We start from the raw sequence: 144,179 nt of genomic DNA on the forward strand, positions 1-144,179 counted from the left end.
CAGCAAGTGCATCTGGCCTGTTGTTACCGCAGTGTGACGGCCAAAGATTACATTTCAAGAGACTTTAAGAGCATTTAGAGGGACTAGAATTGTGGCACAGTAGGTTAAAATAGCACTTAGAGGACCAACATTGTAGATATAACAGGTAAAACAGCAGATGGAAGATCTTTTTTAAAATAAAAAGTTATTTATTTATGTATTTTGTTGGAAAGTCAGATATACAGAAAGAAGGAGAGAAAGAGAGGAAAATCTTCCGTCCGACGGTTCACTCCACAAGTGGCCACAATGGCCAGAGCTGAGCCAATCCGAAGCCAGGATCCAGGAGCTTCTTTGGGGTCTCCCACATGGGTGCAGGGTCCCAAGGCCTTGGACCATCCTCAATTGTTTTCTCAGGTCATTAGCTGGGAGCTGGATGGGAAGTAGGGCCACAGGGGCATGAACTGGCAACGATATGGGATCCCAGCACATGCAAGGTGAGGACTTTAGTTGCTAGACTACTGTGCTGGCCCCGGAAAAGCAGATTTTAAAGAAAGAAAGAGAGATCTTCCACCTGCTCATTCACTTCCCAAATGGCCACAACAGCCGAAGCAAGGAACCAGGAGTTTCTTCCAGGTCTCCCACAAGGGTCCTGAGGCTTTGGGCCAACCTCTACTGCTTTCCCAGGCCATAAGCAGGATTCTGGATAGGAAGCAGAGCAACTTGGATATAGACCGGCACGCGTATGGGATAACAAGTGAAGGGGTTAGCCAGTTCAGCCATCACACTGGCCCCCGGGAAGGATTTCTAACCCAGACTCCAGTGGAGAGGGTGAGTTGCAGGGTGTGGAAGGGTCCAGAGGGGAGATGTTGCAGAAAGAGCACCATAGTAGGGGCAGGAGTGCCCATCTGGGGCCAGGGCATTCAAAGAGGGCAGTGACCTCCCTCTGAACATGGTCAAGTCACCTTGGCAGAAGCCAGCCTCCATAGATGCCACAGGGCCAGACAGTGAAGGGGGGTTAAAGAGGCGTGTGTGTGGACGGCCAGAGGCAGCCTTCCAAGACAGCCATGGACTCTATCTCTGCCTATTGGCACCTTGGTCCCTGTGCCTCGGTGAACGATCCTCCATTGGAGCAGCCCCGCGCTCAGGGGCATCCATCATTTGGTGTCAGCCTGCTGCCGGTTTCACTATCCACGTTTATAACTTTCATGACCATGTCACCCATAAGGCTGGACAGCTGTCCACAGCTCATCCCTGCTTCCTATCGGCCATCTGTCAAGTCCCCCTGGACAGCCCCCCTGTGAGGAAATCTGGGGAGCTGGGGAGAGGTGGGGGCAGCTGTGTGGGCAGAATGGCACGCTCTGCTCAGCGTGTGCAGGATTGACAAGGAAATCCCAGGCATGATCTTCAGTTTGACTTTTAGAACAGAAAGGCTCAGGCACCGGGATCGGCCTGTCCCACAGTCAGAACATAACATGAGCTTCCTGGAGCCAGGCAGCAACACCCCTGGTTGTGGTCTCCACCCCTGCTTCCATGGTGGCCCAGGGTTTGTCCTCTGCTGCACCCAAGCATTGCTGCCTTTTGACAAGGGGGGAACGGCACAGGCAAAAGGCAGAAAGGCCAGCTCCTGCCTGTTTCCTCCTGTGCTCCTCCCTGCCCCGTTAGGGAGCACAGAGGCTAGGTTCTTGGAGCCATCAGCAATTAGCTGGACCCACAAGAACACAAAAGAAGTGACTGGGTACGTCCAAATTGCAGGCCAGCTGGGGTGGCCCTGGGTGATGAACTCTTAAGAGCCAGTGCCTGTAGCTGGCCAGGGTCCTTTAGGGTGGAGGGGATTTAGCAAACCAAAACAGAGGTGAGCACTTAACCTAGCAGTTACAACAGCCTGGGCTCAATACCTGCCTCTAGCCCTTGACCTTGGCTTCTCCTGTGGACCCTTGACTCAGCCTCAGAGATGGTGGACAGTGTACTTCCACCCCCGGGGCCTGGACACTTCCCCTGGGGAAGTGGGAGAAGCTTGAGGGCTGTGAGGGTTAGGGAATCTTCATTCAAGGGCAAGGCTCTTGAGTCAACCCAGTCAGACAAGGGAGTGAGGCTAAGGCAGGTGCATTCCCCAGGGCTTAAAGTCTACATCCCCAGGGAGGATGCCTCCCCGCTACTGGCACCTGCCAGGTGCCTCTGCAGCCCTTCTCTCAGTTCCCCTTCTCTTTTCCTCTTCCTCTTCTGCCCTGGGCTCCTTGGCCAGGCAGCTGAGGAGGGGAGAGGCAAGCCCTGCCTGAGGCACCCCAGACTCAATGCTTTCCATCCCAGGCCCAAGTTCCAGACCTGGCTGGCTTCACCCGAGTCTGAGACACGAAGCAGAGACCTCCCTGTTCCTCTCTTCTTTTTCAGGAAACTGTCTGGAAACTTCTCAACAGAGATGTGCTACAAGGGCCCCAGTGAACTTCAGACACCCACGTGCTCTTCTCAAGTTCTCTATTAGGAGAAAGGACGTGGGTGTCTTTTCCTCCAGACATGTAGCAGACTGGCCACACGGAGAGGCTGGAGAACTGGATTCTTCATGATGCCAAGTGCCCATCATTTTGTGGATGTGCATGTTACTGATTGCTTATTGCACATTGCCTTCCTGCAGGCACTTAGTGGTACCCAGAGGCCCTGGAGGCGGGGTGAGCCTGGGATCTGTCAATCATGCAGCAACAAAATGATTATGACAAGATGATTATGCCATCCTTGAGTCGCTCTTCTTGAGCTGGCTCCAGCCCTGGGCAACTACATGGGGCTGGAGGATCCAGGGATACGGTAGCCACATGCTATGAGGGGCCTTTGTACACACTGTATGGCAATGTAAGTAGAGACCAGGGTTGCCTTTATGTTTTTAATATTTTATTTATTTATTTGAAAGGCAGAGTTTTAAAAGGGAGAGGGAGAGAGAGAGATCTTCTACCTGCTGGTTCACTCTGTAAATCGCACAATGGCCACAGCTGGACCTGGCTGAAGCTAGGGGCCAGGAGCTCCTTCTGGATCTCCCCTGTGGGTGGCAAAGACCCATCTTCTGCTGCTTTTCCAGGTACATTAGTAGAAGCAGGATGAGAAGTGGAGAAGCCCTGATATAGACCGGCACCCGTATGGGATAACAGGTGAAGGGGTTCACCAGTTGAGCCATCACACTGGCCCCTGGGAAGGATTTCTAACCCAGACTCCAGTGGAGAGGATGAGTTCTGGAGTGTGGGAAGACTCAAACTGGGACTCAAATGGGCACCTGTATGGGATGCTGGCATTGCAGGTAGCGACTTTGCCCACTAGGCCACAATATGGGGTTCTGGGTTGTTTTCACAAACTGGAATGTTGTAATTTCCCCAGAGCTCCGCTTGTGGGTTGGACTCTCACTCCCATAAAGGGGAAGTAAGGCAAAAAAAACAAACAACAAGACCCCAACAGCGAGCCAGAGCCAATGGCACTCTCCCGGCTGTCCTTTCCCACACTAATCTTCCATCTGCTGGTTTACTCCCCAGGTGCTCACAACTCCTGGGACTAGTCAGGGCAAAGCCAGGAACCCTGGAATGTGAGTGGCAGGGACTCAGTGCTTAAGCCACATCTGCTGCCTCCCAGAGTGCACATCGGCAGGAAGCTGCAGTTTGAAGCAGAGCCAGGACTGGAGCCAGGTACTCCGATATGAAAGCTGTTGGGTCCTGAGCTGTTGTGCCAAATGGCCACTCCCTTCCTGCCACTGAAAATGTGGGTGAAGAACCGAGGTGTTTTCTGCCTTTTGTAATTCCTGCCTTAATGGCTTGGCTGGGGGCTGTGTGAACTCCAGGCCTGATAGTCTGTGTGACACCCCGCAGGACACTTGGCAGGTCACACCCTGCAGGACACCTGGCAGGTCGGTAGGCAGATCACTCCTCAGGAAGGAGGTACCTGGTGTTTGATAAGATCCACTGCCCTATAGCTCATCAGTTTGTACCTTTTGAAAGTTGCTTGTTTCAAATCCACCAATAGAAGAGTGCTAAATCATGACTGTATAATTAATAGCCTGAAATGTATAAGAACCGGGGACGGGGTGGGGGGGGGGGCTTGGGCTCTCTCTCTGGCTTACTCACACTTCTTTTTGCCCTTCCTGCAGATCCTGCAGCAGCCTCGCAGGGCTGGGGGAGGTGGCTGGGAGACCCAGGTTAACCTGAATAAACCACCTTTATGCCTTAGCACCGACTTCAGACTTGATGATTAACTGGGGATTTCAAAATCTGGCACAACATGGGTTTCTGCCACATCTTTCCTGAGTGGTATGGCAGGGCCTCCAACGTGTCAGTAACAGCAATGTGCTAATGACAGCTGGTTCTTAAGGGGACCCTGATGTTCTCTTACTGGATGACCTCCTGTGCAGTGTGACAGTAGAAGATGTCCCTGCAGGCCAGCCAGGCACAGCACCCCTGCAAGGGAGGTCTTGTCATGGTCTTTGCTGCAGAGGAGGAAACCAGGGTTCCACTCTGCTGAGGATTTGTCAATGTCACACCGCTAGGAAGGGCTGGAGTTGAATTGGCCCTCACTTCCGCTGGGCTCCAAAGCTGGGATCTCACCCACGGCTCCAGACATAAAGTAGCACTTATTTCGATATATTTTCTAATGCAGGCACCTTCCTGGAGCCCATCCACACGGGTGTGGTTTGTTACCACATCCCAGACTTCTGCAACCCCAGGAAACCCACACAGTTCCAGGAATGGAACCTGGGGAGGGTAGGGTGTGGCCACGCTCCAGACTCTGTTGAGCGCAGTGTTTGTTGTGAGGCCTTCGCAGACTTGGAGTGATGTTGGTCAAGTCATGGGCACCTCTGGGGACTGTTGGAGGCCTCGTGCCTCGTGAGGGAAGGAGGACACATGTGAACACGGGCTTGCTCTCTGCCGGAGGCACACAGAGCAGGGCACGGTGGATCCAGGCCCCAAATCAGCCCGTTGGCCATTGGATCGCTGGTGGAGCATCCTCTTGGAAGAAGCAACCTGGAAAGGAAGCTGGGGCAACTTGGGTGCAGGTTTAGCTCACCTTCTGCAGGCATGAAAGTGGCCTAAAACGAGACATAGCTATTGCACATCAGCACGTGGCGCACACTTAAACTTGGTGTTACTGGCTTGATCAGTTGTGACAGTTCCTGGTGAAATGGATTCACATGAAACCTGCAGTAACCAAGCTGAGTGTGTGGTCAGCTGTGTGGCCACCTCAGTGTGGCCTCCAGTCATCCTGATTCCCTCCCTTCTCAAAGCCTGGCTTGCAAGGAGTCCACTGCATGATAACTGTGGATAACCCCCCGCCCTGGCCCCATGTTTCAAAAATTCTTTCGCTAGGAAGACAAGAAATCCAGACTTTGCATTTTTCTCAGAGATTAAGAGCACATGTCCGCACCCCAGTTGTATCAGAGGTTGGTCATAACTTCTTGTTTGTTCCTGCACAGCTTTTTTTTTTTTTTTTTCTAAATGTTTATTGCAAAACTTCACCTCAGCCCATCGAACTGGGATGTGGCTGTGTGAAGGGTGGCCGTGCACCCTGGTTCGCCTGGATCTACCCCAGGTTTCTACCCTAGAAGCTTTGTGTGTTCCCTCTGGAGGCAACCAAACTGCCATGGGTAGCATGGTGGCCGTGGCAAAGTGGCTTGGGCCCTAGTGAAGAGCGATGGGGAAGGCTAAAGACCACCATTACTCAACTTGATTCTTAAGGGAAATATTGGCTCTGGGATACAAATTGACACAAGACAGATATACAGGACAAACACATGGACGTAGGGGTCTCTACAAGGAGGGAGGTTTCAGACCTTTTAGACAAGGAAGAAATGGTAACACAGAGGGGTTGGTTAGGGACAGCAGAGACAGAGAGGAAGGTTTCTGTCCACTGATCCACTTCCCAAATGGCCACAATGGCCAGAGCTAAGCCGATCCTAAGTCAGGAGCCAGAATCTTCTGGGTCTCCCACGTGGGTGCAGGGTCCAAGGCTTTGGGCCATCCTCTACTGCTTTCCAGGCCGCAAGCAGGGAGCTGGGTGGGAAGTGGAGCAACCTGAACATGAACTGGTGCCTATAAGGGATCCCAGAGAATGCAAGGCTAGGCTAGGATTTAGTCACTAGGCTATCGTTCCTGGCCCCCCACCAGGAACTTTTTGAAGTCCTCTTGTACCAAAAAAAGTGGATTGGCCTTGAACCTACTCTAGATTATACACTGACAAAAGAGAAACAGGTCTCCAAGATGGGCCATCAGCAAGGAGTCATTTGTGACACCTCACCTCAAGCCTGGTGGGTTGCTTTTGTTTGTTTTGCTTTGGTTTTGGATTGGTTTAGTTTTTTAAAGGAAAGCACAGGCAGATAAATCAAGCCACCCCATGCAAGCCCAGCGTCTCTGGTGAATGCTGTGCTTCTGCAGCCTTGGGAAACCCCTGAGGAGATTCTACAGAACATCCTGGAACAGGAATCAGCAGGGGAGAAGGCTGTTGCATTTGCCAACCCCACCTGTCAGCTGTCCCTCCTGCTGCCTGCCATTCCACCTGCTGCCAGATGGGGGTGCCCGTGCTTTCCTGGCCCTGAGGGTGGAGGCTCCTCCCCTGCTCCGACTGGCACCCTGCGTTTATTTTGGGGAGTGGGGGTGGGGTGGAGGGACAGTGTTGTGGATTATGAGGGACTGGACTCTTAGAGAACCCAAAACCCTTGAGAGGCTTAGAGACTGCACAGTAACCGAATATAGACGTGTTGACCCCGTTACTGAAACCGGAACGACAAACTGGGCTCAGCAGGGACAGTGGAACAGCGATGGTTCTGAAGGTGCCTCAGGGCTTGCTGGAGTGGTTTGCCTTTCTTTCTCTATTAACAGCTTCCTTCCCACCTTCTCCCACCAGCCTTTCAGAAGAACCTGGGCGGGAAAGTGCCCTGACAGTGCCTCCCAGAAAAACTCGTTAAGCTGGCCCACCCCACAGTGCCCCCAGGGCCTGCAGTGACCCCCGTGCACCTCTGCCTCAGCCCACTGGAGCTGCCTGGGCCTCACAGAGCAGGAGATGGGGTGCAGACAGGGCAGAGGTTGGAAGGTTGGGCGGCCCAGCTGCCAGTCCAGGCCTGCCGGGGAGACAGTGAGTTCTGTGGTTTGGGGCCACCTGCTACTTCTGGGCTTCTGTTCACCTTTGCCTGTGATGTGGGTTGGTCCAGCCAGCCCTGGAGTGGGGCTCCAGTGCTGCAGGGCCAGAACTGTCTGCAAGTGCTTTGATGCGGGCGGTCTCTGTCCACCAGGGCCTAGACACAGGGCACAGAAGAGCAAATACACGCAGCTTGTGGGAGGAGTTTGAGCAGCCACTTTGTCCAGATCCACTCTGCCAACTTCCTTGTGCGTGTGCAGGCCACGCTCTTGCCAGCTGGGCACGAGGATTCTCAGCCACCCTGGCATTGTTCAAACCTTGTGCACATTCATTGTATTCTACCACCCCACCGCTCAGCCAGGAGACATGCTTATCCCTATTTGGGGCTTTGTTTTAGAAGCTGTTATGTCAGTTGAAACTATCAGATGTACTAGGTCTGTTAAAGAAAAATGGTTGGGCTCCTCCATTGCCTGCCAGCATGATTGGAATACAACCAACCGTCTACATTGTAAACAGGTAAGACTTGTTGGGCTCAGAAGCTGGAAACCAAGATCAAGGGTGTGCATGCGGTGAAGGCCTTCACTTGAACGTCAGCCCTAAAGATTGGTGAGACACCACCATCTCAGACCTGCCACCGTTTTAAATAGTTGCTTCCTTTAGGTTTCCATGCCCCTAAGTTTTGATTTTCCTTAAGTTTCAGTTCTGGTTTTATTTTTGTGCAGCCTCGAGCTATTTAGTTATGTGCCCGATTTTGTACCTGACAGCCCTATCCACCAATCCCTTTGGCCCTGTGATCCCAATACCTGCTCCTATGTTGTCTTTCGTTTTCTCTTTCATTCTCTTCCTGTCTCCCTCTTGCTGGCTTGCAGCCCCTCCCTCCTGCTGAGCTCCCTTGAAGCCCCCTTCCTGCCGCTTCCCGTGACAGAAGATGAAGGGCAGGCCCTGAACAGGAAGGTGGAAGGGCAGGTGACAAAACAAAGAGGATGGAGGTGAATTCACCCTTGTATCAGTTCACAGAACAGCAAGCATAGGTCCATTGATAATCAACAGATCTCAGCATGGACTAGATTCATTAGACTTTTAAAGTTGTGATGAAGTGTTTAACATCTCTTCATCAAAGAAGCCATCATTACGTCGAATATAACTCTTCTAGAACATTAGGCAAAAGCAGGAGTCACAATAAATCTGTGAATTCCCCAACCAGGAAGTGTGGGCTTCTTTGGGTTTTCTTTGGTCTGCAATCTTGGAGCACAATGAGCACAAGGCTTTGCCTAAAACTGCTGGAGCGTCACCACCAGAGGGCCAAACCCCACCATTTTTGACCAGTTTCACTCCTTGGACACCTAAAGTTCAGGGAGGTTGACGCTTGGCATAGGGTCACATGGCAGGTGCACACCAAAACCCAGATTTGCATCCAAGTCTGACTACTCTCCGAGCCCATTCCAGAGCAGCGCCTGTGTCATCTAACAAGGCGGCCCCCGGGCCAGGGGCTGCTTCTAGACAGTGCAGTCTGACTTAGTCTAACCCACAACTATATGTTCATGACATGCCAAGCTATTCCCTGCAGGCCATGGGGAACTCAAGATGATTTTTTAAGACTCAGAACCTGGTTGGGTGAGAAAGCAACATCCATCATGGATGTAAAGTGTTTTGACAAAGGTAGGTCCTACTTCTTACATTGGGTGTCTGGGAAGGCTTCCCCAGAAGTAACCCTTGAGTTGGGTTAGGAAAGTCAACTGGGAATTGGCCAAGAAATGAGTGTAGGTTAGGTGAGAAAAACACACCACTGCTTTACTTTCATTTTTTCAAGTTTTTTTTTTTTAATTGAATGTCTTATTTACAGAGAAGTAGAGACAGAGAGAAAGATCTTCTATCCGCTGGTTCACTCCCCAGATGGCAGCAACGGCAAAAGCTGAGATGATCTGAAGCCGGGAGGTAGGAGCATCTTTGGGGTCTCCCAAAAGGGCGCAGCGTCCCAAGGCTTTCCTCGACTGCTTTCCCAGGCAATAAGCAGGGAGGTGGAAGGAAAGTAGAGCAGTTGGAATATGAACCAGCACCCATATGGGATCCCAGCACGTGCAAGGCGAGGACTTTAGCCACTAGGCTACTATGCTGGGTCCGCTACCACTCCGGGCCCCATTCCACTGTTTACATACACACAGCATTTCTGACATTCAGGGTGCAGGGTTTGTCACACTGGCCAATTTTCCAACAATAGCCAAGTGTCCTGCAATTCAATTCAATTCCAATACTTGTACTTAGAGATGGGATCAGATCCCATAAGTTATGGGTTCAGTCCCATACTTTATTGTTTAAAACCCTACTTTATTGTTTAAAATATTTATTTTTATCTACTTGAAAGGTAGAGCAATACAGAAGGGAGAGAGAGAGAGAGAGATCTTCCATTTGCCAGCCTGGGTTGGGCCAGGCCAAAGCTGGGAGTCAGAATCCAATCTGTATCTCTCACATGGGTGGCAGAGACCCACAGATGCAACTCATCATCTGCGCCTCCCAGGGTGCATGAGAAGGAAGTTGAATTAGAAGCAGGGTAACTGGGACTCCAGTAAGTCAATCGCAGCGGGATGTGGGCAGCCAGGTGGCAGCTCAGCCTCTGTCATCACGCTGCCACTGCTTTCCTCACTTGAGATGCTGTTCACGAGTCGGGACCTCCTGTACTTCTAACCAACCTGCTGCAGCTTGGGGGTTCCTACGATGTGCATCTTGGCTTTGACCATTGGGAGGGAATCGCTCACGGACCTCAAGGTTTATTGGGTTTACTCTAAAGGATCAGGAATGGGAAGAGGGAAGAGACTCAGAGGGCTAGGGCGTCGGGGTGGGAAGAGCTCACATGGCCTCTCTGAGCCCCTCTCCCAGCACCTCCGCGTGCTCACCCACCCAGAAACTCACCGAGGTCATCTCCAGCACCCACCTTCCCTCCCCAGGGGTCAGTGGGTGGGGCTGGAAGTTCCATTCCTTTTCTCAGTCATTCTAGGGACCAGCCCTGGCCTGGGGCTACAAAGGTTCCTCCCGCCTATCTATCTTAAGCCATCTATCTCGAGAACAGAAACTGACCCAAAGGGATTCTTGGAAAGAGCAAGATACAAGCCCATGGCTCAGGAAATCCCAAGGGTTTTAGGAGCTCTATGGCGCTGCAGCACAGTGTAAGATTGTGGCAGCGCTGGGGGCCTATGAAGAAGCTACTAGAATGAGAGGCCCATCAGGACCCCAAAATCCAGGGAATCTCCACAGGGGAGCTTGTGCTTCACCCTGAGAGTAATAGGGAACCAGTAAAGAGGGCGCAGCAAGACAGAGCTGGCAGTGCAGGGCAGATTTCCTGGAGATCACATCAGTGTCAAGAGCAGAAGGAAGCTTCCAGGTCACAGGTTCCTCAGAAACCCAAGGGAAGGGAGAAGGGCCCCTGATGCACAGTGAGAAGCCGGACTGACTAAGATGTAGTGACTTGATTGTGGCCAATGAACTGGGGTGGGGCGTTAGGGTGGTTGTTGAGGCCAATGGTTAGAAACCTAAATGATTCTTGACAAGGGGGCAGGGAGGAAGAAGGTCAAGATAAGGTCCCCTGGAGGCAGAAAAGAGAGGACCTGGGGAGGGGACTCTGTAAGCACCTGGGCCATCAGCAGATTCTTGATAGGGGAAGCCACAGCAGTGGTGGGAAGGTGGTCCAAGTTTCAGGAGAAGGGGAGCATGCAGGACAGGGAGAAATGAGCAGAAGACCCCGGGAATGCAGACACCAGCCCAGCAGGGTGTGTGGGAACAGGGTCTCTATGTTCATGTCTTGGCAGTGCTCCTGGTCTGAGAAATCCAGAGCCGCTAAACACCCACAGTCAAAAGCAGTGCCTGGCATGGGAAGATGGAGCTCTCCAAGGAGTGACTGGTAGAATTATTGGCTGCTCCTTTTAGCAGAAGCAGTCTGTAAAAGCTTTGAAGGAAATTTTAGGGGTTGGTGACATGACATGGCAGGCTATGGGAACTGGTTCAAATCCCGGTGGCTCCACTTCTGATTCAACTCTCTGCTAATGGTCAGGAAACGCAGCAGACGATGGCCCAAGTCCTTGCACTCACATGCGAGGCTGGGAAGAAACTCCTGGCTCCCATCTTTGAACCTGCCCAACTTCAGCCATGGTAGCCATTTGGGGATTGAGCCAGCAGATGGAAAAATCTCTCCCAATCTCACCCTCCCACTCTGTAACTCTGTCTTTCAAACAAATAATAATAATAATAATAATAATAATATCTTTTTAAACTGTGAACTTTCTTGAGATTTGTAGAACTGAGAAAAAAAATCTTAAAATATAGAAGAAATCAGAAGAGGCACCCCTTCCTGTGCTTTCCCCTGTGCCGCAGAGAGGTGATGAATCCAGGGTGGAAGTCAGGCAAAAACCATTTGGCACTGGGATCCGTGTTAAATGCCAGCAGCAAGGAACAGGGTGCCAAGAGTGGTTGGCCGGCATCTTGGCCATCCAGTTGTCCTTGGCACCACCCTGGAGCCCACTGGGAAGGCAGTGCCTCCCATGAGGACAAGGACAGCTCAGGTTATATTTAGAGCAGCTTCCTGGGCGTGAGACATTGCACATCTTGAGGAGTAGCTCTGAGTGCTCCTGTCTCTGTCCCAGAAGTGGTTGGTTTTTGGCAGGGGACTAGAGACTCTGTGACTGAGGTGGCAGGGACAGGCCACCTCTTTGTGGCTGGGTTTCCTGGGTAAAGACCAAGTGATGGCAACTGGGAAGGTTGTAAGACACCTAGGTGGTCTCTGTAGCCGGGGGGGAGGGCATCTGATGTCACTTAGGGTGGTTCTACTCAGAGGGTGGTCTGGGGATCATAAGGACCCATGTGCATGAGGTTGGGACAAACATAAACTCAGGCTGCTTCCAGGCTACCAGCAGCCAGCACCAGTCCTGGGCTCTCCCTCCCTCTGCAGGGGATGCTGGGAAGGAAATTGATGTTTCTGGAAGTGAGAATGGTGATGGCAGCCCAGGCATGATGAGCCGTACAATCAGACTTGGGGTTGAGAACCAGCATCCATCATCAGATAATAAAAATAGCATGTAGGGCCTGGCATGGTAGCCTAGTGGCTAAATCCTCACCTTGCATCCGCTGGGATCCCGTATGGGCACGGGCTCACGTCCTAGATCCTCCACTTCTCATCCAGCTTCCTGCTTGTGGCCTAGGAAAGCAGAAAATGATGGCCCAAAGCCTTGGGACTCTGCACCCTCATGGTGCACCCGGAAGAAGCTCCTGGTTCCTGGCTTTGGATTGGCTCAGCTCTGGCTGTTGTGGCTGCTTGGGGAGTGAAGCAGCTGATGGAAGATCTTTCTTTCTGTCTCTCTTTCTCTCCATATATCCACCTTTCAAATAAAAGAAAAATCTTAAAAAAGAAAATAGCACCTGATTTCCAATACTGGCATCTGAAGTTGTGAAGATTACCTTAGGTGATGCATATCAAGTATTGCAAACGTGGTTTGCTGGTTAGGATTTGAGGATGAAGATGATGATGATCCTACCTGCAAGCAGAAAGCAGGTTTATCTCACCAAGCACTGGTGTGTTAGGAGATAGTCCAAAAAAAAAAAAAAAATCTGCCAGTATAACCAGAATCCGCTCTTAAACTGGCATCTACCGGCTGCTTGGTGCCTTTTGCTCGCAGTGTTGAGCAGAACTGGCAAGGTCCATGGCTATTGGAGCCTCCGGGCCTTTTAGGACAAAGGTTGCCAGGAATCTGGGCTGCACCTTGCTCCAGGAACAGGGGCCTGTGGATCAGATGACACACGCAATACGTCGTCATCCCATCACCAGACTGGGTGACGACTGTCCCTGGTGTGTGACCTTAACATGATGAGCAGATGTGTGCAAAAGAGGCCTCCACAAAGTTTGGCAAGGCAGAATGTGGCGCCTCGGGGTTCTGGAAGCCCAGGCAGAGTCCGGGATGCATTCTTGGCATCCACCATGCCCTCTCTGACTTCTGCTTTCACCACGCCTGCTGGCTTCCACAGCTGGGAGGCTGTTCTATACTGTGGTGAGGTGCTGCCCACCCCCAGGACACCCACAGGCCTAGGGGAGAGTTTTGCAGTTGCCCTGAGGAATGACAAGAACTTGCCCACACCCTTTCGAGGAAGTGTTGGCAGGGGCATATGAAGGGGCCTTCCATGACATTGAAACTCTGGGACCCAGAGCCACACCTGTCTCCCCACCCCCCGCAACCCCTCCCCCATGGCCTTGTCAGCTGAGCCAGAACTGGAATTCACGTGGCTACTTCCGAGAAGTCCCCGGGGCAGGGTACTAATTGAGAGACTGGAGGAGCAGGGCAAGGTCATCCAGTTCTGGAGCAGGAGAGAGCGGGCTGGGGCTCCTGCCTGCCGGCACAAGGCCCTGGGGCAGGCTGGGATGGGACACTCTAAGTGGACCCTGGTCCTGGATGCACAGGTGACACCTGCTGGTTCAGCAGTGGACTCTGACATCAGCCCTATGCAGGTCTCAGGCTCCAGCGGTGCCTGTGAGCGCTCGTGGCTTCCACAATAGGACAAAGAGCTGATGCCCCAGCCAGGCTCAAACAAGAGGGCAGTTTGGAACGAGAATCACTACCATCCAACTCCAGAACTTGCCAGTTGTCAAAGCTGAAAGTCTGGGAAGTGTCAAGTCATACTCCAATGAAATGAAGTTGAAGGAATTATGTTAACACACACAAGCCAGTCACAAAGTCAAACGTAATGCAAGATCACAAGAACCCTCAAATTCAGGTGATTTCAGAGTCACACTGCACCATTTATTATTCTTAGGAGCACACTTGAAGAGACATGACCCCAACTCAGCATGAATGAGAGATTCTTCTCTTTCTGATCTGTAGAGTTCCAGGGATTACATCAGATGAGCACTTGAATGACTCAGTGAAGGAAACGGAAAACATTCTCAGCAGTGCACCTACTTGATTTTCTAAAGGATTCTCCTAGGCTCTCCCACCGCCTGCTCAGTTGCTTCCCCCACTCCATGGACTTCGAACCCTACTGTGGTTCATTTCTTCTTGTTTGGAATTGATTTAATAATGTACCATGAGCAAGATTGTGTGCCCAGACTGGGAAGTGCACAGGTGGAGCTACAGCATTAGGACAACATTCGTGGGGGTGGGGGTAACATTCAGGTTGCATTCTGTGTGACAGGCATTCCCCAGGGGTCAGGAGGAAGACACCCCACGGGCATTCTCATTTCCAGCTCTCTGATCACACCATTGCTTAACTTGGAACATTATTCTGTTCACTGACTTGTCAAAATTCTACCCAACCTTCCTGGCCCAGCCTCATGTGGTTCTCCAGCTTCCTTTGGGGTCCGCAGCAGCCCCTTTCTCTGTTCTCCCAGGGCCTTTGAGAGCCTGCCTTGGAGCAGGAGCAGCTGTGTCCCAGGCCTTTTCCCCCCGGCCCCAAGACAGCCATGTCTTGGTCATTTCTGTATCTCTGCCTGCTTGCACAGGGCCTGACCGGGGAGACTCCCAGTGATTGTTAGAGGAGTGAATGAACAAATGAATCCGTGAAAGCTCAAAAGAACAGACATGCTCAGTCCTCCTGGGGGAGTCCTCGGGGGAGGATATTCGATGTCAGAGTGCCAAGGGAGCGTGGGAGTGTTGGATGTCAGGGTACGTTTCTGCTTGGGTTTGAAAACCTGGGAGGCAGCAAGAGCCTCAGTTCTACATCCAGCCCACTATGCTGAGGTCTTCGTGCTGCTAGACATTAAACCTGGCAGGTGTGCAGGAAGGAAAAAAAGAGAATGTGGAAATGATGATCTTACCCACCTTCCTGTAGCCCTTGAGCCTTCTCACCATAATCAACTTTGTAAAAATAATTAAGAACAAAAATGATAAAAACAAACAAACAAACAAACAAACAAAACAAAAACAAACCTGGCACGTGTACTCCGCGTGTTGGTGGAGGAAAATGCGAAGACAGGCAAGTGCAGGGGCTTCTTCCCCATGATCATTTCCACATAGGGAATAGGAAATGAACGCGCACACACACACACACACACACACACACACACACACACACACACACACACGCCTATCATTGCAACCCCAGAAACACAGCTGAGCATGATAACGGCTATTAAAGGACAAGCAAGAATCCTGAACGAGCAACCGAGCCACGTGTTGATGACCAAGGCCAAAGCAAGCTGGAGAAGCTGAATATGGAACCGCTCCCTGTCTTCCCTTTCCTTGAGGGCCATGGCACCTAGGAGTAGTCACAGCATACTATGTCTAGAGGGAAACACGCTGACTTTCCCAGCTTCACACCCACCAAGGGCCTGCAGCAGTGTGTTCTCTAACTTGAGTTTCTATTTGCAGGCTGCTGTTCACCCCTGTCTCTCTAGTGGTCCAGGCTTTGGAGGGTTTCTCAGCAAGGTCCCTGATGAGCCCCCCAGTCTTTGGCTTCCAGCCCTGGACAGGCTTAGAGTGGGGCCCCCAGGCCTGGGACATGATTGCTTGCTCAATCCCAGCTGCTACACCCCAAGGACTGATCTTCTCTGGCTTCTTGGCATATCCGAGTCGCTAGGGAATTGATGAGAACCTGAGATTTCCTCAATAATTCACACCCCTGCTCCTCCCTTTACAGGATCACATGGCCCTGAACAAAGTCTGTGAACTTGATCCTGGGGTAACCAAATCACCCAGGTCCGGTAACGACAAGGGAAGCGATCCCAAGAATTACCTGCCTTTTGGCCGTGTGACTGTGGGAGAGCTGGACTAAGCTGAAGGCCCACGGCCTAGAAGGGACACCCAAGCTCAGCAGTGAGCCTCCACTTGCAGGGACGTGGAAAACAACCGAGAGAGTGGAAATGCAGTGTCTGGAGAGGGAGCCCTGGGGAAAAGGCAGAGACATGCTTTGCCCAGTCTCATGAGTCTGTGGCGATGCTGACAGAGTCTGCTATAGTGCAGAGACCCCATTCGCCACCTTCCTCTGGCTTTGTTGAGATTGGAAAGTCATGCTCACTTCAACAGTTCATATACAACTTACAGAAGGTCTGTAAGTTGTCCTTGCTCCTTTTCCTTCCAGTGGAGTGGTGGGTCCAGCACTTCCCCCAGCCCATGTTCTGCAATCTTCTGTCTCATCTCTGTCTCTCTTCACTGGCTCCATGCCCTCAATATTTAAACATACCCAGGTTGTTGAGATCTTAAAATAAACTGTGTTTTGGCTCCCCAGGGGCTACCTGCTCCTGCTCTTCCCTTCCTGATAGGGCACTGCCCAGTGGCTGTGGGCACCACATGCTTCCTCAGCCCCAATGCCTACCACCCTCTGGCCTCATCCACCTGCTTCACTGAACCAAAGCTTCCCCTCCAATTGGGACACTTTTCCCAAATACCCCCTGGAATTGACTATCCCACTAGCAAGCCTTGCACTTGTCACTCATCAGATATTGATCAAACAATTTCCATGCCAGGTGCTGAACTATAGAGGAACTACACCTAAGATCAAGGAGCTTAGGGTCTGATGGGGGAACAGAAATGTACAGTGAGCAATCTCAGTCTGATCGCATAACTGAGATGTGTCCAGCTCTTATGAAACTCAAGGAAGAGCATTGAATTTGGAGGGAAGGAGCCACTGACCAAGAAACGGCTTTGTGGAGAACTGGGGCTGGAACTGGGTTTTAAAGGATATGTAGGAAGTGAGAGCTTGGATTTTGACTGTGGAATGCTTTCAATTTCAAGTAGTAGTAACCCAACACCCACTGCATCATGCAACTCAAAGAACCACAGAACTAGGACAATGGGGTGAAGCCAGCCTTGGACCCACACAAGGCACATGGATTGGCTTCCTTCCTTACATTCATCTCTGGTGCTGCTCCTTCTGTATCAGACTTCTCTCCTAGTCAGTTAAACTTCCTCTGTTTCAGGAACAGGAAGGACATGGCCTTTAGAAGCTCCTGAGTTTCATCATCCCAGTGTGTCAGTCCCAGAAGAAAATGAGAACTCTCCCAGTACCCAAATATGAATCCCAGGCAAGCTTCTGATTGACCCAGCTTGGATCATGTGCAGGCCTGGGCAAATCATTAGACATGGCAGAGGCTGTGATTGATGAGACCTGGATTTCTTACCATGACTAAGGCTGGGAGGCAGATAATGCGTTTGGCAGCTCCATCAGAACCTCATGGAATGAGAGGGTTAATGCAAGGATCTGGGCATGGTTTGTCCGCCACTTTGTCCTCCGTGCAGCAGGGTCAAGAAGGTGGAGAAGTGTTAAGAGGTGGGAGCTAGTGGGAAAGGGCTAGGTCACAGGGGGTGCTGTCCTCAGAAGGGATTAAGGTAGTACTTGTGGGACTAACTTCTTGTCTCACTGTGTGACCTCTCCCTCTGACTTCTTGCCTTGCCAGGAAGTTTCCCTCCCATGCTTGTTCCCTTGGACACCTGCCCAAAGACCCTCACCACAGTGGAGCAGAGGTCAGCCTCACACCCATGACCATCTAGAACTGTGAACTCAACTCTTCTTGGGTTACAGCCGCTGAAAGTAGACTCACACAGCTGGTAGCCCAGAGGAGCAGGTGCTAAAGTCGCGCAACTGACAGGTGTTTGTAGTGGAGAGCTGTCCAGATGGACGGATATATGTAAAACCTACAACAGCCATGGTATGCATCTGAGCTTCCTTGACTTTTCTTTTTTTAAAAAATATATTTTATTATTATATATATATTTTTATCAGAAAGTCAGACATACAGAGAGAAGGAGAGACAGAGAGCAACATCTTTCATCCACTGATTCACTCCCCAGGCAGCCACAACGGTCAGAAATGAGCCTATTTGAAGCCAGGAGCCAGGAGCTTCTTCCGGGTCTCTAACTGTGGTGCAGGATCCCAAGGCCTTGGGCCGTCCTCGACTGCTTTCCCAAGCCACAAGCAGGGAGCTGGACGGGAAGCGGGGCTGCTGGGATTAGAACCGGTGCCCATATGGGATCCTGGTGCATTCAAGGTGATGACTTTAGAAACTAGGTTACCATGCTGGGCCCACATTACTAGTCTTTTTACACCTAGAGCTAAGGGTAAACTCGAGAACAAGGAGAGAAGAAAGGATTCAGGGGAGGGAAGTGGAGGCATCTGTGCGAAACAACCGAGTTTGAGTATTGTCCTAAAAGTCATTGAGAAGCTGAATAATGTGAGGTCGGATATTTGTATGGTCACATCCTTAGCTCTGGGAAAGAGAAACCCATTTTTCTCCCTTATTGCAGTGAATAGCATCTCTAGCACCCCAATTCCCAGAGCCAGAAACTGGGGATATCTTGAGGTCAGTGTTTCTTCAGCCCCCCTCCCAGCTGGCCCTTCCTTTCTCCTCGGTTCAGGTGCAGGTCTTCTGTGGCAGGCTCTCCTGATAGGAACCAAGATGCTGGCTCCTCCAGGAAGCTGTCTGACCCTGGCCTAGCCTGGGTCTGACCTGGCCCTTTCTGCTTCTCCTAGCAGTCGTAACCACCATCTGACTATCCACACAGATACACTGTGGCTGCCTCCTGGGTGGGCACTCCAGGTTTCAGTTCCCACCCAGCCTCAGGGAGCATGTAGACACTGAATAAATAAGTGAACCCTGTACCCTGCCATGAAGTGAAGCAAATGTTGGTGCACCCACAGCAGACACAAAGAAAATGTTTGGAAACCCTAACAAACTCCGTGAAACCCAGGGCTCATCAACAGCTCCGCACGCTCCTGCACTGTCCCTCTTTCCTGCTGTCTCCTCCTTCTCAGCTCTCTATGGATAGACACACATTCTGTGAAACTGAGGTCTGTAACTTAACATGTGCGTGCACGTGTGTATGTGTGAAATGCTTGCGTACCTAGCTTATGTGAGTAGCCACGTAGTTCTGCATTGTAACTAAGTTGTGTTTTTTAGGTTGTAGTCATCCTTGGCAAGTTCTGCATTCCTTGCGAAGATGGATAAAGACACTCTACAAGCAGGGCACATCTGCCCAGGAACACACACACACACACACACACACACACACACACACTTTCCTTGTTGCACATGAGGTCTTAGATAGTGAGAGCATCCTTCCCACGGGTATAAGGCATCCCTTCTGAGCTGACCCCTCTGAACAGAACATGTGCCCTTGAAACTTTCCTGTTGGATTCACCTCTTTGGGCCACACAGGCCTGAAGCCCAACACTAATGGTACTCAACACATCCCACCCCTTTGTCAAAGGAAAACCGAGTGTAATTACATGATACATGTTCTCTAAAAAGCAAATAGTCCGGCTCCCCTCACCAGGCTTTAGCATCACTCACTACAGCACATTGGATCAATAAGAGAGTGTCTATTGGGAGCTGTTTATTGAGTTAATGATAGCCTCTGCCAAATGGCCTGGGAAAGCAGTTGAGGAAGACTTTGTCTGCACCCATGTGGAACACCCCAAAGATGCTCCTGGCTCCTGGCTTTTGACCAACCCAACTCTGGTCATTGTGGCCATTTGGGAAATGGATGGAGGACCTTTCTGTGTTTCTACTTCTGCCTCTATAACTCTGCCCTTTCAATAAAAATAAAATCTTGTTTAAAAAGTATCTATTTTATTGAATTTATTTATTTTTATTGGAAAGTCAGATTTACAGACAGAAGAGACAGAAAGAACTTTCATCTGCTAGTTCACTCCCCAAATGACCACAATAGCAGGAGCTAAGCCAATCTGAACTCAGGAGCCAGGAGCTTCTGGGCCTCTCACACGGGTGAAGGTCCCAAGGCTTTGGGCCATCTTTGACTGTTTTCCCAGGTCACAAACAGGGAGCTGGAAGGGAGGTGGAGCAGCCAGGACACGAACCAGCATCCATATGGGATCCTGGCACATGCAAGGTGAGGACTTCAACCACCAGGCGGGACACTTAAAAAAAATTTTTTTAATATTACTGTTTTGATCATTACTTAAGCTATTTTACATTGAGTAAAACAGAGCTCCATTAACATTGGTGTTAAACCCTCATGAAAGCATGCTAATTTATATAAAAAATTATAATCAAGCATACAGCAAAAAATCAAATAGGATTTCTAACTGTTTACTGATGTCCTTATTTACTTTGGTGCTGGGATGCTGAGTTAGACTGCGTCTGTGCTGTGATCCATCTGCCTGTGCTGGAGATCTGGAGTCCAAGTGGGGACGAATTTAGACAAAGGGGGAAACACAATGACTCGAGTAATCACATCACAAGAAGGGCACACAGGAGCTGCAGTGCCCCAGGCCTCTCGCTGTGCAGCCTGTGTCTGGTTCCTCTGTGAGGTTACAGCTTTCCATGGCCTCCAGCATCAAGGTCTCCACGCTTCACCGGCAGCATGAGGCTGAGAGTCCTACTGTCAGTCCTGCATTCTACATTGCTTAGACACCCTATGTCCCTTAGCTCAAATCACACATCCTATAAAGGACAGTCAAAGGTGGAAGGTGGTGGTCCTTAGGTGAGCCCCTGTGCCAGGGAGGGACCTGGAGTGAAAACCCTAACAAACAAGACACAAAGCCTTTCTCATTCTCACTGTCTCTCTTGCATGTCAGAACATATGAATTGATCAAACTGGGGTGGAGAGAGAAGGCTGCAGGAAGAATTCAAATCTAGGATCTCTTTCTGCCAAGCAGTGACATGACCACAAGCTGACTAACTTCTCCTCTCCTCATGCTGGCTTCCCAATTGATCAATGGGAACTGGACTTTCTTGTCCAAGAGCAGTGTGGTGGAGATGAGGTGCAGTGGGGGGAGGAGAGGAAATGATCTTTCCCCAAATGTCTTGTTTTTAATTTTTATTGGAAAGACACATCAGATTTATGGAGAGAAGGAGAGACAAAGATCTTCCATCTGCTGGTTCACTCCCCAAATGGCCGCAATGGCCAGAGCTGAGCCAATCTGAAGCCAGGAGCTAGCTTCTTCTGGGTCTCCCATGTTGTGTAGGGTGCAAAGGCTTTGGGTCATCTGCTGCCTTCCCAGGCCACAAACAGGGAGCTGTATGGGAAATGGAATAGCTGGGACACGAATCGGAGCCCATATGGGATGCCAGCACTTGCAAGGTAAAGATTTAGCTATTGAGCCATTGCACTGGCCCCTTAACTTCTTGTTTTTTTAGAACTGCAGAATGTGGTCTGTGTTAGAAGTAGGGTGTTTGTAGATGTCATTAAAGATCTTAAGGTAAAATCATGTTGGGTCTAGGATAGTCCCTAAATCCAGTGACTGATGATCCTTACAAGAAGAAGACAGGGTGCAGATGGAGTAAGAGAGAAGAGACAGGAAGAGGACACGGGAGTTGTGACCAGCAGCCAGGGACCACTGGAGTGCCGGCAGGCACCTGAGCTGGGATACGAGCATGGGATGGTTTTACCTTTAGAGTCTTTGATAGGATCCAATCTCATGGGTACCTTGGTTTCAGATTTCTGGCCTTTTAAACTATGAGAATTTAAAAAAAATTTTTTTAAAGAGTTATGTACTTGTCTGAAAGGTAGTATTATTGGGAGAGAAAAAGGGAGCAGGAGGTCTCCCATGTGGGTGGCAGGGTACAGGCACTTGGGCCATCCTTCACTGTGCTTGCAGGTGTATTAGCAGGGAGCTGGATTGGAAATGGAGCAGCCAGCATTCAAACTGACTTGATCCAGCACCCACGGGAGATGCCAGTGTTGAAGACAGTGGCTTCATCTGCTGCAGCACAACACTGGCCCCCAGAAAAAAAAATTTCTGTTGTTTTAATTTAAGCAGTTTGAGGCCCTGAGTTATGGGAGTCCCAGAAGACTAACACCCAAGGTATACATTGTGTCACAGGATGAATGTTAGAAGCACTCCAGTGGGCAGATGTTTCATGCAGTGGACGGTGGTTAAACGGCCATTTGGAATACTTGCATCCCATTCAGAGTGCCTGGGTTTAAGCCTTTGATCCACTCTTCATCCCAGCTTCCTGCTGATGCACACACTCTGGGAGGCAACAGGTCCTGGCTCAGGTCCTTGAGTCCCTGACACCCAGGTAGGAGATCCAACTGGAATCCTTGGCTCCTGGCTTCAGCCTGGCCCAGCCCTGGCTGTTGTGGGCATTTAAGCAAAAATTCAAACTCATAGTTATTTGGCCTAGTTCAGAATGTGCAGCGGTGTTCCCATGAAGTTATTGCCATAACCTGAGCTGAGCAGTCACCTGTCATCTATGCAGGGGTGACCTGCATAGAAGTCCACGCTGACCTCAGAGGTGAGGTTGAGTGGGTGCAGGGCCAGCTCTAGGAAGCGATCTGTGGGTGGTTGCTTGTACACTGGCCATAGCTGTGAGAACCTGAAGCATGCTGTGGGCCAGCGGCTCCTGTGCCAGGAGGGAGACCCGCAAGGTAACACACATGTGGAGCCCAGCACTCCCACTGCGGATCTTGTGGGCTAAGCACTCCATCAAGATGCCTCAAGACAGCAGTGACCCAACCTTTTTGACTGATGGAACACACACGGCTACTGCCTGAGACTGAGGCAGCATCTGATCCTTGTCCTGCTGCTACCTGTCCAGGTGACATAGCAGGCTCTGAGAGCAGCCCACGCTCACTAGCCCGTCTCCTCCTCAGGCTGACCCTGCCTTTGGTCTTCTCACTGGATGTCCAGCTCCGATAGTGAAAGGTGTTTGCAAAGTGGAGCTGGAGAGAAACGTGAACCTGCCATCCTGCTGCTCAGGTATATGATGTCAGGTGGCATGCTACAAGGCCCTGGAGAGGTCCCGCTGGGCCTCAGGCTGGGTGGCAGGTCCTATCACTCCCAGGGGGAACAGGTGTCTGCCAGCAGGACTGCAGGGTGGGCCTCCCGTGTTCCTGAACCCTATGTGCTTGGCCTTTTCAATTTCCTATTAATCACTCCCACCACCAGAAAAACTCAGTTACCTTTGCACCTCCACTCACATGTCCGTGGACCCTGGCCTCACACCAGCCTCTCCCGGCCTTATGCCTTATGCCACTGCTGTCCAGCTCCTACATGGGATTCTGCCTGCTCCAGCCCCAGCAATGACTTCACCCATGAGGTTGCTTCCTGTGCTGGCCCTGTCCCCAACACAACCTTGAGGCCACAGGCTCAGTCCCTCTGGGGACGCAGCTCCTCAGACATCTAGAAGCATCACCCTGCATCACCCACTTGCTCAGCCCCGTTCCACGGAATCAACAGCATGCCCCCTCTTTCTTTGCTCAATTCATCAACATACAATGCACTTTTCCAAAACCTGTCTCAAGGGACACAACCCCAACAGAGGCTGGAGACTGTGGTCACCTCCCAAGCAGTTGCTGCTTCTGTCTTAGTCTTTATGGTCCATTTCCCACACAGTGGTCAACCAACTGAAAACCTTTGAGTCCATTTCCCGGCTCTGTTAAAAGCAAACAAATACCCATCTGATGGTTTGGATGCAGAATCAAAGCCAAAGCCCTTGTGTGGCCCCCAGGAATGGCCCTCCGGCATCACACTTTCTCTTCTGCTTGCTCCCCATGGTCTGGCCGCACCTGCTTTCCATCTGCCCCAACCATGCCCCTGACTTTTCACGATGGGGCTGGGGCACCCATTGTTCCTACTTCTGGGGGATGCTCTGTCTAGGTCCTCCTGTGGCTGCCTGCAACTTATCGTCAGAACTCAGGATAAATGTCAGCTCCTCAGAAACGCCCTTGACCCCTGTTCCTTCCATTCGCATTCTAGCCCCCTTGCTTCCTCATTTGGAAAACCACAGTTCTTTCCCACTGCAAGAATCTGTGACTATTAAGTTCTCCAAGGTCACCACAAATACTATTAGCAGATATCCACCCCTGGGGAAACGCAGAGCTGGGTTTCTAGGAGCCTCCAGCCACAGCCTTTTCACCAACCTATTAATACAAACAACTCAATACATAAAGTGACTCATTGTCAGTTACTCATTTCTTTTGAACTCATGGCAACCAGCTCCTCACCTGTGCATCACCTGTGCTCGGAAGGGAACTTCAATAATATAGGAACTCTGGATGGCCTTTGGGACTCTACCTGATCCATTCTGAACAACAGCATCACCTACAGAAGCGCAAAGGTGCAAAAGCAAAAAGGCACTAAAGAGACCACAGAAAGGAGTGATCTGGGTGGTCGAGTGAGTTTTGCATCAAAAAGGTATGATAAGCCCGCCTGGGCACATGCACCATCACACGACTCAGCAAGTGCCTACCTGTTACTTTTGGGAGACAAGTTTTCCTCGAGCAGGTGGACTTCCAAATACAGTATATGTAAATTAGAAGGGTTAACTGCCTTTGCTGTGGTTGTGCCTGGCTTCTCCCAAGGAAACCGCTTGCTCATCCCAGCAGACCTTGTCACTTTTGGTCCCTGCTGTGCACCCAATGCTCAGTACCAAGTCTAGCCACTTTGATATGGTCCAAAAGAGGCAAATGAAGGGAAGGGCAAAAGTGAAAGAATAGAGCCCAGGCAGGGCCTAGATCGCCTGGCCCAGGTCCTTGGGCCCACTGGAATTGTGGGAACTGGATCCATGAGCCTCAGTGGTTGGGTGGGGTTTCAGTGGGGCCCTGGTCAGGTGCCAAGCGCCCCAGGGGAAGATCACTGGCTGCCCAGGGGCATATTTGTGGGTCTTGATGCGTGGGCTTGCAGGGGTCTGGCGATGGCACAGGTGGGGGTTGTGGAGACCTGGCGTCTCACATCCAGGATCAGTGGTTTGACATGAACTCCAGTTCATGTGTCAGAACTCGGCCTCCTCAGTGGAAAAGACAGAGCAGTGGATGGCTGGCCCATAGGCACATGGAGGATGTCGCAGCCCACTGGGAGCTGCAGAGGACATTTGGTACCACAGCAGAGGAAGGAGGACAGAACAAATTGGACAACTACCCCAGCCAAACGATGACAGCAAATATCTAGGTGATTGGAGACTCTAAGGTTGACTATGTCGACCAGTGGGCATTGGAAGGGGTTCCTCACCCTCAGATCTGTGAGACTGACTGCATTTCAAAACTAACGAAACCACTTGGGCAGGATCCTGGGAGCATGCTGCACATCGGGGACTCCGGGTTGATATCAGGTAACTGTTCCCCATCCCCAGGTACTGGGGTGGTTGGGAAGCTGGATATGGCTTCTCCCCTTCTCTTCCCTCTTCCCCAGAAAATTTGGAAACAATGTTTTTACACACTTTTCTCTAACCACAATGATCGACTATGTAAACATAATCAAAAATAATAAATTTTATATATATGAAAGAATAAAGTCCAGGGTTCTTAGGCGGTTGACAGCTGGACGTGCCCCTCCTCAGTGACCTCCAGCACTCACACGGACCCCAAGACCTTTGCTTTCTTTATGCCTTCGTGCAATTCCATTCCAGCCCTGCCAGGTCCTCCTCTTTGTTCTGTAGCTTCCCCCTGGCAGGGCACATCTGCTTCCTCCTTGGTGTCCGTGGCTAAAGCCACGCGGGCTGCATACGCCGGCTGGGCCGGTGCTTGCATGCCAGTTCTTGCTTCACACTTCCTCCCTGTGGGAGATTGCTGGAGTGATATGGAGCATGCTGTCCCTGATTCCGTCCACCCCCACCCCTGTGCTCTCTGTCACTCAGGGCTCGGCTCCCAAACCAAATGGCCGGTCAGGAGCCAACGGCTTCCTCCTCCCTCCCCATCCCCAGCATCCTGGGATGCCTTTGGAAGAAGCATTCACCTTCCTGGGGCACCTGCAAAACCCTCAGTTGAACGTCAGTTTTTTTTTTTTTTTAAGATCTATTTATTTTTATTACAAAGTCAGATATTCAGAGAGGAAGATCTTCCGTCCGATGATTCACTCCCCAAGTGACCACAACGGCCGGTGCTGTACCGATCCGAAGCCAGGAGCCAGGAACTTCCTCCAGGTCTCCCACATGGGTGCAGGGTCCCAAGGCTTTGGGCTGTCTTCGACTGCTTTCCCAGGCCAGAAACAGGGAGCTGGATGGGAAGTGAAGCTGCTGGAATCAGAACTGGTGCCCATATGGGATCCTGGTTCACAAGGCCCCTTTTCTTCCCTCCTCTTTTCTTCTTCCTGCCCACAGGATCTTCAAAAAGAACCAGCACACCATAGTAAGGCCTAGATTCCCTTGTCTCCTTGTGCGCGAACTCCTCCTCCGAGGTTCAAGGTCTTGCCTGTGCCTCCACATCCAGACTTGAGTGTGTGAGAGCAGCTACTCCTGAGGGAAAGTCTTTTCCCAGTAACTGTCTCTGCAGTAACCCAGCACTGACCACACAGCTCACCTTTGCATGGACCCGCTTACCTTTTCCATTATGTTTTCAAATGTAAGGTTTATTTATTTTAAAAGCAGAGTGACAGAGATAAAAAGACAGAGAGAGAGAGAGAAGGAGAGAGATCCTCCAAGTGCCGTTTACTCCCCACATGGCTGCTGCAGGCAGAAGTCAGGTCTCCTGTTGAGGACAGGGACCCAAGCACTTGGGTTATTGTCTGGTGCTTTCCCAGGTGCATTAGCAGGGAGCAGGATCAGAAGCGCAGCAGCCGGGAACTTAATCTGTGCTCCCATACGGATGCCACTGGTGCAAGCATAAGTTTAACATGCTATGCCGCAGCACTGACTCCGACTCAATCTTAGCTTGACTCTCCTGAGAAGCAGGGAGGGCATGCATATATCTTTCTGTTGGGTGAGTCACTGGAGGCACTCATGTGCCTGAGGTTATAGAGGCTAAATTGGAGGGAATTCCCAGTCTTGATCCCAACTGAGTACCCACCCCATCAGCCTACAGGACCTACAGGAACGTCCGTTCTGATTCCACACAACAGGCATTTGCCAAGCTACTGCTCTGTGTACCAGCAGGCGAGCCTAGAAGAAACCAACGCTGGCCTCTGTACACCATTCTCATAGAATGCAGAGGGTCAGCGCTCCAGCCCCAGAGCTCATAGCTACCCTGGGAGTGGACACGGCAGCCCAGAGCAGAGGTTTGCACATGATCAATGTGGCTGGCAAGACGCTGAGCTGGGCTCCTGCCCTAACCTCTTGGGTCACTGGCCTGCATTCTCCCCTCTCCATGGCCCACAAACAGCAACAATGAACTTGCTCCTCTGCTGGCAGACACCAGGATTCTAGGCAGGAAAGCATGCCAGCCAGTTTCTCTGAACAATGTGGGAGGCAGCTAGGGCCTGGAAAGTGGTTTCGAGGAAATGTGGCCAAGGAAGAGGGAAGGAAGACTTGGCAGGCAGTTCCTGGCCCGCCTGCTGGGCCAGCAGCCCTGGCTGGGCTGAGGATAGCCTCAGCCTTGGAGCCTGGTGGTACGCAGGAGCAAGAGGGCGTGAGTCTGTAACATGGTCCTGCAGTGGCCAGGTCCGCTCTGGGTCTGTGTCTGGGGTTGGTGTTCCCGTCTGTAGGAAGCCTTTAGAGACAACCCTTGTCTCCTTCCAGAAGCTTTCAGCTCCACCACTAACCCCTGTGAGGCCATCCATGCTGTGCCAGGTGTGACTGTGATGGGGTCCCCTCCTCTGGCCCCTCTCGTCTGCTTGGCAGACAACAGAGGGCCAACCCCACCTGCTATCTCACTTGCCTCTGCTTATGGTGTTACACTCACAGTGTGATTGGGTCTGGGGTGGGATAACAGGTGGCCCAGGGAAGAACAGTGCAAAAATGAAGAAATGAAGTCACAGAACCATGCAAACTATATTATTATTATTATTACTATTTTGCAAATTTATTTGAAAGGCTGAGGGACAAAAAGAGATCTCCTATCCACTGGTTTATTCTCCAAACGCCCATAATAGCTGGAACAGGACCAGGCCTAATCTGGGAGCCAGAAATTAAATGCAGACCTCCAACAAGTGTGGCAGGGACCCAGTACTTGAGCCATTCTGGCACCTTCCAGAGTGCATGTCAGCAGGGGACCAGAATCCTCGTGAGCTCCAGTAGGGGACATCCCAGATGGCACCTGAACCACTGTGCCAAATGCTGGCTCCTGTGAGAGGTACTTTGCCCTCTGACTTTGCACCCACCACCCTGGGTTCTGCAGAAAGCTAGTCCCCAGGGAAATCTGACAGCTTCTGCACTGTGGCCTAAGGGCTTGGGTTCCTGGCTTTCAGCTGCTCCTCCCCTCCTCCCCTTCCCGCCAGGAGACACCTCTAGGACAGACTCCAGATCAAGTATACACAAGTCACTCTGCCTTTGACCTTGGGGTTTCTCTGGTTCTGAGGGGGGCATGGCCAGGGAAGGCGTCTTTCAAGGCATGGCAGAGGTGACTTGGAAGTTCAGGGGGACTAACTGATGGTGGGATGGGTGGGTTGGTGGCTGCCCAGCCTTCTAGCCCTCTGGACTGCTGCCTGGGTAGCGTGTGGGTGGCCTTGGGTGGCTGGCTACACTGACTCCAGACAGTTCACTCTGTTCAGTTCCTCTTCCTGAACTGGTGTGATGCCTGGGAGGAGAGTTAGGAAGAGGGTATTAGGACACCCAAGGGCCTGGCATGGCCTCCTTGAGAGTCCTGGTGACAAGGATGACCAAGGTGCTGACAGCAACTCTCTTCTCTTCTTGCCCTGTCACGGCTGTCTTGAAATTTCTTTATGAACCAGGTACTCCGGGCTTTCCCTTTGCTCCGGATCAGGTGTCCCGGTGGGTCACGTGTCAGGTGCCTGGGTACTGGAAAGAGGCCTGTGTGAGAGATGGGAGGGACAGATCACGGCAACTGAACCCCATCCTCCGAGCTCACAGGGTCATCTCCATACCCAACAGGATGCGAGAGGCAGCCCAGGGGGAACATTTACCAGATACCCCAGGAGGAGAGCTTGTGGGGGATGTGGTGTCCCAGATGTCAGGGGCTAGCTGTCCTCACTCGGAGGTGGGATCTTCCGCCTGGCAGCCCAGGCACTGGCTCACCCTGCCTCTTGGTGAATTCTTCTGGCTACAGAACAGGCCTGTTTCTCTGTGGGCGCCAGTGTAACCATGCTTGCTCCTGGAAGTGTCAGAAGCTCTCTGGGAAGGACACCCTGGAACTCCAGACCCCTGCTCTGCCCTAGGCAGCCAGCATCCTCTAAGGAGGGGAAACTGAGGAAATAGGGTTCAGAGACCTTACTCTTCCCGCTGAGCCTCTTCCTGTTGTTGCTTCAGCAGTGGAAGCCTCATCTCCCTGCCAGAAGTCCTCCAGCTTGTCAAAATGAGAACAAGAACTCCTAATTCTTTGCATGAAATCATTCTCCCCTAGGCTGTTGGCAAGGTGATGTCTTTGTTTTGCTGTGGCTAAGTCATCATGAGCACAGCAGCCTTCTTAGATTTGTTCTAAAGCTTTCCATGTGCTAGGTCTCTGCTGAAAGAAGAGCACAGGATTCCAGATCCGCCCTCCTCCATTGCCTGAGGAAATAAACACAACACTTCAGAAATAAAACATAAATATGGCAACCTCCTCAAACAGCTGGAGTCACCAACTTGAAGGCCTCCAAGCAAGAGGGTAGGGCGCACACCTTGAAATGTGCCTGAAAGCAAAACGCTTTTCCTGCACCCTCACTGTGCCCACTGAGACATTCTGGGCGCTGGCTGCAGTGCTTAAATGCTGCTTAGTGTGTTGACACCACATACCAGAGTGCCAGGGCTCAAGGTCTACCTCCATCTTTTGTTTTTTCAAAGACGGAATGAATCATAGAGAGTGTGAGAGAATTTTCCATTTACTGGCTCTCTTCTTCAAATGCTTGTAATGGCCAGGGTTGGCCCAATCCAAAGTCAGGAGTCAAGGAGCTTTATTTGGGTCTCCCATGTGGGTACAGGTGCCCAGGACTTGGGCCATCTTCTGCTGCTTTCCCAGACTTGTTAGCAAGAAACGAAATCAGAAGTGGAGCACCTGGGACTCAAATCTGAGCCCTGAATGGATGCGAGTGTCACAATGCCACTGTGCTGGCACTCTCCCTCCACTTCCAATTCCAGCTTCTTGCTGGGAGGCTGTAACTGACGGCCCCTGCCTCCCTGCCACCCGCACAGGAGCAGGATGGCACTGGGAGCTCCCGGCCAAGTTGGGGCTGCTGTGGTATTTGGGGAGTGAACCAGTTGATGGAAGATACATCTGCCTTTCAAAGAAAGAACAGACAGACAGAAAAAGAGAAAGGGAGGAGAGAAAAAGGGAAGAGGGTAGAAAAAAAGGAAGGAGGGAGGCAGGGGAGGGAGAAGGAACGGCCACTGTGCTTCCCCAGCACCTTCCAGTCTGGAGAGCAACTGTCTCTGAGGGTGGTGTCAAGAAGGCTGTCCTTGGCGTTCTGTCTTTAGGGTCAAGGGCAAAGGCCCACATGACCGGCAGCCCTGGGGGAAGAAGCTTTACCGTACAGGGTCTGTGTGCCGAGGCTGAGGTGCCCATGCTTGTGAGGAGCCTAGGAGTGAAGCCCTTGCCCAGGGCAGGGTTGGGGTAGCTGCGTGCTCCAGCTTGCCTGTGAGGCCTAGGGCCTCGTTGCTTCCCTCAGGGGCTCAAGGCTTTCACAGTCACTTCCTGTCTGAGTGGCTTTCAGGTTCTCTGCATCTCCCACGGAGGCGGCAGGAAGTGTGTCTCTAAGGGGAACCCTGCCTGAGATAAGCTCCTCCTGTGGTTACATCTGTGTTGCAAGGAGGTGTTGAGGGGTCCTGCTCTCACTCTGCCCCTTCCTCTTTCAAGGCCCACCCAAGCAAGTCGGACTGAGTGAACCCCTCTTCTGGCCTGGCAGTCTCCCCCCCACGCATGCCAGTTCCAGCCTTGATCGAGGTTGGTATTGCTGATTTCACGGAGACAGGTCAGGCTGTTGGCTGTGGCGAGCCAGCTGTTCGTGTGTCTGCCTCCGTGGACAGACAGCTTTGCTGGTTCCAATGGCATCAACTCTGTTTATTCCCTGGCCTTTCTTCACACTGCTTGACAAACACAGGCAGATTCTCCTAAGTCAGTCAATAACTTCTCTGACTCTGGCAATACTAAGCAGGCATCTCATTGCCAAGCTTCCCCCTGGTGGTGGGTTCTAAGTTTTCCAGATCTATTGTAGGGTTCAGCATTGCGGTACAGCAGCTTATGCTCCATCTGTGATACAATGCTGGCATTCCATATGCATCCTGGCTATTCCCCTTCCCGTGTAGCTCCTTACTACACAGGAACAGCAGCAGATGGCCCAAGTGTTTGAGTTGCTGCACTCTCAGGAGATGATGCGATGCAGTTTTTGGCTCTTAGCTTATGTCTGTCCAGCACTGACCATTATGACCACTTGGGGAGTGAACCATATTTCAAATAAATACATCTTTAAAAACAAGCAAAAAAAAAATCCATTCTGAGAAAGCTGTCCCATTATCTTGTCTTGGCTCTGTACCCTTTTTTCTGGAATGCCCAGCTATGGCTGTTTACAGCAAAACTCTGTCTGCAGAGGGCTGGGCAGCTTTTGGGCAGGTGAAGGTGAGGCATCATCACCTGCTAATCAGATGCTCGGCTCCATCCTCAGCAGAACGAGGCCGGGGCCCCACCCTTGCTGACCAGTACCCCAGTAACTACAGGTACTGCTGGATTCCTAACTGCCCATGTCTTTTTGGTATCCACATTCCTGAGATTTTACCACATGGTGCTTCCCCTGGAAGGGGAAAATGTCAATTCTCAAGTTACAAACTCTGGCAACTGGAGAGGAAGAGTGTTCAAAATCACTTTTCACCTTCCTGAAGCTGTAGGAGGCCTCAAATGCAGTTTTATATTTAGGGTTGCATGAATTATGCATAGGGAGCCATGGGGTGTGAAGGAACTTCCAAATATGGGGAATTGTATTTCCCTCCCTTTTTATAATCAGTTCAACAGCTTCACCACAAGTGATGTCATGTCTCATAAGCAAAAATAGGTCCCTATGAAGGCTATGTAATGTTTCTGTCTGGCAGGCCCTGCTGTTCCCGTGTGCCCTCACCTTACCTTCCTAACTGGCTCTCCGACCTCAGAGCCGTTCTGGGCTGCTGCTGGAGGGACTGCATTACACGGGACAGGGGTTGAGCATGTGGGGCTCCGAGCTGGCTGGCAACGCTCCTGGCATTCACCTGCCTTAGAAACTCAAAGGACCTGGGGTTGCAGAAAACGGCTGGTGAGCATTAATAACCTGTGGGATCATGATACAATTTTTATGCCTAACTGGCCATTCAGAGTTTGGGCAGCTAAGGAGGGGAGTAATCTTACCCTCTGTTAAGCTCAGCTGGGGTGGGACAAAGCCTCCTATGCACCGGACAGCAACTGTTCCAATGTCCTGTCTGCCTACAGCACATCATCTCATTGAACTTCTTGGGAGTTGCCCATGTAACGTACAAAGGCAGTGAGGCTGAGAAGGTAAGGGCGGGGATGGGACTGAAGCTCAGAGGCCAAGTCATGGCTCCTACTGCCCTCTGTGAGTTCCTACTTGTACAAGACTTTGAACTTGATGGTGCCATAACGCAGGTGCGTAGTGCTGGTACAGGCTGTTGAACCTGATTTCATTACCCACTGTTAGCTTTATAGCTGGAATTCAGAAATAAAAGGAATCAGAGTGACATGTTCACTCCTCTCTGCGGGAAAGAAGGCATTCTCCATCTTCTATCACACAGGGATAAAAGCAGAACAAATGTGTATCTCACTTAGATATCCAAAAAGACACAAATCATGGATTTCAGGTATTTAAGGAGTAAAAAGTGTTCCCTTACAACAGCTGAAGACAACATTTATTAAAAACAAAATCTTTTAGGGTCTGGCACAGTAGCCTAATGGCTGAAGCCCTTGACTTGCATGCACCAGATCCCTTAGATGCTGGTTCATGTCCCAGCTGCTCCACTTCCCATCCAGCTCTTTGCTTGTGGACTGGGAAAGCAGTTGAGCATGGCCCAAACCTTGGGCCCCTGCACCCATGAGGGAGACCTGGAAGAAGCTCCTCCCTGACATCACATCTACTGGATAGAAGATCTTTCATTCTGTAAATCTGCCTTTCCAATTAAAGTAATTTAAAAAATCCTTTAGGGCCTAGTGTGATGGCTCAGTAGCTAAATCCTCACCTTGCAAGCTCAGGGATCCCACATAAGCAACTGTTCATGTCCAATTCTGATCCAGCTCCCTGGTTTTGGCCCAGGAAAGCAGTAGACAGCCCAAAGCCTTGGGACCCTGCACCCATGTGGGAGACCTGGAAGAAGCTCCTGGCTCCAGGTTTAGATTGGCTCCAGCTGTTGTGGCCATTTGGGGAGTGAACCAGCAGATGGAAGATCTTTATGTCTCCTGTTAACTCTAATCTGCTTTTCCAATAAAAATACAAATTAAAAAAAAAACCTTTAGATATAAAGACCATTACATTTACTTTAAAATTCAGAAAAAGAATAAAGCTTTTAGATTCATTGCCCCTTTAAGTTGTACTTAATCCTTTGCACTTATCTTTTGCTTCTCCAACACAGAAATCTCAACAGAAGCAATCTGCTGTTTTGGGGAAGATGATGTTTAAATGGAAACCAAGAGTTAGTTCTAGTCCCTATAGATCTATGAAATAGCCATTTAATGCTACCAGTAATGGACTGGAATTGAAGCCTACCAGCCCCTAAAAAAGTTCCTGCTACTTCTTAAATTCTAAGGGACAAGAACTCATGTAGCAGTGTCAAAATCATCTAAGAATTAAGCCCAAGGAAACCTCTTTCAGCTAGAGGTCCACTTGATCATGATATATAGGAAAGAAAGGCAATATAACAGATCTAATCCTGTTAAAATGATCTGGAAACTCAAAAACATCCCCAGTGAATTGGCTCTGGTTTGTGACCTGGCTTTTCCACTTCCCACCCAGCTCTCTGCTTCCGGTCTAGAAAAGCAGTGGAGGATTAACTCAAGTCCTTGGGCCTTTGCACCCATGTCGGAGACCTGGAGAAGCTCCTGCCTTTGCATGGGCTGTCAGCTCTGGATGTTGCAGCCATTTGGGGAGTGGGTTAGCAGATGGAAGATCTGTCTCCCCTTCTCTGTAAACGTGCCTTTCCAATAAAAATAAATCTTCTTTTAAGAAAAAGCTCCCATGAGCTGGCCCTCCCAGCCTTCTGTGAACCATCCCACACTGAACCTAGACTGGACCTAGGACCTGCTTTAACTAAATGAATGCAATAGTGAAGGGCACACCACAGCACCCCTGGGCTTGGGTTATGAGAAATATTGTTGTTCGTGCTTTCGGGAACCCCACATGGCCACTGCTCTCCCCAATGAACTACATCAGAATTGGATGCACTGAAATGAGCCCAAACAGCCTACTCCAATGCCTTCCTTTGTCCCGATTAGAATATGAGTAAGTCAGGGAAAGACAAAGGGAACTACTGTGGCCTCCAGATGCCTTGATTACAAGAAGTGTTTGTATCACCAATGATTGGAGTCATCTCTTTGTGGGCACCCCGAAGCGAGAAGCCGAACGGCTGAGAAGTGTCCTTCTGTAAAGTGGGCAGTCATCTGAAACGGAAGTCGCAGCCTTGGTCCAGAGTTCACAAGACGGCTGACTTCTGTAAGACCACCCCATGGACAGCCAGCAGGGCCGGGGATGCAGGGGGCGGGGGCAACTGCGCACACCTGTTCAGCAGCTTTCCCTGTCTTGGGGACACTCCTGGGCCTCTTCCAGCTTCTTTACTCAGATCTGGTTTTCTTTGCCTCCAACAAGCCTTCAGCTGATCTTTCTCTCAGCCCTGCTACCCCAACCGTCTGGTAAAGCAACAGAAGATAGACTCTTCTACGATTTTGGCATCAGAAATGAAACTAAGGGATGGCAGTGACACTTTAGGGCAAGGCTCACAACCTTTTCTCAGTGGCATCACTAAGACAGTGCAAGGCTGGCCTGTGTTTCTTGCCTCAGGGAAGCAGACATGGAGAGTCAGCAGCCCAGGGCGCCCAAGGCGCGAGAGAGGCAGCGAAACCTTTCCGGGGAAGCTTGTAGAGGTCCCCCAAACCTCTAGGAGTGAAGAACACAATTATCCAAATCCTGAGAGGCACAAATTTATTGTTTTCTACTTTATTAGCATGTTATGGCTTCGTCTGATCATACTGCTGATTTTCTCTTAGAACCAAAAGATGATTTGTTTTTCCCTGCTTTAAAAAATACGTATTTTCAGCAGGAAGAAACTTTTAATATACAAGCACTTTCATATTAAGACAAAACTAAATACAATGGCTTTCTTCCACCAACTCAAAGAGGATTAGCCAATTGTTAAATTTTATAATTTTGCCAGTAGTTGTTAAAGCAATTATTAAAATTAGATTACATAATCTAACAATGAGTGCTGAAACTAAAGGTAGCCTTAATGAGTATAATTTATGTGATGTAAGAAATAGGGCCCGGTGAAGCAGCCTTGCAGCTAAAGTCTTTGTCTTGAATGCACCAGGATCCCAAATGGGCACTGGTTCTAATCCCAGCTGCCCCGCTTCCCATCTAGCTCCCTGTCTGTGGCCTGGGACAGCAGTTGAGGATGGCCCAAAGCCTTGGGACCCTGCACCGCAGTTAGAGACCCGGAAGAAGCTCCTAGCTCCTACCTTCAGATCAGCCGTAGCGGCCGCTTGGGGAGTAAATCAATGGATGGAAGATCTTCTTCTCTGTCTCTCTTCTTCTCTGTATATCTGACTTTCCAATACAAATAAATAAAATTTTAATAATAATAATAATAATAAAACAGCTGAGAGGATCAGATATGAGTTTGAAAGACAATGGAAGTGAGTTAGTGGATCAGGAAATAATGTCATATTCAAATCACAGTTGAGACATAACCACAGACTGGCTACAAGGGGTCAGGAAAGAGCTGAGACTCAATTGGCTTTATGGAACTTATAACTAAGTAGTTATATTTTGTTGTTATTTGTGTTATACATTCTTGCTATCAGCAAAATATACAACAAACTTGTAGACGCTTGTGTCCAGAGCTTCCCTTCCCCACCCCCAGGAAAATGGAGGAGGGGGGCAGAGTTTAAAACCAAAATTCTTCCCAAGGGACCCTTCAGTTTATTCTTGTCACATGGCTGTCCCCAGGGCAGAGCTCAAACTTACAGGCTCAGACCCAAACATCTCAGCTGTCCAGGCACACACCACTGGCCACTAAGAAGTGAAGGAACTGCAGTTGAAAAAAAGCAACTTTATTTTCTCTAGGTTTAAAAAAAAAATAGAACCAGCTATTATTTTTTTTATTGAGAAAACGCTTCTTTTGGTGTTCACAACTAAACATCTGCAAAGGTGATCTGGTTACTAAGGTCATCCCCAGATGCATTCATAAACCAGATCCGCACTTGACCAGCCTTATACAAAAACCAATTACAGTTGCCACAGCCTTTACATTCATCCTTAGCACACATTACGACATGCAGATACACAGAGAAAGCAAAGTCGACGCTGAAGAAGTGAACATTACGGCAAGCAAAAACCCGCCTGTGCAAAAATAAATACGACTCTGTCAAAACGGTAAAGGAAATGAGAGCACTTGACAGAAATAATGGCAGCTGAAGGTAGACCTGTCTCCTTCCTCAGCACGAGCGAAGCTGCTGGAAACTGCATAGACTTCTTCCATTCAAGGATGTGTGCATCACAGTACGTGTTTGTCAGTTCCACACAATAAAAGCCATTCCAAATGTGGGCATACTGTGCAACCGGAGTACAATAATAATAAAAAAAGACTTACTCTTTGAACTGCTTTAAAAAAATATTACATGTCAAGTCCTCAGACAGACACTGCGCAGAGAAGCTGCCATTCTGTCTTCCACATGGCTTCTGTCACCCTCCTCCGATGGCCCGGCATCTCGGCTTAGGCCCAGGGTCTCAGCGCCTAATCACTGGGGATTGGTGCAAAAGCAATATGGTCAAGCACACACCAGCTGACTGCTCCAGACGACACCAGCCCCTCTGTGATCTAGAAACTTCCAACTTAGGTGATGTTGGTCCCAAACGTAAATGTCTCTAGCCTACCTGAAATGAGCCAATTTTCCTACTGCCTGTTACCAGATGTGAGGTCCACAGCACTGAGGACAAAAAACAACAACAAAAAAAATGAGCGAGAACAGACCATTTTTATATATCCTTTGTGGACCAGAACTGAGCACACTGGTAAGGGTAACCCTGCAGAAAAGTCTGGCGTAATGATGACTTCAAAAACAACAAAAACAGAAAATAACGAATGCTTCCTATTCAGTAGTGCAAACAAAACATCATCTTTTAAATATCAAAATCCAAGAGGACTACCCATGATTAACCACTACCTTCTGTTTTTATAAGGAGGTCCAACAAGTTCTGGAGTCTGGCAGGAAGTGATTGTCAGAGCACACCACCCAGACGAATCCATGAGAAGCGAGGGTCAGGAGCAGAGAGGGTGAGAAGGCTGTCTCCATGCCAAGGTCCACCAGGTGATCGCCAGCCCCCCAAGCCATGCTGTTTCCGGTGGCCTTAGGAGTCGGTTCTCAGGAAAGCGCTTGGCAACAGCTGTAACTCCACGACTCTGGACTCGCCCCGGACCTCTGCTAGCCCACAGCCCACTTGGGTACCTGGTTCCTCCTCCTGATGACAGGCTGGCCACTTCCATGTCATTTCACTGCTCTTTCACATTTAACAGCCACAGATCCACAGGCAGACAGAATTAATAAACAACTCAACTTTTTTTTTTTGGATCAGCAAAGAAAGTTTGATGAAAATAAAAACTCAAACTCCTAATCAAATGAAGAGCTTTGGCTCACCATGACTCATTACTGAATTAACAACCCATTAATTAACAAACTGGCCAGGAATCCCTAGTTCCTTTTTATCATGGAAAATTAAGGATATAACAGATACAAACTTACAATCATCTTTTGGAAGAAAAATCTATTACTTAGATTCTCTCCTAATTTGTTTCCCCATCCAAAATGTGATTTCCACGCCAACTTTACTTGATGTTTTATTCCTTGTAGGTTGCTTTACAACACGTAAATATTCCACCACCACCAACTGCTTCTGAAGAGTGAAATACCAGCCCGTTTGCTTCTGAAGTCACTTAGAGCTGTCTGTGACCAAGCACTCGCCCCATCACCGTCACTGCCAGCCTGTCTGCTGTGAGAATTTAGGCAGCATGGCCGAGGCTAAGAGGTGCTCAAACTCTATAAGATGCCAATGTGAATCGCCTAGACCTCCTGCCATCTCACTTCCCAAAGCAAGCACAAACTGGAGTGATTATTGAGTTCAGGACAGTGGCTCCTGGCTGCTTCCCAGCCTGCTCTCTCAGAACGCTGGTTTTCCCTTCACATTCCTTATAGCAGGCAGGTGAGCTCCAGGCACTATTAGGAAAGCACTATCAGAGATCTCGGACAGATTTTTGCAGGTGTGTTTTTAAACACTAACTCACCCATCTTTTGGTGTTTGTCACTCTAAAGCCTGTGGAAATGACATGGTGCTTGCAGAAGACAGCATCCTGCCGGAGGGTTCATTTGACGTGTGTGGTGCATTTAACAGCTTTGGGACGCAATGATGACTACTGTCGCCAAGTGTCACACGTTCAAAATACAGGTGTTTTTTGGAATAAAACTGGCACTTGCTTCGGCAATGAGGCCTGTTTCCCCACGTCTTAGGACTGCGCATGTTACACTGGACAGTATGTCATTTCTTCCCTGGATGGCTGACTAACTTCTCAAATGAGCAATTTTAAATCACTGTGTAATTCAGTGGTATTTGCAGAAGCATTGTTAAGCTTCTGCCTGGTTTCCTAACCTCATGTGTACCTCTAACTTGAGCTGAGTTTCATTTATTCCTTGTCACCAAAAATACACAATGAAATGCTTACATGTGGAAAAGGTTGCATTTTATAGCCACTGTTATAGCCATGCACACCACTGTCCCCACATGGTGCCAGCAGTAGTACAGTATTCAGTGAGGTATTTTGTTTAGCACATCAGTCTTTTTCACATAGCACTGAGTTCCTCCAAAGAGGAAGCTGCTATGGGCTTTTATTTGGTGTTGCTTTACCTTTCCCACATAACTGGAGGAAAATTCACTTCTTTTCCATTCTGCACTTTTTTTTTTTTTTGGTATATTCAAAAAACAGAAAACACCAGCTTTTAGTTTTGATGTAGAGCCCATTTCTCAGAATTGTTATCTGTGTGGTTAGTGCCAACAGGGGAAGCTAGGATGCTCGCGTCACAGACAACTACTGCTGACTCACTGGGTTCTCCTTAGGCCTCCGGTTCCCAGCCAGAAGGCATCACCTCAACCCTGGGGCAGCGCCAGCACTTCTAGAGCAGAGTGTGGTCCTCCTGGGAGGTGATCACGGAAACATGGAATTAGATCACAGACAAGCTTTCCTAGAGTGAGGCTTGCCACTTTACCCTCCTCAAAAGCAAGTGGCAGAGACTGGGAAGCCTCCCCAGGGCGCCCCCTCCTCCATAAGGGGCAGCTCCTTGACAGATGATGGGGACACACTGCCCCAGTTTTCAGGGAGCTGTGGGCCAACCTGTCACCATTCTAAGCCAATGTCTGGTTCCAGCTCTCATTTTATCAAGAACAAAGCCTGTTTCCTCTTAAACTGACCACTGGCATGCCGTACATCAGTTTGTTTTCACTGTGCCAAGATGTATTTGGCGCTCACATTTCACGAGGGAAAGAGGAAGCAAGCCTCTGAGATACCCACGAGGCGGCAGGCCAGGGGCATCTGGGGCGAGGTGCTGGAGAACTGCGGGCCCACACTCCCCTTACGACACACTCATCTCTAACCTTCTGCTGTATGTACATCTGAGAAAAGTGCGCTTTGTAAAAGACAATGATCCATCTGTGATATGCCTTCTACACAAAAGGAGAAATGGGTGTGTCCTCCCGCCCAGGGGAAGCACCAGCACATGTAAACGAGGCATGGGCTAAGGAAAGGCTCTAGTACCAGGAGGTATTCAGTGGCCACAGCCTCTCCAGCAGAGAATCCCGCTGTCACGGTACCTCATTAGCGGCTGAGGACGCAGTTGTCCGGAGGGTGGCCACCAGCTCCCCTCATGTTACTAGCCACAGACCACAAGCAGGCACCAATGAGGATGCCCGGACATTGCCGTAACACAGACTCCCAGCTACAGGGGATGAATACAACCTTGTGAACTTGAACTAAGTAATCAGACTTTCTCCCAGAAAGTCTGCTGGGATAGTTTTATGATTTCCTCTTCTTCAAATGTGATGTTTGTTTAAATATGCGATACAGTGTATCTTTTTAAAACATGAAAAGTTCTTAAAATATATTAGCAGGTCATTATATTACTGATCCTTATTTAGTAGAGTCTTAAAATATCCCAAAGGGGGATAAATATTAATCCATCCATTGAATTTCCTTTGCTTTATATATATGTGTGTGTGTGTGTGTGTGTGTTTGTGTGTATATAAATCCTGATTTCCACATGTAAAATAACACACACTTATGAAAGTCCGAACTCCTATGGTGACCTTGACAAGTTCAAGTCAATTCCTAAAACAGGCAATGGTAAAAATACTGAATAATGTTGTACCACATATAGCCTGACAAAAATGCAAAAGACTGTATGAGAAATATCCACATGTTGCTGAGGGTCATCTCCCTGGAAACAGCCTCCTTCTGGCCCTTGGAAGGTGGGAAAGCTCCTGGAAGACAAGAGAGAGACACTGATTCGCTTTGCCCTAGTGGTGGGTCTCCCTGAGCAGCAAGAGTGTCACTGGGTGGTGATTTTGAGACAGCAAGTCTGTGCCAACTTTTACCACTCTTGAGGACAGATCTTAATTGAACTTTAATTTCCAAACGGCCTGCTCATTCCTGCCTTGGCGCCTCTGCCTTTATGCACTTGCAGCTGAGCAAACAGCTGGCACAGCTGCACCTTTGCACACCAGGAAAACACTCACTGCCCAGCCCTAGTCACTCTGTCTCATGTTCGAGGTTCCTTCCCACTGTGGGATGGTCTGCATCACCATCTGTCTTCCACTGCAGAGGAACCTGCAGCAGAGCAGGTGCTTTCTGTCTCATTTCACAGTAGACTCCTAAAGGTTTCTGCCATCTTGGCCACATGAAAGTGACATACACAATTTCTGAAACAGTACAATTTATACTGATTCCTCTATTTGTAAATGAAGTTAGGATTTTTTGGAGAGAGAGTGCAGGGCACAAAAAGTTTTCTTTTACCACTGACATTTTCAAACAAACTGTATAAGCTATGAAGTATCTTCTTAAAAAGGAGAAATACAAAGTAAATAGATGTCTGGGCTTTTTTTGTGTGTGGAAAGGAAATCCAGATCATCACTTCAGAGTAACAGTACCTAAGCTCTGTCCCACCACACTCAGTCTTTGTCCTTGAGATAATCCTCCAGGGTAAGCTGATTCATGAGGGGATTGGCTTCTCACAAGCCATTTACTGCGTGCACTTCTAAGTTTCAAAGTCTAACATCCAAATAGTTTTCTTAAAAAGAGGTTCCAGGACCCAGTGTGGTAGCCTAGCGGCTGAAGTCCTCCTCTTGCATGTGCTAGGATCCCATACGGGTGCTGGTTTGTGTCCCAAGAGGCTTGTTTCTCATCCAGCTCCCTGCTTGTGACCTGGGAAAACAGTGGAGGATGGCCCAAAGCCTTGGGACCCTGCACCCTAGTGGGAGACCTAGAGGAGGCTTCTGCCTCTTGGCTTCAGATCAGCTCAGCCCCGGCTGCTGTGGCCGCATGGGGAGTGAATCAGCAGACAGAATATCTTCTTCTATGTCTCTCCTCCTCTCTATATATCTGACTTTCCAGTAAAAATAAATAAACCTTTAAAAAAAAAAAAAAAGAGGCTTCCATTATTGCTGGTACTATTTTGGCCAAACATCACAAGGCAAGGGTTTGGGGTTGGGAAAGCAGAGAGACATGATGACCCCCTTCTCACCCTCTGCCTGCCCACCTTTGTTGATCACAAACCTTGCGACACTCACTCAGGAGCTTTTCTCTCGGTTCACCTTTCGTGCCTGTGGCAGGTGCTAGAGAACAGGTCCTGCATGTGGCTGGGAAAGTAGTTTGCTAGTGTCTGGCTTTCAGCCAACATCCTGCCCACTGCTTTTTAGTTTTCTCAGGACGTGTTAAATAATGACTACCCCATGATGCTATTTAAATAATCAAGTATAATGCCAGTGTGATTCACCCCCCATAATTTTACATGTGCACCTGCAGTTGTTCACAGATGGGTCCTGTGCCGACTCCTGACTAGACCCACCTGTGTGATACAACATGGATGTTTCCTGCACACAGGCTTACAAAGGACAAGCCTGAATAAATTTAACCCAGTTCTATCTTTACAAAAATGTAAAGCCCAAATTCTTAAATATGCAAATATTTTTACTCCTTTATTGTAAAGATCAAAAGATAGTCATCTCCCGGAAGTCCCTCTGGAATTACTAGTAGGTTTACATACCTGTTTCATAAAAATGTGACAAGAGGTCTTCTTTCTCAATAAACCGCTGGTAAAGCCAATCAGCGAGGCTGTCGTCAGTCTCCAGGGGTACGTCTTTAACCGGAAAGATCCTAAGACAAGTAGGGTAAATTCAAGGTCAAAACCTCTCAGATCTATAGCATAGCTTGGGTAATGACAAGCTGTACACAATCAAGAAGTCATCTTTTGTTTTTGCAAAGGTCATTCTTTCAGGGCATCTAGGGATTCTGTTTGTTTGTTTTTATAAAGCTTGTATTTATTGTTTGAAAGGCAGTGTTACAAAGAGAAAGAGACAAGGGAAGAGAGACAGAGGTCTTTCATCCACTGGTTCACTACTCAAATGGCTGCAATGGCTGGGCTGGGCTGAAGTCAGGAATTTCAGTCAGGTCTTAAACATGAGTGCAGCGGTCTAAGCACGTGAGCCATTACCTACTGCTTTCCCAGGCACAACAGCAGGGAGCCGGATCAGAAGTGGAGCAGCCAGGACTTCAACTGTGGCCCACATGGGATGCTGGTGTGGCAGCCAGTGGCTTAACTCAGTACATCACAAGGCCAGCCCTGTATTTGGTTTTTGGAAACTGTTGTGAATTATACAACAGAGATCGCTAATGTTGCCCCCTTATAGGTTGGGTCCAGCAATAGATGCTGAAAACAAATTTTTAAGTTATCCTGCATCTACAAATAATCACTGAAAATAACCATGACTTTCTGTATTTGCAGATTTAAGTAGGGACAGTATTTAGAATAAAGTTTTAAAATGCAATTAATTCAAGCAATATAGTACTATATTAAGTGAGGCCAAGCAATGTATCTTAGCAATCAAAGCTCTTTTGGCAGGACTGTTTGAGAACCACATAGAACCTGCCCAAATTGGTGGCTTTTCACTAATTATGTCAGAGATTCTGGCTGTATGAACAGGGACAACTTTAGCTGATGGAAAGAGCTATTGGATATTACCCTGAAGACTTACTTATGTATTTGAGTTACAAAGGGAGATCCTCCAACCTGTGGCCCACAGCCTGAGTGGCCCTGACAGCAGGCCAAACACTGAGGCCAACAGCAGAGAGCTGCATGGGAAGTGGAGCAGCCAAGACTGGAATGGGTGCCCAAGGGGATGCTGGCATCACAGGGGCTGGCTTTACCTGCTATGCATCCATGTTGGTGCCTACAGTACCCAGTGTTCATACAGTACCCAGTGTTCAGTCTGCAAAGGGTCTGTATGAAGAACCGCGGCTCCATCCCCCTCCCCTGAGGATTGATTTTCACCTCTCGCAGCCCATCGTCTTGATTTTTCTTCCATTTTAGGCCTTATCCACCAATTCCTCACTATGGAAGATGCAGATGAGGCTTTCTCCTCTTCCCTTTTCTGCTACACATTCATCTCCCTTCCCCCATTTTCCCAATGTGGATATACAAAAATTTGAACTAGCTCATTATTAGAGATTCACAGCTAAGCCATGGAATATGTCATCACTACTTTTTCTTTATTGCCCTATCTTTATTTTCCCTGGCTTAGACAATTACATTGTTTTTCATTTGCTTAAATCTTCTGTTTACATATAACTAATCCAACCACCAGCTCTCAAAGTTCAAAGCCTGATGTCTAGTAGTCTGTAAACTACTTTTTAAAGGGTCAGAGAAACAATATCCCGGGACCAGGCAGGTATTTGGCACAGCAGTTAAGATGCTGCCAGGAATGTCCTGGAGAGGCCCCACACTCCTGAAGCGGGTAAAGTGCGGCCTGCACCTCACACCTTCTTCTTCCTCTTATGACAAACTTTGATGATGCACACCCAGCAGTTTCTTAGGAAAGGTTACTTGGTCTACCAAGGCCTTTTAACTATCTTCACATCTGATCATGATAACCAGACTAGATACAGGATTTATGGTTACAAATAATTTTCATCCATCTAGGACATTTCTTACTTCCATAACGTTCATTGATACCTTTTTATTTTATTGTGTTTTTAAATTTCTAATAGTTCTTCGTACTGTTTTAAACATTCCTTTTTAGTAGTTTATTTTTTTATTGCTACAATATCCTTGAGAAAGTTTTAAACTATCAAGGATGTCTTTAAGCACAGAAGTAAAGAGGAGGGTTAATAAACTCTAGGCACTATCAGGAGTTTTGGGAGACGCCCTTTCCTGGAGAGAGTCTAGACCTCTGACTCACGTCCTTCTGTCTGCTTTGTCAGTATTTTTTTAACTGGTTAGAACTCACAGAGGCGGGGCTGAGCAGCCGGGTGAAAGTGCTCAGCACTTGAGAGTCTGTGGCCCTCAGGCCTCCAGGAGGATCAGCTGAGTGGGCCATTTAAATTGATGCTCTTCATCACCCCTTGCTCATTTCCCCCAAGGAAGAACTGTAAGACTGGTTGCTAGCTTTGTGGCTTTGTGGTCCCAGTGAGACAAGGGCACTGGGACTCAGAGCTCAGCACACCAACCTGCCTTTCCCTGCCCCAGCAGGCCTGATGCTGGAGGCACACAGAGACCCTAGCTCCCTCTCCAGAGCAAGCCTCTAGCATCTGCCAGGGTAGGGAGTCACTGTGCGCTTGGGTAGGAAGGGGTGTAGGTCAGCGTCTCTTGAGGGATCTGAGTGTGTTCTGTGTTCTTCAACAGATTTCAAAGGCAGGCATTTGGCACAGTGGTTAAGATGCCAGCTGGGACACCAGCATCCCATATTAGAGTGCCCAGCTCCATTTTTCAATCCAGCTTCCTGCTAACACGCACCCTGGCGGAGAGCAGGTGACGGGTCAACTAGCTGGGTCAATCACCCATGCGGGAGATCCAGATGGAGTTTCCGGATCTTGGCTTTGGCCTGGCGCTGCCAGGCATGTTTTTGGCATTTGAGGAGTGAACCAGTAGGTGAAAGATTTCTCTGTCTTCTCTATTTCAAATGAATAATTCTAACAAGAAAACAATTTTTAAAAAAGATTTCCACCAGTTTTCCCAAGCTTAGTAGTACCTGCAACCTTACTTCCTAAGCACAGAGGCTGCCAGCTGTTCTGGAAGTTCTATGTTAGGAAGAGGTAAGTTCTTAGCTTTCTTGTAGCTAGATGCTTCTGTTCCTACATTTACTACTCTGCTTTTCCAGCCTCCCTATCTTTCTTTTTTTCCTCATCCTTGTGAGTTTATACTTAAAAACAAACCGAAAGACCTCACTTAGGGGCAAGTGTTTGGCTTTATAGTACAGAAGCCCACATCCCATGTCAGAGTGCCAGGTTCAAACCTGCTTCTGGCTCCTGACTCCAGGTGCCTGCCATGCAGACCAGGAGAGGCAGCGGTGACTGCCGTCCACCTGTGAGACCTGGACCGTATTCCTTGTTCCCCACCTCATCCTGGCCTGGCACCGGGCCATGCAGCAATCTAGAGACTGAATCTGATGATGAGGGCTCTCTTTCCTTGTCTCCCAAATAAAAATAATTAATTTTTTAAAATACCATTTTTTTTCATTTAGTGTTATTTTACTGGGGTTTCTAGAGGTCATGAAAATAGACATTACGGTAATGCAACAGCTCTTCTGTGAAGTTGCCCTGTCATTTCTGAAAGGTGTAACGTGGCTTTCTATCTTTGGTTAGGATCTACAACTTGCCATTCCTCTTCAGCTTTAGGCAAAATGCATGTCAGTTACTCGGTAAGATTTTGAACATCACAGCAATGCTTAGATCACAGAAACAGAAGCCGACTTCCATGGCATGATCAATAGAATATGTCTCAGGATCAGTGAAAGCTACACAAAGGATTCCACGCTGACAAGAATGACTCTCCTCGGCCTCCTTCAAAGGCCTGGATCTATCAGAGTGCTCTCTCCTGCTGGGTATTTTATCATTCAAATGTAACTGTTAATATGCAGGGAAAAGAGGGAGGAAAGCAGCATCGTTTGAAAAAAAATTATTAAAAATCAATTTAAAGAACTCAGTACTTTAATGAAAATTTTACATTCATATACCCGAAAAGAGGGACCAGCATTGTGGCACAGGGTGTGTAGCCACTTCCTGTGATGCTGGCATCCCCAAACAAGTGCTAGTGCATTCCCAGCTGTTTCACTTCTGGCCAGCTCCTTGATAATGAGCCTGGAAAGCAGCAGTGAATGGCCCAAATGCTTGGGCCACTCAAGTGGGAAACCCAGACAGAACTTGGTGCCAGCCCAGCCTTAGCCATTGCTGTCACTTGGGGAGTAAACCAGCAGATGAAAACTCTGAATCTCTTCCCCTTCTTCTCTCTTTGTAACTCTGCCTTTCAAATAAAATAAACAGAACTTGGAAAGATAAAAGGCAATCAAAATCAATAGTATTTCAAGAAGTTTGTGGAAAATGGAATTAAAAGATAAGTTTAAAAAGGTCTTCAGGCCTTGCGGTGTGGCCCAGCGGCTAAAGTCCTCGCCTTGAATGCACCGGGATCCCATATGGGCGCCGGTTCCAATCCCGGCAGCTCCATTTCCCATCCAGCTCCCTGCCTGTGGCCTGGGAAAGCAGTCGAGGACGGCCCAAAGCCTTGGGACCCTGCACTGGTGTGGAATACCTGGAAAAAGTTTCTGGATCCTGGCTTCGGATCAGCATAGCATCAGCCGTTGTGCTCAATTGGGGAGTGAATCATTATCGGGGTCCTCCCGTCCCGCGGAAGAAATCACCTGACACTTGAGAGAGTCTCCAAGGCGCTTTATTCCGATCTTCCGTTAAAAACTGTTATGTCCGTTATGCTCCAGCCCCTCCTCCGCCCCCCCCCCCCCCCCCCGCTTATCTGTCAAACTTGTCCAATCAGCTTAAAGATAACCAAGGTAGACCAATCAGGGCAAAGGGCCGATCACAGGGCAGGAAATGGTCAGTGCCCCCAACAAATCATTGGACGGGAGATCTTCCTCTCTTATCTCTCCTCCTTTCTGTATATCTGACTTCCCAATAAATAAATAAATATTTTTTTTTTTAAAAAATGGTCTTAAAAAAGTTTATGAAAATGCATGTTATGAAAAAAACTGCTCATGTATGTCAAAATTTCTTTGTGCCAAAGTATATTTTCCATAATCTTCCTGAAACCCATAAATAGGTTTTTTATTATGTAAAAAAATTTTTCCCAGATATTGAAAGGCTTATGTAATTTTTCTCTTCATTTTGTTAATGTGAGGAAGTACACTGGTTGAATTTTGAACCTTAAATCAAACTTCCACTTCTGGAACATATACTTTCACTACATAATGTGATATATGTTTTATATGCCCCTGAATTTAGTGCTGCACTATGATCGTCTAAGAGGTGTGCCTATAAATTTTTCCTTTTGTTATATCCCTGCCTTAGGTTATACTGCCAGTGTTAAGCTGGTGTCATAACACAAGCTAGGACATATCCCTTTCTGGAAGAGTTGCACTTACTGCCCTTTTACTGTCTTTAATAACTGTCAGATTTATAGTGATACCCTTCTTTTACTCCTGATAATGGTAATGTAGGCTTTCTTTCTTCCTGATCAATATTGCCTAAGTTGATCCTTTGTATTGGTATTCTTCAACTGAATTCTTTTTCAGTATCCTTTTCCTTTAATAAGCTGCCTTTCTGTGACGTGCAGGTGCTGACAGCTAGGCAATAGCAAGAGATGCTCATCTCAATACCTTGTCCTGATCAAAGGCTCTGCCCGCAGTCTGTGGTCTCTCTCCCAGGCAGAGTACTTTCTGACAGGGTCTGGGTCTCTTTGCTTCTAAGGTTGTTTCCTCCAGGTATACAACCTGTGGACCACCTGCTAATCTGGGCTCAGCGGGAGACAAACTCTTGGCCTCGGAAAACCCAGAGTGGAGAAATGGAGCTGTTACTACTGGCTTCAAAGGGGATGAAGCTGGCTAAGGCCTTCTTCCTCAGTTTATCCAATCGCTGGTACAGTCCAGTAATGAGGTTGCAATTCACAAAGATCTCCATGAACGCTTCAGGAAAACGGTCCTTGATGTACCACAGGAAGCAGCAGTCATTACCAGAGTGTGTCCTGGTTGGAGCACTTAGGCTTCCATCCCTCCCACTCTAGGGTACTCTTGGACAGGTCAGCCAAGGGGTCCTGAGCCCTGGGCTCAGCATCCAGTGCTTGTTCACATCGTCCACCTCTTCCTCAGCAGCTGGGGTGGCCCCGTTATCTCCTCTTTGACTCCGTCTGGGGCTCTGCCTCTCTTCCTGTGAGCCCTTCTTTTTCTCAAGAGGCATTTTTTTTTTTTATTAAGTTGGCTCTCTGCAAGCTTTTCAGCATCAAAGTGGACCATCTTCTCACCTAGTTTCACTTCCTCCAAGACAACCAGGAACTGGGGCTGGTTAACACATGGGAGGAGCCAGTGGTTGGTACTGGGAAAAGCCTAGCAGACACAAGGCCCCACGACCTTCTTACAGTGCCACAACAGGGAGCAGACAACCATGATGTCCACAGTGCCACTCACTCTCCCACTGGAAATCTCCTCTTCAAGAGAGCACCCAGCAGCCCCAGGAGATGCCTCACTTTCTCCTCCACATTCGCAGGGCCTCTTTTCATTGTGGCACGTGATTCCCACATGTCTCAGCAGGGCTCACCCACCGCACCGCCTGGAGGCCTTCCCAGTACCCCTTCATTGCTCATGCAGCAGGTAATAGCACTGCTCCCAAAACACACAGACTCCAACATCACCCTCAAATGCTGGAAACCCAGCCAGCAGGTAATTTGTGGGATCCCTGAAGTGGAAGTGAAGTAGTGCAGAAAGCACATGGATTAGGGCCCCACTGTATTAGAGTCAGGAGTGGAGAAAGGTATTGAACAGTGCAGTAATAACACAACTGCACAGAAATTCAAGTTTACTTACAATTTCTAGTAGCGAAATTGCTAGTACCAAAGTGAAAATGCATTAGTAATTTTGAAAGATAGTGTTGTCTTTTTAAAAACTATACTAATTTTCAATATTCCTCTCATAGAAAGATTTTTTAAGCTAGTGTAAAATTAGTCAGAAACATCTTATTTAGATGCAGCTATCAGTATTTGTAAACTGATCTATGCCAGTTTGGGGACAAACTCTTGAGACTCCATTCACGACACATTCTTGGGGATCTTCCACTCTAAGACAGAAGTCTTGAATTTTCATTTCAATTTTAATAGTAAAAACCATTTTTAAACATATACATCTTATAACTTAGTGCTGCCATGTGTTTCTGGTGAATATGTTTAGAGTCACTTTGTAAGATGTAGGTCTGTCATGAAAGGAAAAGGCTTGAGAGGTGAACAGAAGCACACTGAAGAGCAAACCTATTCTCTCACCACTTCAGCTGTAACTGCCCCTGGGACTTTTAATATCCATTCAGATAGAACAAGAGAGGGGTTCAACTTCTTGTAATGAAAGAATAGGCCACAGGTAACAATTAGAAAGTCTGGACAAGGCATAAAGAGTAATTAGTGCACGGAGCGGACGTGACCAGGTGCTAGCTGACAGGGCAAAAGAGCCAGCACTGGACGGTGGGAAGGACACTGGGCGAGTTTCTGACTTTCCTACAGCTCTCCGCTAGCTGGTGTCACATGGGGAGGCTAGAACTTATACAGAGATTATTCAAGCTTCTTATACAGATGCATCAGTCAAGTATGTGCATTATTTTTTAACCTCCTAAGATATATTACCTTTGCTGTGTGGCAAGATTTAATAGAAAAGGCTTACGTACAAAGTCACTCGTAAGGATCCTCTCACCAAAGATACATATATATTGATTTTAAAATGAAATAATCCCATCCAAAGCAAAAGTCTGCAAATCTGTTATCACTCAGCTAACTGGGAGTCCTGGCACCATGACCATCAAAAACCATTTGAGAGCCTTTCATCATCACCACACCCTCAGCCATGGCCAGTCCCAAACAGATGAGAATAAATGTTCATTAAGAGATTACAAAAGTTTAACAGAAATCACAGGGGGCCCAGCATGTTAGCCTAGTGGCCAAAGTCCTTGTCTTACTGTCTTACATCCACCAGGATCCCATATGGGAAGCAGTTCGTGTCTCGACTACTCGACTTCCCATCCAGCTCCCTGTTTGTGGCCTGGGAAGGCAGCTGAGGATGGCCCAAGACCTCAGGACCCTGTACCGGCATGAGAGACCCAGAGGAAGCTCCTGGCTCCTGGCTTTAGATCAGCTTAGCTCTGGCCATGGCAGCCACTTGGGGAGTGACTCAATGGACAAATCTTTCTCTTCATATCTCTCTCTCTGTATGTCTGCCATTCCAATAAAAATAAATCTTAAAAAAATAGAGAGAAATTACAGCAAAGTTCAATCAAGCTCTTCCTTTAGCTGTGAAAGGATGATGTGTTGCATTTGTTGGCTCTGTAGCTGCCGGGTAAAGATGAAGCCAACCTAATTAGGAGAAAATAACTGAAAGATACACAGCTCGAGTCACGAGATTTAGCCCATCATGGGGCCTGTATTACTCTGGATGTCCAGTTAAGTAAACCAACAAGTTCCCTTATGGCCAAAGTCTAATTCCATCTGTATTGTGTTTTCTGGAACTTACAGCTACAAATACTTATTTTGACTTTTAGGATGCACCAAAATCTGAACTCACCTGTTGAACTTCACTTTCTACAACTTCTTTATTCATGCTATATTACTGTTTCCTACACATTCATATATACTTCCTCTGTTAGGTATTTATTCATATAGTTATTACTGCACAAAATGCCTATCCATCCTTTCCCCTCTCTACCTGTTCAAATTCTATCAGTCTGTAAGGCCTAGTACAGATAATTCATCTAAGAGGTTTCTTTGTTCTAAGAATACCACAAGCCCTGAGGTTAGCACAGAAGGACAGTCTTTGTAAGAGAAGCATATTAGATACTATTGGCAGGTATGCATTTCATTAAATAAGATCAATGCAGTTTGTTAATATAAAAACAGGTCTAATCAACCTAAGAATAACTTAGCAAGAGCCACAGGTTGAAGAGCTTGAACAAGCATTTAAAATATCTTTAGAAGGAGAAAATGAGCATTTAAAATAAGCTTAAATTAAACAAGGGAAAATTCAGGTTTGCCAACTGAACGTAAGAATATGGAAAAGTTGGCGTAGCATCCATCGCTTTCCATGGGCTGAGCGTCAGACAGGGCTGTTTTGACAGTGAGCCCAGCCTACCATCTGCCCAGAATAGCCTGGATATTCTCTTGACTTAACAGATAGCCAGGAGGGCAGACCAAATGCTCCCTCAAGAGCAATCGACTCCTATTACTCTGATTGTTTGGTCACCATGGGATTAAAATATTAAAATGACTAATCCCCTAATATGGCAAAGGATCAAATGCATTGAATACCAAGTCCTCTTGGAATCAAGTAAGAGGAGTTCTTGTAAGATTTAGGTAAATACATATTTATATATAACCATCTGCCATCCAAATGAGAAACTAACTTCTAATGTTTAAGAAACAAAAGTTCTTATTTTCAGTCATCCATAATGTGCTCTTAGATACAAAGAACTCTACCAAACTCCCTAGAAGACCAGATAAAACTTGAAAGCAGGTGTCAAGGGCAGAGGCGTTTAGATGCCTGGCCCTGGCACTGGTGTTGCCTGCCTCTAGTTCTGACTTCCCTTCCAACACCCGCCTCCTGGGAAGCAACAGGTGAAGGCTCAGATAGTTGAGTTATTCCCAGGTGGGAGACCTGGACTGAGTTCTAGGTTCCCAACTTCAGCCTGGCTCAGCTCTCACTGTTGCAGGTATTTGGGGTGTAAACATGTGGATGGAAGATCACGATCTCTCTGCCTTTCACATAAACAAAACTAATTAAAAGACAAACAAACACAAAAAGATATAAAATAATGCTTAGCAGATTACACTAAGTTCAAGTTAAAACATTCGAACTTTTATGCTGTCAAGACTTCAGAATATGAACCAAAAAAACCAAAACATGACTAAACGCTCAATTCAATTATGTCAACAATATGTAAGGAAATGCTAAGATAAACAGTTACTGTTTTCAAAAGGCTAATAATGCATCAGTAGGTTACGAAAAAGCAAACATTCAGAATAGGATAAACATCATCTGATGGGTTCAAAGAGCACTGTTATGAATTTTAATGATGGAATGTGCATGCCTGCTTGTGGCACAGGATACACAGCAAAGATAACACCTATGTTTAGCCTAAAGGAGTAGAATTAAAAAATGGAAAATATAAAAACTTAAGTAACATATTCAGAGTTTATTTTTAGAAGGTAAAGTGGAATGTAAGGTAGATGATGAAAAATACCAGCCTTGGGGTGAAGGATTGGCACAGCAGCCTAAGTCCCTGCTTGGAACACTGGCTTGGGATGCCAGCATCTAGCTTCCTGCTGATAAGTGTCCAGGAAGGCCACGGGTGACAGCCCAACTACCTGGATTCCTGCACCCGTGCGGGACAGATAAGTGAAGTTTTAGGCTCCTGGTGTTAGCCTGTCCATGTCCTACCCAGGTGTGGGATTTTGGGGGGTGAACCAGAAGATGGAAGCTCTCTCTGTCTTTCAGTCTCTCTGACTTCCAAATGAAATGAAAAATAAATTAAAAATATAATAGCCCTATTCTTTTCCTCCTCAGATACATTTTCCCCAGACACACTCCCTTTTAATTGTTGTTTCTGCTATTTATTTCCATATAGCTTATAAGCACTGAATGCACTATTTCCAAATTATCTCATTTAATATTTAATGGTTGACTTCCTATCCTGGATGCTAAACGGCTACCTTATACTGCTGTCTTAATCCCCTTCATGTTCCTGCCATCACTTCTTACTTTAAGACATTCTTCTCAATGCAAACTCTGTCCTTTGTGACTATATCTACAGTGATAAATCTGTGCTCTATTTTATGCATCTGTTTACCCTATGAGACTGCATTATTCTCATCTTTGTATACTACATATACAAATCGGTACCTGATCCTTTAACTCAGGATCGCCGAATAAAACTGACTGTAATGTGCCAGGGCAAAATTTTGGAAGGTTCCATCTGTAGACAGCCACCCCATACCATGGGCTCAGGTAGCTGACTGACATCACCATGGTTAGTATGACATGAGTAACTCAGAAATCACTTGTTACAAAAGCATTTACAGACAAGCCGTCAAATTTGACATTATTTTGAGCCATCAGCTGGCAGTAAGCTGCTCTGGCCTAATCCTCAATATTCTAAATTGTGGTATCCATCACTTCCCCTTGGAACCATTAAAAAGCTATGAAAACAAGCAAACAAACCAAATCCACTCGGTTATTTGAAAATTGAATTCAGAGGCTCAGATATAAACTTTTACCTACAGGGAAAACCAGGGAGTTGTTTCACAAAATTCTACAGGAAGCCAATCTACAGTCATGCCAGTAAATAATTTGGATCTTGATGGTGTGTGGAGAGGAACAGCACCCAACCCACTGCTTTGCTTCACAGCCCAGGATAATTCGGCCCTGCTCCTTGCAAAGCAAAGCTCTAGCAAGCCATAATGCTACTTGAGAATATGAAATGGCATTGCTTAAACCTGGGATTTATTACATCTTTATTCACTTTCTACCCTTTAAACCCAGTAAGAGGCTTATGAAGTGCTTACTCAACGGAATGAACTATCTGGTAACCAAAATATGACACTTATCTATTTGCTTAAAACACTTCCATGTTTTTTCTGTGTAGTGATGTTAAAAACTTTTAACTCTGAACCAGATTCAGACTCACAGGAAAACTGTAAAAGTGGTAAGAAAAATAAAAATCACACTTACACTTAACTGAGACTTCCCAAGTATTACTGCTCCCCACATCTGCGGTGCTGCCACATCAGGCCTCCCACTGTGACCCACAGAACCAGTGCCCTATCACAGGCCTTAGGCCACCAACCCCCAGTTCTTGGGGTTCAGACTGTACCAGGACTTGGCACACTGGCTTCCGTGACTACAGGGCTGCTGGGCAGGACAGGACTGCAGCAGCACACCGGGCCTTCCCGGGCTCTCTGCTGGCAGGCTGCAGATCAAGGGACTTCCAGGCATCCATGTCTCATGAAGCAGTCAACAAGCCCCTCTTATCCATTTACACACATAACCTATTAGTCCCGCTTTTCTGGAGAATCTGACTTAACTGCCATAACAACATATAAATATTCCTTTCATGTGTAACTTATAAATATTTTAAAAGAAATTAAGTATATCTTCCAGCACAGGATGACACTTTGTTTTAAATTATGAGAAAAAAAATAATACAAACTATAGATAAATAAAATGCTCTCATCCAGAAAAGACCAAGAAAATACAAAACAGGGCCAAATATCATTTCTGATTCATTAACAGCAAATATTGGTGAGGCTGCAGCAAAAATTAATATACAAATTGTTGCAGATTATTTAGATCTCCAACTTCATTATAGAAATACAAACCCAAATCCAACTAAGACCACATAGTAAACACTTTTACATCGAATGGCATCAAACAAAAATGCTTTATTTTTTTTTTAAATAAAGGAAGAAAAAAACCTAACCTGGGTGGTAAATATTACTACCAACAAACAGAACTGAAGATTAAAGTGTAAGTTTCCATTTCCAACAGGCAACTGAATAGTGACTGATGGCAACAACTCCAGCCTCTCCATGGAAAAGCAGGACACAGAGGTACAGAAACAGACCAGAAGAGAGGGTAGAAAAGCAGGGGGGAATAATGAAGGAAATTATTAGACAGGAGAAGTAGGGGGAAATGAACAATAATTACAAGCAATGATGGGAAAAAGCCTTATCACGGGACAACGTTCCGTTGTGGGTGGGAAATGCCATGGTTGGCTCAAGCATCCTTGAAGGTGACTCACTCCCAGCAAAGCCCCCTGGGGGGAGTTGAGACGAGTAAATCCCTACACACAGATCATTAGTATCCAAGAGAGTCCCACATGTACCAGTACCATTCAGTTACTCACAGTTATTGGGATCAAGCTAGCCTTTATCTTAATCACTCTATTCTACTCTTACATCAAAAAATATTAAGAGTTAATTCTCTTAAAAACACTTTAAATTATGGATAAAATCCTAGAATATAAAAATCTAAACAATTTATGTAATTTGAGTGTTTCAATATCCTAGATTCAAAATGAAAAAAATTTGTTTAATATCTATTAAATGGGATTTATTTTAAATGTGACATTACTAAATTTTTAAAGCTACCAGATGAAAATGCTTTTTGTTGTAATTATTCAAGTTGCAAATTCTAAATTCTGTGAGTAACTTTTCTTTCAACTGACTTTAACTGAAGAATTAATACATTCAAACCATATAAAGGAATTTTTTTTTTTTGTATAATGAGAAGTAACAGCCCCTCCCCAGGGACAGCTTTTAGCAGACAGCTACTGCACTAAAGGCAAAGTGTGACTTTTGTGCAAGTCACATATTAGAAATAATTACTTTCAGAATTGTCAGCACTCACCAAGAACTCAAACCATAATATTTAAATTTTGTTTTACAGTTTTCCAGCTCTGCAGTCATATTTGTAAAACTCTTCTGACTTACACACAAGAAAACACACTGTCTATCTATTAGCACTATGTAATCTGAGTATTTCTATTGACTTCCATTGTAATTGTGGTCTTCCTGGGTTTACAAGCTTAGGGGCCACATTCACATGAAACATCTATCCAGAAATCTATACCAAAAAACAGTGATAGCATCGTCCATTCAATAAATGTTTTGGTTGTTACTTACATACATGATGTAAGCATATTAAAACATTAAAAATCTTAAATGGAAGTTAGATATCTAAATTACCAACTTAATCGCTGAGAAAATTTTACATTTTGATTGCAAAACAAATTCTTTTTCTATCAAAACATTTTTTTTTCAGGCCAGGTGAGTGCATCCTTCAAGTTACTTTTACTCAAGTGTCAATGAAATAATTAGTGCCTCTAGAAAGTCGTTTGCAGAGACATTTATCACTCAGTGAAAAGGACTTCGAAAATATAGTGTAAGAATGACTTTTGAGCCAACCACTTGTGCTGTCCAAATAAAAACCGAATACTAGAACATTCACATGTTTTGAGGAAGGTCTGTTGGGTATGAACTAAGCAATAAGACTGAATTCTTACCTGTAATGTACATGAGTGACTGTTGGCTTCCGGTAGCCCAGAATCCAGGTTTGAATATCTATAGGCTCAGCTTTGGGATAAGCTATAGTTGTATCTATTATCCACTGGAGGCCTTTTGATTTGCTCTCTGAGAACAAAGAAAAAAATGACCTAAAATTGGGTCAATTTTTACATTACCTGCAGCAAAAAGCACAGTACAGATTACTTGAGCAGTATACAGCACACTGACATACTGTTGCGCTAAAAAACAGGATAAACTTTGGGTACTATTGTTCTACAACACATGGAGGATGAAATTAAGCATTTCTCAACATATTTCTCAATATATTTCTTATATATATTTCTTAATATTGATGAGCTGCAAAACAAAAAAACAGCACTATGATTTAGTGAACACACTACCATTTAAGTGTTCAATAAGTTAGGGACTATAAAAGTGCAATTTATATTTGTCACTCTAATTTTTTTTAAAAAAGGAGGCCTATGAGAAAGCCAGAAGCTAAAATATTACATCACAAAAATGGAAAACAGACTTCAAAACAAAAATCATTCTCTAAATTTAACATAAGACACTGAGATTTGCAATTCTTGCAAGATGTTAATAAATAATGGAGCATAGAAACAAACTTTAGCATTTTCACACACATTATTGTTAGTTGTTGCTCTTGTTTAAAAACAAAAGCATCCCCAATTTTAACGAGAGTTATATATACAAAAAAGCAAGTTACACCTTGCCGCCACACGGAGGCCCAGCAGGTAGTCCCATTGTGGAGTGGGGACAGAGAAGTGCTGTTTCGTTTGGCCCTTTGCAGTTTTTCAAATTTTGTTTTGTCATTTTTGATTTAGCTGAAAGGTAGAGAGATCTTCCATCTGTCGATTCACTCCCCAAATGCTTACTAACAAGCCAGGGCTGGGCCAGGCTGCAGCCAGGAGCCACGAGCCAGGAAAACCAGCCCAGATCTGCTATGTGGGCAGCAAGGACTCAGAGCAACCCCTGCTGCCCCTCAGTGTGTGCCTTAGCAGGAAGCTGGATTCAGAAGCTCAGCCAGACTTGACATGGGAACTGACATGTGAAACGGTTTTTATTCCCAGCACTGAGCACAAAGTCGAGCAAGAACTGAGAGGGGAATCTTCCCAGAGCATGTTCAGGGACAACTTTAAAGTGTAACTCTGCTGCTTTATAAGCCCAAATACACATTGGGAACCAGTGATAATTATTTTTATATGACAAATAATTGAAAAACGCCCTTTATCTCTTAAAAGATCTTAAAACAACATTCTGGAAAAAATATATAAAAAAGAAAAAACAAATAAAGGGCTCAGGGTTGGGATGTTCTCTGCACTGGAGCGCCTGGGGTTAAGTCCTGGCCTGGTCCAGGCCTGGCTTTCCTGCTAGTACACACCCTGCAAGGCACAGGGGGTGGCTCAGGTACTTGGGTCCTCAGTCACCCATGCGGGAGACTTGAAGGGGGGTCCTGGGTGCCCTTATAGCTCAGAGAAGGGTATCAGCGCTCACATTTTGGGATTCTCTTTCCAGGAACCTGCTACTAAGTCAGTGTTTTAAGAATTGGGCTCATGAGGGCCCGGTGCAGTAGCTTAGCAGCTGAAGTCCTCATGTTGAATGCACCAGGATCCCATATGTGTACTGGTTCTAACCCTGGTGACCCCACTTCCATCCAGCTTGCTGCTTGTGGCCTGGGAAAGCACTCGAGGATGGCCCAAAGCCTTGGCACCTTGCACCTGCATGGGAGACCCAGAACAGGACCGGGGCTCCTGGCTTCAGAATGGCTCAGCTCCAGCCATTTGGGGAGTGAATCATCTGACAGAATATGTTCCTCTCTGTCTCTCTTCCTCTCTGTATATCTGCCTTTCCAATAAAAATTAATGAAAATCTAAAAAACAAGAGTTGGAGTCATGAGCCCAGTGCAATAGTCTAGTGGCTAACGTCCTTGCCTTGCATCCACCAGGATCCCATATGGGGCTTGTATCCTAGCTGCTCCATTTCCCATCCAGCTCCCTTCTTGTGCCCTGGGAAAGCATTCCACGATGGCCCAAAGCCTTTGGACCCTGCACCTGCATGGGAAACCCAGAAGACGCTCCTGGCTGCTGGCTTCGGCTTGGTTCAGCTCTGGCCACTCAGGGAGTGTACCAGCTGACAAGGGATCCTTTTCTCTGTCTCTTCTTCTTTCTGTATATCTGCCTCTCAATAATAAAAATCAATAAATAAATCTTAAAAAAAAAAGACTTGGTGTCACATTATTATTATATTTCCCCTAACCCATTTACATTATAGCACAAGCATTTTTCCAAGTTAACAAATCTTCTCTATTGTATGGATATTACATAACTACTTATCTGTTCCCCCTCTGGCTATTTGATTTTTTTGCTATGGTAAATAACACTATGATAAGTTTCTTTGCTTATATTTCAGATTATTTCCCTTTGATAAGCATTATTTGCAGTGGAATAACCGAGTTATTTATTAACACTTGAAGGCTCTTAGTATTCTGACAACATTAAATTCTCAGCATTAAAAACAAGCAAAAACTTTCTATAGTTAACAAAACGAAAAATGACAAAACATTATCATTCACATGAAAAGGATGAGTTTTTCAAACAGGTCATTTCTACATCTCTATCTTTTAACTGATGATTCTACAGAAACAATTTCATAAATAATCACTTATAGAATGCTCCTGCAGCACTGAGAATATTCCAGAATGAGGTTAGGGTGAGGGAAAGACACGTTTGACTTGCAGCATTTGAATAATTATTACCATCATAAACTACCTGCATAAATAGAAACCTAAAAAATTATAGTTTAATATTGCCCCTAATTATTCCCTTTGTCAAATTTAAATAGATTTTAAAAAATAGTATCTTTTGGGCCCAGTGCGGTGGCGCAAGTGGTTAAGGTCCTCGCCTTGCACGCCCGGGATCCCATATGGGCGCCGGTTCTATCCCGGCAGCCCCGCTTCCCTTCCAGCTCCCTGCCTGTGGCCTGGGAAAGCAGTCAAGGACGGCCCAAAGCTTTGGGACCCTGCACCCGCGTGGGAGACCCGGAAGAGGTCCCTGGCTTCGGATCGGCATAGCATCGGCCATTGCGTTCACTTGGGGAGTGAATCATGGGACGGAAGATCCTCCTCTCTATCTCTCCTCTCTGTATATCTGCCTTTCCAATAAAAAAAAATAACAAAAATAAAAATCTTAAAAAAAAATAGTATCTTTTGGAACTCTTTTAATTGCAAAAACATAGAAAAATGCCAACAGTCACCATACCTAATTCTTTAGCATCTCCTCCTGCTGGACTTCCGTTTTCCTGCCGTGCTACCAGTGCACTCAGAATAATCTTTGTTGCACCAACCCTTGGCAGAGTGACATGAGTAAGAAACGGCAAGTTGTTCTTTTTGGCAAATGCCTGGCTTGTTTCTCGCCTCTTCCTCAGGAAGCCTCCTTCTGGAAACAAAACAATCCATTTCCGGTCTCTGCTCCTGTAGTTCTTCTCTAAGTGCTTCTTGAGAAGCAGCAGCTGTTGGTCCCGATAAGATCTTCCCTGGAAGGGACACACACATAGTAAGTACAGGTGCATCTGAAGGGCAATGCCACAAGAGTAGACAAGTCCCAGCTTCTCAGTCAAGACCCAATTCTAAAAAAACCCAAACACCCAAGGACATTAGCAATAATTATTTAGATAATTACTGTGCAGGAAAAGTACATTTTTCTGATTGCCCCTGAAAACAGACTCACTCATCAATTCACTCTTTACTATCATCTGCCAAGCACTGTTCTGGACACTTAGAGTAAACAAGAGACCTTCATGGACCTTCTAAGCTTGGAAGATGGTGAATATGGAGTGTAAGAATTAGTGAAGGGTCAAGAAGGACAATGCTTTAAAGGTCCCTTGAGGTGGGGACATCTGTGAAGGATGAAACCCAGTGGAGACAAGAGGCAGAATATCCCAAGCACCACAGTTTGAATGTTCCAAGAGCAGTACCGAGGACAGCATGGCTGAAGGGTGATGAGGCAGAGCCTCAGCAGTGAAAGATGGAACTGCAGAGGGAGGCTGATAGCAAATAGGGACCCTGTTCACAGGTCAGGCTTGTGGGTGTAAAGCCACTGGATTGCTTTGAACAAGGAAGTGCTACATTTTTACTTATATCTGAAAAATCTGCTGGTTCCTACAACAAAAAGATCCCATCAGTTAAGTCAGAAGACAAGTGCCACAGCACACACAGGAGGGTCTGCAGAGTACATTCAGAAAAGAATGAATGCAGAACAACATTTTGATGACCTGGAGGTTTGCTGTGAGCAAAGACAGGAAAGAGGATGACTTGCTGATTGCAAAAAGGAATCTGGAAAAATGTACAGGAAGACCCCAAACCTGTAACTCAACATCACTAAAGTTTCTCTTTTCTGTGCGATCAATTTGTTAATAATTTCCAGCCAATCAATTTATAGGGGTACCTTAGATAATCAGTGTGGAAAGCAAACAAGGCATTTTTTTTTCAGCTAGTTTACTGAACTAGACTGAGTATGGTTAAGGTAGACTAAAGTTTTCACATTCACAAGTAAACTATTTTTACTTGTCTTGGCGATCCTGTCAAAATGGTCTAGGAACAAAATGCCACAGTTTCTTCAGACTACCAGGATGAAAGGGGCTCCAGTTTTTGCACTGCATTCCCCCAGGCTACTAAACTTCCTAGTTGCTGGATCTGCTGTCTTCTCTGAGGTACCAGGCTCTGTGTGAGGCTGTTCTGACCATAGTCTATGACCAGCGGTCAATCTCCATTGCCACTTCTTTCTGAGCTTCCCACACATAGTTCTTTTTTTCTCTCTGGTTAGAAGAACCAAGGATGTTTCTAGAAATAATTAGACAACATAGCAGGTGAAAAACAAAGACAGGTTGTATACATGAAGCTGGAATAAAGCCCATGTGTTTTATGACATCCACTTTTGCAAATCTTACAAGCTTTTATACTTGTTTCCAGCTGCTTTTTGAATTTGTGGTTCTTAGAAAAGGCTTAATTAGATGTGAAGCTACTAATTGCTCATTATATGCAAAACACTACATTAACCAGGCTAAAGCTGCTAAATATACAAGCACAAAGTAAGCGTGGCATTACCACACATAAAAACTTAGACACATCAGGATCTGGCATTGTGGCATAATGAACAGTCACTATTTGCAAAGCTAATGTTGCATATGGGCACTTCTTTAAGTCCCAGTTGCTCCACTTCTGATCCAGCTCCCTGCTAATGTGCCCTAGAAGGAAGCACAGCTGTCCCGTGTCCTTGGCCCCTACCACCCAATGGGAGAGACTGGGAGCAAGCTCCTAGCTCCTAGCTTTGGCCTGGCCCAGCCCTGGCTGTTGTGACCATTTGAGAAGTGAACCAGTGGATGGAAAAATCTCCCTCTCTAACTTCAGTTTCCAAATAAATAAATAAAATATTAAAAAAAATACTCAAAACCTTTCACACATGTGAAAGGTTTCTATACCATGTACCTATTTGGGGACAGTGGTAGCCCACCAAGGACACATTTCAATGCAGTGTTGGCTTGCTCCGTGGCTATCATTCTCTTCCATGTACTGAACATTTCCTAACAGTGGGGACTTTTTCAATTCACCTTCATCTATCAAGCCTATACTCATTCTTTAAAATTTATGCTAAATATCCTCTTCTCTGAAGATTGTCCAGAGTCTCAGAAACCTGATGAATTCAATTTTTTAAATTCACTTTTCCAACAATGAATTCCCAAAATATTTCTGATTATGTTACATCTATTTAAATAATTTTCTTATTGCTAATTTAGATATCCTGTTTCACATAACAAGACCTTATAAATAAAAATAATAGTGTTAATATAGACAAGAATAATCATGATAAAATGATGACGTTGAGTAGCAGGCACTGTTGGAGGTTTCACATTATTACTTCATTTACAAGAACTGTCTCAGGGAAATACTATTTATAATTTTCACTTGAAAAATGAGGACACTTTGAACAGTAAGTAATCTGCCCAATTTACACAGCCAAGCAGAAAAAGAGCAGCGACTGTGGCAGGGCTAGATAAATGCTTACTAAATTCAACTGTACTTTCCAGATGGAAAGAAAGCAGAGATTAGAGTATCTGCATGATAACCACTTGACATATTCAAATTCAGACTGAAATAAATGTTTATGGAACAAAAATTCAGAGGAAGCATTCTCTGAGACACTGGATCTACTTAGAACTGGTCTTGCTTTGCCTCTTTTCATAATCAAGAATCAGTCTGACACGCTACCTCTGTGGGAAAAAAAAAGGTTCATCACTTACCTGTCTTATAAAGAAGTCTCCATGAATCAGAGAAACAATTCCAAAGTTTGTATATTTAAAAATATGATCCATCAACCACATCATTTGAGCAACAACCTAAAATATTTAAAAGCAAGAGATAAATGAGCGTTATATAAAACAAACCTGACTTTAGCCAAGTCTCCAAGTTCTAAATAAAATCATCCAACCACAACCAGGGTTATCCTAAGTTTCTTAAATCTAATGGCTTTTTCTAAAAAAAAAAAAAAAAAAAAAAAAAAATGCAATTACTAATGAAGACTGCCTGAAAAATTACTGGACCTGATTACAAGTCTTAGAATGCTAAGCCATCTGTACAAGCAAAGCTGAACTAGGTTCTTAAATCTGGACTTAAATGATTTCAAATTTGTTCTGCTCTAACCCAGGTCTGGCAGTTCTTATGCATAAAAAAAATCATTACAAAATCATCTCCAGCTAATCAAAGAGTTGTTACGGTTGTCAAATGAGGGCTATATGCTTTATTAATAAGCACTAAAACTTTATGAAATATAATTATGCCTTAATGGCTAAAATGTTAAAAGTTAATGTCAAAAATATTTTTAAAATCTTTCATAAATTCATTTTGTGAATTTATGCCAGCATAAAAATATGTTTAATGCCACAGTTCTTAAAATCAAAAACACACATTTATAGCAGGAGACTTTGTCACAAGCAAATTTTAAAATTAACAGTAAGTGAGAGCAAGATCTAATTAATGAATTGGTTAATTGTTCCTTCCTGCTGAGGAAGCAGCATTCCTTGTTATAAGCAAAGTCAAAGTGACAATCTCAGTCCAGCACGTGATGAGCACAACTGGTTTCTCACGGGAATGACAACGTAAACATCAGCTGTAAGCACCAAATTACACGGATTTAGAACAAGAAAAAATTCAACACTGATATGCTGCTTTTACAAAAGCACTCTCAAAGCCCACAAATATATAATGTTACAGCTTCCGCCTTAGTTTTTCCTCTAAGCTTTACTATATTAAATTACTTTAAAAAAAAATAAAAGCATGCCTAAGTGAACAACTCAGTTGCCAAGTTGAATTAAGAGTAAAATAACCCCAATCTCACCTTTCAATCCTTGTTTTGCTTTGCAAAGATCACTTTATTTAAATAAAAATGAATTTTGAAATAAATGGAGTTTATTAAAATGTGACCCCCCCCCCAAAAAAGTGGACCCAACCTGTAAAAATTTTTTTAAGGGGTCAGCATTGTGATACAGCAAGTTAAACCATTGCCTGAAATGTCAGCATCCCATTTGAGCACTAGATTGTGTCCTGAAAGCTCCACTTTCCATCTAGCTCCCCGTTAATATGCTTGGGACAGCAGCCGAATATGACCTAACTGTCTGGGTTCTTGCCGCCCACAGGCAGAGCCTGATGGAGTTTCTGATTCCTGGTTTTGGATTGGCCCAGCCCTGATCATTGTGGCAATTTGGGGGGTGAATCAGTGTTTTTTGATGAAAGATTGCTCTCTCTCTCTAATACTCTATGTAACCCCGCCTTTCAAAATATCCCTTAAAAAATTCCAACTTGATACATAGTATGATGTATAGTTGAGATGTATAAATCTCTAGGTGTTTACATAATTGGTATTTATGCTTAATCTTTATGAATTTCACTCTTAAGTTAGAATGGTCATTAAAACACCAAGTTTAGAGCTCGGCACAGTAGACTAGTGGCTAAAGTTCTTCCCTTGCATCTACTGGGTTCCCATATGGGTGCCAGTTCATGTCCCAGCTGCTCCACTTCCCATCCAGCTCCCTGCTGTGGCCTGGGAAGGCAGTAGAGGATGGCCCAAAGTCTTGGGACCCTGCACCCACATGGGAGACCTGGAAGAAGCTTTGGATCAGCTCAGCTCCGGCCATTGTGGCCACTTGGGGAGTGAATTAGCAGATGGAAGACCTTCCTCTCTGTCTCTCTTCCTCTCTGTAAATCTCTCTTTCCAATAAAAATAAATGCATCTTAAAACATGAAGTTCAGTAAGATTTCTGAACTAAATGCTGAGATTTGTGCTCAATTATTTTAGGTAAACTCTCACAAGTCAATATAAAGTGTTTTTTGTTTGTTTGTTTGTTTTTTGCTGTTGTTTTTTGTTTTTGTAGAAATACATGCTCTTAGCATTATTTTAAATCACTATAAAAGGACAAATTGCCTTATTTCAGTTACTTATTAAAAATACACCAATTGCCCATTTGGAAAGAAGTAGTCTGTCATCGTTTCACATTTCTGAATTAAAAACAAAGAAGGATCAGTAAACACACACTTCCTGAATTAATAGTTGGACACTTAGAACTTTATTTACTATCTCTGGCAGATAAACTCAGTGTACACAGCTGTTCATCTGGAAGCACAGACCTGACTATCTGGATGTCAATACCAAACAGACAGACTGCCATCATTTCTGCTTGAAACGACAGTGAGGGCAGTGGTTCTCCCTGGGATGAGGATGCAAATCTGGAAGGATCATTTTTGCTGTCACAATCACTAAGGCTGCTCCCAGCATTTAGCAGGTGGCAGACCACTACATAAAACACACAGCACTGTCCAGGACAATCCCCAAACAGCAATGTTGTGTTAGCAAAATGCCCGCCGTATCTCCACTGAGAACAGTGACTGGTGGTCCTGGGAGTCTCCTGAATTGAAAAAGCTATGTTATAATTATATTACCACAAGAGCAGTAGTTTTAAACTGGCTTAAAATTCAGCAAGTAAACATTCTTATTGTAAGTTATTGCTCTATAGTTAGTAGCAAATTTCTAGTAAGAGGCAGAGATTATCACGCCTCTACCATTGTTTTTATTATTTCTTTATGAGGGGATATTACAAAAAGCAAACTCTTGAAGAGCATTAAATGTTCAGTATGAACTAGCCTGAAAATACAAGCAACTCAGGACAATAAAACAATTGTGAACAAACTCAAAGTTATTTTACAAAGGCAAACAAAATATCCAAACTTCCTTTTGTCCACAACCTGGGTAAATTTCAGGTTACCTAACAGTCTGATTGACACAGCTAATATCTATACCAATCTGGATCAGGAAACAGGCATATTTACACTGACCATTTTAATCATTCCTTGAGTCAAAAACCCCATAACGACACTGTATTCCCTCAGATTAATTGATGTAAATGTAACTACTGTATCAGTGAGTTTAAAACTGTCAGACAACTGAGGATTATCTTTAATACAAGGACAAATAAAGTTGTTTTTAATAAAATGTAATATCATGAATTTATGGGACAAGTAAAATGTATTAAGTGCATTTTCTTTCATAGCCAAATAAGATGTTTTTATAAAATTTTAATATCATACCTTTATCGAACAGTTAAAATGTATCATCATAAATGCAAATATATCTATGCAATGATTAAACACTTCAATACATAAAGGATTGAATTTATTTCTCATTTTACCAAGATTATGTCTTTGCTTTTCAAATAAACAAACAAAAAACTCAGATTTGCAATAACAACAACATATTTTACTTTAATCTTCCCTTCTTTTTTACCCTACCCTGATCTGGTGAATCAAAATCTTCAGGACCTAATAAACTCACCCCACTCCTGCTCTCACCTGGTCCTGCCAGGATGGTTCCCCTCAAGCAAAGGACCTGCTCTTGTGCTCCTCCTGACTAAATCCTACTTTGTTTCAAGGCCAAGTTTAAGTCCTATCCTCTCCACAAAGCTTTCCTCCACCAGAGACCACTGCACAGGGCCTTGTAGTCCTCTTTGTACCATTCTAATTTTAGTATTTGTGCTGCCGAAGAGATCACAATTTGGTAAGTGATAAATTTACTTTTAACCTATTCTTAAATCTATTCATTTTGTTGATATAATTTATTATTTTTAAATTAATCTCTCTTTTAAAATAAATATTTGAAATACAGAGCATCAGAGAGGCAAAGAGAGATCTCCTACTTGCTGTTTCACTTCCCAAAGAGGCACAATGGTCCAGGCAGGGCCAGGTGGAAGCCAGGAGCCAGAAACTCCACCTGAGTCCCTCCTGCGGATTACAGGAGCCTTAGCCACCTTCCCTATAGCACATCAGCAGGGAGCTGGACTATATGCACAGCCAGAAGTCAAGCGAGCTCTCAGGGATGCTGACATCACCAGAGGCAGCCAAACCTGCTCATAGCAAAATGCTGACCCCTATTACTTTATTTTAGCTAGCAATCTAAGTAATGCAAAATCAACAGTCCAAACACAGCAAGACTGGGTAAAACAAATCTATTTTCTTTGAATCTACTTTGAAATTTAAAGTAATACTGATCTTACTTCTGCTGGCTAGAGATCTCCAAGATCACCTAATTCATTGATTAATTTTACAATGCTTCTTGAATTTCTGTTTCTGAAACTATAACCCACTACTTTGAACTGTAGTAACTTTGTGCTTCCAACCCAGTAGATATTTTTTAAGAACAGTTTTTGAGATAGAATTTCTATTACCCCAGGTATTTTTCTAATCTCTAAATCCCCCTCCTAGAGTGATTTACAATTAAATATGTACTGATATAGCTATCGATCCATATCTATAATATTTTTAAGATGTATACATAGACCTTTATTTTTCATATTTTCTAGGTATTCAGGAAAACAGTGCATGCTGAGTCCAAGCCTAGGCTCCTGCCATGGCCCCTCCCAGCACAGCCCTGCCATGGCCCCTCCCAGCACAGCCCTGCCGTGGCCCCTCCCAGCACAGCCCTGCCATGGCCCCTGCCCAGCACAGCCCTGCTGCCTTCGGGGTGGCTTACCAGGCCTTTGTCCTGCAGGCACATCATCAGCGTGCACACATCTCCTGTTGCTTGATGATTCACCAACATCACTGCTTCATCTTTTGAAATTGCTTTAATGTCCTCCCCCCATTCCATCACTGTAAGAAGAAAAAGGTTTAAAGCTGTCATTTAAAACATTTTTTTTATGACTAGAAGCCTTCTATGAACTGTTTACTTTCTATAAAATTATAATGTTGATAAACCATTTGATAGAGGACAAGGTAACATGCCATACCTATTTTCTAGGAATTTTCCTTCCTTGTACTTATCTCACAAAAACATTAGTTCAAATAGGCAAAGACAGATAAGGGAGCTTCAAAAATATCACGAAAAATAGAATTTTAAAAGCATGCAAATTTTCCATGAACTCTCTGAAGCCCATTTCCATATACATATATGTGTGTGTATATGTTATTTATTACAACTTAAATGTTTATGAACAGAGAAATGGATTAGAAATTTATGATAAAGAGTATAGAAATCTATGAAAAGAATAGAGGGTATCTTTAATCACTAATCCAAAAGACATTGCCAAACAATAGTAACAGTACCCAGAGCAGGATTCTATCCTTTAGAGAAGCAATACTATTTGTTATATTTGAGGCACTGACAAAAGTCTGTGCAATGGACAGCAAACTATCCATACTTATCATCACTGGAAGGGGGTTCTCAAACCCTCAAAGTCTACTGTAGAAGGAAACATTCAAGCATGACAAACGTGTTTGAGTATCTTCACCTTAAGACAGTTAAGTTTCTTTCAACTTTTAAAATTTCATGATACTGAAGCCTGTATATATATATATGCATATATATATATCATTATATATATATAATGAGGAAGGCAGTGTTTTCTATGTTTGTATGCCTCATCTTATTGTAAATTCATTTGACAGCAAAATAAATAAATAAAATAAATAAATAAATAAATAAATAAATAAAGCACTTGCTTTCAAATACCAGTGTTCTACAAAGCAGCTGCTAGGGTCTCTCAAATACCTGGCATGAACTATCAGAGGTTAAACATACATGAGCACCAACTTTTATCTGTCCCCACCCAACTCCTTGTTAGAAGTCGTGCCTCCTGCATTCAAAAGCTCCAGATGCCATGGGGGCTGGGAGCCACATGTTTCACCTCTCCTCGCCTGCCTCCTTCCCCAGTCAGTCCTGTCACCCCAACATACAGAACCTCCTGGCAACAGTGCAGCTCCTCAAGAGTTCATCTGACATTTGACCTCTTAAAGGTTCTGAGCTTTTCTTTCCATTAAAGCTCACTTAACCAAGGTACCTAATTCTTTATTTTCTTTATTTAAAAGATTCATTTATCTGACAGGTGGAGTGACACAGAGGAAGAGACAACATCTTTTTCATCTGCTGGTTCATTTTTCAGATGGCTGCAACAGCCAGGGTTGGGCTGGGATTTCCATCCAGGTATCCCTCAGGTGGCAGGGGCCCAAGCACTTAAACAGACACCCACTGCCTTCTCAGGCACTTTAGCAGGGATCTGGTTTGGAAGCGGAGCAGCAGCACACAAACCAGCACTGCAATATGGGATGCTGGAGTCCCACCTGCTGTGCCACAATGTTGTTCCCATTCATTCATTTTGAAAATTGTAACAGTTTATAATAAGGAAATTCCAGCAGTGCTGAGCATTTAAATTGTAATACCTATTGCAAGGTGAGGAATTCTAATCACTCTATCACATTATTGTTACTATTCCAATGACAATGTTGATGAAAAAGGTTTTTACTTAAAAGTTAAAATCCACCAGGGATTAGCCAAATGCTAATTTAGGAACAGAAATAGAACGCTGGACAGCCAGCTGTGGCAGCACCAGCTCCTTTGAGTTTGCTCTGGCCAAGCTCCTGGATCAGCTCAGCTGACAAGCTAACTCAACTCAAACATATATAAAGTTTTTCATTTGCTGGAGGAAGCATAAATTGATACAATCTTTCAGGAAGTCAATCCGTACTAAATGTCAAAATTCAGAAATGCACCAAACCTTCCCCCATGAAACAATGAATTTGTAGGATGAATTTCCATTTTTGAGAATTCATCCTACAAGATGCACTCACATGTGTACAAAATGACACGTATTGAGGAGATTTACTAACACTCTGCACAAGCAAAGATGAAAATACCTTAAAACCAGAAATAGCTCAAATTCACAGAAACAGTGGAATGATGGGTGGCAGTGGGTGGTCAGGGGGAACTCACTGTCTAATCAGTACAGTTGCTCCTTGGCATCATGGAGTGTCAAAACACATGGATACTAAGTAGCCTATGTATAACATGTAGAGCATGCACACAGACTCAATGTGCAGCTTCCTGTATACTACAAGTCATCTTCAGCTTACTTATAATTCAGAATATAATACAAATGTCGTATAAATAGTTGCTTTTTTGTATTACTTAGGAAATCATCAAGAAAAGATCTCTATATGTTCAGACAAACCTAACTGTTTCTGAATATTTGTGCCGGTTGAACACTTCCGTGGTTGATTCTACAAGTGCCGAACCCACAAGGATGAAGGGCCAGCTGTACAGCTTCACTCTGGCAAAATGAGAAGTTTTACAGCTCTACAGCTCCGTTCCACAATAATATGAAGTATTTACAATACTAACGTGTACACTTACTTTTTGCTGTATATATAATTTAAAAAGATGAAAAGGTAGAGAATAAATAAATTATGATTTTAAGTAACTAAATAAATTATGATTTATCTAAGCAATGGTGCAACCACAGAATTTACATATTAATAACAAATGATATACTATAAGCAATAAATCCATAGTGTGAATGAGTCCATAAGTTACATTTAAAAAACAGTACATAACATAATTACTAAATGAAAACTCCCATATCGTAGTCTTGCTATGGCCTTTCATAGACACACACAACTCGGGTACTGTTGGGTGCTGCAGATGCACAATAAATAACACTGGCAGCACTATTCTACATTGAATAGAGGGGGGCTGCTTGAGAAAATTCTAGCTTGGTTCTATAAATACCAACTAAGAGTGATGTGAAAAGCCTTCTGCCTCCATATCTATACAAACAGATGTTTCATAACTGATGCTTCCTTCAGTGGAATCTCTGTCAAAGGCATGGAAGAATATAGATACTTCATGGCCCTGCAATGGGAAGGCATATATGTGAATAAAACTGCAAGTAGCAACTAGGGATCTTAGAGATTTATTTATTAATTTGAAGGTAGAGGTACAAAAAGAGAAGGAGGAAGACAGGTATCTTCCCTCTCCAGGGGCACTCCCCAAATGGCTGCAACGGTCGGGCCTGAGCCAAGCCAAAGTCAAGTGCCTGAAACTCCACCTGGGTCTCTACGCAGTTGACAGGGGCCCAGGTACTTGGACCATGTTCCATTGCTTTCTCAGGCTCCTTAGCAGGGAGCTGGATCAGAAGTGGAACAGATGGGACCCCTCTGTGATTCCTGTATTTCAGGCAGCAGCTTAACTGACTATGCCACAATGGCAATCTCCCAAAATAATCTTTTAACATAAAATGCAGCTTATCTGTATATTTGATATGAACTATACAATAAAATTAAATGTCAAAATCCAAGTTGAATTTGGATCCCTCCAAGTTGAACTGTGTGCCCCTAACTCTGTACCCCTGTGTATCTGCCTAGAATCTGTAAATTAAGATGGCACTGGATTAGGTTCAGTTTCTTGCTTTCTCACTCTTGCCTTCTCTCATCCACCTCCTACTTGAGAGACATGGGATGATGTGGCCTGAAGGCCAAGCCTAGGATGACTGGAATCCTTGCAGAAGGGGAGAATCTGGACATGGGCACACAGAGAAGCCAGGTGACTTTACAGAGACCGGAGTGACACACCTGCAACCTTCAGAACAGCATGGCTCTTTAACACCTTCATTTCAGATTTCTAACCTCTGGAACTGTGAAGACTAGAGCCCTGTGTTGGAAGCCAGCCAGTTCATGAACTATGTATGGCAGCCCTAAGAAATTAATGCAACTACCCCAGCTTTCACCATACTCTCTCCCCTTTGTGCTCCACTTCTCCCAAAGTTATAATACTTTTGTCTTATCAGATATAGGAAAACATTATTCTTTTCAATATCTAGAAGACTTTAATAGATATCTAACATGTATTATAAATGGTTCAGTGCTTACTTCTAAAGATTTTCAAAGCATAATCATTAAGAGTTAATACAACATGCTTTGAGACTCAACCAGAACTAATCAAATCATTCTCAGAATAAATATCAATTTATCAAGGGCCAGGCACATACCAAACAAAGCAGCAAGGTAAATGGATGGACTTTATTGAATTTTATAATATCCAACTTTTATTCGACAACAAATTTCATTTCCTACATATGGTATTTTTCCAAGGATCCTTGTTGGAAAACTAAATGACTGACAAAAATCCAAGCTTTAAAATGTAGGCAAAGAACTACTTATATTATGCATGAACTAGCTATAGTCTCCAAACCACAGCCAACTATCACAGGATTGGTAAACACAATCATAATAAAACTAAGATTGGTGTTTGGTCTGGCAGTTGGGAAGCTCATTCACAGGCCTGCTTCCCTCATGGCAGTACCGGGGTTGAACACACCCCTCAGGTCCTGACTCCATCTTCCTGCCACTGCAGACCCTAAGAGGCGGTGGTGATGGCTCCAAGGATTGGGTTCCTGCCACCTGCTTGGGAGATGAGGATTGAGTTCCTGACTCCTGGCTTCAGCTTTAGTGTCACTGGGCATTTGGGGAATGAACTAACAGATGGGAGCTCTCTCTGTCACTGCCTCTCTTCCTCTCAGCCTTTCAAGCAAATTAATTTTTAAAAAGGACTTTTTAAAAAAGCTAGTATCTTAACCAATTCACATATTAAAAAACAGAAGCTATGGATGCCTGCCAGTTCTTACATTGCACTTGATTAAAAGAACAAAAATATTCTAACACACTGTTCCGTAAAGTGAATTCTCAAAAAAAGAACTGGGTCAGATTCACTATTTTCAAAGGGAATGAAGGGCAACTGAATAAAAATGGGAGGAAAAATGTTCTAGTGACAATGACTTTTAAAAATTCTTTTTACAAACAAAAACTAAAGATAATCACCTACTAGTTAAACACTGCTGCCAAATTTATAGATAAGAATTATCTGCAATAGTTGATATCTCAAAAAGAAATAAAAACAACCTACTAAAAGACTTGTAAAAGAAACAGGGATACTGGGTCCAGCTCGATAGTGTAGTGGTCAAAGTCTTCGTCTTGAACATGCTGGGATCACATGTGGGCACCGGTTCATATCCCAGCAGTTCCACTTCCCATCCAGCTCCCTGCTTGTGGCCTGAGAAAGCAGTCGAGGACGGCCTAAAGCCTTGGGACTCCGCATCCGTGTGGGAGACCTGGAAGAAGCTCCTGGCTCCTGGCTTTGGATTGGCCCAGCACCAGCTATTGCAGCTGCTCGCGGAGTGAATCATTAGACAATGATCTTCCTCTCTGTCTCTCCTCCTTTCTGTATATCCGCCTTTCCAATAAAAATAAATCTTAAAAACAAACTGATACTACAAACTCCTTTCCCCTTATCTCACTTTCTCAGTTATGAAATATTAATATTATCATTAATACCACATAAATGTTTCATGAAATGGACAGAATATAACTGACAGTACCACAGAAATCTTAGATACCTGAAGTCACTTGGAATCATTACTTTTTTTTAATATTTATTTTATTTTTGTTGGAAAGTCAAATATATAGAGAGAAGAGACAGAGAGGAAGATCTTCCATCCGATGATTCACTCCCCAAGTGAGCCACAACGACCTGTGCTGTGCCAATCCAAAGCCAGGACCCAGTAACCCCTTCCAGGTCTCCCACATGGGTACAGAGTCCCAAAGCTTTGGGCCGTCCTCGACTGCTTTCCCAGGCCACAAGCAGGGAGCTGAGTGGGAAGCGGAGCTGCCAGGATCAGAACAAGTGTCCCTATGAGATCCTGCACATGCAAGGTGAGGACTTTAGCCACTAGGCTACTGTGTCAGGTCCTGGAATCACTATTAACTAAAAGGGCCACATATCTACCGAATGTGTCCCATAAAGTAACACATTCCCATACAAATAGTAAAGACTGAAGGGCCAAAATATCTCATTAATGAATCTTACATAGCTCAAAAACTGTGGCTTCCAGAAGCGCATGTTTGAGGATTTACCTAAGGTTAGAGGTTACCAAAACAAGTAAGACAAGAGAGAGAGGACATTAATGGGAGATGGCAGAGAAGGTGCCTTGAGAACCAAAGCAAAAGGATGATTAAAGAGAAGGGAGGGGCGAGGGCCATGATAACAGAGACACCGATCTCCACACCCTTCTATTCAAACCACCAGGAGAGGCCCAAGCAGATTCTAAAACCCCTTTTAAAATGTCCTGTGCTCAAGAGGGAGAAGGACAGAGAGAAGAGATAGGCAGACTGACAGCGCTGCCATCCAAGAGTTCACTCCCCAAATGCCAGCAACAGCTGGTGCTGGGCAGGCTGAGGCAAGAGCAGGAACTCCACCCAGCTCACCTACCTGAAGCAGCTATTAATGATACCTGATCACCCGCTATTTGCTAGGGTCTGGCAGGAAGCCAGGTCCAGGAATCAAATCCAGGTACTCTAAGACTACCTCTGACCGTTCCCTCACCTTAACCTTCCCTACTGGATCCCCTCCCCATGCTGTGGACCCTAACTCCAAAGCACACCCTGCATCTCTCTATCTCTCCATTTATCATTCTAGCTTGAGCCACCGGTAAATACGTCATGTTTGGACTTCCACAGATCTTCAAACTGGCATTTGTGGTTGTCTACTCTGGCCACCTACTTCAAAGAAATCGTCAAACTTCCAATTCCAAATAAAATTAAAATCACAATTGTCATCGGTAAGCATGAGTTAAGGAAGGACAAGACAGTAATTAATTTTTACTGGTACTAAGATTTCCTTTAAAATAGACTTGCCCTGGGCCCGGTAGCGTGGCCTAGCAGCTAAAGTCCTCGCCTTGAACGTGCCGGGATCCCATATGGGCGCCCATTCTAACCTCGGCTGCTCCACTTCCCATCCAGCTCCCTGCTTGTGGCCTGGGAAAGCAGTCTGCTTTCCAGGGTAGGCAGCAGTCTGCTGCCTTCCAGGGTAGGCATTAGTAGGCAGCTGGCTCAGAAACGGAGCAGCCAGGAGTCAAGCTAGACACTCCAATATGGGAGGTGAGTGTCCCAAACCACAGCTTAACCACTGTGCTAAATGCCTCGCATATAGGTTTATGTAAGTGTACTATCTCATGTTTGTACAAGGATGGAAGTGGCTGCTCAGAATCCCTTTTATTAAACAAACATGACTATAATTGGAGATTCAAGATTTGTTATGAAAGCAAAGAAATAGAAGATAAAAATGAAGAAAGAGGGCCCGGCGCGGTAGCATAGCAGCTAAAGTCCCTATCTTGGATGCACTGGGATCCCATACGGGTGCTGGTTCTAATCCCAGCAGCCCCACTTCCCATCCAGCTCCCTGCTTGTTGCCTGGGAAGCAGTCGAGGACGGCCCAAAGCCTTGGGACCCTGCACCTGTGTTGGAGACCCTGAAGAAGCACCTGGCTCCTGGCTTCATATTGGCTCAGTGCCAGCCGTTAGGGCCATTTGGGGAGTGCATCATTGGACGGAAGATCTTCCTCTCTGTCTCTTCTCCTCTCTGTATATCTGCCTTTCCAATAAAAACAAGTAAATCTTTTTTAAACAATGGAGAAAGTTTCCTGAACAGGCAGGAAAAGAGTGGAACTTAAACAAAGGGACAGGCCCTTTACAGGTAGAATTCCACCTTGCAGCAGGAAGAATAAAGAGAAAGATCAGCAAAAGGTAAAGATGAAGAGGGGGGCTAGAGCAAGGCTAGAAGAGCACCAGAATCCTGACTATTACAAACAACAGCCCAGAAGAAGAAAGGGAGCAACAATTATGAGGGAAGGAATGATGGCTTTGGGAAGGGCACAGAGTAGCATCTTTTTATGGGGTGGGGAGGTATTTGTCTAAAGACTGTCTTTTGTATATTCGTATCCTAAGAAATAAGAGCAAAGATAGAATGCAAGATGAAGTAATGGGATATTTTATCCTTAGATAAGGAGCTATCTATAGACAAATGACTGGGTGAATCAATCACAGCAGGTGATGAGAGAACAGAGGGCGAGACTCCAGTGCATGCTCACACCACCACCGCAGGCCGTGGAAAAGCGAGCACTGCACGGAGTTACACACTGGCCATGGAGAGACCTGCTCACAGTTATCACAAGCATAGATATCTTAAGAGCTGAGCAAAGCAAAGTTAGGGAAGCCCATTCAAATTAAACAGCAGAAAGCCGAGCATAAACATTCCTATCAGCAAAATGCCCAAGAGGTCTTATGCAAAGAAATTCTCAGTTGGGGCTAATGGAGCCTCTGGTTTGAGGTTTGGCCATATTCCCAAATTTTGAAAATAAAAGAAGAAAGTGCTAAAAATATAATCACATCAGAGACCAATTAATTCAATTACATATCAGCAATATTCTATTTGGAAGGGCTAACATTCACAGTCTATCACTGTTAACAGCCCCCGAAGACAGGCAAGTCAGGTATTAGGCTTACTTAAAGCCAAGAATCAGGCAAGATACTTGGGCAAGGTAATAACTGAAGTAAGTGCTGTCAATCTGACTGAAACCCAGGTCTGTGCACTCCTGAGCAAAGCACCGAAGCAGCCTCCTCTAAGGAGATTACCCACCGCGTCCTGGGGAGGCATGCTCCGTTTCCATGGTAGAACCAATGCGCTTGGAAGCACAAGCCCTCCCCTGGAGGATCCCCTGCCAGCTGCAGGACCCACACAGGGCAAACTTGCTCCTTATATAAAAGGCTCCACATTGCCTCACTGCAGGACCATTCTCAGCATTAAGTAACAAGCTGTGTGCACACACACTTGCTTAAGAAGTGCTGAAGGCAGCCAACTTCCCCTGCTCACTGGAGGCGTTACAAGTTACTGTTGGCACCAAAGTTAGTCTCCCTACTGCATCAACATCTAACAGGCTTAGGAAAGCCTTTTTTTTTAAAGATTTATTTATTTTAATTGCAAAGTCAGATATATACAGAGAGGAGGAGAGAGAGCAAGACCTTCCGTACGACTATTCACTCCCAAATGGCCGCAACAGCTGGAGCTGAGCCAAATCAGAGCCAGGAGCCAGGAGCCTCTTCTGGGTCTCCCACATGAGTACAGGGTTCCAAGGCTTTGGGACTGCTTTCCCAGGCCACATGCAGGAAACTGGATGGGAAGCAATGCCACCAGGATTAGAACCAGCAACCATATGAGATCCCAGTGTGTCCAAGATGAGGACTTTAGTTGCTAGGCTACCATGTCAGGCTCCAGGAAAGCCTTTTCTTTTACATCAAGTCTTATCAGAGTATGAATAGCCCCTAAAGGAAATCAGAGAAGTTAGCCCAAATTGAGAAACGTCAACTTGATCTCAAGAAAAAAAATCATTTCAAGATCGGTATTTACCAAATGATGAATGAAAAAACACAGCACAGAGACAAGAGAAAGCAAAGAGGTTCGTTGGGGCCAGCTCTGTGGTGCAGTGTGCTAGGCCGCCACTCAAGATGCCAGCATCCAATATAGGAGTATTATTTCAAGTCCCAGCTAACCTGCCTCTGATCCAGCTCCTATTAATGCACCTGGGAAGGCAGCAGAAGATGGCCCAAGGTCTCTCTTTCTCTCTCACTCTTTTATTTTATCCTTTTGTCAGTTTTTATTTCATTATATTATTATTATTATTTCATGACACAGTTCCACAGGCCCTGGGATTTTCCTTAACCTTTCCCAAACCCTCTCCCCACTACTGATTTCCCCTGTATTATTACAATAGTATAGTTCTTCCTACACAGCCGTAAGTCCATCATTGCATGGACATTGGCAGAGTCCAGCATCCTACTGTCAAGATATATTTAACAGTTTCACTGGGAGTCCATCTTTGATCTGAAGTAGAGATGCATATTGCATTGAATCCTCACATTTGGACATGACTGCCTGCATTACAGTTACAAAATCAACAGGAACAGAAACAGAAATTTACAACACCATGAATTTAAATAACATGCTACTGAATCACTAATCTGTCACTGAAGAAATGAAAAAGAAAATCAAAAACCTTCTTGAAGAAAATGCTACAGTATGGCTTATGAGTCAATGAAGAACTTAATATGAGAAAAGAAACTGTTTTGAAAAAATGAAAATAAAAACAATATATCAGGGTTCAGTGCAGTAGCCTAGTGGCTAAAATCCTCGCCTTGCACACGCTGGGATCACATGGGGGCGCTGGTTCTAATTCCAGCAGCAACTCTTCCCATCCAGCTCCCTGCTTGTAACCTAGGAAAGCAGTCAAGGATGGTCCAAAGCCTTGGGATCCTGCACCTGTGTGGGAGACCTGGAGGAAGTTCCTGGCTCCTGGCTTCAGGTCGGCACAGCACCAGCTGTTGCAGTCACTTGGAGAGTGAATAATGGGACGAAAGATCTTCCTCTCTGTATCTGCCTTTCCAATAAAAACAAATAAATCTAATTTAAAAATCAAAATCCATGATATAATTTCAGCTGGTCTTTGAAGGTTAGATGTGTCTCCTGTAGGCAACAAGTAGATGGCTTCTGCTTTTTGATCCAGTCCACTAATCTATGACTGATTGATGAGTTTAAGCCATTTACATTCAGGGTTAATATGAGTATGAGGTAATTTGATTCTGTCATTTTAGCAATCAGTTTTTACTGCTTGATTTAGTTTTCTGTTGTTATTTTACTGGGATGTTCTTCACATTTGCCTTTGATTTTGGCGGGTGCTATTCCTTTTCTCTGTCAAGAGAACATCTCTAAGTATCATTTTGTAGGGAAAGTCTGGAAGAGGCGTATTTGAGCTTTTCTTTGCTGAGGAAGAATTTTACTGCCTTTTCAAAGACAAAGGAAAGCTTTGCTGGAAACCTGACGGGTTGCAGCCACTGATGGCTCACACCCGCCTGTCAGATTGACAGTGGACAGGGCACGGACCCTGCCCTGCCTACCTCCTCTCACACCATTCAAGTTAACTGAAGGCATGAAACCAACTTCAGAGGCTCCTTACGCTCCTCACTCCTCCTGCCTTCTGCAGCATTCAAAACTGACAGCTTGGAAATGAATCCAAAGTTCTGCACACCCAGCCCCTCCTGCCTCCTATTGTACTAGGTTAGCTTAATTAACTACAGGAAAACTTGGGGTTCTGGTAACTCCCTCCCAGTCTCCTGCACATGGAAACTTGGTACTGTATGGCTCTCAATCTCACTGGAAAATGAGAACTTAACAATCCCTGACTTTGGCAGCTCAGTACAATGGCTCCTGAAGCGTAGTGGGAACTGCTATCATCAAACGTGAGCAATTAAGACTCCTCCTAACATCCTACACTTGGGTCCAGTGTCATCTCTCTCATACTCTGCACCAGGCACATTTTTCTGGGCCAACAATTCTTTGCTTTTAGAATCTAGAATATGCTTCTCCATTCTTTTCTGGGCTGTAGAGTTCCACGTGAGAGGTCAGCTGTGAATCTGATTGCCATTCCTCTATATGTCAACTGAGTTTTTTCATGTGTACATTTAAGGATCTTTTCCTTATGCTTGAATGAAGAGAGTTTGATTATCATGTGTCATGGTAAAGATTGTTTTTGGTCAACCCTGTTGGGAGTTTTGTGCCCCTCCTAGATGTTGTTTTCCAAATCTCTCCAGATTAGGAAAGCTTTCCGTTATTATTTTGCTGAATACATTTTTAAAAGATTCATTTATCTTTTTAAAGATATATTTTTATTATTTATTTATTGGAAAGGCAGATATACAGAGAGGAGAGACAGAGAGGAAGATCTTCCGTCTGATGATTCACTCCCTAAGTGAGCGCAACAGCCGATGCTATGCCAATCCGAAGCCAGGAGCCTCTTCCGGGTCTCCCACACGGGTGCAGGGTCCCAAAGCTTTGGGCCGTCCTTGACTGCTTTCCCAGGCCACAGGCAGGCTGCTGGAAGGGAAGTGGGGCTGCCGGGATAGAACCGGCGCCCTATGGGATCCCAGGCGTGCAAAGCGAGGACCTTAACCACTGCGCCACTGCGATTTATTTTTATTGCAAAGTCAGATATACAGAGAGAGAAGAGACAGAGAGGAAGATCTTTTGTCCAATGATTCATGCCAATCCTAAGCCAGGAGCCTCTTCTGGGTCTCCCACACAGGTGCAGGGACCCAGGGCTTTGGGCTGTCCTCGACTGCTTTCCCAGGCCACAAACAGGGAGCTGGATGGGAAGCTGGGGCACTGGGATGAGACCCGTTGCCCATATGGGACCTGGCACATGAAAGGCAAGGACTTCAGCCACTAGGCTATCATGCAGGGTCCTCACTGAATACAGTTTTAACCCTTCTCTGTGCTTTCTGGAACTCCAATAACTCTCATATTTGGCCTTTTAATAGTGCCTCTTAATTCTCAAATACTTTTGCTAGTTTGATTCAGTTCCTCTTCCAGCTTTCTAATTGTTTCCCCATTGTGGCAAGAAATACCTTCCAATTCTGAGACTCTTTCTTCCGCTTCATTTATTCTATTATGGAGAATTTTTGCTCCATTGTGTCCTTCATGTCTAATAATTCTTGATTTTGTCTCAGTGTTGATATTTCCTGTGTGACATATTCTTTAAATTCTTGTATGTGCTTTTTGCTGTTGATAGGAAGCTTTATAACAAGTTTTAAAAGTTGTCTTATCTCCATTTCCTTGATGTATTCCTCAGTTAACTCTGAGGTTGGCAAACACTTTTTCTCCTTTGCAGGGAAGTCTTCAGTAATATTCCTTGTGCTTTTGTCTCTTTTCTTGCTCTTGGTCATTGTACTTCTGGTTATCAGAATCTCCTCCTTAGGATAGGTTTCTAAGCTGTGTCACCCACAAGTCTACAGTTGGACTTTCCTGATTGTGTTTGGTACCCAGTTTTCTGTTTGCAGTCACTTGTGCCACTCCTCCAGTGAATTTCGGGTCTGGATTCTTGTGTTAGGCTTTCATCACGGTTTCCACAGCCCCAGCTCCTGGTTCACCACTTTCCATCTCCTGTGATCCCATGTTGTGGCTGCATCTTTGTCTGTACAACCTTTCTCCCACTTTCAGTTCAAGAGTTCCCAGGATTAGGGAGACACCAGGTTTCCTAAATGGCTAGGTTTTTGGTGGTGGGATCATGCTGAAACCTGCTGCCTGTTAGGTCTGATGGCCACACAGATTTATTTTGATCCGTAGGAAATCAAAGTCAGTAGTATTATTTTTCCTGTGGGACTAACGCAATGCTCTGAGCTGGATGTCAGTTTGCTCCCAGCTCAGTGCATGTACAGCTCACTACTGTCCCTCCTGTTCCAAAGCCTTTGCCACACTGTACAAAATGGCACCTGAGTGCCACTTGTGGAGTTCTTGATCTGTTGGCCATTAAGTCTAGAGGCTATGTGGACCTATTTTGGGTGGGATCTGTAGGATGCCATGTCGGTGCAATGCACTGAGACAGAAATAAGTTCACTCCCAGCTTAGTGCATGAGCAGTTGCATCCCACAGCCTTTGCCTCCCTACGTAAAATGGCACCTGATGCAACTCTGGTGGAGGTCTGGGCTTTAAAGCCCACCCTGTTCCTGTACCTTCTGCTTTGGGTCTGCTCCTCTGTCTTTGATCCTAGTTGAATCAAGCAAATCATCACGACGGGCAGACCGTTTCCTGGGTTTCACCTCCTGAGCTCCCAGTGAACTCCCCTTCCCACCTGGTTGCTGGCAGAGGTATGGCCTCCAATGGAGCTCAGATCGCCACACACTGTGGTCTCTGCTGCTTTCCCATATCTGTCAGTCTCCAGATGTCCCTGTGTTGTTGGCCTGTCCTCTCCTGTTTCCTGGAATGTGCCTTCCCCGCTTCACTCTGGCTAATGATTCTGTTTAAACATGTTCTTAACCTATTCCGCTATGTTGATTCTCTTGTCACATTGTTTTTCAAACAAATGAATAAATCTTTAAGAAAAAAATATTTTACAACTAGAATACATTATAGGTGTACACTTCTCACTGCACAGAGACTAAACCTTGAGCCCATGGAATTCATAAATGAAGGTTATAAAATTGTCAGCATGTACAGCAAAGAGTCTGCAGAAAGCCTAAAGGTCAAAGCCCTGGAACCCAGGAATGTTACTTTATTGATAAAACTGATTAAGAATCACCAGAGGATGCGTTTATTCCACATTATCCAGATGGGCCATAAAGCCGATGACAGATATTCTTAGAAGAAGAGTAGGAGGCGACGTGATCCTGGAGGCAGAAACAGAGGCTTAGACCAGAAGTCTGAACAAGTCTCCCAGGAATCCTGACCCTGCTGGCACCAAGAACTGAACATCTGACTTCCAAAAATGGGAGAGAAGAATTACATGTTGGTTTAAGTCCTCTGCAGTAGTTAATTAGGGCAGCCACAGGAAACTGATGCAGGTGCAATCTTCTTACAGAAAGGGACCACCATCATCAAATTAGAAAGAAGCTTTATGAAGCCTAAGAGGCAAAAAAAAAACTACTACTGTAGAAGTCAAGGGTATAGCGTGATGGCCTAGTGGCTAAAGTCCTTGCCTTGCATGCAATGGGATCCCATATGGACGACGAGTCTCATCCTGGCTGCCCTGCTTCCTGTCCAGCTCCCTGCTTGCGGCCTAGGAAGCAGTCAGGATGGCCTAAAGCCTTGGGACCCCGCACACACTGGGGTGCAGGCTCCTGGCTCCTGGCTTCGGACCTACTCAGCTCCAGGCATTGCGGCCAATTGGGGAAGTGAATTAGCGGATGGAAGATCTTCCTTTCTGTCTTTCATCCTTTCTGTACATCTGACTTTGCAATAAAAAGAAGCAATAGAATAAGTTACTCTTTCACATGTAATTCAATACTCATTCATTACCTCTTGGGGTTTAACTCTACAAATACATTAAGCAGCAGTGATTTGGGCTCTTGTTTAGTGCAGCCGATAAACGTACTGTATGGGAAACCCCTATCCCACTTCAGAGCAGCTGGGTTCAAGTCTTAACTCCACTCTAGGTCCCAACTTCCTGTTAAAGTGTAGTAGGCAATGTCTCAAGCACCTGGGTCCCTGCCACCCACACGGGAAACCCAGACTGAGTTCCCAACTCCTGGCTGTGGCCTGCTCCAGCCCTGGTTATTGGAGGCATCTAGGGAATAAGCAAGTAGATAGGAATTCTGTCTACTCCTAAATAAATCAATTGAACAGAAATTAAAAGAACAACAGCTTATTAAAATTATGGGGCCATGATCAATTCCTGAGGAACTACATCTGAATCTCCAGGATAAAGTAATCTATCTATTTATCTATACTTGCTAATATGTCATTTACTTATTTAAAGCTCCTCATACAATCCAGATGCTGTGATAAATTCTGGCATTATTACTGTAAGACAAGGGTGGCAAACTTTCTAAAAGGGTCAGATAGTAAAAGTTCTAGGATTTGCACATGAAGACATCAAATTGAGCAGGTTCTCATTTTTTTAAAAAAGATTTACTAAATTTTATTTGAGAGGCAGAAATACAGAGAGAAGGACACACATAGTGGAAAAGCTCTTCCTTCTGCTGGTCCACTCTCCAAAAGACCACATGGCTGGAGCTAGGCTGATCTGAGGATATGAGACTGGAGCTTCTTCTGGGTCTCCCACAGGTGTGCAGGGGACAAGCTCTGCTGCTTTCTCAGGCCTTAAGCAGGAAGCTGGATCAGAAGTACAGCAGCCAGGACTCATACCAGCACCCACAGGGGATTTTTGCAGAGGATTAATTTGCTATACCATAGCATTGGTTTTTTTGTAGGCTCTTATACACACTGGTTTTCTAATAAATTTCCAGCATTTTATTGACAAAATATAAAAAATAATAACTGAATAAACCTCTTTGAAATACAGGCCAGTTAATTAGAAGAACAGCACTCCTGCTTGGAAGAGAACATTTTGCTCAGCTGGAGTCCTGGTGTGCTTTATCGTCAGACTGATTGCAGAGGTCCATATGTACAACCTCCAGTCTGGAGGGACTCACAGAGCTCCCTGGGTGCAGACTGCAATCTTCACCATGAGGTGTGAAATAAAAAAAAAGAACTGAGTGTCTGCAAACAACCTACAAGTCAGTTAAACAGGAGCAACGAAGGTAGACTAACGTGATGAACATAAAGCAGAACAAGGAATGCTGTGTGCTGCAGAGTGCTAACCTTTCAACTGCGAACATTCTTTTTTAAGGTCAAAATGTATGGTGGAGCCCAACGCCATCGCCTAGTGGCTAAATCCTCACCTTGCATCCATCAGTATCCCATATGGGTGCCAGTTCATGTCCCAGCTGCTCTACTCCCCAACCAACTCCCTGCTGTGGCCTGGGAAAGTAGTTGAGGATGGCACAAGGCACTGGGACCCTGCACCCGCATGGGAGATCCAGATGAAACTCCTAACTCTTGGAGTTAGGAGTTCATCAGATCAGCTCATCTCCAGCTGTTGCGGCCACCTGGGGAGTGAAATCAGAGGCTGGAAGACCTTTCTCTCTGTCTCTCCTTCTCTCTGTGAATCTGCCTTTCCTATAAAAGTAAATCATAAAAAAGGCATGGCAGACCTGTACATTGCAGCACTTTTATCCATTTATTTTTAGAGGTTTATTTTTTAAATTCTTATTGGAAAATCAAATATACAGAGAGGAGGAGAGACAGAGAAGCAGATCTTCTGTCCACTGATTCACTCCCCAAGTGGCCGCAGCAGTCAAAGTTGCGCTGATCTGAAGCCACGTGGGTGGCTTTCCATGTGGGTGCAGGGTCCCAAGGCTTTAGGCCGTCCTCGACTGCTTTCCCAGGCTACAAACAGGGAGCTGGATGGGAAGCAGGGCTGCCAGAATTAGAACCGACATCCATATGGGATCCCAGTATGAGCAAGGAGGACTTTAGCTACTAGGCTACTGTCCAGGCCTCTGTTGCAGTTCTTTCAGCAGTAAGTGAAAATATTCATAAAAAGATGACTATATGCACCACAATGTTTTTAAAAGATTTCTTCTTAATTGAAACAGGAGCTACACAAATGAGAAAAACATTAGCACATGTTTACTAGGCATACTGGTACCTAATCCATGGATGCACCTAGCATGCACTTGGGATTCCTGACCTTCAAGCCCAAGATCAGGAATCAGGATTACAGAGGAACTGCTAAATAGATTTGCAGAGGAGACCATGGTGGCTGGATGATGGGCAAGAGTGGGGAAGAGTTTTTCGGGTTCAGACAGGCAGGGAGAAATCACCTGGGAAATAGAACAAAAACGAGCAAATGTTGGAGTGGCAGGACAGCGACGTTCCCTGGTGGCAGTTTGCAAGTGGACCAGACCATGGAGGCCCTGGACCTCTGGGTCTGCTTCCGCCCTTCGCAGACATGTCAACGATCTCCATGCACTGAGCACTGACAGGCACTCTCTCATCCAGTCCCCACCCAGACACACTAGTTAGCAAAGTTTTGTAAAGCACAACCCTAAATGGGTCAGAATCTAGATGGTTCTATCTTAAACACTAAGAAGCACATTTTAAAAGGAGCCTTCCCTTGCTATAAGCCTCTTGCAACAATCATTCCCTGTTCTTTCACAACAAACTCCTGGGACATTATTCACTATTGTTTCCTCTCCTGTTCATCACTCATCTCCATCCTGCGCTACAACCCAGTGTCCAAGTCTACCACCCCAATAAGGTTGCTTTTGCCAAGCACAACAAAAACTATACTGGCTCTCATCTTACAAGATGAAGACTCGGCTCTGCCTGAAGACAGTGTGGACTTGTGTGACGCCACCTTCTTGAGGCGGACATTCCTGCTACTGTCCCTTACCTGCTGCTCCTAAGTCTGTGCTGTTGGCTTCTCCGTGCGTTCCCAATGCTGCCTTGGTCCTGGGCCTCTTCACTCAGGATTTCAAGTTCCCAATTTCTCTCTCAGCTCACATTTCCCATCTGAGTTCCAGTTTACATATCCATGCCTACACTTCATGGCTCCACTTAGATGTTGCTCATCTATCCTATGCTAAAATCTTAAAATCTTGCCTCTGAGCCTTGTCCCTTCTCTGGGCAAGCCCAGAAACCCCAGGGGCATCCTATCACCTCCACCTTCACTGCATCCGCCTTGGTCAATCCCTAGCAGGTCCTGACGACTGTCTCGCCTGTGAAACCCTCCACTTGCTTCACTTCTTCCCAATTCCTTAGCCATCAACTCTAGGAAAAGTGTCTACAGATAAGGTGAAAACTGTCCAGAGAATCGTCTCTGTCTCTGTCTCTCTCATCCATTTCCACAAACCAGGCAGAGCACAGAATTACAAAGGAGAATCCAATTTCATTATTCTCTTGTTTAAAATCCTTCAGAAGTTTCATCCTAAGATAAATGTCACAATTCTTTTTTCGTACTCCAAGGCCTCCGAGGATTTGGCCTCACCTCTGCCCCTCCCCGTGACTCACGTGGCACGGCAGCCAAGCTGGCCTTCCCTTTGCCCCTCAACAAGACAAACACGGCGGCTCCTTCTCACTTCACTCGGCCAGTTCTGAAGCCTCAGGCCTGGGTCAAGGCAGCCATTCCTTGCTGCCCCGCCAAGTCTCCAGGTCAGTCCTTTGCTCCCTCTCAGATCCCCTGAACCTGTGACTCACACTGTCACTCACACTGATGCCACCTCCTGAAGCCCAGGAGCTGCGCTGTGTGGTCACCATGGACTCCCAGCCACTAGCATGATGACTTACACAGAGTAGGCACTCAAGTACCTTATGTTAGGATGGGGGACTGAAATAATTAGAACACAACAGCATATAAATCACTATGAAACATTTCCAAATGTATATACATACAATTTAAGTAGCTAACACTTTAGTTAGATTATGGCTTACATTATTTTTCTATCAATTTAAAGCAAGAACTCCATTGAGCTATGCACTCAATGACTAAGCTTGGATATCTTCAAACATATTTCCAAAATTTTCCCATGCACTAGTGTGTATTCATCTAGACATGCTTCTTTCCTATGGCTAGCAGAGCTGTTTTCCCAGACATAGCAAAAACAAAGACCATAATCACTTGCAGAGTACCAAACACCAGGCTAATCACTTCATGTCCAAGCTTCTGAGGAGGTAAACACCATAACCTCTGCTTTCACAGGATACAGCTGAGTCTCAGAGAATCAGGCAACTAGCTCAAAGTTCCCACAACTAGCAATTAGGGGTGGCAGGATCCAAGCTCAGACCAATTCACCGTCTAAGTGCTTTTCCAAAATACCACGTTACCATTAACATATGTATGTAACAGTACCTATTGTATGCTGAAAATACATCTGCACACAGTACCTGAGGCTTTAAAAAGATGATTATACTTTAAAAGAATTGCTCATCTCAGTCTCAGATACAAAAACCAATTGTATCCTGTCCATGTGAAGCAGTCTGCCAACAACCATCCCAAATGGCACCCTTATCCATGCAGTCTGGATTTGATTTTACCAAATGAATTTAGCTTTCAGCTAACTTTCTTCTCTGCAAGGACAGTAATTAACTCACGAAAATGAAACCATCATATTAGAAGGAAATGTGCATAACGACTTCTCTTCAGAAAGCTTTTCGTAGCTGCAATTTGAACATACAGATCTTATCAAACTTAACCATTTCCCCAAATCATCCATCAGAATAAAAACCACACCAAAAATTCTTTTTTGGTAAGAATTAATCTAAATCATATTCTCTGGCCTACTATTTTACATATCAATAACACTGCTAACTCCAAACACATATTAGATTAATCAACCACACAAGATACTACAACTAATGTCTGGACTTTTGGAGAGAGTAAACAAGACAGGATTCTTAATAAAGAACTCTTCATGAAACTTGTAACTAGTAAGCATTTTCTCAACATGCAAATAGGAGTCACTTAACCTAATTATGTATATTAACTTGTGAGAAGCACTGCACTGATTCAATACTTTTTAACACAAAACTTTAGGTTGTGTTTGTTTATTTGAAAATCAGAGTTACGGCGAAAAATGGCGACACAGAGACACAGCGAGTAAGACAGAGAGAAAGAGATCTTTCAGCCAGATTCACTCCCAAAATGGCCACAATGTCCAGTGGTAGGCCAGCATAAGGTCAGGGGCCAAGAGCTTCACCTGGGTCTCCCACATGTAGGTGCAGGGATCCAAGAACTTAGGCCACTCTCCTGTTTCCCAGGTACGTTAGCAGGGAGCTGGATCAGAAGTGGAATAGCTGAGTGTCAAACCAGTGCTCATATGGGATGCTAACACTGCAGGTAACAGCTAAACCTGCAATGCCAACACCAGTCTGCTCCCCCAACACATACCCAGTTTTTTAAAAAGATTTTAAAATTTTTATTGGAAAGGCAGATATAAAGAGAGAAGGAGAGATGGAGAAAGATTTTCATCTGCTGGTTCATACCCTAAGTAGTTGTAACAGCTGGAGCTAAGTCGCCGAAAGCCAGAAGCCAGAAACTTCCTCTTTGTTTCCCACCTGAGTGCAGGGTCCCAAGGTTTTGGGACCTCCACTACTGCTCTCCCAGGCCACAAGCAGGGAGCTGGATGGGAAGTGGAGCTGCTGGGACATGAACTGGCACCCATATGGGATTCCCGTGCATGCAAGGAGAGAATTTAGCCACTAGGCTATGACACCAGGCCCCCAAAACACTTTTTAAACTACAAAAGGATCATGAGTCTTTAAAGAATTAAAGTATACATAACAATTAAAATGTGCTATAAAACAATAGTAAGTAAGACAAGTACTGACATAAACACAGACTTGGATAGATCAATGGAATAGAATTCCAAGACCATAAATAAATCCATGCCTTTACAGTCAATTGATCTGTAACAAACATGCCAATTTCACTCTGTGTGGAAAAAGCAGTCTTTTCCACAAATGACACTAAGTCAGCTGGGTAACTACATGTTAAAGAGTGGAGACTGGGCCTTTACCTCATATTCTATAGAAAAACAAACCAACTCAAAACGGATTTAAGGACTAAATATGCAAGTGTATTAGCCTGTCTTTACTTGCAACAAATACTAAGGAAAGCTACTCATGAAGGAGGAAGGTTTACTCTGATTTGGAGGTTCACAGTCCAAGACTAGTTAACTCACAGGTATGTATGTATGAGGCAGGTAGGAGATGCTGGAACACATGCCTAGGCTGTTTTCACATGGAGGCTCACAGGGCAAACCCGGAAGGCACAGAGAGAACGGGAGTATGATTTTGTCTTGTACTACCAAACTTCTTGTGAAAAAGTACCTTCAGAGAGCAAACCCTTATTGGCTTAAGGCCTGCCAATAGGCCCATCTCCCAGATCAATCAAGCTTCCATGCACAATTCATAAGCTATTAACATTAACATAAGACTTTAGGGTTTAAACACCTACATGAATAGGAATATCAAGTCATGTTCAAACTAAACTCTTTAACAGAAGATATAGGTATAAATGTTACTACTTTGACTTACAAACGGCTTGGATAAGACACTATAAAGTAAATACAATCAGTGAAAAAGTTAAGTATGACCTAGACTCAGTGATTTTAGAAAGAACTCTAAAATAAAAGACAAATGATCCAATTAAAATGGGCAAGATATACAGATGGTCAATAAATAAATGAAAAGATCATAGTCATAAAGGAAACATACATCTAAAACACCTAGGATACTACTTCATACCACCTCAAATGGTTAAAACTAAAAATACAACAGGACAAACATTTCCCAAGCAGTTAAGTTGTCACTTCGGACGCCTACATTCTAATATCAGGTTCAAGTCCCAGCTTCACTCCCTGTTCCAGCATCCTGCTAATGCCAACACCAGGATGCAGCATGTGCTGCTCACCTGGTTGGGTCCTGTGCATCCACGTGCCTGGTTCTCTTGGGCTCTAGCTTTAGCCCCTGCTGGGGGCCACTGTGGATACTTGAGTGAACCAGTAAGTGGGAGCCGAATCCGCCTTTCTCCCTCTCCCTTAGCTCCCCTTCCCATTCAAATAAATAAAATTATAACAGAAACAACAAAGAAAAAATGGCAAATATCAATGAAAATGTGGAGAAACTAGAACATTCCCACATTGTTGGTGAGAACACACAATAGTGAAACTATTATGGAAAACACTTGGCAATTCTTCAAAAGTTACACACGGAATTAACACATGATCCAGCAGTTTGACTCTGAAGGCCAAGAGAACTGAAAACTTACACTTATACCAAAACTGCACAAGAATAAACATAGCAGTATTATTCAAATAACCAGAAAGTGGAACCAACCCAAATGTTCATCAACTAATGAATATGTAAACAAATGTAGCTCATTCATACAATGGAACATAACCCAGCCATAAAAAGGAATGAAGAAATGACACTTATTAAAAAAAAAAAACAGATGCATGCAGCAACATGTTGAGTGAGAGACACCAGGCACAAAAGCTCACATATTACTGATACTGTTTAGATGAAGTGTCCAGACCAAGCAAATCCATACAGACTAAACACAGATAGAGGTTGCTCAGGGCTAAGAGGAAGAACAACTAGGAAGTAAACAGTTAATGGGTTCATAGTTTCTATGGAAGGAGTTATGAAACATTCTGGAATGAGATAGGGTGATATATGAAAATTATGGTAATATATCAAAAAAATCTTGAATCACATGCTTTAAGATGGTGACTTTTTATGGAATATGAATTATGTACTTAACACTAAAGCTATAACTTAACATAGTTTGTCTTTTTATAATTCAGAAACATCTTGATGTAGTTAATTACAAATGCTTTCCTTTTAAAGTATCAAATAATGCAAAGTTATCATTAACAGCATAAGCAAATTATGTACCATGTAAATGGTTCATATGGTTTCTTAGTGTTCAATGAATAAAATGTTGAAGAAAGTGTCCTTCTAGCAAAATCTGATGAGGTTCACTAACTCTTAAGGAAAACAGGCCCAATGTCATGGTGAAGCAGGTAAACCTGCCACCAGCATCGCATACAGGAGCTGTCTCAAGTCACAGCTGCTCCACTTCCCACCCAGCTCCCTGCTAATGCGCCTGGGAGAGCAACACAAGGCCCTAAGCTCCAGTGCCACTGAGTATCCATGCAGGTGACCGGGATGAAGCTCTAAGCTCCTGGCTTCGGCAAGACCCTGGCATTTTGGCTGGCCATCTAGCGAGTGAACCAGTGGAGGGAAGACCTCTCCCTCTTTCTGGTGCTTTCAAATAAACACTTGGGTCATCTTCCGCTGCTTTCTTAGGCGCAGTTATCAGGGAGCCGGATTAGAAGTAGAGCAGCCTGTACTTAAACCAGTACCCATACAAGATGCCAACGTCTCAGGGTGGCCTTATTGGCTATGCCACATGCTAGCCCGAGAAATAACTATTTTGTAATGATATGGACTTAAGGTTACACTCTTAAGAATGTGGCACTCCACTAATAACTGCACAAAAAACTAGGTGAAACTTGAAATGGGATCTTGGGTGAGCTGGAGAACATTGGGCAGTTATACAGCAGTTCCAACAAATCGCAGCCAAGTAGGCACTCAGGCTCAGCACGACCAGGCTTCTACTTTCTCAAGAGCTGCTGAAACACACATTTTTTTTCATGTTTTATGAAATCTTTCTAATTTTGAAATGTTAGCAATTGATGTTTTCAAAGGCCAAACAAATGTAGCAGCTGCTGAGTGTGGTCCCTGGTTTGCAGACTGTGCTCAGTAAGCCCCAGTGTTAGAGCGGCAATGGGAAATCTGTGAAGTCATTCTGAAACAAGCTGGTGGCACTGGGGGTCCTCAGACGGGACCCTAGACAGCAGTCTTCGTGTCACATTCCATACGTGCGCCTGAGTGAAGCTTCAAAGCTACCATGCTTCTCCTATTCATTCTGACATTTTCTCCCTGTAGCCAAGTGAAAGCACAGTGGCAGTCTCGACTTGCAAGCCACGGGTAAGCAGTCCAAGAATCAGGGAAATCCTGGAGGCTACTTCTTGTTTTTAGATACATCTCAGGGAAAATCGATTAAACAGTAAAACTGGTCTTCATTTTACAACACTCAACTAAGAAGTTAGAAGGAGACAGAGCTGGGCCCAGCGCAGCAACCTAGTGGCTAAAGTCCTCACCTTGCATGAGTTGGAATCCCATATGGGTGCTGGTTCTAATCCTGGCTGCTCCACTTCCCATCTAGCTCCCTGCTTGTGGCCTGGGAAAGTAGTTGAGGACGGCCCAAAGCCTTGGGACCCTGCACCTGTCTAGGAGACCTAGAGGACACTCGTGGATCCTAGCTTCGGACTGGCTCAGCTCCAGCCATTGTGGCCACTTGGGGAGTGAACCAGCACATGGAAGATCTTTCCGTTTCTCCTTCTCTCAGTATATCTGCCTTTCCAATAAAAAGAATTTAAAAAAAAAAAAAGATGACAGAGTTGTTTGAACTATAACTGCATAGTTGAGGTCGAATCTTGTGTTGCACTTTCTGGTATGAACATGGCAGCCCTACATACATGAACTTCCCTGGAAAACACACAAAGCAATAAGGTAAAAGGGGAACACACACACCCTTTTCAGTAAACCCAGGAGAAAAAAATACATTAAAAACTCAGGCCCAGCACATTAGCCTGGTGGCTAGAGTCCTCGCCTTGCACACCCCAAGATCCCATGTGGGCACCAGTTTGTGTTCCAGAGGTCCCTGTAAGTAAGTTTTTCACTGTGGAATTTGTTTCCTTTGGTCAATTGTTCTGATATTTAGGAACGTTAAATTTGTATAGTATCATCAGTGTTTATTGATAGTCTATGAAACAAGGCAAAGTTCTTGTAAAAAAAAAAATCTCTCTCTCTTACCTGGTCTTTTGTCTCATAACCAATTTGAATCACCAGTATCTATTCACAGTAGTTGATCCATCTGTGTTATCATGCCTGCTCACACTTGTGCTACTCAATGTGTGAGCTTTAAAGTATCCTTTCACTGCTAGTTGTTTCATCAAGGTAATCAGTACATTCATTGCATGCCCCTCTTTTTTCCCTTCCATTTATGTTATTTGTGTTTATACAGCATTATAGCCTGTAGTATTTATGTCTTGTTTTATTATGCTTAGCTCCATCTGTTTTTGTCTTGATTCTTTAGCTAGTTGTATGTAAAGTTCAACCAAGCACTTTGGCAGAGTTTTTCCCAGTCATCCTTTCGTTGGCTCAATTGCATCCTTTAATAATTTCTTCATAAAGGTTCATGGGAAAAATGTGGAGATTACAACATTTTGAGAACTTTTTTATTGCTGTATATCTGAAGGAAAGTGTAAGAAGTTATAGAACTCTTGACTAACACTTGTTTTCTTGGGTAACGTACAGACGTACAAACGGCTTCTGGTATTAGATGTTACTATGGAAATGTGTGAAGCTGACTTGAATTTTTTTCTGATTATTAATAACAGCATGTTAAGCAGTTACTTGCAATCCCAGTATCCCACGTCTCATAGAGCTCTCTACAAAGCACCCAGCCACCCATGTGGGAGATCAGGATGGAGTTCTTGGCTTCTGCCTGACACCTTTGGGGAGTGACCCAGCAGATGGGAATGCTTGTTCTCTCTGCTTCTTTCTCTGTTTTTGTCACCCTGTCTTTCAAATAAACAGAAAAAGTAAAACATAATAGCCATCATGACAGAACATATTAAGTATGAATAAGTGCAAATGTATTCAATTCACAGAATGGTGAATGAGATTTTCAAATTGACAAATCAAGCAAAAACTTAACTCCACGCTATACATTAGAGACACATCTAAATCAAGGTTATTTAAATGTGGAAATAAAATGATATTATGCAAAGATATCAGGCAGATGTAAACAATACAGCAGGCATTGTTTCCTCCAGCTCGTTGGGACTCTGAAGCCACAGGTCTTAATCACACAAACACTGCAAATACTACCCTAGGCGCTTAGATAATAATGGAGGTGGGAGTGTGTGCAGGTAAAAATTTATACATATATATGTTTCTTAGAACTAGATTATTCAATTACAAATTATCTTTGAAATAACACTAGATTTCTTGGTTATAATATGACCTTTAGTGGATAATTTCCCATGTAAAAATCAAAACATTGTCCTGAAAAATCTTTTGGATTTATGTCAAGATCAGCTGTCAATACATCATTCAGTAACTGTCCATGCTGATGACGATCTGCTTTCAAGCACTTAAAAAGTAAAATTTTAGTGGAGTTGTTCTCCATCGAGGTGGCTAATTAAGAAAATGAAACTTAACAAAATGTCTAGTGTACTATAAATGTATGCACTGAAGCAACAATTTTTAACCTCTTACAGAAATCCATAGTTATGAAAGAGATGTTAAAGCTCTGAAAGAGATTTCATGCCTCAAAAACAGAAGGGCAAATGGACAGTAAAAATTAAGAAACATTCTAAGAACACTGTCAAAAGATCAATATTGGCTCTTTATAGAAATATATTTGCGGCAACATCAATTTAGTTAATGCTTAAGGGGAAGCAGCTGTGAAATCTGTTTCAATTTCAACATAACAAAAGGAAGGTGGATAATAATAGCACCAAAAATTGTTGTGAGCAACAAATGACTAACTGATGAAGTGAAATTTCAAATCCATTAACGTGAAGTACTTAGAACATTACTTGGCTTATGTTTAAAAGATATCAGCTAATGCTATTGTCATAGTTACAAAATTCAAACTTAACGCATTATTCATCTTAAATCTATTATAACTCCTGATGACACAGACGACACACCCATGGAGAACTATTTCTCTGATAGAAGAATGGAATTCAAACTCTCCTCTTTCCTAAACTCCCCATTCTACGGCTGCCACAATCTACCACTGATGTTCCCTTAGGAGCCTCTCCTCTCTCAGCCATGCTACAGCTCTGTCAGTGCTGGGTTCCTCACAGCAGGGATTAGCTCATGCGTGTCTTAACACCTCCAGGGCATCCACTGCCACACAATGTAGGAGCTCAAACAACAAACAAACAAGGTACTGCAGGAGATGATCCATGTATGCACCTGTAAAACACGAAGCTATGCAGGGTTTGTAATGTACATTGCAACCATCCTGAGATCCTTCAAGAAGGGTGGTAGCTAAGGATCTTCATTTGGGAGCAGCAAAGGCAGAATTCTTCCAGAAACAATTACTGAGCACTCTGTGAGCATCAAGCAGTAGGAGAACTTCTACTTTTCTACAAATGGCCCTGGGCACAGCGGAGAACAGAGAACAGAGATGCTAAAGCTGGATTGAGACTACTGACTCCAAAATTTTAAGTCTTTCCACAAAAATAATGCCTTTCAGATGTGGATTGCACTCAGAGGAAAAGGAATATATTTGTAGCACTACCTAGTATAGACACTCCTGGTTTTTGCTATAATTCTATTCCATTTCTTACTTTTTTACTTACTTGTGAGACAAAGAACCCAATGCACTGGTTCATTCCACCAGATATCTGCAATGGCCAAGACCGGGTCAGGTCAAAGTCAGAACCCAATTCACGCAGACTCAACTACATACGTCCAACTACATAGGTCATCACCTGTTGCGCCCCAGGATGAGCATCAGCAAGATGCTGACACTGAGAATGGAGTTATAACTCAAACTCAGGCACTATGACACAGGACATGGACAGCTTAGGCCCTAGGCTAAACATTCACTCCTATTTCACTTTGCAAAAATGTTCTTCTTAACACACAAAATCGGTGTTATGACTCAGAGGTTGGAAAATACTCTAGGGGTGAGTTTTTGCAGCTAAGATGCCGCATGGAACACCCACAACTCATATCCAAGTCCAGCTTCAAGAGAACATGCATCTCAGGAGGTAGCAGATGATGACTCAAAGAGCTGGGTCCCTGCCACCCTGTGGCAGATCTGGATTGAGCACACGTTTGGCCCGGTCCACACCGCCTGTTGTGGGGCTCTGGGGAGTGAATCAGCAGACGGAAGAGTTCTATCTCTGTCTCTTGCCTTTTAAACAAATTAAATAGAAGAAATACTGCTATAGAAGACATGCTTTTAAAGTTTTCTCTGAAATTTCAAGGTCAGATATAAATCCTAAAAATGTTTCTTACACAACAAAGCTGTATGCCAACAAAACTGTGGAATGCTACATACAACCATGACAGCTGTCATGTGGGCAGTGGGAAGTTATCCCACAGCCACCCCAAGTAAATATCCTAAGAAAAACAGGATTTGCTAAGCAGAAAACAGTTTGGCAACAAGTTTTTGGCACCTGGGTCCCTTTCAGCCAGGCTCCGTCCATAAAATTCTCTCCTTGCATAGAAATTTTGGAGCTTCCACTTAATGAGGATACTTTCAAATTATTCCATGTGAAGGGGCTTTAATAAAATGTGCTTGGATGACAATGATTTTATTGAAATGTATGAATGAAAATCAAGACAAACCAATTTAAAAATGTTTTAAACAAAATATCTGAAATGTGCCCTTCTTCGCTTCCATGGAGGGAGGAATCTGCTCCAGTGGCAAATAAAGCACCTAGTGAGGATTTCTGGTGAGGTTCTCCTACTGTCTGCTCTTAAAATACAAAGGAAAAGCAGAGTAAGGCTTCCTGTCACTATGGCACTTCCCATGATAGAAAGTGTGCTAAAAGTGACCACCACCACCTCAGGTCAGTTTTGAGTGTTCCTTCACAAAACGTGTTCCCCAGACAACACATCAAATTAGAAGTGGGGGCTGGCATTGTAGCACAGCAAGTGAAGCAGACGTCTGCAAATCCAGCATCCCATATAGGAATGCTGGTTCAAGGTCTGGCTGATCTACTTCCAGAAGGTCATGGAAGATGGCCCAAGAGCTTGGGGGTTTTTGATGCTCATGACAGACCAGGACAGAGTTTCTGGCTCCTGGGTTCAACCTGGCCAGGCCCTACCTGCTGGGTCATTTGGGAGTCCAGGAGGAAGATACGTATATGTATTCTTATCTTGTTCCCTTCTGTTCTGCCTTTCAAATAAATAAATTTTTTTCTAAAGATTTGTTTTCAATGGAAAGTAAGCTTTACATAGAGAATGAGAGACAGAGGTAAAGATTTGTTCACTGGTTCACTTCCCAAGTGGCCTCAACGGCTAGAGCTTAGTCAATCCGAAGCCAGGAGCCCTGAGCTTCTTCTGGGTCTCCCACACAGGTGCAGAGTCCCAAGGCCTTGGGCTGTCCTTGACTGCTTTCCCAGGCCATAAGCAGGGAGCTAGATGGGAAGCGGTGCCACCAGGATTAGAACCAGTATCCATATGGGATCCTGGTGCTTGTAAGGCAAGGTCTTTAGCCACTAGGTTACCATGCCAGGCCCTCAAATAAATAATTTAAAACAAATTTTTTTTTAAAGCCAAAACCAGGCAGAAGGACCAGCAAATTTCCTTTCCATCTTTTGTGTTCCAAGACAGTTCTTTGGCTCTGAAAATGCAAAGTACAAGAAAGTTTATTGAAGCTCTTGGACTTATTGACCTTGCCAGTAGCCATCCAAGAAACATGCCTTTGTTTAAAGGATTTATTTTTATAGAATTTAACTCAAATAAAGGAACAACTTTATATAATAAATCTTGCTGTCTCTCTAAAGGAAGTTGGTTTAGAATTAGAGAAAAATATTCTTTTCCTTAACAGCAACAACAACAACAAAAAAAAACAGAGTGGAGGATAGAGGAAAAAATCATACTAGTTTTATCAGCTCTGGCCAACAGAACTTTCTGTGATGGTGCAAGCATTGGACATCTGCTTTGTGCAATGCTGTGACCACTGGCCACACCACACTGAGCTCCAAAAATGTGGCTGTTATAACTGAGAAACTGAATTTTCAACTTGATGTCATTTGTATTCATGTCCATCTCCATAGTCACATGTAGCTTGTGACTACCATACGGGGCAATGTCAGTTAGGTAATCCACACGAATCCTCAACACCAGGGTGGAAGAACTGACTGGTCTCACACCAAATGTCACTTGAAAAAACTACATTCTACACCCAATATTCAATTTTCAGCCTCCTAATTAATATTGACAGCTTTGTCAAAGGCTTTTCAGCAGAATTTTTGGCCATTTTTACTGTAAAGCATGAACATGCTAACTCCGCTGAGCAGAATCCTTTGACAGCAGGCAAGTTTCCATCTGTGACATTCACACATTGGAAACGAAAAAAAAAAAAAACTGCTTTGATAAGCCCACTCTATCCTTGACACAAAGAGGAAAAATGAAATACAAACACAAAGGCCACTGCAAACCCTGAAATTCTTTCGTGCACACACCTGCTCACGCAGCCTTCCTGAGGTTTTCATCAAAATGTACTCCTTCCCTTTTCTGACCTCTTGGCTGTGTTCTTTTATGATCAGACCCCACCCAGACGCACTAACTCAAATATTCCACCTATGGGAAAACAACGTAAGATATGAGTATATATGTTAAAGTAGCCAATATTTAAAAGGAGATAAATGATCAATTTGTCAAGATGCAACAGCCTGCAGAAGAGCAGATGGTTCAGAAAGACTAAAATATGCAGATGAAGCTTCGACCACTTTCCAAGCAGGTAGCAAAAGAAATCACACACTTGTACAGTCACGAAGAGACAGACTCCTCCAAGAAGATATGCTTAAAGATACACCACAGCCACGTGAAAAACATAGGATTCACAACATCCAGCACCCCGACCTCACTCCTTACAACCCCAAGGTCAACACCAATTTTTATTCTTCTCAACATGTTACCACTGACATGTAAAAATTACACACACCAGCACCAACATCTGAATGATTTCACTATGAACTTCCAGAACCCATTTCTAAAAACATACTTAAGGAATCCGCATAGAGAATCAAGCCACTGCCAACACATGGCTCACAGGACACCACACTGCGCTAAGGCAGCAGGGCAGCTCCAGGACCAATCCGGCACCACAAGCTAGAACTTCCTCTTTTTTTTTTTTTGCTATTCCTGCTACTGCTTCCACCAGCTCCTAAAAAAAAAAAAAAATCAACCTAAAAAAGAAGCTTACCTATAGTATCCCAAAGGGCACTAGAATTTCAACAAGACACAGGATACAGAAGCAAGGCACATACCTCCCATGGGTTTCAGTCCTTGCAGAATAAGAAATGACATTGCTGGAATGAGAGAGAGCCCTGCGAAGCAAGCCTGTGGCATTCCACAAAGCTGGGTGCTGGCAGCTCTGTTCAGGTAAGAGGAAAAATTGCAGTGCTGGCCTGGGTAGAGAAGACCGAGACCTCAAGATGCTCACCCTGAACTTGGGACTCTCCTAAGCCATGACCTAGAGGCTCTCCTGAGCGCAGCATCTGTAGCATGCTAAGGTACCCAACAACCAGCTCCCAGTTTCTGAGATAAAACACTCCACATCTGACAAGGGCCGGACACCCCAGTGCTATTCTCATTATCCTCATCCTTACAGGAGAAGAGGACAATGAATAAAATAAAGAATTCGGCATTTTCACAACCCAGGCCTAAGTTCTCAAAGTACAAAAGCTTTATAAATAAAAAACCAAGGCTATTTCCCATTGAGTTCTATAAAAGTCCACCTCAGAGCAGTGTTACTACCGCTTCCCTAAGGGCAACTTAAACAGAGCAATACAAATCTACTTAAGGACACTCAGAAGATAAATTAGCTTTAACAGATAGTTTAATACTCTCAGATTTACAAGAGAAAACATAGGTTCTAGAAAGCAAAAGAAACAGACATAGCAGAAAAGAAAGCCTTTTTGGGGGGGGGGGGTCCTGGCTTCAAACATTAACACAGTACAATGTCACACTAAGTGGAAAATAAACCGAATAAACCATCTTAGCACATAGATGCCCCATTTTGCGAAATCCCACACTACTGTAGGCTCAGTATCTTACATATCTCTTCTTTGTAAGCCCTCAAGTCTTAAATAACACACTCCTTTTCCTGTGTTAAGAGCTGCTGCAGGCCAATTTTAACAACTGAATATCAACTGCATTCAAAACATTATTTTAAGGGGTTTGTCATACATGGTTATGAAATTATACTTCTGAAACCATCATGCTTCCTAATGAAGACCCTGAAGGGAAGAGCCAATCAGACAGTTTCCTATTTTTTTCCATAGTCAAAGCGTAACAGCATCCTCAACCCAAAGTGTGACACACATCCATCCACCGCCCCCGATTTAAGCATAACATGGCCCATCTGCTCCCACCACGCAGCTACCCCAGCGGACTCTCACCTGTGTATCCAGCATACCATCCCCACGAGGCCACCATTCCTAAGAGCCATTTGTACATGATTCCTTCAATATACCAGAACTGCTTACTGTCCAGCACTCGCAGGGGCTGCAGGATAATCACATAGCAGATGTAGGAAGGAATGGCGACTAGGTTGTTGGCCACCATGAAGGCAAACCTCATCAGAGCTTTCACCAAGATCCAGCCCAGCCAGGGAGCCTCTTCCACAGTCACAGCCATTGTCACCTGAGAGTCCGTCCTGCCTGTCTGGGGTGAAAGGAACAATTCCTTAAAAAGAAAATAGAAACATGATTCCAAAGTACCTAAATAGTCACTAGCAGGAAGTGGCCTCCAGCGCAGAGGGTCTGAGGCGCTGCGGCCAGGGGAGACTCCAGAGGGGGACAGCGGGCGAGGCAGCAGCAGCACAAGGTCACTGCACCGGACTTATGTCCCAACACATGCAGCAAACAAGACCGTTCCCACTCCCGGAGCGGTCGCACAGCCCTCCCCGCAGTCGTCCAGGTGGACTTGGAGGAAGAAAGAAAAAAATGGACTCGCTCGCCTCAGGCACCTTTAGTGTGCCAAACTGGTGACACGCGCGAAGCGTCCGATCCAGGGACCTCCGGATCGGATTTGCAGGACACCACGGACCCAGGGCTCACCGCGGCCACCATTCCCGCACATTGATTCATTCCTTTAAAAAGGTGTCTCACGCGCACCCAGCGAGGAGTTAGCTCAAAATTCTCCTATGCAATTTGGGGTCTGGGTTCCTTTCCGTTGCTGCTGTTTTTAAAGGGGGAGGAAATAAAAGGAGCGGGGGCCCAGCAAGATAGCATGAAAGGTGAGGGCAGAAAAGGAGGGGGGAGGTCAATAATAAGACAAAAAAGGAGAAAGGACAGGAATATAGGGGGAGGGGAGCAAAAGCCCGCGGAGGTAAAAGGCAACGGGGCCAGTAATGAAGGGAATGAGCCCTCCGGCCGGCGGGTGATGCTGGAAGAAGCCAGGGGATGATGGAAGAAGCACGGGGGGAAAGAGACGACGGAGGCCTCGGGGCGGGTGGGGCCGAGCAGCGGTTTCCGCGAATGTGGAAGGGGTCAGGGCGGCGGGCGCGGCCCGCGCTCCGGGGCTCACCTCAGCCGGCGCGGACGGCGAGCGGCGGCAGAGCGCGGGGACGAGCGAAGCCGGGGACCCGCGTTCCGGGGCGCGGGGCGGGGCGGCGGCGGCGGCGGCGGGTGTCCCCGGCCAAGGGGTCGCGGTCATGGACGCGGCGGCGGCGGCGGCAGCGGCGGCGCGAGACGCGGCGCGAGCGAGCGCACGGGCGCCCTACTCCCCTCGCGGCTGCCTGCGGACGGAGGGACGGCGAGGACTCAGAGGCCGGACCTGTCACCGGGGCGGGGCCGGGGAGGCGGGCGGATGCCCCGCGCCCCCGCCTCCTCCCCGGGGCCTACCGCGCCCTCATCCCTCAGGCCCGCGCCGCCGCCTCCTCCCGGGGCCACGCGACGACCACGACGACTCGCCTTTCCCTCCACCCCCCGAGCCCGGCCCCCACCACCGCTCCCGGGCCTGCGTCCGCCGAGCCGGAGGTTACCTCGGGCTGGCCCAGCCCGGGCCGGGGCTGCGGGAGCTGGAGGAGCCGGAAGAATGCATGGCCGGCGGCGGGGCCAGCGGAAGGAGGCGGCGGCGGGCTGCGGCTCCGCTCCCGCTGCGGCGCGGGCCGCGCCGGCTCCCAAGCGGTGCGGAGACTCGGTGTCCCCCCCGCTGGCCCGGCCGCGTTCGCCCCGGCTGGCGGGGAGGGGCGCGGGAGGAAGCGGCGGGAGTCGGGACTGCGGCGTAGCCGCCCCCAGAGCGCCCTCTAATGAAGGTGCGGCCGCCACCGCCTCCCGCCTCCCGGACCCCACTCGCCTGCGGGTCACGGCCCGCGGGGCTAATTGGCCGTTAGGCCCGGACCGAACCTGAGGCAGAACCGAGGATAAGGGCCTTTCGGAATGGTTGAGAAGTCAACACCCGCCCTTACACCGCGTGAGGCGTGCTCGGGTTCATAGGGAGAACCCCCTTTGAGTCCAAACGGTCGCTCTTCATTGTTAGGGCTCCTCTGCCCAAACGCGAACGGAGGGGTGCCCTTGAAGACCGAGGTGTCTTCCGTCCATTCCTAATGAAACTCAGGTGCACTCACGGCTTTTCCGCCGCACCTCACCGGAGTGTTAGGATCCAGAGTTTTAAATCAATTCAAGCGCCAGAGCTCTTGTTGCTGGAAAGCACCTGGAACGTAACTGGCAATTGTGCTTTCCCATCCACCACCACCCCTCCCCTGGGAATCCAGTTCTGCGTGGAGAGACCGAAATCAGGTTGGTCAAGGGGGGGGGGGGGACTGCTCTAAGTGCGTGACCTTGATAAAGTGCCCCCTGACCAGTGGCCGCGGGGCAGCCCTGAGCACGGCCACCCGGGGCTCTGCAGCTGGGTTCTGGTTCAAACTGGACCACTTGAAGGAAATGAGAGAAAATAGCCCAATGGCTCACTCATTTGCACAACCTCAAATGGCCTACATTTCTGCTCTAAGAAACGCAGTCTACAAAACCTCTGTCCTTAGTAATATTTGTAGAGTGGGGAGTAGGGGGAGGGGATTTAGGTCATTTTTTTTCATTTGTCCCTAGAGAACTGTAATACCAATATTTTTCATCAAAATGCCACTTATCCTGGTTGCTTTGAAAAGTTATTTCTCTCCAGTGCCTCTTCTGCCCACATGCCACATGAAAGAATATTTTCTATTCCCTTTCCCATTGGTGGTAAGGAACTGCTGGGGCTCTTATGAAAAAGTACATGGAAGGGCCCGGCGTGGTGGCGCAAGTGGTTAAAGGTCCTCGCCTTGCACCCCCGGGATCCCATGTGGGCGCCGGTTCTATCCCAGCAGCCCCGCTTCCCTTCCAGCTCCCTGCTTGTGGCCTGGGAAAGCAGTCAAGGACGGCCCAAAGCTTTGGGACCCTGCACCCGCGTGGGAGACCCGGAAGAGGCTCCTGGCTTCGGATCGGCATAGTATCGGCCCGTTGCGCTCACTTGGGGAGTGAATCATCGGACGGAAGATCTTCCTCTCTGTCTCTCCTCTCTGTATATCTGCCTTTCCAATGAAAAAATAATAAAAATAAATCTTTAAAAAAAAAAAAAAGTACATGGAAAATGCACCTTATCTTTCAATCCCATTTTCCATGAACTTCTCTTGAAGTCCTCTTGTAAATGAACGCCAGGGCCTATCTGAAGTACTTATTAGAATCCCCTCCATTGGATTTTTTTTTCTATCTATGTCATTCATGTATTCCATTGGTGTTGCATCAATTATCATTATATGGTTCATTTTAATGTAAATGCTTAAAAAGTTATGTCCTGTCCGTGTATGCTCTACTGATGTATGGCAAATGGGAAAGCTGGATATGGTCATTCTAGTCCTTGCTTCCCTTCTGCTAATTTAGGTGTCAATGTAATAGGATCTTTGGATAAGTCTCTTGAGAGAAATCATTTTTCTCTTGTTTAGGCCATGCCATTATATCCCTCAGTAGGATAGGTGAGGCCCATACTTCTTTTGAGAATCAAGAGTGAACTCCCCTAAGGAATCCATTTGTTTCATCCTATTCAGCTTTCCCACATGCTGTGTGAAAACTGGCGGCCACCTGGAAAGAGAGAGCCTACAGTGCAGTTGACACATGGCTCCTGGTTCCCAAAACATCTGCCGGCACACCAGATGCACCAGCACTTGATGAGATGCAGTTAGTCCCAGTCAGCCAGGCCCCGGAAAGTCAGATTGGGCAGGACCCAGGTTGAGTGTGCAAAAGCATTGCTTGGGACAGATTCTTAAACTTCATACCAGAGCATTTTCATATGCCAGGTTGTGTGGGTCTGGGAACTTGCTTTTTGTTTGTTTGATAAAGTTTCAAAGGTGATGCCCATACAGGCATTGGGCAGGCCTTGCCTTAAGTGATCTTGATCTAAAAATATTCTGACATGATCACATCCTTTTCTAGAAAGTGCATTATTTTATTTTATGTTATTTTTATTTTATGTTATTTTATTTTACTTCAGTTTATTTGGGGAGGTAACAAAGTAGGATCCTATTTTTCAGTGTTTATTTTCACCTACTTCAAAGGCAGAACTGCAGAAAGGTAAAGAGAGACATCTTCCATCTGCTGGTTCACTCCCTTAAATACATGCGGCAGCTAGGCTGAGGCCAGGCCCTGGACTCAGTCTGGACAGGGACAGCGACCCAGGTACTTGAGCCATCACCTGCTCATGCCCAGGGTGTGCATTAGCAAGAGGCTGGGCCTGCAACAGCGGTGGACTGGATCCCAGGCACAGTGCCACAACATCTGTTCACCATCTTTTTCTGTAAGGATGCATGTCCCATTGGATTAAGAGTCACAGTAACAACACTATTTTTAACTTAATTATTTACAGTCCTATCTCCCAATGTAGTCATATTCTGAGATTAGGATTCAGTATAGATTTGGGGGCACACCATGCGGTCATAATTTCATCATACTTTTTACTCTGCAGAATTCTGCCATGTTAGTTAGTAGCTCTTCCTAGAAGGAGTATGGAAGCTGTAATCTCTCTGATCATCTCAGTTGTTTTCTTGACCAGCTCCAACCTCAATTAACTTTTCTTGAGGCTCAGCAATCAGTGCAACACATCATGTTCTAGGTGTGTGTGTGCCCTCGTCTTGTGCCAAGGGATGTAGGGGCAGTTGACTTTCCAACGTTGGTAGCACACTCAGTTTTAAGAGAGCTCAGCACCCGTGAAGCATCAGGAACTGCATATGGGCTGATGTCAGGAAATGCTCCCAAAGGATGCTTCTATTTATTACTTGGAGAGTTCATTTGATTGGTTCATGCTGTGTTTTTTCACCTCATCTCTGTTACCTTCCTCTTGTCTATACAACTTCTCTGCCCCATTGCCTTTTAGCGTCTTAGGCAGCCTCCTGCAGTTTTTCTGTGGCATAAATTCTACAGGCAGACAGGTGTCTACGTACTCTCAGTGAACTACAAGGAAGCTGAGACTGCCAGTCCTTCAGGGCAAGACAGATCTGAAGACAGTAAGGATCTTCGTCAGTGACTACTTAGGTTCTAGTCTCCTATCCTACTTTGCAGCCATCTTGATCAGCACATCGGCATGCAATCAAGTGTCTCACAGCCTTTATGTACACCCTTGGGGGGTGGGGTGTGGAAATGGAAAACAGACCCCATCCCATAGCCACAGGTGACATGGTTTCTGCTTTGAAAATCCATATTGGAACCACAAGAGAGTTGGTCCTTTGAAAGACAAATAAAAATTCTTGCATTTCCAGGAGTCTCCAGACATTTGAAAGCATTCTAACCACAACACCTTAGAAGGCTTAATTCTACCCATCTGGTCCCTATCCGGACAACAAATTAGGTTATAACCAGGGAGGGGCCCCTGGATAGTAACATATTCCCCTGGGCCCTCTCATTTTCCTGGTGGCAATTATAGAGACATTTCACTTACCTGGGCTGAGTTCTGTGAACTATTTCCTCTCTGGGGGAACCCTACCTACAGCATCACAGATGTACAGTGACTTGGCACAGCTCTGCCTCCCACACACCTCTGGGATACAGTGGCAGGCTAGGAACCCACAGTCTGCTAGAGCAGGCCCTTTGACTGTTGTCAGTTTAATGTCAAACAAAAAGAGGAACTAAACGTTTTCTTCTAAATTCAAATCAGTAACCATTTTATATAAAACATGCTGGACTTATAACCTTAAAGTCTTTTAAATGAGGTCAGTCAGATCATCAAAGCTTGATTGCAACTGTCTTTAAGGCATTTCAGCAACTTTTCTTACTAACGGAATGGACCCTCAACAGTGTTCTGAGGTGAGCAAGCCGTCCTCTCCATGTACCTCTCTTGCTCAGCTCATTTCCCTTTCCTCCTCTGAAGACTAAAATTATTCTGAGGTAGCGAAGTGGAGGGTGGCATTGCGATGAGCCAATTAAGGTCTGCTTGGAACACCAACTTTCCACATCAGAGTGCCTGGTTCCAGTGCCGGCTACTGTATGCTTCAGATCCAGCCCCCTGCTAATGCAGCAGAGAGGTAGCAGATGATGGCCCAAGTAGTCGGGGTCCTGTCGCCTCCCTGGGAAAATGAAGTGGAGCTCCTGGCTCCAGACTTCAGCCAGGCTGTGTAGGCATTTAGAGAGTAAAGGGCTAGATGGAAGACTGAGCTCCCTTCTGTCACTCTGTATTTGCAATACAAATAAATAAGTCTTTAAGATAAGATAGAATAAAATAATCCCTGGGTTCCGAAGGGCCTCAGGTTCCTCTCTTATCCCCAGCAGACAAGACTCCCGGCTAGAACCTCCTTTCTCACCTGTCCACTATTGCATTTCTTTGGCTTGGCTTTGTCTCACTGAACTGATGTGGTACAGCTAATCCATGCAGAGGGGCTTATGGCCACAAATGGTGTTCTCGCTGCCTCTAGTGTTGACATTTCACAAAGGAATTCTCAAAAGCCCTGAAGCCTTTGCACACTTGTATTGATAGTCTCAGTACTACAATGGATTAATATATTTGTAAGATGTTTTGGGGAAGAATATTTCAGAACCTTCCTCTGCTCTTCAGACCTACTAAATCACATGGTATACCATGAAAAAGACAAGTCCAGGTTTCAGACAGTGTTTTCCTAACTTAAAGAAACAAGATAATGGCATGTTGTTATGTCAAAATTCTGATCACTACAGATACTTGTTGATGACTTCTGATATTTCAGGGCATGTTCTCAAAGTTTCATGTGCACGAAGTCACGTTCTTTTCACAATGACTTGTTAAGGATCACATCGTTGTGCATTCACATTTGCAAATGGCAAGATGAAGCAGCTTGTCCCAGGTGTCTCGGCTAGCAAATGGCAGAGGAGGGGCTTGGTCCCCAGACCACTCAAGGCCTATTGCTGTCTCCGTTTCGCTCTCCTACCCACAATCCCATCATCCCCTGGTACATGAGCTACCTTTGAGTATTCCCCATGGGGAAAGATGTGCTGTGTGGCTTCACACACCCTAGCTCGGGGCGGGGCTCAAGTCCTGGTGCAGGTGCGTCTGATCTCAGATGTAGCTGAGATGTGAAAGATCCAGACTCACCCCCCTTCAGGATTCACTGTTATCTTTGGACCTAGCCCTCTGTTGAAGTGTTTATATGAACACAACTGCCAGTGTGTTTCAATTCCAGGGAGTTTGTGGAGACTGGAGGTTTCATATCATTTAGTTTTCATTACTGCTTCCCCAGCATCTAGCTTAGCATCTAATGGGCAATAGGCAACATTCTTTTGGATTTGATTTTTCTTTACTTTACTCAACCTGATTGCTTTTCACTTTTTTTAACAATAGGATAGTTTGAACAATGATGTCATCACTTAAACGATGGTCAAAGAAGTAATGCTGCTAATACTTTTGCAAATTTATTTCAATCTTTTCTAAATAATTCTTGCAGTAATGTTCAGTGGTTAGACATACATCAGCTGAATAACTAACTACACAAATACTCCATTTGTTATTGAAATCCCTCTGCTCTTCTCAAGCTATAATTTACCTCTGTGTCAGATAATATAACCATAGTATTTTTCTTAACGTACTATTTTTTAACAGTTCATTTTTTGTCCCTAATTTTGACATTCCATTTCTATGTTCAGTTCAATGAATTTGAATGTCTCTATTTGGTTTACTTCAAAATCTTCTCTACCTGTATCCTCACTCATTATTCTAGAACTTAACCTGATTCCTCACTTATTATTCTAGAATTTATAAACCAATGAGCCATATGCCTCATTTAGGCTTAGGTGGGCAAAGCTGGCACTGCCAGGCAGCCAGTTGGAGGCCCCACTCACATCATACTGTTATTACAATTTCCAGTGAGCACCATGAAGTGGAAAGGCTGGAAAACATTGTCAAATTCTCAGTGTCCTGTTCTCACTCCCTCTCTTTTATTGTTATTTCTTTTTTAAAGATTTATTATATTTTTATTGGAAAGTTGGCAGAGAGGAGGAAAGACAGAAAGGAAGATCTTCCATCCACTGATTCACTCCCCAAGTGGCCCCAAAAGGCTGGAGCTGAGCCAATCCAAAGCCAGGAGTCCGGCATTTCCTCCAGATCTCCCAAGCAGGTACAGGGTCCCAAGGCTTTGGGCTGTCCTTGACTGCTTTCCCAGGCCACAAACAGATAGCTGGATGAGAAGCAGGACCACTTGGATTAGAACTAGCCCTCACATGGAATCCCTGCAAGTGTGAGGTGATGACTTTAGCCGCTAGGCTATCGTGCTGGGCCCCTCACTCCCTCTTAAACAAGCACATTCCTGTAATTCCATTTAGTCAATTCCCCCTACCTGTCCTAGTTTCATTCTTTCTTTCTGACCATCTGAACTCTCAAGTGCAGCCTGTGCCTCCTTGTCCAGGGCTCTGGAGTCCTCTCTCAGAGCGCCTACTGCGTTTCTGCAGAGCACCACACGGGTTAGAGTTAGTGCTTCACTCTCACACATCCCCTCTGCATGATTGCTATAGCGTGTGGCCACAGTTAACCGCCTACCTTGGAACCTGCAGCTCAATAGCTCAGCACACAGACCACCTACACTGGAGAAGTTCCAGGTGCACAGTGTCATGGTGCTGCGTTTGGACTGCAAACAAGTTCTGGTCTCACTACTTCATTCACAGACCCCTCAGCAACCTGAGCCTTTCAGCCCTTCTGTCTATTCATTCTCCGGCCTCCAGTTCAAAGTGAATCTTCCTCAGACTGTCTGGGCTGTGGGAAGCCTGTCTTCTCAAGGTCTTGTGTTCCCATTAGTTTCCAGCCACGACTGCTCTCCTCAGGGTCACCAGACTTCCAGCGTGGCAATGCCCCTGGACTCTGTCCACAGAATTTCCCAGGATGGACTTCCTGCTGGAAGCATTACCCCAACAAGCCTCTTTGAGTTGACTTCTGTCCTCTGCTCTCTGCCCTTGCCTCTATCCACAGGAGACCATTGAATTTCCAGCTTTCTTGCATAACTCTAAGTTCTAGAGTTGACAACCAACTCCTAGCTTCCTCTGGGTCTTTTTTCTTACAAGTGCCCTATGTTTCTGGGTTTCCACACAAGTTTAAAAAAAATTAATTGGTAGAACATCTTTGTTCTGGAGTTGGGGTAATGAGATTTGGTACTGTTTTACAAGTGAGGAATTCCCTGTGAGGAGTTTGGGACTCCACTTACAAATGGGGGAACAGGGAATGGGGAAGTCATGTGACTTGCTCAGCCTAGGCCAGGTCAGAAACAGAGCTGATATGATCTTAAGGTAACCAGCTCGTCCTGCTTCACCCAGTACTTCCATTGTGTGAGCACTGAGGTGTCATTCTCAGGAGACTCCTGAGTTCTGGAAAATGGTGTGGACTCTCTGTGGGTCCCTTAGACAGTCTACAGAAGCCCGGGTCTTCTGCCCCTCTCCCCGAGATGTGATCCTTCACAGGTTAGCAAAGCATTCGGGGAGGATAATAGTGTTGAATGCTTCCTCTGTAAGCATAATCCTGTAACCATGGAGAAAGAGGGAGGTAAGCAAGCAAGCAAGGAGTAGGCAGGGTATGTGGAATCTGACGGGAAGCCTTCCACCAAGGGGAGAAAACCTAGAGAGTAACACTGAAAACAGGTTTATTCAGTGCAGCAGAGAGGTGAATGACCCCACTGTGGCAAATGCTAGAAATGAAATGAAGTGAGGAATGGGAAAGGTGATGTTGAATGAAATGACATTAGAAATAATCCTGAAAGTCAGGAATAGACATTGCTAAGCAGACATTAGCAGATGGCAATGATTTTCTGCATTAGCCATTCTTTCTTCCCTCCTTGGGAAGGGTGTTTGTAAATGCTGGGCCCAAAGGTGACAAAAATCACAGGCTTTTTTTCCACACCACTTTTGCAATGAGGTATGGTCACGTGACCATGCTCTAGCCACTGAGAAGTAAACAGAAGTGACAGCTGTGACTTCCCTAAAGCATCTTTAAATGGTGGGGCACCCACTTTTTATCTCTTGCTCCATCCTGATGTCTACACAGGAATGAAGACATCTAAGCTGCATGTAGCCTTTAGGACCAGAGGGTGTAATCACTAGCTAGGGGAGTAAGCAGTGTGCATCTGAGTCCCTGATCTTCAAGCCGTTTGAACCCTGGACCGGTTCCTTCTGGTCTTTCACATGAGACAGATGTAACTTTTCGTCTTGCTCAAGCCACTGTCACTGTACTTTGGACTTTTTGGCCATACACAGCCTAACCCAATACTACCTAATAAAACAAGTAATTGAAAGTCAAAAGCACATGGCTTATCTATCAGGCACCCTTATAGTCTTGTACCCTTGCAAGCTCTATGACTCTGAGAGAAGAGTTACCTACTCTCTCCATGCCTTTGTTACCTCACAGGTAAAGTAGCAAAAACATTCCTCAAGGGCCATTGTAAGAAGCACATTATATTAAATGCCTGAAGTATCTAGCACAGTGCTGGGGCATGGCGAACTCCTAATAAATGTACCATCGCTAATGACACACAGGGGCCCTGATCATCAGGTCAGTAGGAAACAATGTGACAGCTGGGGGAATCAAGATGGCATCCTGTCTAGGAGGTAACCTAACAAAGTGGACAGCATGGTTTGGGATGGGAGTCAACACTGGCTGAAGGCATTCGTGGTAGAACTGAGATGGATATTTACTGAGCCCATTTTTATGTGTAAGGCACATTCTAGGAGTTGAATCTACAATCAGCAATCAAAACACACATGGTTCTTGCATTCATGGAGTTTTCTTCCCAGTACGGGAGTCAAACATTAAACAACTAATGAGTAATTATATAATGACAGAATGTGGTCAAGTGCCCTGGAGGAAAGGAGCAGAATGTTCTGAGATCTCGTATCAGAGCAATCTAACACAGTGAGGTAGATTAAGCTGGGCCATGGAAGGTAGACCTGAGTTAACTGAGTGAGGAGAGGGAGAAAGTACATTCCCTGCAGGTGTTACAGGTCTAAGTGCCTTAATTTTTATTCTAAGTTCTGCCCACACAGAAAGAAGAATTCGAAGTAGAGGCATAAATGCAGTGTAGAGTAAGAACAGGATTTACTTAAGGGAGAGTAGATATGAATTCACAGGCGAGCGTGGGCCACCCCACATCAGGGGATACCAATCATGAGTAGGCTGGAGAGTTGCTTATGAGGACAGAATAGAAGAAGGTCAGAGAAGCACCCCGAACCAGGCCTTAAAGCCAAAAAAGCAGAAAAGGGCACTACCATGTATATCAACCCCCTTTGTAAGGTAGGGGGTGATACTCTAATTGAATATATGAGCAGGGTGGAATTTAGAGTACGTAAGGCTTTCTGGGAGTTTCATGGTGCTTCCCCGTGGCCATTATGATGTCTTTTTCCTGGTCCTCCGATGAGATGCTGTTGTATCGGGTTTTGCTGGATTGACAGACAAGGGGATGAACAGACTTACATGGCAAGGCTGTGCAGAGATTATTAGGAACAGTGTCTTACTCGCCTGCTCCTACCTGATCTTTTGTCTTGTTCCCTCATACTCAAGGGAAGTGAAGGATCACCATTTTGCACTGAGAGTGCAAGGTGCATTGAAATTAAGACAGAAGCAGCACTTCCTGAGTGGTGAATCCAGGGGCACCTGGTGTGAGCTGAGCTGGAAAGACAGGTGAGGCACAAGGTATGGGATCTTGAAGACCGTCATGAAGCTTTCCTGCTGAGGTTGACTGGAAGCCACTGGCAGGCCTGGAGCAGAATCCCAGTTTCCCTAGCACTGAGGAAAAACTGGGACACTTCCAGGCAAGTCAAGGAGTTGGTCACCCTGGAAGTTACATATTTGATTTTAAAAAACCACAGTGTAGCTGCTGTAGAAGTTTAAATATAGGAAGGCAATGTACACTAGATGGTACAAGACATTGGTGGGACATCCAAGCAAGAGAGGATAGTAGCTTGAGTTTAGGTGGAGTTGAGAAGAAGATGAATTTGAGAGACATTTAGGAGGGAAAATCGTCAACAGGATGAGCAGTTGCAACTACCACTTCCAAGACCACATGAGCCTCAGTCTGCTCTCTTTCTCTAACAGGAATACCTGAGCTAGACAACTCATAATCAAGAGGCTCTTTTGGGGCCCAGTGTGATGGCTCAGTGGTTAAATTGTCACCTTGAAAGCACCAGGATGCTACATGGGCACTGGTTTACGTCCCAGCTGCTCCACTTCCCATCCAGCTCCCTTATTGTGGCCTGGGAAAGTAACAGAGAATTATCCAAAGCTTTGAATCTCTGCACCTGCATGGGAGACCCAAAAGAAATTCCTGGCTCTTGTCTTTAGATGGGCTCAGCTCTGGCCATTGCAATCGTTGGGGAATGAACCAGCAGATGGAAGATCTTTCTGTTTCTCCTTCTCTCTGTAAATCTGCCTTTCCAATAAAAGAGAAATAAACCTTTAAAAAGAAGAAGAAGAAAAAAATAGGGTAATTTGGCCTACAGTTCTACAGATACAAAAGCACAGCCCCAAGATCTTAGCATGAATCCCATGGAGTGTCATAACATGACAGAGGGACAGAAGGAGTACCAGCCAGAATGGCCTTACTTCTAGGGGACCACGTAGGAGAACAACATTTGTCTCTTGAAGGCTGAACCCCTAGTTACCCAGTCCCCTTCCAGAAGGTTCCCCAACCCCATTAGCAACCCACTGGGAACCCAGCTTCTGCCACATGAACCATCAAGGGGCAAGTATAGACCACATCCAAACCGTGGGTTAATTCAAGCCAAACAGAGAAATCTGGGTTTAGTCCCACCCCAGCTTTCTCTATTTATATTCTGTTCAGCACTGAAATGCTGAAGGAGATGGCCTCAGCCATAGTACAAACTCCCTGGTTTGGGCCTTCTCCTTGAGAATCCAAGAATTCAACTTGCTGTTTGCAGGCAAGGCCATTAAAACACCTCAGAACTATGGGTTCCACAAGGACTAGAATCTTGGTAGCTTAACAGCCACACTTAACCCAAGCAAACTTGGAGTAAACGAAATCTGAGAATCCCCTCACCTGCAAGTGCTATAAAATGTTTTTACTCTTTCTAGAAAGTGTTCTTGTGGCTCTGTCAAGCTACGTAGCCAAGTTTTATTGGTAGGAGACCTGTGCTTCTAGCAGTGTCTCTAAATAACCTCTAGCCTCTTCAGGTGTCTCAACTCCTATGCTGAAGATAGCTAAGGAAATTATTGTTTACTTATGGTTATCATTGTGGTTAGGGATAATTTTAATGTTCTTGGCAAGATGTTCCACCTTTCAGTAGGTGTAACAAAATAGTACCTAGATGCCTTTTTAATTACAGTACTCTTTTTTTTTTTTTTGCACCACAAAACTAATTGGTGAAAATAAGAGGTAAGGGTGTTGAGCCAAACAGACAATTATGAGAGAAACTTGTTATAATAAACCTAAAATTGACATTTCAGCTCCTTTCTGCCTTGTCTTTCTCTATTGATATGTTTAATCTAATGAGCCTGCAGGAACTTTGTTAGTGTTTTTCACATCAATAAAATATACATATGTTCTCTTTGCAAATAATAATTAGCATATCTTAGTATTATTACATTTTACTTTAAAAGAGCCCAGCTATATCCTAGAATGTCTGGTGATTTTAATAGCAAAGCTGGGACCCAGAAATTCAGTCCAAATTTCCCTGCTGAGTGGCAGGAAGTCAAGCACTGGAACCATTACTATTGCCTTCTGCAAGGAAAGGAAGCTGATAGCTCAAGGGCAGCTGGGCATGGACCCACTCCATTGTCAGATGCAGAAGTCTTAAGTCAAAAGGAAGGACGACTGCTCCCATTTTCTGTGAACTTCTTGAAGTACCCTCCAGACCACGACTCTGGCAGTTTTGATCGTTGTCATGCATGAGGCTGCTTAGTTTAAAGCAAAGATCTGGCCACAGGAATTGAAAGGCTGATTTCCAGTCCAGTTCTAGTCATATTTTCATCCAAGACTAATACCTGCGGGCTAAGAGGATCTGAGGTTCTTGATGGGAAAATCACAGCCGTGCCCAAGTGAGAAAAGCAAATTGCAGCCTTATCTTAGTCACCAAGTCAAGGTTTTGTCCCCAGGATGTAGGATTAACGGGTAATTCCATGTCTTCTCACCATGCTCATTGCCACTGCTTCCTTCCTTCCTTAATGTGTGGCTAAAGCTTGATTTTTGCAAGAGACAAACAACATATCAGTTTTATGAGAGCCAAAACCAATAATCTTAACACATTGTTTCCTAGCAAGGCTCCATAGCATGATGTCAAAAATGTGGCCTGGAGTCAAATTGCCCTTGGATTCAAATCCTGATTCTGTTTTTAGTAGGCATGTTGCCTTGGCAGTTTATGTAACCTCTCTCTGTGTCCATCTCCTTATCTGTAAGGAGTACAAATATAGTAATTCACAGAAATGAATGGGTGTTGAATAAAACACATACCATGCTTATCACATATTTTAGCTACTTACTGAGGTATGAACTTGATTGACCAAAAACAATGAAAACATTACAGATAATTTTCATAATAGTCTGCATAATAATCACCAAGAATAATTCTTTGAAAGATTTATTTATCTATCTGAAAGACAGAGTGACAGAAGACAAAATGAGAGAGAGAGAGATCTTCTGTCCATGGATGCACCTACAACAGATGGGGCTAAGCCAGGCAGAAGCCAAGAGCCAAGAACTTCATCCAGCTCTCCCACATGGGTAGCAACAACTCAAGCATTTGAACCATCATCCACTGCTTCCGGGCACATTAACAGGATTCTGAAATGCAAGCACAGAGTAGCTAGCATTTGAACCAGCACTCTGATATGGGATGCAGGCATCTCAAGCAGTAGCTTAACCTGCCCTGGAAAAAAATGTTTTAATGAGAAGTCCCACACCCTATTTCCAACAGTAGTCAGTGGCAGGTCACATGAAGCTGCATCATCATCAGATACTGTAGTCCAGTATTTTGATTTAGGTGACTAATGGGTATTCTTTAACTTTCCTTTTTTTATTTTTCTTGCAAAGTCAGATGTAGAGAGAGGAGGAGAGACAGAGATCTTCCATCCGATGATTCACTCCCTAAGTGACCGCAACAGCTGGTGCTATGCTGATCCGAAGCTAGCAGCAGGCACTTCCTCCAGGTCTCCCACACGGGTGCAGGGTCCCAAGGCTTTGGGCTGTCCTTGACTGCTTTTCCAGGCCACAGGTAGGGAGCTGGATGGGAAGTGGAGCTGCCAGGACATGAACCAGCACCCATATGGGATCCCGGTGCGTTCAAGGAGAGGACTTCAGCCACTACGCCACTGTGCTGAGCCCTAAATTAACTTTTAATTTTGATATAATTTTGAATTCATAGAAAATCTGCAAAAGTAAAACATAGGACTTTTATATATATTTACCAAGATTCATTAATTTTTAATATTTTGCTACATTTGCTTTATAAATCTGCATTAGTCTCTATAAAATTTTCTCCAAGTTAATAATAGGTTGTTTATTAAATCTCCATGTTTCTCAACAATTCATTGTGTCTTTCCCAAAGAAGAAGAATATTCTCTCTAAGTAACCATGGTTCAATTATTAGATCCACTAAGATTAAAATGATGAAGTACTTCTATCTAATAAATATATATAATATACATTCCGATTTCACCATTTGTCTCAATAATGCTTGCTGTAGCAACTTTCCCTCCCATACAAGATCCAGCCCAAGAACACATATTTAGAGAAACATTCCTTTTCTTATCTTTGTTTTTTTATGACATTGATATATTTAAAGTGTAGAAGCCAGTTCTTCTATAGATCGGCCCTTATTGCAGATTTGGCTGATGTTGTCCAGTGATTAGATTTAGTTTATGCATTTTGGCTGGAATCTTATATAAATGGTGTGTCCTTTTCAGAGGCTCATCTCCAAAGACACCAGATATCCCCTTGCTTCTTATTGGCAAGATGGGCCACTCTTTAAGAAATATTGACTACTTCAAAAAAGATTGGAGCAGCTGCTTTCTGCTGTAAGAGATCTCAGAACATGAAGTGGTCAAGAAAAGCAAATACGACTCTTCCTATTCTCAATGTTTGGATGAATTATTGATTTGCTAAAGGGCCTGGGACCTGCTTTAGAAAATTATGTCATATTAGCCACAGCTACACACTGAATTGTGTATTCAAGGTCTCAACATACATTTTCTAATTTTTATATTTTCTCCCTTAACCTCCCCATTTCATTCATATTATATAAATTAAATATTTATATTTTATATTTATTTATGTCTATCTATATATATCTTTACATTGTTGATAATGGTAAAAAGTTAAAAGGGCTAAAGGGAATATTGAGGAGAAGCCCCACCCAGTTTCCCACCCACCCCAGGTCCCGGATGTAGGGCATGTTCTGAGATCCTTGCTCAAGTGGTCCCGGTAGTTCACCCATTATGTATTGCTGCCAATCTCGTCACTCCAGGCATGATGAGGCTGTTGAATAATCTACTGATTGACATAGTCCATCATGTAGTCTTCCTTTGTCTAGTGTTTCGCTGCCAACATATAGCTGTGGTAGTTGACTGACCTGTTCTATCTTCCGTCTTTTCTTGGTTAAGGTTCTAAGTCCACCATTTCGGTTGCCCATTTCATTCTTATTAACTCTAGATCATAGCTTAGTTAATGCAGATAAATCATACGGTATGTCCTGTAACATAACCAAATCCATCTATGTGGTTAATGACATTTTCAGGATGGTACAATTTCTTACATTTCAGATTTTTTTTTAAAGATTTATTTTTATTATTTTTTTTTATTGGAAAGGCGGATATACAGAGAGGAGAGACAGAGAGGAAGATCTTCTGTCCACTTATTCACTCCCCAAGTGAGCGCAATGGCCCATGCTATGCTGATCCGAAGCCAGGAGCCTCTTCCAGGTCTCCCACATGGGTGCAGGGTCCCAAAGCTTTGGGCCGTCCTTGACTGCCTTTCCGGGCCACAGGCAGGGAGCTGGATGGGAAGCGGGGCTGCCGGGATAGAACTGGCGCCCATATGGGATCCCGGGCGTGCAAGGGGAGGACTTTTAACCGCTTGCGCCACCATGCTGGGCCCACATTTCAGATTTTACAGTAATGTATGAACTTCCTTTTTAATGATGTGCTTACAAATACTTATTTTTTTCTTTGTCTCTAAAATATACTATCCATGAACTGTAACCGATACTTTACCTTGTTACTTGTATTTCCATATAAAATCTCTAGCCTGCTATTTTACTGTATCTTCTACAGGTTATAACATTCTGGCATTCAGTCCTTCCTTCAAAACATAGCTCAAAGAAAAAGAAAGCTCGTGATATCAGTCTTTAAGATGCTAGCATTTATTTGAGTACCAGTTAAATGCTTACCGCTGTATATATACAGCCAGAAAATAATGTGTTATTGCCATTTGACCAACAAGGAAGCATAATTAAATTAATTGCTTGACACCACAACTAATAAGTAATAGAACTGGGACCATATATATGATTAACCATAAATAAACTCTGGGAATCATTGTAATATTGTAATATTATAATATTATCATAAAGACGGAGTCAGAAAAAGTCAACTCCATGAATTTTAGTATGCTAGAATTAGGACACGCCATTTAAAATTAAAACTGTAACTTGAGATCAAATGAAAGTATTACTTTACAAAAAAGCCAGGACATTTATGGAATCTTTACTTCTCAGAAACTGTTATGAAAAGATAGAAGATTTTATAAAGCACTTTTTTGAAAATAACATTGAAATTCTCATACTCCCTTTGCCATCCCATCTCTCCCTCATCTTCTTTCCCCTGGACTACTCTTAGTGTAGTTTTATGCTTTGCACAAACACTGTCATTAAAATATAAATAAAGGGGCCCGGCGGCGTGGCCTAGTGGCTAAAGTCCTCACCTTGAACGCGCCGGGATCCCATATGGGCGCCAATTCATGTCTCGCAGCTCCACTTCCCATCCAGCTCCCTGCTTGTGGCCTGGGAAAGCAGTCGAGGATGGCCCAAACAAAGCCTTGGGACTCTGCACCTGCGTGGGAGACCTGGAAGAAATTCCTGGATCCTGGCTTCGGATCAGCATAGCATCGGCTGTTGTGCTCACATGGGGAGTGAATCATTGGACAGAAGATCTTCCTCTCTGTCTCTCCTCTCTGTATATCTGACTTTCCAATAAATAAATAAATCTTTAAATATATATATATAAAGAAAAAAGTGTAACGTAATATTAGAGAAATTGGTGCTGTCAATTTTTTTCAAGATTTCTATTTTTAACTATAATAATCTAATATGCATTTTAATGGCATCTGTATGCATCCAATGCTATCAATTTCTACAATCTGTCTCTTCCCCAAGTGAAAAATATTTGGATTTATAATGTGCATTTAGATAAGGTAAGATTGATTGGAAAATACTGTTAGCTTTTGAGATCAACTTTATGAATAAACCCTCAAAAGTCAAACAGACTACAGGGGCTTGGCATTTGCATCTGATCTTAGGAAGACCTTTTGCTTGAACTTTCAGATTTCAAAATGGGCTTCAAAATTAGACTCCGTTTCTACACTTTTTAAAGTTCCCAATATTCAACAATAAAAGCACATTAATAAACATAAATGAGTGTTTGGGTTAGGGATCAAGTTCCCATTTGAGATGCCCAAATCCTGGATCAGAACACCTGTATGAAGTTCCATCTCTGCTCCCAATCCCAGCCTCCTGGAACTTACAACCTGGGAGTTAGCAGTTGGATCCCTGTCACCCACGTAGGAGAACTAGATTGAGGTCCTGGCTCCCAGCCCTAGCTTGGCTTAGCACCAGCTGTTGCGGGAAATTAAGGAGTTGTTGTAAAGAGCAGGTTTTTCTTTTTCTTCATGTCTGGATGTACTCCAGTTTATTTATTTACATACCGAAGGATATTTTGGTTGATTCCAAGTTTTGACAATCTTTAATAATTAATATCTATGTGTATGTGCATATCTGCCTTTCAAATAATAAGTGAAAGTTTAAAAAACAGACATTATAAGGGTATATTAAGGATTAATTCGTGTTTTATGTGCTCATAATTACGTATTATCCTTATTTGTTTATTTTTTTTAAATCTTATACTTTCAGAACATTTTTAGGGTCAAAGCTAAATTGAGCAGGATGTAGAGGACTCCCCTATGCTAAGGCCTCTAATACCCAGGAAATCTCTGTCAACACCTTGCACCAACGTATGTTTTTACACCCAATGTACCCACATTGACACATCATCCAAAGTCCACAGTTTACAGTAGGGTTCATTCTCGGTGTGTTAAAGGTGTATTCTGGGAATTTGGACAAACATGTTATGATCTGTATCCATCTTTGTGGTATCATAAAATCCTTTCTGTCCTACCTATTCATCCATTCTTTTCCAGCCTCCCTTTCACCCCAGCCCCAAGCAACTATTGATTTTTTTCACTGCCTCTGTAGCTTTGTCTTTTCCAGAATGTCACATAGCTGGAATCATGTGACACAGAGCCTTTTCTTTATCTTATTTTCTCTATTTGTTCTTTAATACAGAGGCTTTTTAAGTCATCTTTTTCTATCTACTAGTGTGCTTTTAAATTGCCCAAGTTTCTGCAAGGCTTGACAGCTCATTTCATTCTAGTGCTGGATAACTTTCCATTGTCTGGACATACCACATTTTATTTATGTAATCACATATCTTGATTGACTACAAGTTTGGGCAATTATCATTAAAGCTGATATGAACATCCATTTGCACGTGTTCATATGAGCTAAGTTTTCAATTAATTTAGAAAGATACCAGGAAGTGTAGATACTAGGTTATACTCACAGGTATGGACTTCAAAAATTTTTGTGCCCAAACTGATCTTTTATTTCCTTTTTTTTCTGTGAACTTTTGAAGTGCATTTGTATGGTAAAAGTATCTTTTATTTTTAAAGAAATTGCCGAATGTCTTCCAAAGTGTCTGTTCTATTTGCATTCCCACCAGCGATGAGTGAGAATTCCTGTTGCTCTACATTCTCACCAGCATTTAGTGACATCAGTGTTTAGGATTTGGGCTGTTCCTGTACATGTGAAGTGATAGCTCACTGTTTTAATTTGCAATACCCTAATGATGTATGCCACCTAGCCATCTGTATAACTTCTTTGGCAAGTTTTTGGTCCATTTTTTAAAAATCAAGTTGCTTGTTTCCTTATTGTTGAGACACAGTATCAGGTATGTCTTTTGTAGGTACTTTCTCCCCAGTATGTTGCTGGTCTTTCCATGACGATATCTTTAGTAAAGCAGAAGTTTTAAAATTTGTTAAAGTCTTTCATCAATTGTTTCTTTCATAGACCGTTGGTATTGTCTCCAAATAATCGCTCTCCTCCCCTCACCCCTCCCCCCCCCCGCCACCCGCCACCAGCTCTGAGTCATGAAGATTTCCTTGTATGTTATTTTCTGGAAGTTTCACACTTGCTTTCAGGGCTCTGATCCATTTTGAGTTAGCTTTTATAAACAGGCTAAGTTTGTGTTCTAGGGGTTTTTTGAGGTGTGTGTGTGTGTGTGTGTGTGTGTGCACGCACATATTTACTTATTTATTTATTTGTTTCTGGCTGTCTAGTTATGCCTGTCAAGAGAATAGTGCTGGGTAGATTTTTCGTAGTGTTGGGGCAGGATATGGCAGGGCTGTTCTGGAGTCCTGTGACTGGGTCTCAGTCTTTCCTGGGCCTCTGTCCCCAGGCCATTGTCTTCACAAGTGCTGTTTAATTCCCTTGATGGGCCAGGATGGTCAGAGGAGGCCAGAGATGGGCCTTTTTCTGCCTTTGTAGGGAAGGTTAGTGAGATCCACAGTTGGTTGTTTCCTAGCTTAGGTTCTAAAACCCCCTGCTGGGTAGACTCTGGTAAAGTACTTCCTCCTGAACACAGAGGAATATTTTCTAATGATTCTTCCTCCCTTGGCTGACAGAAGCTGCAGGATTTTGTCAGATGCAGCTGTGAGGAGCTGGTAGAGCTCTGGGAAGTGACTGACAATACTGTGTTCCCCAACCCCTATGATTAGAGTCTCAGGATTTTTAGCTCTCAGGCTTATCCGCCCTGAGCCTCCAACTGCCCATTGATTCTTGCTCAGGTTTTCCTGCCCAGGCACTCATAGGTAAATACTACTTGGGATGCCCACTTCCTGTTAATGTGAGTGCCTGGGCTTCAGCCCCAATGCTGCTCCTCCTGTTATGTGCACACACACTCTGGGAAGCAGCAGATAATGGCTCAAGTAGTTGGGGGAGTTGGACAGTTGGGGAGAGGTCCAGTGAATGGAAGCTCTCTCTGTGTCTGTGTCTCTCTGCTTCTCACATTAAAAAAAAAAAAAAAAAAGTTTTAAGAAATTATGGCCAAGGATCCGGTGGCGTGGCCTAGCAGCTAAAGTCCTCACCTTGAAAGCACCAGGATCCCATATGGTCACCGGTTCTAATCCCAGCAGCTCCACTTCCCATCCAGCTCCCTGCTTGTGGCCTGGGAAAACAGTCAAGAATGGCCCAAGGCCTTGGGATCCTGCACTCGTGTGGGAGACTTGGAGGAAGTTCCTGGCTCCTGGCTTCAAATTGGCGGGCACCAGCCGTTGTCACTTAGGGAGTGAATAATTGGATGGAAGATCTTGTTTGTTTCTCCTCCTCTCTGTATATCTGACTTTGCAATAAAAATAAATAAATCTTTAAAAAAAATTATGGCTAAGGGACCAAAACAGGTAGATCTGGATCCATTTACTTTTTTTTTTTTTTTTTTTTTTTTCCCATTGGAAAGGCGGATATACAGAGAGGAGAGACAGAGAGGAAGATCTTCCATCCGACGATTCACTCCCCAAGTGAGCGCAATGGGCCGATACTATGCCGATCCGAAGCCAGGAGACTCTTCCGGGTCTCCCACGCAGGTGCAGGGTCCCAAGGCTTTGGGCCATCCTCGACTGCTTTCCCGGGCCACAGGCAGGGAGCTGGAAGGGAAGCGGGGCTGCCGGGATTAGAACCGGTGCCCATATGGGATCCCGGGCGTGCTAGGTGAGGACCTTAACCACTTGCGCCACCACGTCGGGCCCACATTTCCATTTACTTTTAAGTGGGTCTGATATTTATGATCTTTATAACCCTTTCCTGGAGACAGAATCTCAAACATATGATGAATCTGACACGATATCGACTTTCTCATATGGTTATGTACAACATAAATGAGTGGGATAATTACCTGTTTTACAATGAGATTTACTGTAGAAAATGGTGAAGTCCCGGGCCCGGCGCGGTGGCGCAAGTGGTTAAAGGTCCTCGCCTTGCACGCCCGGGATCCCATATGGGCTCTGGTTCTATCCCAGCAGCCCCGCTTCCCTTCCAGCTCCCTGCCTGTGGCCTGGGAAAGCAGTGGAGGACGGCCCAAAGCTTTGGGAACCTGCACCCGCGTGGGAGACCCAGAAGAGGCTCCTAGCTTCGGATCGGCATAGTATCGGCCCGTTGCACTCACTTGGGGAGTGAATCATCGGACGGAAGATCTTCCTCTCTGTCTCTCCTCTCTGTATATCTGCCTTTCCAATGAAAAAATAATAAAAATAAATCTTTAAAAAAAAAGAAAATGGTGAAGTCCCTAAGAATATTCAGAATAAAGATTTATTTGTAAAAACTCAATCATTTAAGGCTATAATTATAACATATAATGCATGATACTTAATTCTGTCTGCTTAGCCAAGTCACAGAGCACATTTTTTATTTTCTAAGATAGAGCTGGTACAGAGCGCTCACTGTTAAATCACAATATCACAGCCTCAGAAAGAAGTAGAAGCTACAAAGGCGAGGACAAGCAGAAAGTGAGCTGCAGGACTTGGGCAACAGAGAGAAAGTGCAAGGATAAGTTCAGGTGAGGGGAGGCCATCCAAGGCCCTGGGGAAAGATACTGCTAAGGGAATGCAAAAACAGCGAAAGATCCTCATGCTGATGGAGGCGCCAGTGCAGGCAAGCGGAGAGAACAACTGCAGATGGGAATCAGTGCCATGAGCACAATCAAGGGCATCACTGTTCTCCAACAAAGAGCTTCCAAGTCACAGAGTGTGCTAGGGCTGAATCATGGGCTGCAGCAAGAGCATCCTAAATTAAAATAACAAAGACCAAGAGAGATGACCTAGAGAATTTAAGGGAAATAAAAAGCAACCCAAGTAGACTCAGGAAGGAAAGGAATCCAGTGGATCCTAAAGGGAAAGAATTCGGTGGAATTCTTCCAAGTACATTTCAGAATTTCAAAGCATAGGCATTTTACAAGGGAAAGAAGGCATATGGATTCAGTAATAGAATTGTCTGTGTGAAGCCATTAGGGACAAACAAAACAAAAACAGAATAAGGGCTCCAAAATAACAATATTATAATAACTAATTTTTATTCATCATATACTTTTTGTGACAGGCACAATGCTAGATGCCCTCTAATAACATTATCACAGTTAATGTTTGCAAAAATATTATGAAGTAGGGACTACTTCCTGACATTTAGATAATTGTGAATTGTAAATAATGTGCCCAATATCGTGCAACCAAGCCTAGGACTCAAACTTGAGTTTGACTCCAGAGTTGGACCAAGTTCATTATATCAACAATAAGTATTATTTCATAAGCATCACTGGGTGTCAGGAACTTCATATAGTATCTTCATTTCTCACTGCAACTCTGTGATAGCTATTACAGTTATTTATGGGATATTGCCTTCTCCATTATTAATAATATCTTGATGGAGAGTTGCAGTCTAAACTATAAAGAGCTGATATTGAAATCCCTGAAAAGCAAACCACTTTTAATGCCCCTATTGTTTTTCTGGCTCCTCCATCTGTGAGAACAGGGAAATGGGAAAAACGGACAGAATGTGGACGTCAAAGCCAGACAGGCCTGGCTCTGACTGACCAGGGATCAGATTCCGACATGGTTAGGAAAACAGCAGCGATAGAGATCTTAGGAGGGACACTACCAGTTTGAGTTCCATGAATGTGCTCCTGGAGTTAGAGGCTTGTTGAGGGAGTGGGGTTAGTCCTCTTCTAAAATGTGCTGAGGAGGTTCAGAGGGGAAAGCCCAGACAGAGGTGGTGGTAGAGAATCAGTGGAACTCAAAGGAGAAACTGAATATTGCTCTTTGAAAAGACACATTTGAACCCCCAGAATTAGATAGCAATGTTCTGTGGTAAACATGAGTTCCCAGATTTATGGAATATGACAGGGAAGACTGGTTATTTGAGTGGAAAAGGGCATGATTCAGTTGTTATGCAACTTGTCCTCATTGTCTAAGAAATGGCTTAATATTCTGGTTGGAAAAGTACCCAAGATTGCTGTTTTCCTCATACCATTGCCTTCTTTGAACCTCTTTAATATCCATTTGCAGGATTCCCAGAGGGTAGAGAAGGAGATGGAGAAGATTGACTCATGTCCTGATGGAAATTTTGATAAAAGAATGGTAAAGAGGCTAAAAAATGCAGGTTAAAATTTATTTTCTACATTATCATAGTGACACAAACATTCATGATTTGGACACTTGGCGCCAGGGTAGGAATTCTGTTGGCTGTTAAACTAAACTATTGGTTACAAACACCTTCTTAGTATATGGTTTGTCTCTTCCCTGAAGAGCACCTGCAGCTATATTCAAGGATACCTGGAATGTAAATATGAAGATTTGAGGACAGTAAACCCACTTGGAGTAGGTTGGAAAAATCCCATCTCTTCCTTGTGCCTGAATTTGTCACATGGTATCTGTAACAACTCATCCAAAAATGCCAGACCATGGATCTTTTGAATGGAAAAGACTGTGCTTTGTTAGAAAGAAGAGATGGTGTTTGTCAGAAATCTTGGCTACTGAAACAACTACAGTGACACAGTTGATAATATAGACAATTAAGTGTGTTCGAGATGACAATTTGTGGAAATAGCCCTAAGATCTTTGACATACCCACCTAAGCTTGAAAAACAAAGTTTACAACCAAGTAAGTAGTCCTATCTTCTGGTCTGAAGAAATGAGTGTCTAGCCAGTGCCACATGTTGGTGAGGTGACTGCAGTTGACTCTTTATTTCTTAAGTGTAGAAACAAACCCATTATCTTATTTTGCATGATGCTTTGTAGACAACTCCTGCTGTTGCCACAAGGAGCTTGTAGGTTTACTTAACTCCATGTTGTACTGACACTTAAAGGGAGTCTCAGTTTAGTGGTTATCATCTTATGTGAGCCTCAGCCTCATTCTCTCTTCCTCCGTAGTTCCCAGTTGTGTCTACTGCTCACCCTTTACCTAGTTCCTGCCATTCCTCCTCATACCCTATATCCTGAAGACTTCATTCCCAGTCAAGATGATTTGGATTCCACTAGGTCAAAGAGCAACTGAGTCATTTGTAAGTTATCAGCCTACAACAGCAACCCAGTCACAGGAGCATCTTGACACCTGAGCATCTACAAGCAGCCGGGTGTCTGCTTCCTCGTGTCCAAATTGCCTCGTAAGCAGTAACACATCTGCCCATCTACCCATAGCTGCAAACAGCCACATGTAGCTGCATCTACCAACATACCCTTATACAGTCTTAAAAGACAAAAGTGGCCCCAAGCCAAACTGTTACATAACAGAGTAGTCAAGTAGGTGGGCCTGTCAGTAACCATGACATGGGTTGCCATAGAGGCACCAACACACCCAATTCTAGATCTCAACCTGACTGAAGCAGGGAGACCGGTTGCAGTCTTGGTCTCTACCCATAATCTCATTTCACAGAGTTGAGTGTTAAAACCCCTCTCAAAGACTAGACCCAGAGTGTGACTCCCAAGCTATGGCTTTTGGGTGCCTATGTGGGTTGCCCACTCACTGGTGCCTTTGATTTCTGGGTCAACTTGAGACTGTGTGTTCCTGAGGAAATCACAGAGAGGGGTTGTGCTGACCTCTGCAGTACTCCTCTCCTGGGTGCTCAGTCCCCATGAAAGTCCTGCTCCGATCCTTGGCCCAAGATCTTAGTGCTGAGGTGAAGCATCAAAGACCAGTACAGTTGCTGGAACTGCTCATTTCCCATTCAAGGTCATAGCTCTTCAGACGTGGAGTTTTGGCTGCAACATCAGTCTTGTCTCTCAAGACAGGCTGGCTACATTCAACCCACTTCCCAGTGCCAGGTTTGCTGAGGCTGGGATGCAGGTGGCTGGGAAAACTCAGAAGTGGTCATGCCGTGAACATTCACTCAGGATGCTTGAGTTTCAGAGCTGCTCACTAACCTTGGCCTCTGTGAGCACTGAGGCTGGCTGGGAGTCCTAGGTGGGAGGAGAAGTTAGGCTATTGATCAGCAAGTGTTTCTGCTCCTAACTGACCTGCAGCTACCGCAAAGGAAAGGAACACAAATCTCCCAGGCTTGAATGTTTTGTTGATAATTCACACCCATATCTAAACATGTATGGGTAATTTCTGTTCTTCTTAAAGCTAAACACCCCTCTGCCAACAGTTTGTATCTGCCCAAAGCTTCCTTCCCCAGGGATGGTAACTTAAAATGATTTGGGACAGTGGATCTCAGCTATGGTCAATGTTGTCCTCCAGGAACTTGATATTCAGCAATGCCTGACTATTAGCAATGATTGGGTAAATTAGCCGGAAATGCTGCTAAACCTCTGACGATGCCCAGGAACATACTTCATAACAAGCAGTTCTCTGGGGGCTCAAAATGTCAGCTCTGCCACAGCTGAGAAACCCTGATTGAGGCCAGCTCTCTGAGTGTTAGCATCTTTCAAAATCTCTCCAGTTAGTGTACATACGCAGCTACGGCAGAGAACAATCCTACAGTGCCAAGTACTATTGCTGTTTCCATTTTATAGATAAATAAATTGAGGGACAAGATAGTAAGAATGTAATGTCCTGGGATGCAAAATCAGAGCATCAAACCCAAGAGTTCAGCTCTAATATGTGAGTTGTTAACTAGTGTTTCATAGTTGAGTCTCCTTAACCAGCTAACTTTACCAGCTCCAGATTTCTGTGGGAGAAGGGAGCGATGGTTCCTGGAGCCCCCTACTTGGGGACAGGGGGTTTTTGTGAAGTTCATCTGCTAGATGCAAATCCTTAAAACAAAAGTTTTATCCAGAAATGATAGTCTCACATCCAGGTGAGAGTTCTGAAAAAAAGGGCTTTGATCCGTTAGACTGTGAATAGCTGTTAGTCGTCATCGTGGCCATGGCCAGGCCCAGAGCGGTAATGGGCTGTGTGGCAGTGCATATTTCACAGATGGCTGTCTCTAATTGAAAGCCAAGCCAAGCAGCTGTCAGAAACGCTGACTACCAGACCAAGGAAAGCACTGCCAAAGGGGAGGAATGCAGACAAGGACTGGGGGACAATGGTGGAAATATAGAACCTAATTTGACGCTCATTTTATTCACTGTTTTGGTTTTTTCTCTTTTAAATGCTCCAACAGAAAAAGGACGAGTACATTTGAACTTCTTGGTTCAATTCCAGAAAAATGAGAGTGGGGGAAAGATATCATTTTAGTCTTCAAGACAAGGAGTGTGGTGGGAATAAGACACAGCTATGCAAAGATGCATAAAAACAAAGAGGTATGGAGGAAAATCTTGCTTTTGCCTCTCATCAAAACCACAGCTGTGGTCAGTTCTCCGTATTCAGCCCAGTGAGGCCCTGAGCTGACAGTCCAGGCAAGACACGCTTGGACTGTGATCTACAGAAACTGTGAAGTAATAAATGCATGTTGTGAGCTGCTGAGTTTGTGATGATTTTTTTTAATGCAGCAAAGAAAATAAGTATAGAAGCAGATAAATCCCATACTAGAGTCTCTGAGTTGAAGGGCCTGGCTCTACTTCTGATCCAACTTCCTGCCAATGAGCAACCTGGAGACAGCAGGTAATGACTTAAGTACTCAATTCTTTGCCACCCACATAGCTTGAGCACCTGGTTCCTGGCTTCAGCCTGACCCAGCCCTGGCATTGTGGGTTTGGGGGAGTGAACCAGAAGATGCAAAATTTCTCTCTCTTTATCTACTTGTCTTTCAAATAGTCTCTTTTTTCCAAGGGAAAAATGAAAAGAATACAATAGATTATACTGATTGGTTTTCAAATGAGAAAACAGCCTCACATTCCTGGGGTGCTCTTCATTGAGCTTTGATATGTTATGCTTTGTTGAATTTAATTTGCTTTAATTTTGATCAGAATCATTTGTTTATCTTCATGTGGAACATGGCTTCAAGTGAAAACTAGAAAAAAGCTGAAGGAGAAATTAAAGTAAGGTAAGGGAGGAAGATGCTATAGGTGACAAAACAGCAGAAGCAGAGGTGGAAAAATACCAGAACATAGGCATAACCACTGTGTTACACTTTGCAGATACTGCACTTTTTTTTTTAATTTTATTTTGACATTCTTTACATAGTTAATTAGATTAAGAAGGTTCAAGGGCTACAGGAAAGTGGATAATACTAGTATGTTTTCCATATTGTTAGCTTCATATTTAAAGGGGGGTATTTAAGGGAGAAGCCCACCCAATTTCCCACCCTCCCCAGGTCCCGGATGTAGGGCATGCTCTGAGGTTCTTGCTCAAGTGGTTTTGATATTGCCACAGTTATGAATCGCTGTCAATCTTGCCACTCCAAGCACTATGAGATCTTTGAAAAATCCACTGATTGCCATAGTCCATCATAGCTGAGATGGTTGGTTGACCTGTTCTGTCTTCTCTCTTTTCTTCGTTAGGGTTCTGAGTCCAGCATTTAGATTAGGAAGATCTCCAAAGAAACTTCTTGTATGTGCTAACAAGTACAGGGCCTGGCACCGTCCATCGCTCCAATCAGCTGGTGGTTGCAATTGCTGGGTTGGTTCTGTTTTCACTCCCGACTTCCACATGTGCACGTGGCGGCTGTCCGGGATCCAGGCATGAGACGCCCTGTCCTGAGACCCACCAGCTGCCAGGAGGCTGCTGGAGGTTTAAATCGATACTGCACTTTTTATATAAAGGTTTGTAACAACTGTGGGTTAAGCAATCTATGGGTGCCATTTATCCAAAGGTGTGTGCTCACCTTATATTGCCATATCACAGCTGGGTAAGTGTTAGGTTTCTTTTTAAAAACTACTTTAAAGATTTATTTATTTATTTGAAAGCATGACAAAAAGAGTAGGAGAAGAATGGAGAGAGAGCAAGAGTTCTTTCATCCATTGATTCACTCCACAAACGGCTACAATAGCCAGGTCAGAATCAAACCAAAACCAAGGGCCAGTAACTCCACCCAGTTCTCCCAAGTGGGTGGCATGGGCCATCTTCTGCTGCCTTTGCAGGCACATAAATAGGAACCTATATTGGAAACAGATTAGTTGGGACTCAAAAAGAGACTCTGCTATGCGTGGCTGACATTACAAGCAGAGACTTAACCCATTGTGCTACAATGCTGGCTCCAATAGTCACATTTCAGACTTTTTCACTAAAGTATCTGTTATGATGGTCTATTTTCAGAGATATTGGATCTTTCAAACTATTGTCATTGTCCCAGAGGGAGGCCGGGTCCCTGCACTCATGTGGGAGACCCAGATGAAGCTTCTGGCCCTGGCCTGGCCCAGGCCTTACTGTTGTAGTCATTTGGGGATTGAGAGGGAAGTTTCTCTCTTTCTCTTTTCATCTCTCTTTTTCTCTCCAGCTTTCTCTCTGTTTCTCTTGCTCGCATGAGTTGAGTAGCTCTGAGAACTGGAGCTGATTTGGAGAATTCCAACTGACAACACTGGTAGACAGCATTTGAAGGAAAACAAAAGTGAAGCTCAGAAAACACCTGAGTTGGATACAGCCTAGTTAATCAGCCAATTACTTGGTTACAGCTTAACCAAATAATTGGCTACAGGGCCTCCTGCAACCAACCAAATCCTGGTTACCGGGATGGACTCTATTTTGGTTAGTGTGTAGGGTTTACTGCATTCCATAGAATCTTACGTAACACACTTCTGGGGAATCTTAGGGAAAGATCTCTTCCAGGTCTGTTTCCCTAGCTTGTTGAGGGAGCTTCAAAAATTCCTGGGAAAGTAAAACTAAAAGATAGGCAATTTCCCACAAACGTTTTGAAGGTCCTCATGGATGGCAATCTTTGGCCTGGGTCCTCCCACAATCCACATTCTGTGGTGATCTGTATCCATATTTCTTCTTGTAAGGACACCAGTCATTTTGCATTAACAACCCGCACCCATGGCATCATTTTAACTTGATTCCCTGTGGAAAGATCCTATCTCCAAAAGGCCACATCTTGTGGAACTGGGGGTTAAAGCTGCAAGACAAAATTTTGGGAAGGGTCGGGCATTGTAGCACAGCAAATTAAGCCACTGCCTGGCACACTCTCATCCCGTACCCAAGTGCCTATTTCAGTCCCAACTGCTCCACTTTTGATCCTAATGCTCTTAAGAAAACAGTGGATGATGGCTTAGGTACTTGGATTCTCATCGTCACTATGGGAAACCAAGATGGACTTCCTGGCTGCTGGATTCAGGTTGTCCCAGATCTGGTTGTTGCAGTCATTTGGAGAATGAATGACTGATGGAAGTTCTCTTTCTCTGTATGTAGGCAGGGTATGCATGTGTGTGTCCCTTCCTGTCTGTCAGTTTATAAAAAATTTTTCTTTTAATAATTTATCCAGGTGTTACATCCTACCTCATTTGAAAGGCAAATATTGGGTCAGGCATTTGGTATAACAGCAGTTAAGACACTGCTTGGGATGCTCATAGCCATATCCGAGGGCCTTGGGAGCTCCCTGCTGATGCACACCCTGGGAGGCAGCAAGTGGTGGTGCAAGTGCTCGTGTAGGTGGGCTGAACTGAGTTCTAGGATTTTAGCTTTGACCTGGGCCAGCCTTGGTTGTTGCGACATTTGAGGAATGAACCAATGTTGGGGAAGCTTGCTCTCTCTGTTTGTCTCTCTGGCTTTCAAATAAATAAAAATAAAGGATAATCAGGACTCACCGGATCTAGGCTGAATTAAATTTTGATTCCAGAATCAGTGACCTCTTGAACTCTCAATTGCCCTGGATAGTGTCACAGCCTCCTTTAGGGACAAACTATGAAATCAGGAGACAGCAAACCAAACAGAAACAGGAAAGGGCAGTCCTAGGAGGAGCATGGCCCCAGAGAGAAAGAAGGCAAGGATAAAGAACATTTTTAAAAAAAAGCGAAGCAGCAGCAAGTCACCTCATATCACCTCAGAAGTTACCCATCCTTCCTATAGACTGCAGTGATTCATTCAAATGTGGTTTGAGAGGTTCAAGTGTTATGAAGCTGCCGAGTGCTATTTTCTAAGCTGGAACTCACCAGGTGTTGTGCCCCTTGGAGCCTTGCTGCCAGGTTTTCCCACAGACTTCTTCCTAGACTTTGGTCTAGTTTTTGAGCCACAAATACAACATCATATCTCCTCCTGGGACTGTCAGATCACAGTGTACAGCTTATTGTAGGAATCCAGAGGGTAGGGGTCAACATCTGTGGTTCTTAGATCTCATTTCCTGTGGCCTAAAACTCCATTGAGTCACAGCCCTGCCATCCTCTGCTTTCACCTAGTGAATCTCTTTTGTTCCTTCACTTGGTCTGAAAGGCAGAGATGCAGGCACTCAAGGCGAGATCTTCCAACCACGGTTCACCCTGCAAATGCCCACAGCACCCAGGGTTGGGCCAGGCCAAAGTTAGAGACTCCATCTGGGTCTCCTTCATGGGAGCCACCATCTGCTGACTTTCTGCAGTAGCAGGAAGTGAGGTGAGAAGCAACATAGATGGGACTCAGCCTTGGCATTGCCATGTAAGAGGCGGACATCCTAAGCAGCAGCTTAACCTGCCTGCCCTCTCAGATCGTCAGTCTTAAGTGCTGTCCAAGGCCTCCCGAGAGAGTAAGCTTTCCTTTTTGCCTTTGGGGTGAACTATTTCCAAATTCATATACTCTTGTTTTATGTACATCTAACACCTACTTACAACTAGCTTGCCAAGTGAATTATTACATATTAGTCCAATTTGGAACTCATCAACCAAAGTCAATGAGCTACCAAGTTTTATTGAGGATTATGATGCATTATTCTGCTAAGAAATTTGTGGCCTGGCACAGAACAAGGGAAATTTGTCTATTCCTGCCACTGTCTGGGCATGTACTCTGGCACAGTCTCTTACCTGTGTTGTCGCAGGTGAGTCAAGGTCTTCTGCTGCTGCCAATCTTGCTTTTAATTATCCCTTGCTGTTCATTTCATCACTATCAAGGTAGCTAGGATGTATGAATGTTAAAGTGACTGCCAATATATGCTTGTTTGCATGGGTTTCAAACATTTCCTACACCAAAAATAAGCCTATTTTTAAATTCTATTTTATATAAACTTTTGAAATGTCCTCATAATTTCTTGAACTGTATTTTTTACTCTTAATTAATTTTCAAATAATTATACTTGCTGTTATGCATTATGATTTTTTTAATATTTTTTTATTGTTAAGTCAAAGTTACAGAGAGAGGGAGAGACAAAGAGAAAGCTCTTCCATCCACTGTTTCACTCCTTAAATGGCTGCAATGGCCGGAGCTGACTCAATCCAAATCCAGGAGCCAGGAACTTCTTCCAGGTTTCCTACATGTTTGTAGGGTCCCAAGGCTTTGGGTCATTCTTGAATGCTTTTCCAGACCCCCAGCCACGGAGCTGAAGGAGAAGTGAAGCAGCTGGGACATGAAATGGCACCTATATGGTATCCTGGCACATGCAAGGCAATGACTTTAGCCACCAGGCTACTGTGCTGGGCCTGCAATGTGATTTTTAAATATTTTTTACTTGCTTATTTATTTGAAAAGCAGAGTCACGGGGGGAGAGAGACAGACAGAAAAGAAAAGAGAAAGAAAAGAAGAGAGAGAGAGATTCCCCATCCGTTGGCTCTCTTACCAAAAGGTCACAACAACTGGGGCTGGGCCAAAGTAAAGCCAGGAACCAGGATCACTATCAGTGTCTCCCACATAGGTGGTAGAGGCCCAAGTACTCAAGCTATCTCCTGCTACTTTCCTAGATATATTAGCAAGGAGCTGGATGGGAAGCAGAGCAGCTGGGACTCAAGCCAGCACTGCAAGTGGTAGCCTACCCACCTATGCCACGAGCCTAAATGAGCATAAATCATTTAGGCCTTGATTGTGAATTCAAGTGAATACCTTGTCCTCCCAATTATACTTCACATGGATCCTTAATACTATCCGAAAGTCATTTTTTCCCTTTTGTACGAGATAGGATGGATTGCAGCTTGTTTTGCTAGGCTTCACATAGTCTAGAATAGCACAAAGAAGAGGTTGGAAGTCCCCTTTTGGGACTTCAGGAATAAACAACTGATTGGCACGCTGTGCAAATAGCTTGCAAATACCATGTGCAAATCCATTTGTCTGGGTCGGTGCCTGAGAAATAACTGCCCCGCCTTTCTCTGACCCCTCCTCAGCAGCAGGCTCATTGTCACTGTGGCAGGAAGTCTGGGAGACCAACTGATTAGCAGCCCCGCCGAGGTCAGGGACAAAGGTGAACCGGGACTCTGCAGGGCGAAGGTTCCAGGGCATACGGAGCGGAAGTGGCAGAGTCCCCACACCGGGCTTTCCAGATACAGTAATAGCTCTGGCTGTGGCGTTTCCATAGGAGTTTGGGAGGCTGCTGTCCCGCCGTCAGTAAATGGCCAGTGCTCACGAGAGCGCCCACACAGCTGTGTGACACTGGAATCTTTTTGTTGGATCATCCAGCTAGTCAGGAATTGCCCCAAGCTGGGTCTGGGCTTCCTGGAGGCACAATTTGGTCTCTGATCCTTTTCTCCTTGGGAGCCCCAGGGCACTTAGTTGCTGTCATTGTTACAACATTACTCACTGTCCAGCTTTGTAATGGTAGAAAGGCCTAACCCTGCTTGTACTTTTGGACAAGTCACTTCTCTGAGCCTCGACTGCTTGTTAAATGGTAAAAGTCTCTCTGTGCTAAGTGCAGTTGTCCTCCAGCATCTGTGAGAAGAAGGATGGTGCCAGGCTTACCCCACTCCTTATTCCCTCAGACACCCAAATCCTCCAATGCCCAGGCGCCTTTTCTAACAGGCATAGTTTTTCCATATAACCTATGCCCATCCCACTGTGGACTCGACTTATCTTTTTTTTTTTTTTTTTTTATTACATTGCATCATGCGACACAGTTTTACAGGCACTGGGATTCCCCCCTCCCTTCCCCAAAACCCGCTCCCCCCATAGTGGATTCTTCTATCTTGTCGCATTATCAACTTATCTTTTAAAATGTTGGTGTATTTGAAAGTCAGAGCAACAGAGAAAGAAATAAGGAGAGGAGAGAAATAAGACAGAGAGTGTGTGTGTGTGTGTGTGTGTGTGTGTGTGTGTGTAAGAGAGATGTGAGAGATATATTTTATCTACTGATTCATTCACACAATTATGAATAATGCCTGCAATAACCTGGCTGGGCCAGGCTGAACTCACAAACCAGGAACTCCATCCAGGTCTCCAGCCCGGGTGGCAGGCACAAGTACCTCAGCTGCTGCCTCCTTGGGATATTACCAGGAAGCTGAATCCGAAGCAGAGGCACTCTGATAGGAGATGCAGGTGTCCCAAGCAGCAGCTCATGGCAATGGTCTACTGAAGAACCTACGTGTTTTCTGCTTTTGTGATTCTGCCTTGCTTGCTTGGCTGGGGGCTGTGTGAACTCCAGGCCTGGCAGCCTACGTGACACCCCGCAGGACACCCGGCAGGACACCTGGCAGGTCACGTAGGCAGACTGCTCCTCAGGAAGGAGGTCCCTGGTGATAGATAAGATGCACTGCCCTATAGCCCATCAGTTTGTACTTTTTGAAAGTTGCTTGCGTCAAACTCACCAACAGAGCCTGCCAATTTGCTCTTTTTGAAAGTTAACAGGTAAACTGACAAATCATGACTATATCATTATATGGAATTGGTCTGAAATGTGTAAGAACCCTGTGCCGTTCATCCTCACTCATTTTCTTCTGCCCTGCTGTTTCTCCTGAAGCCTGGGCTGCAGCTGCCCCTCCCCACAGCCCTACTGGGCTGGTGGGTAGGTGGCCGGGAGACCTAGGTTAACCTGAATAAACTGCCCTTTATGCGTAAGCACCGGCTTCAGGCTCCTGATGATTTTCTGGGGATCTCAAAATCCGCACAACACTGCTATACCTGTTCCCTCTTGCATACTTTAAATCATCTCAAGTATTTATAATACCTAATACAATGTAAATGCTATATAAATAGTTGTTCTACTGGATTGTGTAGGGAATAATGATAAGAAAAGTCTGTATACAATCAGTTCAGATGCAATGATCTTTTTCAAATATTTTCAGTTCTCCATTGATTGAATTCATGGATTCAGAACCCCCAGCTATGGAGGGCTGACCATATTAAAAACCTGACTCAAAGGACCAATGCCCAAAATGATCCAATGAGGAATTGCTGGTTTATGTAACAGTGGAAACAAACTAGGAATTAAGTTATCAGGTTTAGATCAATGCATAGCGATAGCACAGTCTCTCTCTGCCTCTGCGTGTGTGTACCTGTCTCCTCTAGCCCTAACACCTGCACACACTCAACTCTGCTGCTGTCTGTATTACCTTAGCTTTCTGTTACTACAAATAAGCACTGAGTGGATATGTTGCCAACAGCTTTCTTTTGCACTTCCTTTTTGCCTAGCAGTCTCAGAGAGGAAAAAGACTTCTCTTGCCCAGGATCCATATATATAAGCCAAGGAAGATTCTGATTGGCCAGCTCTGGCTTGCAGGTGTCCGCCTTTTAAGGAAAGACAGGTTTTGTGATTTGCAGTCTGAAAGGAGGTTTTTGTAGGTGAAAGCAGGAGGCAGGAATTTCTCCAGGGGAAAGGGTATATGCAAATGATGTTACCACAAGTAAGATTCTGGGTGTCAGGATGAATTTGACAATGAAATTGCATCTGTTTCAGTGGGTGGAACACCTTACCAGAGGACACAGTGCCTAAGACAGAGCCCCCCTATTTCTTCCTTTTTTTTCATAGTTCCTTACCTATTTGTGCTTAGATTCTCCTACCACCTTTCATAAATGGCTTCATCCCAGGCATGCCGAAAGCCACTTCTGAGACTGTTAGGAAACTCTAGCCACAGGAGAGCTCTCCTTGCTCCCTCCAGGAGTGACAAGAGTGGGCTTTGATGCTAGCACAAAAAATTCCCTGGAAAATCAGAAAGCTATAGGAGAAAAGAGAGAAAACAGAGCATGGGGACGTTCCTAATGAGGCCTGTTCTCTCTGTCTCTCTCTCTTTTAAGATTTATTTTATTTTTATTGCAAAGTCAGATATATAGAGGGGAGGAGAGATAGAGAGGAAGATCTTCGGTCCAATGATTTGCTCCCCAAGCAGCTGCAACAGTTGAAGCTGAGCCAATTCGAATCTAGGAACCCGGAGCTTCTTCCAAGTCTTCCACATGGGTGCAGGGTCCCAAGGCTGTCCTGGACTGTTTTCCCAGGCCACAAGCAGGGAGCTGGACAGAAAATTGTGCTGCCAGGATTAGAACCGGTGCCCACATGGGATCCTGGTGCATTCAAGGCAAGGACTTTAGCTGCTACTGCACAAGGCCAGAGGCTTATTCTCTTAATGCATGAGAATCATGTCCTGGGATACAGTAAGATAGAATTAGTGGCAGCCCAGGAGCCAGCACTGTGGTGCAGCAAGCTAAGCTGCTTGCAGTGCAGACATCTCATTTCAGAGTGCTGGCTGCTCTGTTTCCCATCAAGCCTCCTACAAATACACCTGGGAAAATAATGGAAGATGGTCCAAGTACCTGGGCCTCAGCTACCTATGTGGATGATCTGGATGGAATTCCAAGCTCCTGGCAGTGGCCTGATCCAGTGCAGCTAGTTGTGGCTATTTGGGGAATGAGCCAGCAAAAGGAAGATTACTTTCTCTCTGTCTTCTTCCCTCTTACTCTCTCTTTTGCCCTGCCTTTCAAACAAGCAAAGAAATATATTTTTAAAAAGCTGTACAAGAAAAAGAAATATAATAAGAAAGAAAGAAGGAAAGAAAGAAAGAAAGAAAGAAAGAAAGAAAGAAAGAAAGAAAGAAAGAAAGAAAGAAAGAAAGAAAGAAAGAAAGAAAGAAAGAAAGAAAGAAAGAAAGAAAGAAAGAAAGAAAGAGGGAAATTGCAGTACTCAGGTACTTGGGGAGGGACAGACAGGATTTCATTCTGTTTTTCTCCCCACCCTACATCCTTGTCCTCCCTCTGCTCCCCTTCCCTCCATGGCTGTTGTCACCTGGCAACGTTCCTTTCTACATCCCAGGGTCAGCAGCTTTCAAGGCTGAGAGGTTTGAGCAGAAGCAGGAAGTCACTACCCTGGGCCTCAGGGTTACTAGGTTTCAGTCCAGTAACCTGATTCATGAGGTTGTCACTGCGTGGGTGGTGGGTGGTAGCGAGGACCTATGTTCTTCCAAGCCCCACAGCGGCCCCACTGTGCCTCTGGCCCTGCAGTCAGGACTGGGAGACACCAACATCTGGGAGTAGATTGGTGCTATTCAAGGTGTATTCCAGACTAGTGGTGCAAAGGGGGAAGTAATCAACGATTTCCCAAGGCTTGGGCCTTCACTGAGGGCTGGCTGGTGAGGAGGCAGGATTCACAATAATTCAGCCATAGCTAAGGGCTCCCTTGAGTGCCGCTGGGATGCACGAGGAAGTGAGTGTGATGTGGAATCAGGAAATTTGGATTGGAATTTGAAGCCTGACTCAGCTGCTCATTCATCATATGATCTTGGACCAGTCACTTGGCCTCTCTGCACCTCGTTTTCCTCATCTGAAAAAAGTGAAGACAATCGCACCTGCTGGGAGTGTCTTTAGGATGAAAGAAACAAAACCTATCCTTCCCAGGGAGGCTGTTAGCATCATTGTTAAGAGCTCACACTCGGGGATGTGACTGAGTTGTGAGTAGATATTTATGGATGAAACAATGAAATTTCAGGGATTTGTTCAAAGTAACTCAGGAAAGGGGGGAGAGCAGACAGGAATGAAGCAAGATGGCCCAGCAGGTGCTGGATCCGCATGTTCCGGTTTGCACTATCCTGTCTATTTTATATGCACAGGCACCCCTCCATTTGCATGGTTCCAAGATGCATGGGTCTCAGTTTCCACAGTTTAGTGAAGTAATAGCAGTCATCCTTTGATACAGTTCCAATTTCAGTTACCATGGTAATATTAACTGAGTAATTGCATCAAGCACATACATTGCTGCTATCTCTTCCAGAAACGGCTGTGTAATACCAGATGCTCATCATGACGGTCGGGCACTCATAGCATTTCCAAGTGTGCCGGATGGTGATTGGTTACTTCCTATCTGTGTAGTTCATACACAGGCAGGAGGCCTGTGTTTGAATCCTTGCTTCCCAGAGATAAACCCACGTGACATTTGACAAAAAAAAGGGAAATTGAAAGAGAGCATTGGGCCTCCCAAAATGAAAATGTACCAAATAAAACGCAGAATGACCCTGAAAGCAAAATCTGAGCCAAGCACAGAGTGAAATTCTAGAACAAGTAGCTGACTGTGAAGGTGGCTTGTCCAGGGATTCCATCTGTGCCACCCATGATGGCATCACAGCCTTGGCACAATTGGAGAGATGGAGAGGATGATGAGGTCTCAGAGGGAGTGGCACCGGGGGAAAACTGAACGTGAGTGATACTCTTGGAGATGTGTCACAGTTCTGACAGAACCAGGGGTGAAATGTCAACAGCTTATCTCAATTCGGGGGTTGGACAGTTAGCAGAGGTGTGGGGAAATACTCATTATTTCACATTAAACTGTGAGAAGTAAGCAAGGTTCAAACTACTCTGGATAAACTTTGGTTTTTTTATTTTTATCTTTTATAAGTTTTGTTTTTAACCCCCAAAAAGCCAGAAATCTTTCTCTTTTAAGATTTAATGATCTATTTAAAAGCCAGAATTACAGGGAGGGAAAGAACAGAGAGATGGAGAATCTCCCATGCTCTGGTTCACTCCCCAGATGACCCCAGTGTTTAGCACTAGACCAGTCCAAAAGCAGGAGCCAAGGGCCTCATCTGGGTCTCCGATGCAAGTAGCAAGGGCTCAAACATTTGCTGCCTACCCAATGTCCTGATAACTGAACCATTAATTTCCCTACCTTACACCCTACCCAACCTACTCCCCCAACTCCCAGCCTTTAGCTTCCTGCCCTCTAAGAGAACTCAGACTTCATTGCTGTTGATCCATTGTTTCCCATGTGGCCACACACTCTGCTAAACAAACTAAGCAATCCCATTGCCTTTGCCAGCCATTGATTAGGACTGAGTGTGTTATACAATTTTCTAGGCAACCAGATGTGACAATACATCTGCCAGGACAATTTTCTTTTTCATGAATTAAGACAGAACCTCAGAAAATGACCTGTTTCCTGTAAATGTTGTCAAGTCTCTGATTTGAACTCCAGCAGCTCTTCTGTTCCTCAGAACAGAAGGGTTAAGGACCTCGCTGACACACTGCACATGCAGAGTGGGGTTCTTGGTGACACTGCTCGCTGAATTAATGAGCCCTGGAACAGCCTCCATTGGCACTCCTTGCTATATGGAGTGATATTTTCCCTTCTAGTTCTGGTTTGCTGGGACAGCATTTCCAGTTGCTTGTTGCCCAAAGTGATCCTAATTGATAACGCACCTAGATTTGGGTGGGTGTACCAGCACCTGAATCCTACCCTCCCAGTGACCAGCTGCATGGCGTTGCTAAGTTACTGTTCTGAGTACCAATTTTCTTTTTAATAGGAAGAGATCTGCACTGGATTGTCAGAATTGACCAAAACAGTATGACTAAAATGCTTAGAATGATCCTAAAATGCTTAGAAATATATATATATATATTCATATGTATGAATATGAATATATATATATAGGATCATATATATATGGTGTTAAATAAATGACTATTTCTCTTCCATAGATGGTTTCCCACACTACCTCTCTAGTCCCATCAGGTCACTGATTATGTCCAGATATTTTCACCTGGAGTTTTCAGTATTAAATACAAATCTCATTCATTTCTTGTTTCCTTTAAACAACCGCTCTCCCCTCCCCTCTCATGCCATGATCAGCATTCAAGAGAAGGTCCATGTCATTCCCTAGCCTTCGAATGGGGTCCTGTCTCTGCAGCTTTCCAAATCGCACCTACTGGTGGTTCAGCACCTTGACTCCTCAGGTGCTATTTAAGGGCCTTCTAGTCTCCCACAGTTTTCCATTTCTCATACCACATTTCCACCATGGGTCAGTTATATTCTTTCGCTCCGAACTGAAAGCCATAATGGACTCTTACAGAAGATGTCACAACATGCTTTCTGCCCACCAATCCCAATTTTCAATTTTCACTCGCGTATTCACCCTCTGGCCTATTCACTTTGGGAGAAAAGCTGAGTTGTTGCTGTTATTCTTTCCTAATTTGTTTATCTGAAAGACAGAGAGAGACAGAGAGATCTTCCACTTAATGGTCCACTCCCAAATGCCTGCAACAGTCAGAGCTGGGCCAGGTCAAATCCAGGAGCCTAGAATTCAACTCAGGTGTCCCATGTGGGGGGCAGGGCCTCAAATGCTGGAGTCTTCACCTTTTACTGCCCAGAATGCACATTGGTGGGAAGCTGGAACTGAACAGTGGAACCAGGACTTGAACACAAGCACTCTGATCTAGGATGCAGATATTCAAACCCATGATTGCTTTTTAAAGGTTTGTCTAATTATTTGAAAGTCAGAAATACAGAGCAAGGAAGAGGGGGAGATACAGAGAGAGACAGAAAGAGAGCAAGCTGTGTTTTAATTGTTTTAATTTCTACTCCAAACTCCTCCCCAGAGGTTTGATTGCCCAGAGATAACCCGACTGCCTGCCAAAGCACTAGACTTCTGCCTGGCTGATTCTGAGCCAATGTATGCATCACATTTCTCTGGACATGTGGATTGGTTTTGGAAGGATTATGTGACTCAGTATGAACAAATCAAAAATAAGGTTATCTTTCTTAGGTGCATTTTTGGAGGCTGGGGGAGGCTGGTGGGAGTGGTACCTTTGCTTTTAAAAGTGAGCTGGGGGCCTGCACAATGGCTCCGAGGCTAAAATCCTCATCTTGCAAGCACTGGTGTCCCGTGTGAGGGCTGTGCTTTGTGTCCCAGCTGCTCTGCTAATGGCCTGGGAAAGGAGAGAATGACTCAAAGCCTTGGGACCCTGCACCCGTATGGGAGACTCCGCTCCTCCACCAGAAAAAACCTCTGGCTCCTGGTTTTGGATAGGCTAAGCTCCAGCCATTGCCATTTGGAGAGTGAACTACCAGAGGGAAACTCTCTCTCCGTCTCTCCTTCTCTCTGCAAATGTGATTGTGTCCTCTTGCTTATTAAAGTTGTTTTGGTACAAATGGGTGGGGGAAAGGAGAAAAGAAACCATTGTGAGAAACTCATTACAGAGGCCACTGGAGTAATCCTGCGGCTATTCCACCACAGGCTTCCATTTACAAGAGCCAAAGGAATCGTGTATGAGGATATAGCCGAGTTCTTGCTCCCTTACACCATGAAGAATGTTATCCCACCACAATGTCTGCCGCAGGGCAAGCGATGCGTGTGTGTGGGGCTGGAGGAGCACACGATTCTGTGGACTTTGTTTGCCCTCTCCCTGCACAGACACTTGTTATAGGCCCCCACTACACGGGAGCTTCAGGCTTCTGGTGGTAACCAGGCTTCCTGAAATGACTGGAATGTTCAATTGCAGCCCATCTGGCTCTGGCTTGGGAATTGCTTCATGAGAACTGACAGATCCCAACTGACTCTCCTTGCTCTAGACTTTGGACTACGAGCTTCTAGATTGTAGTTGTAACTACCATTTCGACACACTCCCATGGTGTTTGAAGTTTTGTATATCTTGGCAATAACTTTGGAATCACCCTAATGCAATCAACAAACTGTCTACAAGTCATATTTCAGGGCGACTCGGTGTTATTGGGTATTCAGTCGCCAAATATTTGAACTGCATATTCTATACCATGAAATTAAATTGCTTCTAATGCATATCCTGTTGATCATTTTCATTGTCACTGGACTGAGATTATTAAGAGTGTTACAGTCAGTAAGCTCTATTTATTTTTTTCACATTTAAAAAAAAGTATTTACTTTATATTGGAAAGTCAGATTTACAGAGAGAAGGAGAAACAGAAAGATTCTCCATCCACTAATACACTCCCCAGGTAGCTGCAATGGCTGGGGCTGAGCCAATCTGAAACCAGGAGCCCGGTGCCTCTTCTGGGTCTCCAACATAGGTGCAGGGTCCCAAGGCCTTGGGTCATCATCCATAGCCCTCCCAGGCCGCAAATAGGGAACCTGAAAAAAAGTGGAGCAGCCAGGACATGAACTGATGCCCATAGGGTGAGGACTTTAGCCACTAGGCTACCGTGCCGGGCCCTGATATGAAATGTACTGAACAATAAAAATAAATGATGAGCAGCAACATCAGCAGTGGGATTATACATGCAGGCAGAAAGCAGTTCCAGAGTTGGGAAGAGAAGGGGTGGAAGTCGTGGTATTAAGTCAGTTTTGTATGCCCATGTCCTGGTTCGAAGTGCTTGAATTTGAGTCTGCTTCTTCTCATTCAGCCTCCTGCTAATGCTCACCTTGGGAGGCAGCATGTGCCTGGGTCCAGCGACCCATCTAGGAGATCCTGATGCAGTTCCTGGCGCCTGGCTTCAGCCTGGCCAACCTCAGCTGTTGGGCATTTAGGGAGTGAACCAACAGACACAAGATCTTTCTGCTCCCCACCACCTCTCTGTCACTCTGTCTTTCAAATAAATAAAACCTTAACAGAAGAACTTGCAAGTGATCTATCTATTGTCTTTCTCAGCTAGTGGCTTTTGCCTTCTGGGAGGTTCTTCATCCATCACCTTTCCTGGAAGATCTGAAATGAATTTTGGATGAAATGTTCTTTGATGCAGGTAGATTTCACAGCCTGCTTCTCGCTGTGCAAGTAGAAGTTCATAGCCATTTTAAGGTTAAACACTTAGACACATTTTTATGGATAAGGCTTATTATTAATCTTCTATTTTCTGATCCATTCTCCTAATGGCCAGGACAGCTTGGGCTGAGCCAGGCTGGACCTAGGACGCCAGAATCTTTCATCCTGTGTGGCAGGTGCCAAAGAGCTTGCACCATCACTTGCTACCTCCCCAAGTGCACATCAGCATCTGTTTCTTCCATCCACTTCATTCATCATCTGCTACCTTCTCAGGCACATTGGCAGGGAATTAGATTGAAAGTGAAAAAGCAAGCCTGGAGCTGATGTTCTGACATGGCAGGTCAGCATCATGAAAGGTGGCTTAGGCCCCTCCACTACAACACCAGACCCTGGACATAGATGGCTAAATCTGGTTTTGTTCTTTGTTTTCACGAGAAATCATTCTTTCTGTGTGTCACTTTGGTGATGGCTACCTCGAGTGAATCTGAAATAATAGGCCTTATGCAAATCCATAAACTCTTCGTCTCACTTTTGTCATAAGCCTGTCTGTCAGCTTGGCTCACAAATTTCAACAGATCCTTGACAACTTCTGTCAGCAACTATGGCTTATCTTGCCTTGTTGGTAAGGAAGCAACTGATTCCTTAAAATTATGTTCAGAGAGCCAAACTTCTTCTTTCTGGCCATTCCCTGCAATCTGGCCAATGTTTGCCTCCACCGTTTCTTGTAATACCTTGAAGAAAAGCAGAAAGGAGGACCTGAAGCAGTAGCCTAGTGTCAAAAATACTTGCCTTGCACATGCCAGCATCTCATATGGGTGCTGGTTCATGTCTCAGTTGCTCTACTTCCCATCCAGCTCCCTGCTTGTGGCCTAGGAAAGCAATAGAGGAGGTCCCAAAGCCTTGGCACCCTATGTCCATGTGGGAGACCTGGAGGAAGCTACTGACTTCTGGTTTCAGATATGCTCAGCTCTGGCCATTGCAGCCACTTTAGAAGATCTTTCTCTATCTCTCTTTCTCTCTGTGCATCTGCCTTTCCAAAAAAAATCTTAAAAAAAAAAAAAAAGCAGAAAGGAGTAATGCATGTGATTGTTAACCACGTGATTTTTATGCAACTGCTTTCTTCAGGGCTAGGGCCTTCACAGGCAAGTGGGCTGTCCCTCTGATTATTACGGAAGGGTGTACTGGTCAGAGATTGCTTCCGCTCAACAATGTCTCTATTCTCCAGCACAGTACGGGTTTTCTCATCTTCCAGCTGCTGCGACAATGGCACTCATCTCAGGTTTTTGCAACAAAAAAACCATGTTGGTATCCATTTCTATATTAGTAAGGGTAAATTAGATCACACTGATGAAGACCTCCATCCGTCATCCCATGATTTAAAGAAGGCGGCTCAGTTCATGTAACAGTCCAGGTGAGCACTCCAGACAGTGGGAGGTTATGCTGCATTTGATCACTCAATACGAAAATGGGAAGTTTAAATTCTTTTTCTCTCCCAGCTGAACTGATGAGTAATTGACAAGCAAGGAATTACGTATATTCACAATACACACT

The 144,179-nt window shown here is 45.0% G+C and overlaps 1 protein-coding gene across 2 annotated transcripts; it reads right to left on the reverse strand.

Moving 5' to 3' along the window:
* Nucleotides 1–35,786: 35,786 nt before the first annotated feature.
* LPGAT1 (lysophosphatidylglycerol acyltransferase 1) lies at nucleotides 35,787–100,999 on the reverse strand. Of its 2 annotated transcripts, none has more exons than XM_040985632.1 (8): nucleotides 100,804–100,999; nucleotides 99,675–99,939; nucleotides 67,424–67,542; nucleotides 62,649–62,744; nucleotides 59,612–59,885; nucleotides 56,333–56,459; nucleotides 42,294–42,403; nucleotides 35,787–40,512 (listed from the first exon to the last, which is right to left on the reverse strand). In XM_040985632.1, the coding sequence occupies exons 1-8, from the start codon at nucleotides 100,930–100,932 to the stop codon at nucleotides 40,361–40,363; spliced, it is 1,272 nt and encodes a 423-aa protein (XP_040841566.1). In that variant the 5' UTR covers nucleotides 100,933–100,999; the 3' UTR covers nucleotides 35,787–40,360. The 2 variants fall into 2 exon arrangements, with proteins under 2 accessions (XP_040841566.1, XP_040841567.1); XM_040985633.1 differs by having other exon boundaries at nucleotides 99,675–99,935; nucleotides 100,804–100,856.
* Between the last annotated feature and the right edge of the window lie 43,180 nt (nucleotides 101,000–144,179).

This window comes from Ochotona curzoniae, unplaced genomic scaffold (genome assembly GCF_017591425.1).
Source record: "Ochotona curzoniae isolate NIBS_2020 unplaced genomic scaffold, NIBS_Ocur_1.0 contig_430, whole genome shotgun sequence".
NCBI lineage: Eukaryota > Metazoa > Chordata > Mammalia > Lagomorpha > Ochotonidae > Ochotona > Ochotona curzoniae.

Excerpts from the sequence above, each read along its gene's own strand:
- LPGAT1 (XM_040985632.1), bottom strand. The coding sequence starts at position 100,932 with ATGACCGCGACCCCTTGGCCGGGGACACCCGCCGCCGCCGCCGCCGCC. Across the intron at positions 59,886-62,648 it reads GAGACTTCTTTATAAGACAG|GGAAGATCTTATCGGGACCA; the intron begins GTAAGTGATGAA and ends TGTCCCTTCCAG. Across the intron at positions 40,513-42,293 it reads GTCACATTTTTATGAAACAG|GAGCTTTCCCACCTTCCAAG; the intron begins GTATGTAAACCT and ends CTTGTCTTCCAG.